Source organism: Gymnodraco acuticeps, unplaced genomic scaffold (genome assembly GCF_902827175.1).
Source record: "Gymnodraco acuticeps unplaced genomic scaffold, fGymAcu1.1, whole genome shotgun sequence".
NCBI classification, from domain to species: domain Eukaryota; kingdom Metazoa; phylum Chordata; class Actinopteri; order Perciformes; family Bathydraconidae; genus Gymnodraco; species Gymnodraco acuticeps.
Genome location: NW_022990349.1, coordinates 1 through 125,000, shown reverse-complemented (window position 1 = coordinate 125,000; position 125,000 = coordinate 1). Strand labels below are relative to the sequence as shown.

Genomic DNA, 125,000 nt, shown 5'->3' with positions numbered 1-125,000 from the left:
AAAATCAGACAAGCAGTCAGTGCCTCTGCATCAGGAACAGCAAATGTGTTGTCCCTATCTCCACTTAACATCAATTCAGACATCATGACACAATTCCATCAGATTAATGATAAAAACCTAGAGGACATTATTCAACTTCTGAAATCCTCCTCCTGCTGCCTTGATATTATTCCAACAGGATTTTTCAAAGATGTTTTGCCTTGCATGGCCTCAGATCTACTTCATATAGTAAACAAATCTCTTCACTCAGGTATTTTTCCACAGGCCCTGAAAACTGCAGTCATTAAACCGCTCTTAAAAAAGAACAATCTAGATGCTTCAGTAATGAACAATTACAGGCCCATATCAAACCTCCCATTTCTAGGTAAAATCATTGAAAAAGTAGTTTTTCAACAGTTGAGTAATTTCTTGCATTTAAATGACTGTTTTGATGTGTTCCAGTCAGGCTTTCGTCCAAACCACAGCACTGAGACTGCTCTTGTAAAGGTCTTTAATGACATCCACTTAAACACAGACAGTGGCAGAACTTCAGTGTTAGTATTATTAGATCTCAGTGCTGCGTTTGACACTGTTGACCACAGCATATTACTAGACCGACTGGAGAACTGGGTGGGACTTTCGGAAACAGTTCTGAATTGGTTTGAATCCTACTTAAAGGACAGAAACAACTTTGTTTCTATAGGTAAATACACATCTGAGTTGACAAATATGACATGTGGGGTTCCTCAAGGCTCCATCTTGGGGCCTCTTCTCTTTAACATCTACATGCTACCACTGGCTCAGATAATGAAGAACAACAAAATAAGTTACCATAGCTATGCAGATGACACACAAATTTACGTAACAATTTCACCAGGAGACTATGCTCCAATTCAAACACTGAGTAAGTGCATTGAACAAATCAATGACTGGATGTGTCAGAACTTTCTCCAATTAAACAAAGATAAAACTGAGGTAATGGTTTTTGGAGCCAAGGCAGAACGTATACAAGTTAGCGCTGAGCTTCAGTGTGCAATGTTCAAAACAACAGATAAAGCCAGAAATCTAGGTGTAGTCATGGACTCTGACCTGAGTTTCAACAGTCACATTAAAACTGTTACTAAATCAGCCTACTATCACCTAAAGAATATATCTAGGATTAAAAGACTAATGTCACAGCAGGATTTGGAAAAACTTGTCCATGCTTTTATCTTCAGTAGACTGGACTACTGCAATGGTGTCTTCACAGGTCTCACTAAAAAATCTATTAGGAAGCTGCAGCTAATTCAGAACGCTGCTGCTCGAGTCCTCACTAACACTAAGAAAGTGGATCACATCACTCCTGTTCTGAAGTCTTTACACTGGCTTCCTGTGTGTCAAAGAATAGATTTCAAAATACTGCTGCTGGTTTATAAAGCACTGAATGGTTTAGGCCCCAAAATACATTTCTGACCTCCTGCTAAATTATGAACCATCCAGATCTCTCAGGTCTTCAGGGACTGGTCAGCTTTCTGTCCCCAGAGTCAGAACTAAACATGGTAAAGCAGCGTTCAGTTATTATGCTCCAAATATCTGGAACAAACTCCCAGAAACCTGCAGGTCCGCTGCAACTCTGACTACTTTTAAATCCAGGCTGAAGACTTTTCTTTTTGTCGCTGCTTTTAATTGAACTATTCATATCTTAGACTGCACTGTAACTTTTATCCATGTACTTTTTTCTTTTAATGTTTAATTGACAGCACTGTAACTTTTATCCATGTATTTTTTCTTTTAATGTTTATTTTATTAGCTTTTCTTTTTAATGACTGATTTTAAATGCCATTTTCTTAATCTCTTTCATTTTTTGTAAAGCACTTTGAATTGCCTTGTGTTGAAAAGTGCTATATAAATAAACTTGCCTTGCCTTGCCTTGCCTTGCCTTGCCTTGCCTTGCCTTGCCTTATCGATTGACTTTTATCAAAGGTAAGAATGGGTAATCAGTTAAGAAAATCTAATTAATCTAGTGTAGGAATACAAATTATGATATTGGCTTCCAAAAAGTATAAAGTAGCATATTAGCATTGGAGCATCTGACAAAAGAAAATAAAGTCGGCTGCCACTGCTAAACTCTTTTTTTAAGTGTAATTGTGCCTGTTTTTGGGCAACATTAAGCAACATTTTAATATATAAATACACCTTTCCATGGCTTAGGGACTAGGACTCTGGTCAAATAGTCAAAAATAGGTCCTACGTCTTTATTGATTTTATTTATTTATTTCTATTAACACTAGAACCGCCAACGGGTAAATTTTACCCGCAGCTGTTTTTAGATTGTATGTAACTTTTTTTCAATAACATATTAAAGTCTCCCAGTCCGTGACTTTTCCTGAAAGTGTGTTATGTAGCACCCTCAGTTGTTAACAATTGTCAATATGAAGTCAGATTGAAAAAATTGCCAAAAAAAATGCCATTATACCCATATCCGCCAGCGGGTAATATTTACCTCATAGAAAATGCAGCGTAAACATGACGTGTTGCTATAGCAACGCCTTTTGTCTACTGCGGTTCCTTATAGATAGAGAGATAGATTGAGAGAGAGAGATAGATTGATAGATAGTTATAGATAGTGCAACATCTTGGAGAATACAAGATCTTGGATGACTGAGCTCACGTTGAGGACGTAATGCATGTGTGCAGGTTACGTGCCAGTTGAATAAAGATGGACACTCGGAATGAGAGAAGTAGTCCGTGTCGTCTGTTTATGTAAACAATTATATGTCCATAGAACAAAACATTACAGATGGATCGATAGATTTGTATAGATATATAGAGATAGAGAGATTTGTACCTAAACAAAACACAAGTCTAACACCAAGCGTTTAAATCAGCACTCTTAGCGATATGTTATACTTCATGCTATCTGCACAAACGATATCAAATGAAAAGCTGAGAGTCCACAGATTCTATTGGTATAAGTTTCATCCCTGTGCGATCAAAACTCACTGTTCTGTATGATCAATAAAAGAACATTGTACCTTGAAAATCAATAGCGGGTACATTTTACCCGTTGGCGGTTTTAGGTACACAGCGACCTCTGGCGGTTCTAGTGTTAAAGATAAGAATGGGTATGAAACCCCCACAATTGAAGAATGGATAGATAACATATACATAATGGAAAAATGACCTTTTCTCTTTGCCTACCGATGAATAGATTTACTAAGTTATGGTCGGATTGGATTTCCTTTATTCGCCAGACACGGCCACATTTCGTAAGGGATAATGTGCAGCGAGGCGGTCATTATCTTGGGATCTTGATCAGCCTGAAGGTTGTTAAGTCGCTGCACATTATCCCGCTTATTACACATTCTCAACAAAGTAACGACATGACTCCCAATATTAATTGAAATGCTTTGAGAGATTTAGAAAATGTTTTTATTGATTTAAAAAATAGTTGTATTGATTTAAATTGACATGCATCCGCTAAGAAAAATAGTCCGTTGTTACCGTTTGAACTAACGTAGCAACGGCAGGAACGGCTTCGATAGCGTTTTTGAGGAGCTTTTTGATTACAGATTTGAAAACATCGCTGCTTGCTTTAAAAGTAGCACAATTCATGATGTCAAACCTTGGGAAGTATCTAGATATCCCTGCCCTAATGACAAAGGAGCTGCACACTGAATATGTTTTGCCGTTTGATGTCTATGTCTGGACCGCTGCGTAAAAAGGAGGATTTCTGCCCCGTTACTTCTCCGCTGTTTTCTTGTCCCAGTTCGGCCAAACTGTATACAGTGAAATCGACTGGACTTATTTGTGCAGATGTGAGCGTCCTTGACAGCGGTCTGTCTGTTCTGAATTGACCAATCAGAATCGAGTATTCAACTAATCCATGTAATAAATATAATTAACAAACCACTGATGAGCTGATATCCAGTTCTATCACCAAAAGAAAAAGGTTGCTTCGTCTACTTTCAAAATATTTTTAATTTCTTGTGTATTCGACTGTTATTGAGTTTGCCTCTGTTACGAAACATCCCTTTTGTTATTGTATAAAGTTCATGAACATTGTATAAGATGGACAATGAGAAGGGGAAGGTTTCAATGTATACCGTTCCCTTATTGCAAATGTTTACTAGTCCCTGTAACTGCAAGTCTATTTCAATGTAACTGGTGAAATCTTCTCAACTGTCTTCTAAATAAAGAATTGTAACCAGTAGAAAAAAATAAACCTAACCTGATGCATGTTTCCTTAAAAATGTAAACATGTCGCCCGTTGTTTCCGTGCAGATCCTCTGCCTGTAGTGCACATGGTTTCCTCCAGAGAGCACGACTGGACGGAGCAGGAGATCTCCGTGGAGTCCAGCCCAACCATCATCTACCAGGAGGTTTCCGCTGTGGAGGCTCAGTCTGCAACCTCCACCATCAAAGCCCTGCTGGAGCTGCAGCAGACCTCAGGTGAGGGAGGTGAGGGGGGGGGGGGCATGCTCTGTGGAGAGAAACATGCTCTGTGGGGAACACTTACAAAGGATTTGGGCTCCAAGTGAAGTCACATTCTGTATAAGATATGTAAGGGATAATGTGCAGCTCACTGATCAGCCTGTCGAGTTTTCCCCATAATGACCAAGTCGCTGCACATTATCCCGCTTATTACGCGGCCAGATACTAAACAACGACTCCCAAATATTAATTGAAATTATTATATTGACTTAAAATTATCGTATTTATTCCGCTAAGAACTCTGTTACTCTGTTCCACGGCGCACCAACGGTTGAAACTCCGACCACAACAACTTTATGGCAGCACTGTCCAAATCGGTTTACAGTTTCTGATCCACTAACAAGTCCTTAAAGGTCCCATGACATGGCCATTTCCACTGATCATAATTCCATTGTTGAGGTCTACTAGAATAGATTTACATTGTTCAATGTTCCAAACTCACATTGGTTTCTCATACAGCATCGTATAGTATGTGTATGCACTCTCTGTCCTAAACGGCTTGTTGGAGCTCCTGCCCCCCCCTCCCTGTGAGCCCAGTGTGCTCTGATTGGTCAGCTCGCCCACTCTGTTCTGATGAGTTCACCGCCGTTACAGCGGAACATCAGTGATGTGTTACAATGGCGTTAGCAACCAGGAAATGACACCAGTAATGACAAACAGATGAGAATGCTGCGTGGGGTCTGGGTGCCGTGTTGTTGAATTTACCAATCAGAATCGAGTATTCAACTAAGCCGTTTGTTTAAGTATAGTTACAAACAAAACAAAATGATTATTTGATATAGAAGCAACATTCACATTTCCTTTATTTGTTGCTGTTTAACCCCATGATAAATTAAGTTTATAAAACATTTCCAGTGCACTTCTTCCCTCAGTACAACTACAGAGTCATTCGTACGAATCGTACCTCTCTGCTGGCTCTGTTTCTAATATTGTTGTCCCTCACTTATTAACCCTTAGTTTATCTTATCCTAAGCAGTGAAAGAAAAGGCAGAGGCCAAACCTCGTCAGCACACCATCGATCTGAGTCAGATGGCCGTTCCCCTCCAGCTGGTTCCGGAGAAGAAGCCGAGCCCCGAGTCCCCGAGACCCTCGTCCTCCTCCGAGGCTGAACCCAGCGCAGAGCACAGCATCGCAGGTACCAATCTGCTGCAGGACGCACTGTGTGAAATATATCAGAAGACACGGCAGAATCTCAAGAACTCAATTAATTCAGTATATATTACTCAAAATAAAACAAAAAACATTATAGACTTTAAATATATAACTTAAATGTCACCTATCATGCTATTTTTAGGCAATAGCATAGGTCTCTAAAAAACATGTCTATAAAGTGTGCTCAAAATACCAAACAGATCACCCATTCTAGCCATGCCTCATATCCCTCTATTTCACTTCCTGTTTCTAAAGTACTGATTTGGGGATAAAGCTTTAATAAAAGAGGAGGGGTCTGAGCTCATGCGGGACCCGGCAGCTACTGTCTAAACTAAATGCTGCCGTGATGAAACGCCATATCATGGATTATCATGGATTGTTTCTGAAACAGTTTGGAGCTCAAAGGCTTTCTCTCTTGCCGGTTATACCACAAGGTGAGTTCATTTTTACTTCCTGCTTCTTCACACACATGCTCTCCAGTACAGGTTAGCTCTGAGTGTTAGCGATGCTAATGTAAACACCGACCATATTACGTCCAAAACAGTCGGGCATTGTTTCTGAGAGCAACGTTTCTGATTGGGCCGTGGATCCACATTTCAGATATTACGTCATATCGGACGCAAATCTGGATCAGCTCCGTTGTTCCCCGTTTTTAGAGATTTGGATACGGAGGAAAAGAGAGAGGGTTTTATTTTCTGACGCTGCGTGAGTTCCCTGACACACCGGGGACACATTTTTATGTATTAAAGACATAAAAAAGTGCATTTTGCATGATAGGTCCCCTTTAATGCATTGATTTAACTCATATTTATTATATAAATGGCTCAAGACATTTTGAAACCTTTGTTTAAGAAAAAACTACATATGTTCATTTAACTCATTTAACTCATGCTGATAGCTCACATAAACATTAAGAGTCAAATAAACATGTGTGATGTTAAATAACCTGCATTAAACACGGTTAAGTTAAAGTTAAATATAAGAGGCTACAAAACAAAATGGGCACCACCAATTGTATTGGTAATTAAAAAAACTAAGGAAACATTTGCCACAGCACAGAAATGTTTTACATTTTCATTCACATATTACTCCTAATAAACTAAATATACCGTGTATGACTTAATTAATCACATACAAAATAATCTCAAATTTGTCTAAGAAAATGATATACTAAAAACGGTGTAATTAAATCATGCTGATAGCTCACTCTAACATAAAAAAACAAATGTTACTCGCACATAAGCTGCTTCAACACTGTGGAAATGCTGTAGAAATGAAGCATGCATACATACAAATAAATACATCTAAAGTATTGACTTCTGTCCTAAGTGTGGTTAGTCTGTCCTCACATCTCTTTCTTAAACGCTCCTCTGACAGCCTGTCTGTGATTCTCCCTGCAGGGAAAGTGATCAGCAGAGCGTTGATCTCCTCGGAGGACGATAACGTGGTGATGTCGTCCAGCCAGATGCCAACCAGGCCTTACAAAATCAGCCATGTTACCGTGGTGACCAAACCGGCTGGTACCGTGTCGTCCGCGGCGATGGCGTCACACCTCGTGCACTTGGTGAGGAAACATCTGTCTGATACTCCTGTTTTTATTCTGTAGAGGATTTTAAGGTGTTTGAGAGAGAGGTGGAAGAATCTCTATCTCAATCTTTATTTATTTAGCACATTTTAAACAACCTCAGTTGACCAGAGTGCTGTACAGGGAACAAATATAAAATAACTAGGGCTGTCAGTCGATTGAAATAGTTAATCGCGATTAATCGCAAATTAATTGCACATTTTTGATCTGTTCTAAATGTACATTAGAGGAATATTTTTCTAGTTTTTAATACTCTTATCAACATATGAGTGGACAAATATGCTTTATGCTAATGTTTGTTTATTATCATTTGAACAATGACAAATATTCTCCTGAATTTTCTCAACACAACAACCTGGAACCTCTCTCTCTCTTACACTCTCTCCCGACCCTGTGTACTTCTGTGCACTGAGCCAGTTGCTCAAACAGACAAGCCTGTTTACAAATGCCGCTCCTCTGTCTTCATCTCCAGTCAAAGCATGAGACTGAAGTTCCCACTGTGGGTCACAATACGTTGGATACGATCCGAATGATCTAACGCAGCCCCTCGTCCTCCACAGTGTTAAGCTGTAGCCCCCCATTTAGCTATCGCTGTTGTTGTCCAGGCGTCTCCCCGGCAAACTTTCAAGCGTGGTCTGCCGCAAGCGAGCGGCAGGAGCGGGGCTGAGCATCAGCTGGGGGCTTGATGTTTAAAACACCTTTTTTTGTATCCATATCTCTCGCTAGAATCTCCCACCATCCAACTAACAACAACAACAACGTCAATAACTAGAAACGTATACAAATACAAAGTTCAACTAGTTTTAAAAGCCAGTGCAAAGAGGTGAGTTTTTAGCTGAGATTTAAAAAGTTCAATAGAAGTACTCGGATCATTTACTGATTAAAAATGTTATGTAAATCCTATGATCTTAATAGTAATAATAATAAATAGGGATTATAAGAATATCAAATATTTAGTAGCATTTGGTAAAACATGGAGTAGCTGAGTGTACGTATATGGATATTAAGGAAGATAATTATCAATAATATATATGGGGTCAAGGAGTCTCTTGATTTTGGGATGGTCAATAAATCAATATTATATCCACATTATATATGATCATTTATCAAAATAATCAGTGTTCATATTTTTTGAAAGCAGTTATTTTCAACTCTCCAATATCGTCTCAAAAATGTCGATATCTAATAAAAAATATTGTGATTTTTTCCCACACTGCTATTTCTTTATTTTTTACAATTCTTTATTTCGAAGACAGTTGAGAACATTTCACCAGTTGCAATGAAATAGACTTGCAGTCACGGGGAGTAGTAAACATTTGCAAAAGGGAACAGTATACAAACCCTCTCCTTCTCATTGTCCTCTTTTCTTTCTGATGTGCATCTTATACAATGTTCATGAACTTTATACAATGCTATTTGTGTTTTAATACCATGCACATGTTGTCTTCCTGTAAATTAAAGTAAAAGTGTCCTCTTTTTGTTTTCCCTCAGCCCTCTGACAGCAGCGGTAAAACAGACAGTGTGTTGGAGGTGGGGGAGCTGGAGGGCGACACCCTGGACCCCCAAACCGGCTTATTTTATCGCTCCAGCCAACCAGCTGCAGACCCAACAAAACAAACCCTCCATCTTGCAGCAACTCAGCTTCTTTCGGGCCAAGTTACCTCAATTTCCACCTCCACCCAACCACCGCCACAACTCCAAAGCAAACCTCAAATCCTCCAGCCTTCCTCTTCCTCCGCCTTCCCCTCCACCCTCACTCTGACTAAGAAACTCCCCAAACTACGGGAGCAGATTCAGCCCAAACTTTTGCCCCCGAGCCCCAAAGACAGACCCCTAACTGCACCAGCATTTGCCTCAGGAGTGAAAGTCGTGATTCAAGGAACGCCAATCAAAACCCTGGTGACGCCACAGCTCCCAAAACTCCAACAGGCGCCAACGTCCCTCCACAGACCCCTGCACACCCCCATGTCTCACCCTCCCCCCCTGCAGGCGCATCACCCCGTCAGCACCGAGAAGACCTCCTCCAGCCAGGTGAGCAAATTGTCTCAAAAAATGTAATATTTGTTTGATACTACAGTGTTGCAGGAATTTACATATGTTGGGCTATAAAGGAACTACAGCACGGTCACATGACTTCACGTCACCACCGCTAAGCTAAAGGCGGCTAATGTTGGGCTATAAAGGAACTATAGCACGGTCACATGACTTCACGTCACCACCGCTAAGCTAAAGGTGGCTAATGTTGGGCTATAAAGGAAGTACAGCACGGTCACATGACTTCACGTCACCACCGCTAAGCTAAAGGTGGCTAATGTTGGGCTATAAAGGAAGTACAGCACGGTCACATGACTTCACGTCACCACCGCTAAGCTAAAGGTGGCTAATGTTGGGCTATAAAGGAAGTACAGCACGGTCACATGACTTCACGTCACCACCGCTAAGCTAAAGGTGGCTAATGTTGGGCTGTAAAGGAACTACAGCACGGTCACATGACTTCACGTCACCACCGCTAAGCTAAAGGCGGCTAATGTTGGCCGTGATGAAGTTTAGTCGTCTCATTTAGACACTCGTTAGACACCGCCGTTTTTAAATTCATCAGTGGGGTATTTACTGACGTGTGTTATGTCGTAGAACAATAAAATCTCTTTAGCTTGTGTAAACCACAGCTTTTAACAATAAAGCCATTCTTAAACCGGTTGATTTTGAGACGAGATAACAGGAAGTGCTTAATGCTGAATCATTTCCTGGTTTAGGACTTATTTACGCACCACTCTATAGTACAAGTCATGCCTTCATGTGACGTAAAAGATGAAATGTAGAAGTTCCTGTTTATCATTCAGACGTTTTCTATGTATTTGATGAAACCATGACGAGTGAAGGTGCTGTGGGTATTTCCTACCTTCCTTGTTAAATACAATAAAACATTCATCATGTTTGCCTCAAAGACTGATTACGTTACAACGCAATGATGTATAGTTTTATTAGAGTTGCATAAACGCTGTCTGCTGCTGCTGTTCTTTTCCATTTCTGTGTCACTATGATTCAGTATGGACAGTTGGGCTAAATCATAAAGACATCAAGCAGGACGTTTACTATTTTATCAGTCACAAGATTTTAGTGTACAAAGACTTGCATTGAGGACAAAACGTACCGAAAAACCACAGAATAGAAAAGAGACGGACAAAAAACAAAAACATTCAAATAAAGAAAAAAAAATTACGTTCAAATAACAATTAAAGTAAGGTAATATGTTTCTGTATATGTATCTTTATTGTATCATTGTAAAGTATGATGAAGTACAAAGACTTACATTGAGGAAAAATAAATACAAAAAATATATATTAAATAAAATGTCAATAAAAAACTAAGAAATAAAATAAATAAATGTTTAAGAACAATACCTGAGTATATTAATAAATAAAAAGCTAGGAATATATACTGATTTTTTATTTTAAAAGACATTTTTTAGTAATTTTATCACAACAAAAATGATGCAACTGCGTCTTGATTACAAGTCATGTGCTTTTCTTTGATAAAACAACAGAAACCGAACAGGAGAGTTTTTTGATGATGTACTCAGTTGTTACGCTACCGAACAAGTTGATTTACTTTTTGCTTGCTCTAAAATCCCCCCTCAGTATCAGGAGCAAAACCTGCCAGCTGCTGTCAATCAAACACAGTTTACTTCCTTTTAAATCAGTAGTCTTGTCTGTGGAGACACTTCCTGGGGACAAAATCATGAGAGTAGTGACGTGTTTTCCATCGCACAGCAGTGCTTTGTATGTCAGACACAACAGAGTTGTTTGCAAGTGTTGCCTGTAAATTGCTCGTATAGCTAAACAAGCAAGAAAACAGCAATGACTTCAGACTTAAAAAAACTTAAGATCTAACAACACACCTGCAATTACTGCTTATTGCCATACATGCTGCCAAAAAGAATGTAAATAATAAACAGAAAATGTAAAAACTAAAGGTGATTTGATAAGACAACAACAACAACAAAAAACTTACCTTGTGTTTCTTTCTCCTCCAAATCTCCTCCCCCAGCAGCCAATCATCACTCAGAGCGCGACCGTCACTAAGATCACGTTCGGAGGCTCCCATCTCTCCTCGCCGGTGTTCAGCAGCGCCGAAGCCGCCGCAAAACTAATCCCAGAGTCCAGCTCCGTGCGGCCGTCTGGAGAGAAGCCCTCGGTGTCGGACATCTTGAAAATCTCCATGATGGAGGCGGAGATCGACCCTAGCGTGGAGCCCATGGTGGTGGATTCCTCCAGTGACTGTGGCCCTCTGGGTAAAAACCAGGCGGTGACGATGGATTCGGGTCCGTTTATCAGCAGCTCTGGGGCCCATCACTCTCTCTCAAAGGGCCCGAAGTTCAGCTGCATGCCGGGCCTCACAGTGCAGAGGAGCAAGGAGGACATGGAGGTCATCGAGGTGAGAAGATTATCACAAAATCAGGCATGTAATAATAATAATAATAAAGCTTTATTTATATATATATGTCTGTCACATATCAACCCACGGGATTGATTTTATTTATGGATATAGTAGACAACTAAGGGATAATATGTAAAGTGTAAACTTATTTTCAACATGGCCCCTGACTGAAGAACAGTACAGACAAATTCACAATACCAAAAAGCCCAAAACATATTATGTCGAATCAATGAATCTAGAAATGATCAGCAGATGTTTTAATGATAAAGGAAACTAATGTGTTAGTTGCTCCCCTAAGAAGCCTATATTTTAACTGATATTTTTAAGTAAAAGCAGGAGATACAAACAAGGACACAACAGTATTGTTAGATGAACATACATCTTGCAAAAGTTAAACAGATTTAATAGACATTTTTCAACATTTTAAATAACCAGGATCACAGTCTGAAGAAACCAAAAACACACTTTATTAGCAGAACTACCTCTCTGTTCACTATTGATTAGCATGTTTTGTCGTACTGGGGACGTGTCACTGAACCCACGTGTCAATAACACATGCAGGTGATTCCTCAGTACTCCATCCTGCCCGACTCCAGCCAGTCCAACGTGGTGGTGGAGCCCAGCGGCTTCCTGGAGATCACCAACTACACCAGCCAGCAGCTGGAGGAGGACAGCCCCATGGAGCAGGAGGTGGACAGCAGCAACGACGAGGCGACCGCCGCAAGCCCCCCCAACCAACCGTAGACAAACCATAGACCCCCCTAACCAACCATAGACCACCCTGACCAACCGTAGACCTCCCTAACCAACCATAACCAACCATAGACCCCCCTAACCAACCATAGACCACCCTGACCAACCGTAGACCTCCCTAACCAACCATAACCAACCATAGACCCCCCTAACCAACCATAGAGCAACCGTAGACCCCCCTGACCAACCGTAGACCCCCTGACCAACCATAAAACCCCCTGACCAACCATTAACCAACCATAGACCCCCCCTGACCAACCATAGACCCCCCTGACCAACCATAGACCCCCCTGACCAACCGTAGACCCCCCCTAACCAACCGTAGACCCCCCCCACCCAACCATTAACCAACCATAGACCCCCCCTGACCAACCATAGACCCCCCAAACCAACCATAGACCCCCCTGACCAATCATTAACCAACCATAGACCCCCCTGACCAACCATTAACCAACTATAGACCCCCCTGACCAACCATAGACCCCCTTAACCAACCATAGACCCCCCTGATCAACCATTAACCAACCATAGACCCCCCTAACCAACCATAGACCCCCCTGACCAACCATTAACCAACCATAGACTCCCCCAACCAACCATTAACCAACCATAGACCCACCCTGACCAACCATAGACCCCCCCTAACCAACCATAGACCCCCCTGACCAACCATAGACCGCCCTAACCAACCATAGACCCACCCTGACCAACCATAGACCCCCCTAACCAACCATAGACCCCCCTGACCAACCATAGACCCGCCCTAACCAACCATAGACCCCCCTAACCAACCATAGACCCCCCTATGATGGAGACTCTTACTGTGATGACAAAACTCCCAAAATGATGTCGATGAGAGGCTTAACTTTGCTCATCTCTGCGACCATAGAAGAGTCCGTTCTGTAGTCAACGATGTTTGATAACGAAACAAAACAATAATCAATATCGGACACACGGTCAAAAGAAAATGACTGAACATAGCTCACACTCTTCGTCTTCTTTCCCCGAACGCTGACATTCCCCAGGTGCACGAAATACAATAAAACACAACCATGAGAGAGAGCGACAAAATATGCAGACAAATTAAAATAATAAGCATTTTGGTTGCTACACTCATCCCAGTGGATAAAAACACGCTTTTTTTTTTGGTTTAAAATATTTGTTTGTTAGCGTTCCACCCCCCCCCCCCCCCACGGCTAACGGCACATGTGTTTTTCATTGCCAGTGAGGATGTAAAAACGTGGGAGCGAAGTGAAAGGATTAGTTATACTGCAGACGTGTTGGAAAGCAGCCTCTCCAAACAAGACAGGACAGACACTTACACACAACTCATTGATTATTAGGACGTCATTTCAGTAACACACCGCCAGGTTTAACCACTGCTCTCATGTTGATAGTCCAGAGTATTTCAAATATGTGATCCCCGCATTTTTTTGTAAAAAGAGACTCTCCTGTTTCCGGACTTTTGATGAAGGTTTTACCTCAAAATGAACAGTATTTTCTTTGACTTGGATATTTCTGTCAAAACCCTTAAAACGCTCGCGGGATTTAGGTTTTTTTTTTTTAGAAGGCTGGAGCAGATTGAAATGTCTGCGTGGAACGTAGAAAGAGTCCTGGAGGAAGGATACCATATGTGTTATTGTAAAATATATATGTACATGTACTGTTTTTGTAAGATATGTTAAAAAAAGTTGCTGTGAGAATTTCACTAAGATTGCATCTGCTTCTGCATAGTGTGTTTGAACTATGCATTTATTTTGTACCTTTTCAAAACTAGACGACTAGTTAAAATCATTTAATCTGCACAATAAATCTGTGAGTAGAACAAGTTTATTTGATCTTTTATTGGTTGCAAACAACAGCTGCTTAAGGTTGTAGAAAGACAAAATGACATGTTTTTATGTTAAAAATGTTTTGAGACATATAAAGATTATCTGTTTTAATAATTTGTCAGACTTTTCCATAAATGATATGGTTAAAATATCTTTAAATGACATGGACGTCTTCCCCGTTTCAAATCCAGACTTTATAAATATGCAAATTGAATCCAGTGTTTCAAGTTCCAAGTAAATTGGATATTATTCCACGATTTGCTGCCAATTGTTGCCTTATACATGCACATTTTAAAGTCCGATTTAACTCAAAGAAACGTTTCCTTTCCAGCTTTTTAGCGTCAAAGTCTGCACTTAAACAAATCAGATCAAAATCTCAAACATCCATGTTAAAATAACAATAAGTAAAGCACATTTTTCAGTTCAAAATCGCCTTAATATTGCCGGAATATCCTCCTCTCTCGTCCATTCCTTTCTCCCCCTATTTCAGAATTTGCAGAATACTGTACATTTTTAAGTTTACATAAGTCTTCAAATTTTAATAAGTTGTATTTTAAAGGTCACCTATCATGCTATTTTTAGGCAATAGCTTAGGTCTCAGATATATAAAAATATATAAATAACATGTCTATGAAGTGTTTTGCTCAAAATCACCCATTCTAGCCATGCCTCATATCCCTCTATTTCACTTCCTGTTTCAAAAGTGCTGATTTGGGGATAAAGCTTTAATAAAAAAGGAGGGGTCTGAGCTCATGCAGGACCCGGCAGCTACTGTCTAAACTAAATGCTGCCGTGATGAAACGCTATATCATGGATCATCAAGGATTCTCTCTGAAACAGTCTGGAGCTCAAAGGCTTTCTCTCTTGCCGGTTACACCACAAGGTGAGTTCCTTTTTACTTCCTGCTTCTTCACACACATGCTCTCCAGTACAGGTTAGCTCTGAGTGTTAGCGATGCTAATGTAAACACCGACCATATTACTTCCAAAACAGTCGGGCATTGTTTCTGATAGCAACGTTTCTGATAGGGCCGTGGGTCCACATTTCAGATATTACGTCATATCGGACGCAAATCTGGATCAGCTCCGTTGTTCCCCGTTTTTAGAGATTTGGGTACGGAGGAAAAGAGAGAGGGTTTTATTTTCTGACGCTGCGTGAGTTCCCCGACACACCGGGGACACATTTTTATGTATAAAAGACATCAAAAAGTGCATTTTGCATGATAGGTCCCCTTTAAATGAAAAGCTTCCAAAGTAGTTATTTCACAACATTTAGATTTAAGTGAAACACAGACACTTTCCCAGGATTTTTGTGTCAAACTGCGCAGAAAACCTCAAACATCAATGTGAAGAAGCAATAAGCAAAGCACATTTTTGAGCAATGGACGTCTTCAAAATCACCTGAAGTTGCCAGTATATTGTGATTTTTCTTTATTTTCTTTATTGTTTTATTTAAGGTCCACATGTTCAAGGACTCCCAAGAGAACAAAAAGGAAGTTATAGTTAAAAAAAATCGCTCCACTGAAATTCCTTTAAAGAAGGCCTTCGTAGAATACAAAGAGGCTCATTCACTGAACTTTTAGCAGCTTCCTCTCGTGGAGAAGGTTGAGTGAGAGCGCTGTGGTGCTGACAGGTCGAACCACAGCTCTAAAGTGTGGAGAGATGATGGAGATAGAAGTTTGAGGTTAAACCAGAAGATTGCAGATGGACATTTTGTGTACATTTGTAAGGGAGATATTTGACTTTTTAGACTTTAAAACAGGTGCAAATTAATATGAGAAGTGCCCTATTCTGCTTATTTGAGAGTCCCTTTCCTCGTGTGTGATATAGGTTTTCTGCATGTGAATGGTCTGCAAAAGCTAGTGACATCACTATGTAAAATGTGCGCTCCTATTGGCTAGCGCTCGAACACATTGTACATGATAGGCTAAGGGGCGGGACATCTCTAAGCGGTTGACCAATCACAACAGAGCCGGCCAGCCAACCAATCAGAGCAGACTGGGCTCTGGTTTCAGACAGAGGGTGAAAAGAGGTGCTGCAGCACAGACAGTATGAGAACAATAAAGAGCTTTTTGAACATTAAAGCATGGAGACACTACATACTGATATACACCTGAACATCAGCAGGAGAGGACTCTTTAAAGTAGAGACACTACATACTGATATACACCTGAACATCAGCAGGAGAGGACTCTTTAAAGTAGAGACACTACATACTGATATACATCTGAACATCAGCAGGAGAGGACTCTTTAAAGTAGAGACACTACATACTGATATACACCTGAACATCAGCAGGAGAGGACTCTTTAAAGTAGAGACACTACATACTGATATACACCTGAACATCAGCAGGAGAGGACTCTTTAAAGTAGAGACACTACATACTGATATACACCTGAACATCAGCAGGAGAGGACTCTTTAAAGTAGAGACACTACATACTGATATACACCTGAACATCAGCAGGAGAGGACTCTTTAAAGTAGAGACACTAAATACTGATATACACCTGAACACCAGCATGAGAGGACTCTTTAAAGTAGAGACACTACATACTGATATACACCTGAACATCAGCAGGAGAGGACTCTTTAAAGTAGAGACACTACATACTGATATACACCTGAACATCAGCAGGAGAGGACTCTTTAAAGTAGAGACACTACATACTGATACACACCTGAACATCAGCAGGAGAGGACTCTTTAAAGTAGAGACACTACATACTGATATACACCTGAACATCAGCAGAAGAGGACTCTTTAAAGTAGAGACACTACATACTGACATACACCTGAACATCAGCAGGAGAGGACTCTTTAAAGTAGAGACACTACATACTGATATACACCTGAACATCAGCAGGAGAGGACTCTTTAAAGTAGAGACACTACATACTGATATACCTGAACATCAGCAGGAGAGGACTCTTTAAAGTAGAGACACTACATACTGATATACACCTGAACATCAGCAGGAGAGGACTCTTTAAAGTAGAGACACTACATACTGATATACACCTGAACATCAGCAGGAGAGGACTCTTTAAAGTAGAGACACTACATACTGATATACACCTGAACACCAGCAGGAGAGGACTCTTTAAAGTAGACACACTACATACTGATATACACCTGAACATCAGCAGGAGAGAACTCTTTAAAGTAGAGACACTATGAACCTGAACATTAGCAGAATATGGCCCCTTTAATCACAATTATTAATAAATATTTTAATGTTTGAGTAATCCCAAGCGTCAGTTTGACATGTTTTTTCAGTTTTTTCCACTTTAAACGTTACATTTCTGCCCCACCATTGAACTACAACACATTCCGATTTTTAGCACTGGTTTTATAAAGTGTTATGAGCCATTTCTGGCCATGTTACAGCATTATATTTACTTAAACTTGGTCTGAAATTCACTCAGGCAGCCAAAAAACGTTTTCTGGAATTTATGTTGGCTCCCGCCAGCGATTAAACGGTCATATTTATTGCATTATTACGGCCGTCTGAGCCAAGATTCATGTTTAATGGGCACTGTGCGGCGTTGCTGGAGGTTTCTATGTTGGCTGTGCACACTTATTAAACTCTTAATGCACGCTGTGGTGGGGTCCAGCTCCTCCTCCTGTGGAAAGTGATCCATGGGGCTCCTGGGGGTCCACGTTCAGCCTGCAGAGGTTGATTGGTTGGCCTAAAGCGCCAGACATGTGGCTCTGTTAAAGGCGCACGCTGAGTTACTTTCCCTCCACCCTCCACTCTGCAGGGGAAACGTTGCCAAAGTCCTGCATGAGTACACAGTTTACCCTCTGCTGACTCACCTGACTGAGAAACAACTAGAAAGGTATATATTACACGTTTCTAGGAAGAAAATGACTTGTTTTAACACTTGAAGGTCACCTATTATGCAAAATTCACTTTTTCATGTATTTTCTACATACACCTATGTCCCCTCTTCTTCATGTCTCTTCTACATCAACATGTGTCCTCTCTTCTTCATGTCTCTTCTACATCAACATGTGTCCCCTCTTCTTCATGTCTCTTCTACATCAACATGTGTCCCCTCTTCTTCATGTCTCCTCTACATCAACATGTGTCCCCTCTTCTTCATGTCTCTTCTATGTGTCCCCTCTTCTTCATGTCTCTTCTACATCAACATGTGTCCCCTCTTCTTCATGTCTCCTCTACATCAACATGTGTCCCCTCTTCTTCATGTCTCTTCTATGTGTCCCCTCTTCTTCATGTCTCTTCTACATCAACATGTGTCCCCTCTTCTTCATGTCTCTTCTACATCAACATGTGTCCCCTCTTCTTCATGTCTCTTCTACATCAACATGTGTCCCCTCTTCTTCATGTCTCTTCTACATCAACAGGTGTCTCCTCTTCTTCATGTCTCTTCTACATCAACATGTGTCCCCTCTTCTTCATGTCTCTTCTACATCAACATGTGTCCCCTCTTCTTCATGTCTCCTCTACATCAACATGTGTCCCCTCTTCTTCATGTCTCTTCTACATCAACATGTGTCCCCTCTTCTTCATGTCTCTTCTATGTGTCCCCTCTTCTTCATGTCTCTTCTACATCAACATGTGTCCCCTCTTCTTCATGTCTCCTCTACATCAACATGTGTCCCCTCTTCTTCATGTCTCTTCTACATCAACATGTGTCCCCACTTCTTCATGTCTCTTCTACATCAACATGTGTCCCCTCTTCTTCATGTCTCTTCTACATCAACATGTGTCCCCTCTTCTTCATGTCTCTTCTACATCAACAGGTGTCTCCTCTTCTTCATGTCTCTTCTACATCAACATGTGTCCCCTCTTCTTCATGTCTCTTCTACATCAACATGTGTCCCCTCTTCTTCATGTCTCCTCTACATCAACATGTGTCCCCTCTTCTTCATGTCTCTTCTACATCAACATGTGTCCCCTCTTCTTCATGTCTCTTCTACATCAACATGTGTCCCCTCTTCTTCATGTCTCTTCTACATCAACATGTGTCCCCTCTTCTTCATGTCTCTTCTACATCAACATGTGTCCCCTCTTCTTCATGTCTCTTCTACATCAACATGTGTCCCCTCTTCTTCATGTCTCTTCTACATCAACATGTGTCCCCTCTTCTTCATGTCTCCTCTACATCAACATGTGTCCCCTCTTCTTCATGTCTCTTCTACATCAACATGTGTCCCCTCTTCTTCATGTCTCTTCTACATCAACATGTGTCCCCTCTTCTCCATGTCTCTTCTACATCAACATGTGTCCCCTCTTCTTCATGTCTCCTCTACATCAACATGTGTCCCCTCTTCTTCATGTCTCCTCTACATCAACATGTGTCCCCTCTTCTTCATGTCTCTTCTTCATCAACATGTGTCCCCTCTTCTTCATGTCTCTTCTACATCAACATGTGTCCCCTCTTCTTCATGTCTCTTCTACATCAACATGTGTCCCCTCTTCTTCATGTCTCCTCTACATCAACATGTGTCCCCTCTTCTTCATGTCTCCTCTACATCAACATGTGTCCCCTCTTCTTCATGTCTCTTCTACATCAACATGTGTCCCCTCTTCTTCATGTCTCTTCTACATCAACATGTGTCCCCTCTTCTCCATGTCTCTTCTACATCAACATGTGTCCCCTCTTCTTCATGTCTCCTCTACATCAACATGTGTCCCCTCTTCTTCATGTCTCCTCTACATCAACATGTGTCCCCTCTTCCTCATGTCTCTTCTACATCAACATGTGTCCCCTCTTCTTCATGTCTCTTCTACATCAACATGTGTCCCCTCTGTGGAAAGAGACTCTAAAAGTTTCAGGAACAAAGATTCTCTCTCTTTTTGATCCATTTCTATAAAAACCTATCTGAAAATGAGCTGATCAGATTTTGGCCACTTTGTGATGTCATAACGATGTTTCGTCTTGTGTAACCATTAGCCAATCAGCAACCAAGGTACCCCCCCCCCCCCCCTTATCACCTGAATCTCCTCCTAGAGCACCATTGAGTTCTTTGTAACCAAATCTCTCTCAGAGGGGCGTGGGGAGGGGCTCCTTATTTTCATCTAAAGTAACAGACAGAGAATCAGCACTTTTGAAACAGGGCTGAAACAGAGGGGATTATGGGTAATGCTGCAATGATCTGTTTGGTGTTTCAGCCAATCAGAGACAGGTTCTGTATATATCTGAGACCTGTGATATATTGATGAAAAACAGTATAATAGGGGACCTTTAAATTCATCTTAATTTCAAAAATTAATTGTAGCGAAAACAAACATAAAATCCAATTAATCCAACATATACGGTATATATCTTTTTTAAACTACAATCTCTCAGTTGCATTTTTCTCCAAAACACCAGGTACCATATAAACAAAAATTAAGGATGCACACTTTTCTACAAGGTTCCTTACTGCTGAGAAATAATTATTGCATTTAATGCTAAGAAAACAGTACAAAAACATTTTAAAACACTTAAGGGTCACGGGGCCAGTTGACAGTCCCGTGATTTCATTTAAAGCTTTTTTGTTACATGCATCCTTGTGCTGGACAAACTGTGTCAAGCATTAACAAATATTTAACGTTTAAAAAGACAGTAAGATGGTAATTTGCAATGTTATATTTTCTGGAGCTGTATTTTTGCCGCAAAACAATGAATATTATGGTGCATTTTCACTACAGCGCGGTTTGCGTTTCCACTTGGCGTAGTTCCGGCCAGCGGGTACTTTTTCCACAGTTTTCTGGCTCTCTAAAATCGAGGTTCTTTCCGGGCCAACAACCGGGCTGAGTATGCTAAACTAGTGAGAGAACTACAACAAAATGAACATATTTTACCGTGATTTAATTGTAGTACACGTTTCAAAATGATGCGGTAAAAAACATGAATTAATGCTTTGACAAGTCTGCAGACAGACGGCAGGCGAAAACCCTTTTAAAATGCGTGTTTTATGAATGGAGATCGCAGTATATGCTCCGACCGTCCACACTCACAACAACGGCCTATACAGACATAAATAAAGCAGCGACTGTATTCGCCATGACACAGGCAGTCTGTGGTTTGTACTTGTTTAACTTTTGTCTAGTTTCTGAACAGATATGAGGAGCTGTGAGCTCTGAGGGCTAACAGCTAACGGCTGATGTTGGTTTTGTGTTTCGCATTGAAGATGACGTCACAGCTCCGCCTACACTGCGTTACTATAGTTACTGCCCCAGCTACTAAACTGTAATGGAAACGCAGCAGAAAGTGAACCTGGCCTAACAAGGCATAACGAGGCCTAGCCATACCGTACTAAGCCGAGCGAGGCCCTGCAGTGGAAAAGCGCCATTAGTGGGCTTAACTTTCCAAGGTAAGGTTAAGGTAAGTTTATTTATATAAGTGTTAACACACAAAACAAATAAACGTGGAACATGACAATTCCTTCGAGAGAAGACAGTTAAAAATCCGCCTTGGAAATACAGCAGAAATGTATAACAAATGTGACCTTGGGGAACAGCAGCTGTAAACAAAAGCTTTTAACCGTGATATGAAAACATTTTGACATTTCGCCACGCATGCTCTCATCTTGAGGATTTATCGGCCATTAGAGCTGATGAAACCTTTTGTAAAAGCCTTGAAACATCCTCAAGCCCAAACAAACAGCTGCTTTCCACAGTGAGAATAAACACGCAATATGTGACGTCTCAGAGAAACACGCCAAGAGACGGTGTGTTTTGGACGTCTGTTTGTATTGTTGTTAACAATGAAAGTGAACTGAACCCAGAGGGATAGATTTAGAAAGGAGTTTCCTCCAACCTGTCTGTCATTCATCATGGAGGCCAGAGCTGCATTCCTCCAGCTTTAGTTTACTTTATTTCTCTTCTTCACGACCTTTGGTCTTACAGTTAGACACGGAAAGATAACTGGGTCCTCTGTACACTGAACAAAACAATGATTTTTCACAATAAAAGCATCAGAAAAAGTTTATTTATAAGTTAATTATACTTCCTACAATCACATACATGTGTCTTATTAGTTGATTACTTAAAACCATGTAATGGGAACATATTGCTCTGCTTTACGGCTCCTTATTAGAGAAATAGTCTATACTCAACCAAAAGAATGATTTTTCACAATAAAAGCATCAGGAAAAGTGTTCCCAGAGGTTAATTATACTTCCTACAATCACATACATGTGTCTTGTTGTATTTTATTAGTTGATATCTAGTTAAAACCATGTAATGTGAGCATAATGCTCTACTTAACAGCTTTTTGCAAATAAATAGTCTATACTCAACTAAAACAATGATTGTTCACAATAAAAGCATCAGGAAAAGTTTATTTATTGGTTACTTATACTTCCTACAATCACATACGTGTGTCATATTAGTTGATTCCTAGTTAAAACCATGTAATGGGAACATATTGCTCTGCTTTACGGCTCCTTATTACAGAGACATAGTCTATATTCAACCAAAACAATGATTTTTCACAATAAAAGCATCAGGAAAAATGTTCCCATAGGTTAATTATACTTCCTACAATCACATACGTGTATCTTGTTGTATTTTATTAGTTAAAACCATGTAATGTGAGCACATTACTCTGCTTTATAGCTCCTTATTGCAAATAAATAGTCTATACTCAACCAAAACAATGATTGTTCAAGATAAAACCATCAGCAAATGTTCCACAAGAGGTTAATAGTACTTTATGCAACCATATACTTATGTCTGATGCTCGTAAGGGTTTTTAAGAATACAAATACACACACTGTCATTTATCAATTTGTAAAAAACCTGAGATTTCTAATGACTGAATGTTATATATCAGGGCCAAGAATAAGTTTATTCAGTTAAAATCAAGTAAGCATGTTGTTGCACTGAATTATAATAAATAGTTCAATAAAAAGGAACTCCTTGAGCTACTTAAGTTTTAGGGGAAGAACGTCATCTGCTATACATCTCCTTAATGCAGAGAAATAGCCTATACTCAGCAAAAAACACTATTTCACAATAAAAGCACCAGGAAAGGTTCCTCCACTGACAGTTAATTACTCACTACAATCACAAAGTGACGTATGAAGTCCCATGGGTTTTTTAAAAAAAAAGCCACAATGGATCTTTATTATACTTAATCGGTTCGTAAGAAACCTGAGATTTCTGTGAGTCATTACGTTTAAAACCACAAGCGTAAACTTTGAAAAAACTCTGAGGGACACTCATCCGTCTTTGGAGTTGTAGTTCGGGTTTTCAGAAAAAGCTGTTAGCGCTAACATGAGTCAAGGTTTCAGATGTGTTTTATTTAGCTGACAATGACTTTTTTTTGCACTCAAGCTTTGTCTATTCAATCTGTCTTATTTCCAAAATCCATACTGATTTATTCCACAGTAGAAATCCTCATTGTCTCTTTTTTGGCTGCTTATCTGCCTGAATTTCAAAATAAAAGTGCATATTGAAGAGATAATGAAATGTATCAATGTTTTCAAATCAGCAATCAAATGTTATTTATACAGCCCAAATATTTTTAACCTTTTATTATGCTCACTGTCGAGGTGGTAAGTTCACTTTTTCGCATAAGATAAGACAGGATAAGATAAGTTAAACATGTATTGATCCGCGTAGAAAATGTAGGTGTTAAGGCAGCAACAGGAAAGCACAGGTAAGAGTTTACACAAGTATAAATAAGAATACAAAATAAATAATGTGCATAATATAATAACATATCAACACTAGAATGACCTGAAGCTGTTTAAATACATAACAAGTTCAAAGTAGGTGCATACGGTGCAAAAACAAATGCACAAATAGACAACCTGTCACGATCTGTCTATGTTGTGTTTTGTCTTGTCTAGATCTGTCTTTGGTTTTCTGTCTGCGTTGTGTTGTGTCTGGTTTAGATCTGTCTTTGGTTTTCTGTCTGCGTTGTGTTTTGTCTGGTTTAGATCTGTCTGTGGTTTTCTGTCTGCGTTGTGTTTTGTCTGGTTTAGATCTGTCTGTGGTTTTCTGTCTGCGTTGTGTTTTGTCTGGTTTAGATCTGTCTGTGGTTCCCTGTCGTTAGTTTCCCTGGTGTGTCTAATGTACCCGATTGTGTTCACCTGGTGTCCCTGTGTTTTCTCCTCCCTCCTCACCTGTGTCTTGTTTGTATGATTAGTCTTGTGTGTATTTAAGTTCTGGTTTTTCTGTCTGTCTTTGTCGGTTCGTCTTGTGTAATGACGTGGTCTGTGGTGAGTGTTCTGTTCAGTCTTTGTTAAATCGTTTAGCCTTGAAATAAAGGAGCTATTTTTGTCACTTGAATCTGCATTTGGGTCCTGCTTCCGACATACATCGTAACACAACCGTGTTAATTTCCATCTGTTTGAAATATGGAAAGTGTCTTTGGGAGTGTCTCCGTAAAGATGGATGTGTGTGTTGACCTCTGTGATATCCACGCTTACTGGCACACTGAGAACATCCCGTTATTCATCCCAGCACTCCCACACAGCGCTCACTATTCCAATTTACGGTAGAGGACCATGGGAAAGGTCAAGAGGTCACCTACTTGTGTTTATTCCCCTGAAGTTACATAAGTCTGCTGTGTGTATTCTGCATCAAACCCTCACTTTCTGTAGCTTCCTTGAGGCTAAACAGCTGTTTTTGCTTCACATCTGTTTGGGAATATTGAGGAGGGCCGCAGACAAAAAGCTAACAGGACACAAACTAAGGACAATGGAATTATACATCCTGCGAATAATTAAAAAAGCAAAGGGCGGATTTACTCTCCTTGCTTTGAGTCTCTTCCAGGAACATTGTGTGTTTTGAGTCCAAGTTGATTTACTTTACTAGAGCGGGCTGGCTGTGAGATAATTGCAAAATCAGGCCACATTTTCCTTTTTATTGACCGTGCACATTGCTCAAAAGTGTGTTTTTATTACACGATAAAAATAATACTTTGTTGTCAGATCAAGTCTGAAATGTTTCTAGCATTACAAAATATCATAAATATGTAAATAATTAAGACCAGAAACAAGGAAACAGACATTTCACTTATCATTACAACCACAAAAGATCAGTGGTGCAATGCAACTAAGTTCATTTACTCAAGTACTGTTCTTAAAGAGTCCTCTCCAGCTGATGTTCAGGTCTATATCAGTATCTAGTGTCTCTACTTTAAAGAGTCCTCTCCTGCTGATGTTCAGGTGTATATCAGTATCTAGTGTCTCTACTTTAAAGAGTCCTCTCCTGCTGATGTTCAGGTGTATATCAGTATGTAGTGTCTCTACTTTAAAGAGTCCTCTCCTGCTGATGTTCAGGTGTATATCAGTATGTAGTGTCTCTACTTTAAAGAGTCCTCTGCTGCTGATGTTCAGGTGTATATCAGTATGTAGTGTCTCTACTTTAAAGAGTCCTCTCCTGCTGATGTTCAGGTGTATATCAGTATGTAGTGTCTCTACTTTAAAGAGTCCTCTCCTGCTGATGTTCAGGTGTATATCAGTATGTAGTGTCTCTACTTTAAAGAGTCCTCTCCTGATGATGTTCAGGTGTATATCAGTATGTAGTGTCGCTACTTTAAAGAGTCCTCTCCTGCTGATGCTCAGGTGTATATCAGTATGTAGTGTCTCTACTTTAAAGAGTCCTCTCCTACTGATGTTCAGGTGTATATCAGTATGTAGTGTCTCTACTTTAAAGAGTCCTCTGCAGCTGATTTAACAGTGATATACTGTACTTAATGTAAACACAGAAACAGTACAGCAGGTGTTCAGACTAAACACATGACCAACCTTCCTTTCTCTTTCTTCTCACAGTTTCTGTGACTAAGTCCTACTAATATAGTCGACCTATCACCCATAAAAACTGCCTTTTTTATCTCAGCATGACTAAACAATGACAAACACAGGTTAATATTATTTATTTATGACTCAAAGCTCGCTCACAGAGGAGGAGGAAAAGTTAAAAGGTCTGTTTCTGATTAAGAAACCACAAATACTTCCCGTAGGCCTGTGATTCTATCTCTGCTCATCTCATAAACAGGAAGCAAAGCGTGCAGGAATTCACGAGAGGAAATGATGCCTTTCGGCGGGTGGTACAGCTACGAGGGCGGGAAGTAAAAACACACTTTGCTTTGTCGTTGGGTCGAGAAAAGGTTGAATATACAATGGTTTTCATGCATAAAGAGTCTATGGATCAAACTGGGAGAAAAAGGAGCTTCCACTACCGTCTGTTTGTCTTATTTCACCCTGGAGAGTGAAGGAAAATAAATAAAGTCAGAGTGAAGTGGTCTAAGTTTGTCTCCCAGTAGAGTGATTGAGGTCAAACAGTCTTTAGTTTAGTTGTCTGACACAAATGTAATAAGTTAATGCTTCATGCTATCCGTCTAATCAACTTGTTTTACATGCTTTGTTGAGCCTTGAAAGCTTTCAAATCTTTCTCTATCATGATACGTATTAATGACTCAATAATTCAGAAGAACTGCTTTAAATTTGGCAATTAATTTTGCAATTATGAAGTACAATATCCAGAGAAGAAGAAATTAAGTGATCTGCCGCTATGTTTTGGTTATACATAACACCCTTTATCCTTGGAAAGCTCCACCTGAAAAACCTGAATTAACTGAGAAATATTGGAAAATAAGTCAATCATGTGTCTGTTGTTTGTTAATTACACTACGGACTATCAAGGTGATACAATAGATATATTTCAAGCATATCCTATAAAAACTATAGTAAAATTCAGATAAAATGTGAACTATCCCTACTCCTCTAATGAGACCCCTTAAAATCTCCCTAATAAACAGTAACTTCAGTATTTAAGGATCAAAATGTTAAATAAGTTCATCAGTTGTTTAAAGGGGACCTATCATGCAAAATGCACTTTTTGATGTCTTTTATACATAAACATGTGTCCCCGGTGTGTCGGGGAACTCACGCAGCGTCAGAAAATAAAACCCTCTCTCTTTTCCTCCGTACCCAAATCTATTAAAAATGGGCGTTCAACGAGCGGATACAGATTTGCTGCCGATGTGATGTCAAATCGACGGTGGACCCACAGAGAGTTGCTATCGGAAACAATGCCTGACGTGTTTTGGACGTAATATGGTATTTGTTTACATTAGCTAGCATCGCAAACACTCAGAGCTAACCTGTACTGTAGAGCACATGTGTTTCAAAAGCAGGAAATAAAAAAAAGAACTCACCTTGTGATAAACCCGCAAGAGAAAAATAATTTGAGCTCCATACTGTTTCAGAAATAATCCTTGATGTGGTTTAGAACAGGATGGCGTTTTATCACAGCAGAATTTAACTTTATCTCCGGTAGAGTTCTGATCAGGCATTAGCTCCGCCTCCTCTTTTCTTTTTTTTAAACTAAGGACTTAAAATCCGCGTTTCTCTAACAGCTGGAATACAGTGCCACAGTGACACGTCCTAAAACCCGGAGGTAAACTCCTTCCGGTTCCTTCGATAAAAACGCAATGCTATTTCTCCATAGGGTTTAGGAAAATAGCTGGAAATCAGGTCTGTGGTTGAAACACATTTAAGAGACGGATCACGTTTTGTTCAGCCGGATAATCTCCACATGTCTATCCTACTTTTATCATTTTCTAATCATAAATCTAGTCGCCAGAAGCAAAATGCTAACGTTATGCTATAAAGGAACTACAGCAGGGTCGCTGCTTCAACGTCACGCCGACTTCAGATCCATATTCAAAACTACAGATTCTAAATGGTACAAGTTGAAGCGTTTGTTTGAACAGTTTGCAGGAGGCAGGAACTTGCTTTCAAGCAGAACAGAAACTAACTTAGAGGAGTGTTTACGTGTTCGGCGTAATGACGTACAACGGCCTCCACGACTTCTGTAGTCCTATTCAGCCACTTGGTAACAACCATCGTTTTTCAGACACGTACACTCTTCAGAAATCACCAGTGGGGTCACTGCTGATGGATTTAATGTCGTAGAACAAAACGTGATCCGTCTCTTAAATTTGTCTCAACCACAGACCTTGTTTCAGCTATTTTTCTAAATCCTATGGAGAAATTGCTTTGCTTTTTGTCGAAGGAACCGGAAGTGGCAACATGCTAACTTACTTCCGGGTTTTAGGATGCGTCACTGTGGCACTCTATAGCGGGATATGAGGGATGTCTAAAATGCATGATCTGTTTGTATGTTAAGGAAAACACATCATAGACATGTTTTTATATATTTGTATATATCTGAGACCCATAATATAGGCCTAAAAATAGCATGATAGGTGACCTTACCAAAAAAAACTCATTAACTGAGAAATAATGAAAGAAATGTCAAAGATCCTGTGTCCAGTGGCGGCTCTAGACCAATTTGACTGGGGGGGCCACGCTGGGGCCAGTTATTTTCTGAGGGGGGCCCAATAAATGCAGCACGAAAAAGACAAAGACAGTATGAAGTAATTGCGCATAAGAAAACAATGCAATACAGTTATTGGTATTTGTTTCATTACACATATTTATTTCAGATACTTATAGTTACAGTTTTTACGCTCTAATGCAGGGGTCTCCAACCTTTTTTAGGATGAGAGCTACTTTCAGAAAATAAAACAAGTCGTGAGCTACTTTTGCAGTGTATATATTTAGCACATTTTAACATTATTATATCCTTAACTTTAACCTTTGAGTGCTGTTTGGGTCTGTGGGACCCGTTTTCAGTGTTTACTAAAAGAAAATGTATGCAATTTAATTATTTTAACCTGCTTTATTTGGGGGTGGACCTCAAATCGTCTAGGGGGGGAACTCACCTCCTCTAGGGGGGGACCTCACCTCCTCTAGGGGGGAACTCACCTCTTCTAGGGGGGGACCTCACCTCCTCTAGGGGGGTCCGGGGCATGCACCCCCTGGAAGATTTTTTTTTTTTAAGTTGAAGTGAAATGCATCAATCTGGAGCACTTTGAGCACAAAAGGAATTTATGGATACAGCTCTCAACACTCATATGAAAGGGAGCTTTATACTTTTCAATAATCCAAACATCTTTAGAATATGATCACAACCATAACAAATCATTTAAACTTGTTTATTCTTATTTTATGTTACCTAGTTAGCATTCTTTATTTTTATTTATGCACATTTTACTAATTTTAAACATTTTCAGGGGGGTCCAAAGGCAGTGTTAGGGGGGCACTGGCCCCACCTAGAACCGCCCATGCCTGTGTCTGTTTAATTAAAGTATAGACAGACACACATATAGTTATAATGCAAGCATAACCTATGAACAAATTGTCAGGTTGCTGTTTTATGAGCGTCAATTGGCAAAATGTTGTGAAATTCTGATTAAACTACAGCCGTTTCAGAACTAATTCAATGGATTACACTTCCAAAAATCTCCCTAATAATCAGTAGCTTCGGTTTTTAAGGATCGACATGTTAAATAAGGTCATCAGTTGTGTAACTTTGAAGCACAACAGCGGCACTTTTACTGTAAATGACGTCTGTGAGCAAACACAGTCTAGACGGTTTTAGATACGAGATGAAAATGATGATGAGGGGTTTCCTGTGGCTGATTAACAATTATAAATCAAAAGAGAAAGATTGAAGATGATCTGCTAAAACATGATGATTCATTGAATCCGTGGATACTTCAAAGTCTTCAGTTTATAGTAGACTAAACAGAAATATAGAGAGAAAACTGTATTTGTTATTTCAGTAAATCGGAGCTTCAACAGCATCTCCTTCTGCTTCAGATGTTTTTAAATTAAACACAAACACCCATCGAGGTACTTTACTTGAGTGTTTCCATTTAATGGTACTTTATACTTCTACTCCAATACATTTTAAAATGGAAAATTATGTATTTCAGGGTTCATACACTTTTTCACCAATGATTTTTCAATGACTTCTCAATGACCTTTACCTAATTTTCCATGACCAAAAACATGACTCTTTCTCAGCGGTACCACTGAAAATGGTTTATTTTAACATGGAACAGGAAAATAAGGTCTGAAACATGTTGTGCCTATCTAAAACAAATCCAATAGTAGGCTTACTAGCTTCGACACGCTAAAGCAACTCAAATCTCTCACCAGCAAAACACCTCGACAGTTAAATGCCATTTTAAGTTTCATTACGAAACAGTATTTATTATCATTATAGTATTACTATTTCGGCGATTAGCTAAAATATAAATTATATTTGATGCAACTTTAGTTACATTTCCATGACTTTTCCAAAACTTTGGGAAAAATATTGTTTTCCATAACTTTTCCAGGGCCTGGAATTTGCATTTTGAATTTCCATGACTTTTCCAGGTTTTTAATGACCGTAGGAACCCTGGTATTTAACTCCACTTCGTTTATTTTAAAGCTTTATTTCCTTATTGGATGCGGATTTGGCTCCAAAAACATGTCAAAACATTGCGTGTTTTTAAAGATTAAACCATTAGAATAACTTTTTGATGGACAACAAGTTAAAAATGTCAACAGTAAAATGCAACAATATGAACCATCTAATAACTAGGTCAAATGTATAAGGAAAGTAATACTTCTACTCTTGGTAATTAGCTTGATAACACTTCTGTATTTAAGTTAGAATTTAAATGTCGGACTTTCACTTCGGACGTTAATATTTCTGGTACTTTCACTGAAGTAAAGAATCTGAATACTTCCTAAAACCCCGGATATTAGTGCCCGACTATATTGTGATGCTTATTTTTGAAAGACAATGGACTTTTCTCCTAACTGGAAAACTTTACAAACTGTCCGTGAGATTCTCATGTCTGTTTCCAGAGAGATAAAGGGGCTTTTTCCTCTTTGACGTAAGCCTCCGAGGGCAACTTCATGCACCACCCTAGACGGTGAATTATCTTCAGTAAGTGTGTGTTTCTCCCCTGAGAGAGGAGAGGGCGGAAGATCTGAGTCATGGGCGGTAAAAGGTTTTCATTAGACCGTCGCTGAACAGCACTTTCTCAAACTCAAAGGCTTAATCCAAATCTAAACAGGAGAGAGAGAGAGGGAGAAAAGTCACATTTTCAAACTAAAAGCCTTTAGCTCTGATTGAGTTGGCTTCATTAAATGCAAATAATGTTTAATTTATCCTTTTTTCCCCAATAGTTTTGATTTAATCTGTTTTTAATCGACAATTATACCAAGTTTTAAGATCTTCATTATATTTTCGACAGTGTATACTGTGGCACATTTCCATTATAATTTCAAGTCACTACATTATGATACTTTTAACATACTATACCATGACTATTTAACACAAGTAATAACACTTTTTACTTGATATTTTCAACATTCAATACGAAAAGTATATTATAACTTATTTTATATGTTTCTACATACTACACCATGACCTTGTTCATATTTTTTTTTAAACAACAAATGAAGCTCAGTGCAAGTTCAACCAGGAAGACCTCCTCTCAATAAGCGATCGGGGGCGTCACTCCCCAGCTTAACCAATCACTTCGCTCTATTCTCACAAGCCTATCATAGCGCTCCGCTAACCCTTTTAAATCTGCTCTCAGCTGTCATTTCAGGTGACTCGACCAACCCTCCTCCCCCCCTTTCCACCTCCTGTCCCTCTGAATCCAGGGTCAAGCTAAGCCCCTCCCCTTCAGACCAAACCCAACTATTCATTCACCACCACCAGGGTCAAGCTAAGCCCCTCCCCTTAAGACCGACCCAACCATCCATTCACCACCACCAGGGTCAAGCTAAGCCCCTCCCCTTCAGACCGAACCCAACTATCCATTCACCACCACCAGGGTCAAGCTAAGCCACTCCCCTTCAGACCGAACCCAACTATCCATTCACCACCACCAGGGTCAAGCTAAGCCCCTCCCCTTCAGACCGACCCAACCATCCATTCACCACCACCAGGGTCAAGCTAAGCCCCTCCCCTTCAGACCGAACCCAACTATCCATTCACCACCACCAGGGTCAAGCTAAGCCACTCCCCTTCAGACCGAACCCAACTATCCATTCACCACCACCAGGGTCAAGCTAAGCCACTCCCCTTCAGACCGAACCCAACTACCCATCACCATCATCGGATCGGTTCTCCCCTCCCGAATGATACTCCCGCACAACGGGGCCTTATCGCCAAAACTCCATTACATTCATTTGTGTATCTCTGCAATAAATATGTATTCTTACATCAAAACCGTCTCTCCTGATTGAACTATACTATACTATTTACTTGATATTTCCAACAAACCATACTATGATTTTTTTTACACTTTAATCAATGTGTACAGGAAACCACAAAATAAAGAATATGTAAGCAGAAAAGAGGTTTAAATGTTTTTTATCACACATATTGTTTCACACAGAGTAGAAAATGGCCTTCATGTGGTACAAAATATTGCTTACATTACATCACAGAATGAGACAAATAAACTCGACAAGCAAATTCAAATGTTATGAAATAGTGGATCCCAGTGTAGCCCACTACATACAGCGCTGGATTTCATCTTAATTTGTTATCTAAAAATATACATTATGTGTATTTATTACTTCAAAGTATCACAGTTATTTTAATTTCAGTGCTCAGCCATGTCAAATTAATAGATGTACTTCCACAGGCCTGGGATCAATACATAAAATATGTTTTAAATGTCCAGCTTGGTGTCAAATAACAACATACTTCTTAGTGTTAAAAGTCACAAAATACACAAATAAGAAGAACATTTAAAGTGCAAACTACACAAAGGGTGAAGGGACGGCTTGGATTGCTTTAAACAACCTCTTTGTGACATACTATATACTTCATAAAATCATACTTCCTTGTACGTGAAAATAGTGTTTTGTTTCACAACCTGTTGTAGTGTTTGTGTTTCTTCATTTTTAGCTTACAGACAAAATCCCCTCTCAGATACACATCTTCTAAATCAACAAGAAAGCAAATCATTCTTATTGCTTTAGCATTTCATGGTACGGTGAACAGTGTTGAAGTGTAGTGTGTAAATCCTTTTTTTCACATTCAATCAACTTAAGCTAGATAGAACGTGGCTTGATAAGCAAACTGGGAATTTCAAAGTTGCAGTTCGTCAAATGAACATCAGATCAAGGAATGCTAGCTGTTTAAAAGTCCTTTAAAAGTCCAAGATTTCCTGTAGTCTTCATTTCAGAAATATCTCTTCTGGTGCAATACGACTTTATTTCGTAAAAAAACATGTACGGTAGGAACACAGATAATTCTTTCATCGCCTGTTAGTTCTGCAACGAATCACACATGTAAAGTTTGTCAATTAAAAGAGATCATTTTGTAAGTTAAGAAAATTGCGTTGTTGTTGTTGTCTTAGTTTGCTTAGTTTACATAGCTTGCTAGCTTGCCATGTAGCTTAGCTATGTAGCAAAGTAACGTTATTTTACGTGATTGTAAATAAGGAGCAAGTGTGTGTGAGTACATCCTGGTACAAAACTCGCAGGTATAGTAGCTCCGGCGGGTGAGAAAGGTGAAACATTTACGCACGTTTTTATTTATGTATTATTGTCTATTGCTTTCAACTACGGATGACCGTACATTTGAGCTAACTTAGCTATGTTCTAATAAAACATTTAACGTTATCTTTCGGTGAGATAGTAGGTTGCAACATTTATGCAACTTTTGTGTCTTTCAAGATACGTCTAATACCTAAAGTTAAATGACAAACTGAAACTTTCTTGACCTGTCAAATTATCTTTTCCAATAAGCGTGATTCCTGGACTCAAACAGGAGGACCAGATCTGTTTTCTCTGGCTTTTAGCGTACATATATCTTTCCGAAATAATGGTGGTCCAATGTAAGGGGCGGGTCTTCCCCTCTCTATAATGTCACAAGTTGTCTTGATTGACAGGTGTCTCGTTCAGCCATCGTGGTTCCTTCATGTGTGTCCCGTCTCAAATCCTTCACTTTAGTGGCAAAGACGGTGGTGATGAACCCAAATCAAGTCTTTAAATTGACTTTGGGCAGATACATTCAAGTGTTTCTACTGTCTCTTCATTAAAAACCACCATCAGAGTCCCAAACATATATTCCTTCATTAGGCGGTAAAGCGTCGGATGTGCTTTCTTTTCCTTGCCTGGCAATATCGAACCAACAACGCCATCGCGATCAACAGAACCAACACTATCACCACTACAGCGATAACGTAGTTCTGCACGCCCGATATGTGGCACATTTCGAGCGTCACCTTCTCGATGTTCACCGGTTCTGAATACTCCTCGTGAACGCAGGTGACCGTCTCGATGTCCGGTACGACCACGGCAGAACGCTGCACCATCTGCAGGAAGTCGAGGTTGCTGCAGCAGCTCAAAGGGTTGGAGCCCATGTAGAGAGTTTTTAGGGAATGTTCCAGAGCGAGCATGGAGCTGTACTTCAGCGTCACAAGGTTATTGTTCTGCAGGTTCAGCGACTCTATGGACGAGTCTTTGCTCCACACGGGTATATTCGTCAGCTGGTTTGTGGATAAGTCGATGTGTTTGAGACTCTTCAGCGACGACAAGTCTGTGTTTAAACTGGAAATGTTGTTTTCTTTTAAAAGGAGGTGGATTAGGGTATGCTCCAAACCAGAGAGGGAGTCTTTGTCCATTTCTAGCCCAGGATTTAGCGACAAATCCAGTAACTTCAAAGAGGTGTTGGCAAACGCGTTCGCAGGCAAAATCCTTAAATAGTTCTCAGACAAATTCAGGAATTGCAAGGTCGGTATGGAAGTAAAGGAGACACAATCCTGGGGTTCATTCTCCGAGGAACAGATTTCCAGATCATTCTGCTGCAGATGAAGGTGTTTGATGCTGGGTAGTCTTTGAAATATTCCATGATCCAGGGTGGTGAGGTCGTTTCCTTGCAAGAAGAGTTTTTCCAGCGACGGCAGAGTGTTTTCCCCAAATGTCAGGCTCTGCAGGGAGTTAAAACTGAGGTTGATGATCTTCACCGTCTGCAGGAGGCCTGGGTTGGTGATAGAGAACGAGTTGATGCAGTTATTGCTCACATTCAGCACCTCCAGAAATCTCATACAGTGAAAGAACGACTCAGGAATGCTTTTGAGTTGGTTGTAACTCATATCAAGGTATTTTAGATAATAGAAATAAACTTGTGTTCTCTTTTCAAGACCTCCTGTGACGTTGACGCTCTGAAGATGGTTTCGTGAAACATCAATATGTTCAATCATGTTGGATCTGGGGAGAAGAGGGAAGTAGAGCATTTTGTTTTCACTCAAATCAAGATGCGTGAGTTTATAGAAGACCACCGATGTGGTACTGTGGAAGAACTCCACGCTGTTTTTGCTCAGATTGAGGACTTTCAAATTGCAAAGGTTAAAATCTGTGATGCACGTGATCGAGTTCTTGGACAAATCGAGTTCAGTCAAATTATTCAAGAACTCAAACGCTCCGTCTTCAATCTCCAAGATGACGTTATTGTGGAGGCTGATTCTTCTAAGCGATGAGGATCCGCTGAAGGTGTTATGGGCTATTTTGGTGATGCTGTTGCCATTCAGAGAAAGGTCCATTAGCGACGGAGAATCGGCTAAAAAGTAGTCCGACATCCCTGTGTACAGCCCGTTGTTCGACAGATCGAGCGACTCCACAGCTGTGAGAGGCCCAATGTTGATTTTGGCGTGAGCGAAAACATTCAAATGATTCCTGGACAGATCCAAGACTCTCAGATCCGTCATGTCTTTGAAGAGCCCCGGCTGGATGAAGTGGATCTTGTTGGCGCGGAGGTTCAGGTGGTGGAAACCGTTTTGATACGCCAGTGTTTCCTGCGAGAGATTCTGCACCTGGTTGAGGGAAAGATCCAGCATTCGAACGCCATGAGGAAGGTCGACCGGTGCACTTCTGAGGCTCAGATCGCTACAGAACACATCCATCTGGACCTGAAACACAAACACACGTCTGATTATGTCGGCACGCTGCCAGATTAACCCTGAAACAATACAGAGCAAATGTTTTAAGTGTGGAGGGGCGATTTGTGAGCATGTTCTTGGCAGCAGTACAGACCCTCTAAAGTTTACGATAGTGAGTCGTTCTGAAGGGAAGAATAACTTTTTACAATTGCAATGGATAGGTAATGACTTCTTCATCAAACAGAAGAGTGTTTTTAGTCCAAAGACGATACGTCACACCTCTATTACTCAGTTATTCGGCATCTTCTCCAGTTCCTCTTAATCCAGTCGAATATTTTAGTTATTAGATGTTGTTTATAATTGAAACCACATGGCCAGAGACCCATTCTGTCCACCTCTCCGTTTTCTCTCCAAGTGCATTTAGCTTCTCGGATTATTTGTGGCATCCTGAAATAGGCATTCCTCTTTGCTAACGAGCCATAAACAAACAGATTGATATATTCACAAACTCCTGCCGGGCAAAACATCTTGTGTCTGTTGTCAAGAACTGAGGAACAAATAAAGGATTTTTCAAAGAAAACATCTGATTCTGGTGTTATCAGTGATACTAAAAACGAACTTATATTAAGCTTTTGAGTGTATACAGTCTGATATATGCATGTTTGAAAGTACATGTACTCAAGCACTGTACTAAATAAGATTTTTGAGGTGGAGTATACTCATACTGCACTACTTTTCAGAGGCACATGTACTTTTTAGTCCATAGAATTTGCGTTTAGATGTCCTTTTATAATGTGTTCGTTTTGCACCTTGCGTTGATACTTTGAACGTTATATTATGGAGCACTTTTCTTTGTTTTGTTGTTGAAATGGGCATTTTGCCTTTAAGGAGCCAACTATAATGTGAAATAAAAGAAAAACTCCCGTGTAAGGATATTAGTTGTTTGTGTATTTGTTATATTTTCCTTTTTTGTGACCTTTTTATGACATTATTAGAAAGCAATGCTACAGATAAGAGCTGGGGAATAGCGTGCTAACAAGGCTACAACAAAATATATTTTCACACAACCTGACGTCACTAAATCTCTTCTAGGAATGTGCTGGTCTTTCATAGGAAAAAGAAAATCCTCCTGCACACAGGAAGTGATGCCTGTGACATTTCCAGTTTATTACATAACTAGAAGAAGAACTGTTGGCAGATTGCATAGGAAGCAACAACTAATTCACCAGAAGCTCAGAGGAACAGAAGGTCTAATATACACATAACAACACTTTCACACAGCTTCCAGTGAAGCAAATTAACGTTTCTGGGTCTGAATTCTGGAGCCTGAAGCTAAAACGAATAAACCCGATCTGTTCAGGTCAGAAACCTTCAAATAAATCGTCTGCCTGTCAGGATAATGTGAAAAAACCTCCTGATGAATTAGGTGCCTCATCTCAGTTTCTGTGGGCAACCGAGGACATTAACTAAAAACAGATGAGGGCATTTAGTGTTTATTTATTTTACTGATATGAGAGGAATGTGCCTTCAGGAGGAGATGCAAGAAAACTGAGAAAAATCTGGATTTGAATGTTTAGTTTCGGATAAGTTTGTACGAGGAGATCTTTGGATAGGTATAAACCCCAGAAATCTCTCTATTTGTGCCAAAAGCTGGCAAGGAATATATGAGCTGTTCTGGTTTTGTAAGAAATGTCTTTGCCTTTTGATTGTTTTTGAAAGAGTTCCTCTGAGTTTGATGTGTTGGTTTTATTCTAAACAATAAGATATAACCAAATGTCTTAAGGTTTGACATCAAATAAGACATTTCGACAGATACATTAAGTGGCATATTATTTTTTTCAACGTTATCTTAATTGGTTTCTATTTTAAAACAATTGAAACACACGTCATAGTTTGCATTATAATTGCTAAAAAACTGATATTTTCCTCATTTATATGTTAAAATTACGATAAAAGGAATACATACACATAAGAAAAGTCACAAAAACAAACAAAGAACACATCACAACATACAGTAACTCACAACCAGGCATGAAACAACAACAAATACATAAAAGTTTTCCTCTGAATGCCAAAAAGTTTAATTAAAATTAGAAATGTCTTCAATTTTGTCCGAAAAACGTGCAAGTAATCTGCGAATTTCATACCTTTGGACCTCTAAATGTGAGTGTTAGTGTGTCTGTTAAACCTTAGTAAACAGACCTGTGTGTGTGTGTGTATATAAATGTGTGTGTGAGGGTTTTACTTACAACTTGGCATGCTGGGAGTTGGCGAGGAGGCCGTTCGGACGCCGCCACGCAGCTGACCATCAGCGGGAGGAGCAGCTGGAGACAGGCCATGGTGCTGCAGGACACACACGATACACACACGTTAACACACACACACACACACACACACTCTGGCTGCAGGTGATATGGCTCCAGAGAGGGAAGGAAGAGGGAAGTAGCCCAACCTACATGTGTGACCTATGACAGTGCTATTTATGATACAAACGGGGCTTTTTGTTACACTGTGCACCGTGTTGAGCTGCAGAACTGGTGGAACAGAGAACCTGTGACGTAGACAAAGACCTTTTTCCGTCACTTCTGAGTAAATGCAGTCGATAACTGCACTGTAACGGTGAGAGAGGAGATACTTCAACCCAAACAAATACCCCTTATCAAGCTTTAGAAATTGATGTCTAATCCTGGATGTTCTCAAAAACACTACTTTAGAATTTGGAGGGTTTTAAAAGTTATATTTCTCAAGCGGAGAAATGTTTAAAAGAAAGAAATTAAGTTTCCCAAGACTGGCAACTATGGTGGTACTCGGATAATTTACTTAAGTTAAAGTAATATATATAATACCACAGATTAGAAATACTCTATAGCAAGTAAAAGTCCTGTGTTTGAAAGGTAGTAATATCGTGAAAATGTTCTTACAATTTAAGTAATAATAGTGATTACTATGCAATACAGCTCTTTAAAGCTGTTGTTTTATTTTAGACAAGATCATCCTTTATTGATAACAAAATATTCTATTCATATGGTTAATAAGGAAATATAAGAGTTGTAATTTGTCAACGTGGAGCACGTTTTGAATACTTTGTGTACTACTAGTTTAGTAGATTCGTAGTATTTGAATCATATAAACACATCATGGTAAATGTGAAGTGACATTACACATATTGCAGTGAAAAATATAATATTTCCATCTTAGAAGAAGAAGTGGCAGAAAATGTACTTTAATACTTCATATTTAAACTTGAGTACTATAGATGTACTTTCCCCCTGCTTATTGTTAGAAACATCAGACATTGTTTTTTACGTCTCGGTGAGTCATCTTTCACGAGACTCGGGTTCTGTGTCTCATTATTTTCTGCGGAAACTAACTCAAATATTTCCTTGAACAAAACAAAACAACATGTGTACTGCAGCGGAGACAATGTGTGAGTAATTACAGAAACAGAAAGGGTTAATAGCCAGGAGAGTCTGTTGCTCTAAAAACTCACCTACTGTTATACTGGAGTATAGTCAAGTACTTTATGTATATTACTTGATCTTTACTTGAGTATTTACATTAAGGTCACCTATCATGCTATTTTAAGGCATATATTATAGGTCTCAGATATATAAAAACACGTCTATGATGTGTTTTTCTCAAAGTACAAACAGATCATGCATTTTAGAAATTCCTCATATCCCTCTATTTCAGCTGTGAAACGCGGATTTTAGGTCCTTAGCTTGAAAAAAAAAGAGGAGGCGGAGCTAATGCCTGATCAGAATTCTACCGGAGATAAAGTTAAATTCTGCTGTGATAAAACGCCATTCTGTTCTAAACCACATCAAGGATTATTTCTCAAACAGTATAATAATAATACATTACATTTATAAAGCACTTTTCCTGGTGCTCAAAGCGCTTACAAGCAAGTAAAACAAAATAACAGCAAAAGTAGAAAGTGCTAAGCTAGGAGGAATAAGGGCAAGGGGTTAGTTGATTAGGAGTTGAAGGCAAGAGTGAAAAGTATGGAGCTCAAGTGCTTTTTCTCTCTCACGTTTATCACAAGGTGAGTTCATTTTTTTATTTCCTGCTTTTTAAACACATGCTCTCCAGTACAGGTTAGCTCTGAGTGTTAGCGAGGCTAGCTAATGTAAACAAAGACGAGATTACGTCCAAAACACGTCAGGCATGGTTTCTGATAGCAACTCTCTGTGGGTCCGCCGTTGATTAGACGTCAGATCGGCAGCAAATTTGTATCCGCTCGTTGTACACCGGTTTTTAAAAGATTTGCGTACGGAGGAAAAGAGAGAGGGTTTTATTTTCTGACGCTGCGTGAGTTCCCTGACACACCGGGGACACATATTAATGTATAAAAGACATCACAAAGTGCATTTTGCATGATAGGTCCCCTATAAAGCCTCATTATTACACTTGTTGGATCACAATGACAAACTACACGAGGAAAATGCTCTTGGTATTTTTGTTTACACAAATGGTTAAATTGAGTGTTAAAAGTGACAGAAGTTACGTTTAATTCATGTAAAAATATTTCCTAAACTCTCATTTAAAGGCACAGAGTTACTGCTGAAACCCTGCAAGAGCAAATTCATAAAGATTCATATCACATTGTTCTCATGTGATGTTTGTTAAGGTGTGTAGCTCCACAAAAAAACAAACACTCTTTCTTACATTTTAAAAGCATTTGTTGGCAATTAAGTAAAAAACATGAGATTTTATTTTGTAATTCCATTTTTTTTTAATGTAAAATCTTCTGCAAACAAGTAACAGATAAGACTTCTGTACTTTTACCTCATTTGAGATTGACTCCGGGATTTAGGTGTTAGATTTGGTGTTTTTACTTAAGTCAAAAGTACTTTTTTCTCCATATTCTGTAACCATGCACACATCTCCTCCCACAGTCAAGTCTTCCAACAAGTAAAACATGCAACAACAACAACAACAAGTCTTCTTCTAAATAATCTTTTTTTTTGGGGTTGAATATGACCTCACTTTGAGCTGATGTGATCACTACACTGGCAACCAGTGGTGGAAGAAGTACTTTACTTATTTAAAAGAAAACCGAGCTTTTACTTTGAAATTCCATACATTTGAACATGAAATCTACTGTAACAAGTAACGGATAAGACTTTTGTTTTGTTTTTAGTTTGAATGCAGGATTGAAGTTTAGTTTAACATTGCTGTAATAGTATTTTTTTTTAGTAAACTGTACTTTTTTACCATATGTGTTAGCCATGCGTACATTAACTTAACTTTATATACAAAAAATAGTTCAAAACGTTCAAGTTTAAAACATTTGTTAGAGAAATAATCAAATGCCATAAGCTACACAACTCTGACAAAGTAGATATTACAGTTTTCAAGCAATTGTCTAGAGTCTACACATTTTTTAAAGAAACCATCCCAACACTAACCTGCAATGGAAGAAGTACTTAAAGAAACAGAGCTTTTATTTTGAAATCTCATGTGTTTTTAATGTAAAATCTGATGCAAAATACTAGCTGATAAGACCAATGTACGTTACCTTAGTTTGGAGATTGATGCAGTATGTATGAGTAGTTTTAAAATGCTAAATTCATGTATTTTAAGTAAAAAAAATACACCTTACACTATTATTTTGAAGCCATGCACACATCTGCTCCCTCAGTCCTCCAACATGCTTTAAGTGTTTTTATAGAGTTGAACGTTACCTCACTTTCAGATGATCTCTAATCTTCACAGAGCCTCCTGACCATGTTGATCTCACATCCTCCGCATACACACACACACCCACTCACTGTCTGATCGATTGTGACCAAGTGAAACACCGCAAGCCTCACACACACACCCACCCACACACACACACACACACCCTCCTCTCAGCTGACTGTGTTCACCGCCGTCCAGCCATCACATCCTGTGAGAATATCCTGCATCCCCCCTCCCAACGCTGTGGGGAAATGCCTTATAAGGGGGTGGGGGAGTTCAGTTTTATGTGCCAACTTCAAGAAGACAAATCCCCTCCTCCTCCTCTTGCAAAAAAAAAATACCCTCAATCAATCCTAAGAGAGGCTGGGATGTTCTCACACACACTAAAGTGTATCTGGAATTTGGGGCATTTTAAACGGCAGTCCATGTTATCTTTTTGCATAGCAACCTTTTATGGGTAATTGTTTCAAATAAGAGAGTGATTTTCCCAAAAATGGCAACTAGCAGTTTTGGGAGAAGCACTTCACTTAAGTAGAAGTATGAATACTTCCTATCAATCTTTAGAAATACGTTTCACATGTGTCAAACTCAAGGCCCGGGGGCCAAATCAGGCCCTTGGTGGATTTAATTTCGGCCCGCAGGATAATTTCTAATGACTATTAGATCTGGCCCTCCGGTATATTGCACGCACACCTTCACTCCATCCTGAGGGTCTCCTCAGCTCAGAGCCTGAGCCCAAACATTGATGACCTTGCACCCAAGATGAGATGCCAAGTATCTGAGCTAGCATCACAGAGCAGCACACTGAGTTCAATGGATGTTTCCTTCTGCACTTCCTCTCTCACGACAACAGGGCATGTTTGGTTTGTTCTTTGAGGGAAATAGTTTTGTTGAAGCTGTTGTTGGCCTGTGGGAAAATGTAATCATAAGAAATGACTCTGGAAAAGCTGCAGATAGAGCCATAAGAAATGAATGCAGCTGATTATTTAATGTTGTTTTTATAGGCAATAATTGAAGCTTTGTTAGTTCCAGGTTTAATATGTGCAATAAGTTCATTTCAATAAGTTCTGCAATAAACATAGAACCAGTCCGACCCTCGACTAGTACTCATTTTTTTATTTTGGCCCACTGTGTATTTGAGTTTGACCCCCCTGCCTAGATATTCTCACACAGCATGACATTTGGGGCATTTTAAACATTTTGCATAATACTAAGGTGACCTTTCATGGATACATGTTTAAAAAAGAGAGATTTTCCCAAAACTGGTGTATTTGTATACTTTACTTATGTAGAAGTAGAAACATACTGTATCAACCGCATGTTCTCCCACACGAAACTCCACGTGGAATTTGGGGCATTTTATACATTTTGCATAATACTGTTACCTTTTATGGATAACTGTTTGAAAAAAAGGGGGAAACTTTCCCAAAACTGGCAACTAGCAGTGTTGGGAAAAGTACGTAGATCCTTGACTTATGTAAAAGTAGAAACATCCCCTATGAACTTTTAGAAATACCTTGACTGTTCTCCCACAACAAAGTCTATTTGGAATTTGGGGCATTTTTTTAAACGGCAGTCCATGTTATCTTTTTGCATAGCAACCTTTTATGGTTAATTGTTTAAAACAAGAGATTGATTTTCCCAAAACTGGCAACTAGCAGTGTTGTATTTATATCCTTGACTTATGTTCAAGTATAATTATCCTTTGTCATTCTTGAGATTAGCTAAGATGCTCTCACACACCAAAGTCTATCTGGAATTTGGGGCATTTTAAACCTTCCCTATGTTACCTTTTATGGAGAATGGTTTGAAAAAAAGGGGGTAACGTTTCCATAAAAGCAACTGGCCGAAGAGACAGAGGAATTTAGATCCTTGACTTCATTTTGCTCGTATTTCTCCATTTTCCGTTCCTTATGTGTGAAAACAAAAAAACGGATTCTGCCTAATAACATGATCTGTGCTTTCTTCAAAATCATTTGGACAGTTATTTATAGGAGAAATGTTGACTCACTTTGCCAGCATGTTTGAGACATTCATAGTTAGTTTTAGTAAATGAAATTGTAAGTGTAAACCGCTGTTTGCTCATCGTAATTACAGCCTTGTTTGTTTACTGTAAGATAAACCACATGACAAACCAGACTGAACTCCCCCTGTCGTAAAAAGGACATTATCACACCCACTCTTATACATGCATAAGTTACAGCTGTTGACATGTTGCTATACAGTAAAGGCTCTTTTCACACTATCTTACAATACTATTATCCTGTTTATATCACCATTTAATACATGTTTTACAATTTATTAACAACTAGAAGTGGGAGAAGTACTTCACTTAAATAAAAACACTGAGCTTTTATGAAACATTTCCTGTTATTGTAATGGAAAATCTACTCTGCAAACCAGTAACTGATTTAGAAGACTGTACTTTAGTAATCTAGCCATCTAGATGTATTTAAAGGGGACCTATCATGCAAAATGCACTTTTTGATGTCTTTTATACATGAAGATGTGTCCCCGGTGTGTCGGGGAACTCACGCAGCGTCAGAAAATAAAACCCTCTCTCTTTTCCTCCGTACCCAAATCTCTAAAAACGGGGAACAACGGAACTGATCCAGATTTGCGTCCGATATGACGTAATATCTGAAATGTGGACCCACGGCCCGATCAGAAACGTTGCTATCAGAAACAATGCCCGACTGTTTTGGACGTAATATGGTCGGTGTTTACATTAGCATCGCTAACACTCAGAGCTAACCTGTACTGGAGAGCATGTGTGTGAAGAAGCAGGAAGTAAAAAGGAACTCACCTTGTGGTATAACCGGCAAGAGAGAAAGCCTTTGAGCTCCAGACTGTTTCAGAGAGAATCCTTGATAATCCATGATATGGCGTTTCATCACGGCAGCATTTAGTTTAGACAGTAGCTGCCGGGTCCCGCATGAGCTCAGACCCCTCCTCCTTTTTTTTATTATCATTTTTTCTTTTTTAAAGCTTTATACCCCAAATCAGCACTTTTGAAACAGGAAGTGAAATAGAGGGATATGAGGCATGGCTAGAATGGGTGATACGATACGATATACTTTATTGTCCCCGTAAGGACATTTGTTCTGGACTCCGTCCTGCAGTTCCGCATACATGTACATATACAAACATAGTAGACATTAAGAGACATACACATATCATCAGTCATACACCGTTTGATCTGTTTGCTATTTTGAGCAAAACACTTCGTAGACATGTTTTTAATATATTTGTTATATATCTGAGACCTATGCTGTTGCCTAAACATAGCATGATAGGTGACCTTTAAACAAGAGGATAATCAGCTAAATGTACTTCAATAATCAAATGGTAAAGTACTCAGTTTGCAGAAGGGACTACTTAAACTGCCCTAAATTCCCAATGGAGTTTGGTGAGAACATAATAATAATATATATATGTATAAAAAGATTACAACAAATATGAGAAATATAAATAAACAATTAAATTGGAAGTATTGTATAGAAAAAGTCAGAGGAATGGCCAAAGCTTTCTTGACGGAGTATTTTACATATTGTATTATATTTGGATGGTATTATAAACCACAGAGATCAGAGGTTTTACTTTAAAAAGGTCAACTATTTAGTATATTTTCTAATTTCAATGTTATTTTTCTTAACTTATCTTACTTATATTGTTAGTCTTTTGTACGGAGCCCTGGAGGGTTCATAGAGAGACAAATTAATAAAACGAGGCCACGTTTTATTAATTCGTGCGCACGATATACTTTCTCGTTCGCACGAGAAAGTTACTGGTGCGCCAAGAAAGAGGAGCGCACAGGAGACAACCGTTTCATTGCAGACTGTTATGTTTATGTGGGGAAATTACAGTGCTACATTATTGGAGATATATTTAAAACTTGGACTTCATTTTAGGGACATTTTGGCCAGAGGTGTAGAGCTATTTGTTTAAGCACCGGATTCGCAAAACTGGAGAGTCTGTGAACCAGTCTGCCTTGATCTATGAATTCATGTCCACACACACACACACACACACACACACACACACACACACACACACACACACACACACACACACACACACACACACACACACACACACACACACACACACACACACACACACACACACACACACACACACACACACACACACACACACACACACACACACACACACACACACACACACACACACACACACACACACAGAGCCCAATTATCCCCCCTATTACTCGTTTTAGATGTCCAGTCACCAGTGTAAATAACCCAATTTGTGTTCTGTGAAACTGAAAAGGATATGACATTACTTTCGTTGCAGTTGTATATAAATGTATAAATGTAATTTAGGTTAACTTCCTGTTTTATTTAGATGCTTTTATTTTGAAGGCGAGTTTACGCTGTTGACAGGAAGTTGTTGTTGCTATGGAAACGTGAAATGCTACATGATGCATGAACAGTAATTTACACACATCTGGCAACTCCATATGTGTATTCCCAAGTGAAAGAAGTTCGTTTAATCTTAATCTCGATGTAGGCTAGTGCTAAAGGCCCTGTCACACTGTCCCGAAGTTGACACCCGATGGACACACGAATATGGAATTGTGAATTTCGCACGAAGATGGCCCCGAACCACACACGAAGGCAACATTTACATTACATTTAAGACATACAACTGCAATGAAAGTACCAAAAACAATTATGTTACAGTACTATGATACTGTACTGATATCTTCAGACTTTGTTCTTTACTTTATCCGTCTTTATATGTAGAAAATATTACGTTTTCTCCGTAATGTTGTTTCCATAACAACAACAACTTCCTGTCAACTGTCCTTCAAAATAATATATTATATCCTTTTTAGTTTCACAGAACACAAATTGGGTTATTTACATAATATATTTACATGATTTTGTTGTGCAATAAAACAACCCGAAGGACACACGATAAAGGAAATGTTCAAATTCGGCTGTGATCGTAGCAACATCGGGCCATTCGTGAGGGCATCTTAAGCCATCGTATGACCGCCGGTGGAGTTTCTCAGGCTCCGGCAGCAACTTCGTGAGCGGTGGCAAAATCTTTGGCATGCCAAAAAATTGCAGAAGGACCTTGCGAAGGTTCATTTTCGTGTTGAATTTGTGTGTCAATTGTGCCCTTCGTAAGGCCATCGTGAGGGCATCTTGTTATCATCGGTGCCATCGGGCATTCGCCCCGATCAGAGTGAGGGTGAATGCACCGATGATAACACGAAGATGACACGATTTGACAAGATGCCCTCACGATGCCTTACGAAGTTGCCGCTCACGAAGTTGCTGCCGGAGCCTGAGAAACTCCACCGGCGGTCATACGATGGCTTAAGATGCCCTCACGAATGGCCCGATGTTGCTACGATCACAGCCGAATTTGAACATTTCCTTTATCGTGTGTCCATCGGGTGTCAATTTCGGGACAGTGTGACAGGGCCTTTAATGCTGTCGGAATGCACCGGAACGAACGCCACTGTCATAATATCTTCTGAAAACAAATGCCCACACATACACAGACACAAACATACACACACAAGCCCTGGCGACCGGACATCTTCTTCATAAAACTAATAATATGGCGTAATAATCGGGCAGTTCGATGTGTTTAACCATAAGAAAGTATCTCGTGGGAACGAGAAAGTATATCGTGCGCACGAGTTAATAAAGCGTGGCCTCGTTTTATTTAAATTGAGGCCACGAATTACATCTCGTGCACACGAATTAATAAAACGTGGCCTCGTTTTATCAATTTTTCTCTCTGAACCTTCCCGGGCTCCGTACTTTTGGGTACTTGCATTGTACACTTTTTTTTAACTTAACAGCTTTTTCTGCCAGTTTAGAGTGGGAACATACTTTAAATATCTAAAAGAAATTGGTGTTTCACCGAAAAAACGTTGTTGTAGCTGTCAAATAATGATTCCTAAAAGGTACACTATTTTTGAAATAAATAATATTGCGAAAGAGGAAAAATGACCTAAATTAAACTTAAGTACGTATTTGTGTGCATGGACTTTGATCACCTGCTGACATGTGTATAGAAAGAGATGATAAATAATTAAACATTATTATTAATAAGAGAAGAAGAGGATGACTCACCTGTCTCGTCTTCTTCTGCAGTGTCAGCTTCAGTTTCACATTCAACATCCTTTCATCCTTGTTTATCCGTTGTTTCATATGCAAAAAAACACACACACCCACACACACACATCATATTTCCTCCCGAGAGATTTCCCCCGGTTCATATTTCCCGGGATTCCCGCACCTTTTTGTTTCACTTTGCATTCAGCTCATTGTGTTTGTGTGTGTGTGTGTGTGTGTGTGTGTGTGTGTGTGTGTGTGTGTGTGTGTGTGTGTGTGTTGTCTTCCAAAATATGTGTAGCCTGGAGGGAATGGGAAGTTTTTCTTCATTAATCACTAATACATATGTAATATAATGACATGAACATGTTAAATGATAAAGTGAGACACTCTGCCCCCTGCTGCTCACCTGTGGTATTTTTTGTTTAAAGAGACCCTATAATGCTTTTATGGGGTTTCCCTTTCCTGTAGTGTTTTATAGGTTTGTGTGCATGTAAATGGTCTACAGAGGCAAACATCCCAAAGTGCCCTCCAGACACACACTCCCCCACCACCTGTCATACAACACTGTGCAATATATACTTATATAATAGTAATCTTAGTATTGCTATTATCATTTTTTTCTTTTTTATATATTTGTGCATGCCACTTTACTAAATTCATGTCTCCATCATTTTTGTCTCTTACTGTAACGATGTATATTTCCCCGATGTGGGATTAATAAAGATTCCTGTTTGGGCAGGCGTTTGGGTAACTTGTGAGCTTTTATTCTATGTTTTTATTGTGTATTGTGTTTTTAGCACTGCTTCATTCGTATGAGGTTTTAATGTTTTACTTACTATGTTACTTTGTTACTAACTTACTTACTTTGTTACTTAGTTAGTTACTTTGTTACTTAGTTACTAACTTACTTTGTTACTAACTTACTTACTAACTTACTTAGTTACTTTGTTACTAACTTACTTACTTACTAACTTACTTACTTTGTTACTAACTTACTTACTTAGTTACTAACTTACTTTGTTACTAACTTACTTACTAACTTACTTAGTTACTTTGTTACTAACTTACTTAGTTACTAACTTACTTACTTTGTTACTAACTTACTTACTTAGTTACTAACTTACTTACTTTGTTACTAACTTACTTACTTTGTTACTAACTTACTTACTAACTTACTTACTTAGTTACTAACTTACTTACTTTGTTACTAACTTACTTACTTTGTTACTTACTAACTTACTTAGTTACTTTGTTACTAACTTACTTACTTTGTTACTTAGTTAGTTAATGTGTTACTAACTTACTTACTTTGTTACTAACTTACTTACTTTGTTACTTAGTTAGTGACTTTGTTACTGACTTACTTACTTACTTTGTTACTTAGTTACTTACTTAGTTACTTTGTTACTAACTTACTTACTTTGTTACTATGTTACTTTGTTACTTACTTTGTTACTTACTTTGTTACTTAGTTACTAACTTACTTACTTACTTTGTTACTTAGTTACTAACTTACTTACTTTGTTACTTACTTAGTTACTTTGTTACTAACTTACTTACTTAGTTACTAACTTACTTACTTTGTTACTAACTTACTTACTTTGTTACTTAGTTACTTACTTAGTTACTTTGTTACTAACTTACTTACTTAGTTACTTAGTTAGTTACTGTGTTACTAACTTATTTACTTAGTTACTTTGTTACTAACTTACTTACTTTGTTACTAACTTACCTACTTTGTTACTTAGTTACTTACTTAGTTACTTTGTTACTAACTTACTTAGTTACTAACTTACTTACTTTGTTACTAACTTACTTACTTAGTTACTAACTTACTTACTTTGTTACTTACTTACTTACTAACTTACTTAGTTACTAACTTACTTACTTTGTTACTAACTTACTTACTTTGTTACTTAGTTACTTACTTAGTTACTTTGTTACTAACTTACTTTGTTACTAACTTACTTACTTTGTTACTTACTTACTTTGTTACTAACTTACTTAGTTACTAACTTACTTACTTTGTTACTAACTTACTTACTTGTTACTTACTTACTTGTTACTTACTTACTTTGTTACTTACTTAGTTGCTAACTTACTTAGTTACTAACTTACTTACTTTGTTACTAACTTACTTACTTTGTTACTTACTTACTTTGTTACTAACTTACTTAGTTAGTTACTTTGTTACTTAGTTACTAACTTACTTACTTTGTTACTAACTTACTTACTTAGTTACTAACTTACTTACTTTGTTACTTAGTTACTAACTTACTTACTTTGTTACTAACTTACTTACTTTGTTACTAACTTACTTACTTTGTTACTAACTTACTTACTTTGTTACTAACTTACTTACTTTGTTACTAACTTACTTACTTTGTTACTTACTTACTTACTTTGTTACTAACTTACTTACTTAGTTACTTTGTTAGTGACTTTGTTACTAACTTACTTACTTTGTTACTAACTTACTTACTTTGTTACTAACTTACTTACTTAGTTACTTTGTTAGTGACTTTGTTACTAACTTACTTACTTTGTTACTAACTTACTTACTTTGTTACTAACTTACTTACTTTGTTAGTGACTTTGTTACTGACTTACTTAGTTACTAACTTACTTACTTTGTTACTAACTTACTTACTTTGTTACTAACTTACTTACTTTGTTACTTACTTACTTTGTTACTAACTTACTTACTTTGTTACTTACTTACTTTGTTACTAACTTACTTAGTTACTAACTTACTTAGTTAGTTACTAACTTACTTACTTAGTTACTAACTTACTTACTTTGTTACTAACTTACTTACTTTGTTACTAACTTACTTACTTAGTTAGTTACTTTGTTACTTAGTTACTAACTTACTTACTTTGTTACTAACTTACTTACTTTGTTACTTAGTTACTTTGTTACTAACTTACTTACTAACTTACTTAGTTACTAACTTACTTACTTTGTTACTAACTTACTTACTTTGTTACTTACTAACTTACTTTGTTACTAACTTACTTACTTTGTTACTTAGTTAGTTAATGTGTTACTAACTTACTTACTTTGTTACTAACTTACTTACTTTGTTACTTAGTTAGTGACTTTGTTACTGACTTACTTACTTACTTTGTTACTTAGTTACTTACTTAGTTACTTTGTTACTAACTTACTTACTTTGTTACTATGTTACTTTGTTACTTTGTTACTTACTTTGTTACTTACTTTGTTACTTAGTTACTAACTTACTTACTTACTTTGTTACTTAGTTACTAACTTACTTACTTTGTTACTTACTTAGTTACTTTGTTACTAACTTACTTACTTAGTTACTTTGTTACTAACTTACTTACTTTGTTACTAACTTACTTACTTTGTTACTTAGTTACTTACTTAGTTACTTAGTTACTTTGTTACTAACTTAGTTACTTAGTTAGTTACTGTGTTACTAACTTATTTACTTAGTTACTTTGTTACTAACTTACTTACTTTGTTACTAACTTACCTACTTTGTTACTTAGTTACTTACTTAGTTACTTTGTTACTAACTTACTTAGTTACTAACTTACTTACTTTGTTACTAACTTACTTACTTAGTTACTAACTTACTTACTTTGTTACTTACTTACTTACTAACTTACTTAGTTACTAACTTACTTACTTTGTTACTAACTTACTTACTTTGTTACTTAGTTACTTACTTAGTTACTTTGTTACTAACTTACTTTGTTACTAACTTACTTACTTTGTTACTTACTTACTTTGTTACTAACTTACTTAGTTACTAACTTACTTACTTTGTTACTAACTTACTTACTTGTTACTTACTTACTTGTTACTTACTTACTTTGTTACTTACTTAGTTGCTAACTTACTTAGTTACTAACTTACTTACTTTGTTACTAACTTACTTACTTTGTTACTTACTTACTTTGTTACTAACTTACTTAGTTAGTTACTTAGTTACTAACTTACTTACTTTGTTACTAACTTACTTACTTTGTTACTAACTTACTTACTTAGTTACTAACTTACTTACTTTGTTACTTAGTTACTAACTTACTTACTTTGTTACTAACTTACTTACTTTGTTACTAACTTACTTACTTTGTTACTAACTTACTTACTTTGTTACTAACTTACTTACTTTGTTACTTACTTACTTACTTTGTTACTAACTTACTTACTTAGTTACTTTGTTAGTGACTTTGTTACTAACTTACTTACTTTGTTACTAACTTACTTACTTTGTTACTAACTTACTTACTTTGTTACTAACTTACTTACTTAGTTACTTTGTTAGTGACTTTGTTACTAACTTACTTACTTTGTTACTAACTTACTTACTTAGTTACTTTGTTAGTGACTTTGTTACTGACTTACTTAGTTACTAACTTACTTACTTTGTTACTAACTTACTTACTTTGTTACTAACTTACTTACTTTGTTACTAACTTACTTACTTTGTTACTAACTTACTTACTTTGTTACTTACTTACTTTGTTACTAACTTACTTAGTTACTAACTTACTTAGTTAGTTACTAACTTACTTACTTAGTTACTAACTTACTTACTTTGTTACTAACTTACTTACTTTGTTACTAACTTACTTACTTAGTTAGTTACTTTGTTACTTAGTTACTAACTTACTTACTTTGTTACTAACTTACTTACTTTGTTACTTAGTTACTTTGTTACTAACTTACTTACTTTGTTACTTTGTTACTAACTTACTTTGTTACTAACTTACTTACTTTGTTAGTTACTTTGTTACTTACTTTGTTACTAACTTACTTAGTTACTAACTTACTTACTTTGTTACTTACTTAGTTACTAACTTACTTACTTACTAAGTTACTTACTTTGTTACTAACTTACTTACTTTGTTACTGCCTTACTTACTTAGTTACTTTGTTACTAACTTACTTACTTTGTTAGTTACTTTGTTACTTAGTTACTAACTTACTTACTTAGTTACTAACTTACTTACTTTGTTACTAACTTACTTACTTAGTTACTAACTTACTTACTTTGTTACTAACTTACTTAGTTACTTAGTTACTAACTTACTTACTTTGTTACTAACTTACTTACTTTGTTACTAACTTACTTACTTTGTTACTTAGTTACTAACTTACTTACTTTGTTACTAACTTACTTACTTTGTTACTAACTTACTTACGTTGTTACTAACTTACTTAGTTACTAACTTACTTACTTTGTTAGTGACTTTGTTACTAACTTACTTACTTTGTTACTAACTTACTTTGTTACTAACTTACTTACTTTGTTACTAACTTACTTTGTTACTTAGTTACTAACTTACTTACTTTGTTATTAACTTACTTACTTTGTTACTTAGTTACTAACTTACTTACTTTGTTACTAACTTACTTACTTTGTTACTAACTTACTTACTTTGTTAGTTACTTTGTTACTAACTTACTTACTTTGTTACTAACTTACTTACTTTGTTACTGCCTTACTTACTTAGTTACTTACTTTGTTACTAACTTACTTACTTTGTTACTAACTTACTTACTTTGTTACTAACTTACTTACTTTGTTAGTTACTTTGTTACTAACTTACTTACTTTGTTACTAACTTACTTAGTTACTAACTTACTTACTTTGTTACTTACTTAGTTACTAACTTACTTACTTAGTTACTAACTTACTTACTTTGTTACTAACTTACTTTGTTACTGCCTTACTTACTTAGTTACTTTGTTACTAACTTACTTACTTTGTTACTAACTTACTTTGTTACTGCCTTACTTACTTAGTTACTTTGTTACTAACTTACTTAGTAACTTTGTTACTAACTTACTTACTTTGTTAGTTACTTTGTTACTAACTTACTTACTTAGTTACTAACTTACTTACTTTGTTACTAACTTACTTACTTTGTTACTTAGTTACTAACTTACTTACTTTGTTACTAACTTACTTTGTTACTTAGTTACTAACTTACTTACTTTGTTACTAACTTACTTACTTTGTTACTAAGTTACTAACTTACTTACTTTGTTACTAACTTACTTACTTTGTTACTAACTTACTTACTTTGTTACTAACTTACTTACTTTGTTACTAACTTACTTACTTTGTTACTAACTTACTTACTTTGTTAGTTACTTTGTTACTAACTTACTTACTTTGTTACTAACTTACTTACTTTGTTACTAACTTACTTACTTTGTTAGTTACTTTGTTACTTTGTTACTAACTTACTTACTTTGTTACTAACTTACTTAGTTACTAACTTACTTACTTTGTTACTAACTTACTTACTTTGTTAGTTACTTTGTTACTAACTTACTTACTTTGTTACTTAGTTACTAACTTACTTACTTAGTTACTAACTTACTTACTTTGTTACTAACTTACTTACTTTGTTACTAACTTACTTACTTTGTTACTAACTTACTTACTTTGTTACTTAGTTACTAACTTACTTACTTTGTTACTAACTTACTTACTTTGTTACTTTGTTACTAACTTACTTACTTTGTTACTAACTTACTTACTTTGTTAGTTACTTTGTTACTAACTTACTTACTTTGTTACTTAGTTACTAACTTACTTACTTAGTTACTAACTTACTTACTTTGTTACTAACTTACTTACTTTGTTACTTACTTACTTTGTTACTAACTTACTTACTTTGTTACTAACTTACTTACTTTGTTAGTTACTTTGTTACTAACTTACTTACTTTGTTACTAACTTACTTACTTTGTTACTTAGTTACTAACTTACTTACTTTGTTACTAACTTACTTAGTTACTAACTTACTTACTTTGTTAGTTACTTTGTTACTAACTTACTTACTTTGTTACTTAGTTACTAACTTACTTACTTTGTTACTAACTTACTTACTTTGTTACTAACTTACTTACTTACTAACTTACTTACTTAGTTACTAACTTACTTACTTTGTTACTAACTTACTTACTTTGTTACTAACTTACTTACTTTGTTACTTAGTTACTAACTTACTTACTTTGTTACTAACTTACTTACTTTGTTACTAACTTACTTACTTAGTTACTTTGTTACTAACTTACTTACTTTGTTACTAACTTACTTACTTTGTTACTAACTTACTTACTTTGTTACTTAGTTACTAACTTACTTACTTTGTTACTAACGTACTTACTTTGTTACTAACTTACTTACTTTGTTAGTTACTTTGTTACTAACTTACTTACTTTGTTACTAACTTCCTTACTAACTTACTTACTTTGTTACTTAGTTACTAACTTACTTACTTTGTTACTAACTTACTTACTTTGTTAGTTACTTTGTTACTAACTTACTTACTTTGTTACTAACTTACTTAGTTACTAACTTACTTACTTTGTTAGTTACTTTGTTACTAACTTACTTACTTTGTTACTTAGTTACTAACTTACTTAGTTACTAACTTACTTACTTAGTTACTAACTTACTTACTTAGTTACTTTGTTACTTAGTTACTAACTTACTTACTTTGTTACTAACTTACTTACTTTGTTACTAACTTACTTACTTTGTTACTTAGTTAGTTACTTTGTTACTTAGTTACTAACTTACTTTGTTACTAACTTACTTACTTTGTTACTAACTAACTTACTTTGTTACTTACTTAGTTACTTTGTTACTTAGTTACTAACTTACTTACTTTGTTACTAACTTACTTACTTTGTTACTAACTAACTTACTTTGTTACTTACTTAGTTACTTTGTTACTTAGTTACTAACTTACTTACTTTGTTACTTACTTAGTTACTAACTAACTATGTTACTTACTTACTTTGTTACTTACTTACCAATCAGAGCAGACTGGGCTCTGGTTTCAGACAGAGGGTGAAAAGAGGCTTATCTTGATTCATTTTCACAATAATAAAAAGTAACACACAAACATGTAATTGGCCAGGAACAGGTTTTATATAAAATTTGAACAGTGGATACAGAGGCGATATTATGTGTATAAAAAAATACATACAATAAAAAGGAAAAATAAATGAATCTTTTTTTACTATTTTGAGCAGATGTTAGCTGATGAAATGTAAAAGGCACTAAATGTACAACATTCCAGTTTTAGAGACGTTTGAAACAGAGCTCACCCCGAGATGAACGAGAAACACAACAAAACAAAAGAAAAATCACAGGGAATTTGTTGTCTTTGATTTGCAAGACATAGTGCAGATTTCACAACATAAACATAGGAAACAACTCTCAAAAAACACACAACTATTTACCATCGAAGAAACACTAAGACTCGTTGTGAGCGTCCACTCGGACACTTTTTAAGACACCAAACGTTGGTCGGAAAAACGTTCATAATTTATAGTTTACATCACAATTTTCTACAACAGCACTGAACACTGCGACGAGTCACAAGGAGCGAAGCGACCGGCAGCTGTCGGTATCATACAGGATGTTTTTGATTTGGTAAATACACTGAAATACATGCTAACTGGAGAAAGAAACAAATAGAACAACGTTACAGAGAAAACACACCTGGAAGACTACAGTGCCTGCAGACAGGGTCCATTCAAAAGGGATCAAATTAAGGTTTTAATTAGTTGGATGAAAGTATTTAGAGTTATGAATTATAACATGAGTCCAGATTGATGTACGCAAGGATTACTTCTAGTTAAATACATGTTTTCACACATTTTTGATTAATTATCATGATTTTTGGTTCATAACGTTGGCTAATGGTGATTTTGGGAGATTTTGACACGTGATGTAGTTTTTTTTTAGATTTATTGACGAGAAAAAGGCACATTTCCTACCCTGGTGGGACGATACATTTCTATTCTACCCACTGATTGTGTTTTCAGCTGCGTTACAAGCTTTACAGTCATTGTTGATACAGACGTTTAGTCATTCAAGGTACAAATCGTGAGCTCAGCGGAAAAGAAAACCCACTGAAACTGGCACACAACGGTAATCTACATTATCAGGGACATTCACTATGATACAATCTACCCAAGAATACTTTTTAACAGTAGTTTGTGTGAAATTAACATACTTTTCTATAAATGCGTATTCAAAATGAGTTTTACAGAGCTTTAAAGTGATTTTTTGCTCATTGTTTAGCTGTTTTGTTTAACTATCACCACTCTTAAGTCACTTTAAGAGCTGAGTAAAAGCTGTAAAAGGCCACTTTAGAAACTAGCTGAGAGCATTAAGCAGCTAGAGTCAGATTTTACTCAGAATTAAGGGAGAGGAGACCAAAAATGGAGATAAAAAGGGAGAAAATTGGACTAAAATCCATCAGTTTCACGGAAAAATAATATAGAAATCATTCAGATGTTGATCTGAATGTGTAAATTAACAGTTTGCTAAGGTTTTGGGGTCACTATTAATTAGAAATTGCATCAAAACCCCCTTTGTAAGCTAAACAAATAGTTAGATTTTTCTCTGAAGTTAGGTGGAGGAGACAAAAATCGGAGATAAAAGTGAAAGCAAATTCGACTTTAATCCATAAAGTGGACACAAACATGACTCCAAATAAATTAAATGTTGCTCTGAATGTGGAAATGTTCAGTTTGCAAAGGTTTTGGAGTCAATATTCAGGAATTGTGAAACAAAAACACCCTTTAAACTCAAGGAAAAGTCAGATTCTCCTCAGACGTTAGGTGGAGGAGACCAAAAATGGAGCTAAAAGAATCAGAAAAAATGGATAAAGAGGGTTTTGGATTCAATATTAATGAAGAATTGCAACAGAAACACCCTTTAAAATCCAGAAACGTCCCCCTAACTAAGAGTTTATTGACTAAATCCAGTTGAATTCAAGCCGTTTTGAATCGACTGGCTCCCTGCAGGCACTGTATATGTTGGAGTGTTTCCTGACGAACAATTAAGACTTTAAAAAACAAAGCATGCCACCAACTTTCTCTAGCCTCTACAGCAAACTATACATCCTCAGCCATAGCACACACTGGAATGAGTTACAGTAAACAGCACTATATCTTACATGAAATTGGAATATATACAAATACTGGTCAACATGGAGATTTACTGCATTCTGAATCACAAGCTGAAGGCATTTACTGCGACACAAATATCACTCTCATAGGTAACCACAGACAGAAACAAAAACAGAAGAATTTGGCTTTTTTTCAATGCTTAAAGCTAAATAAAAATCAGATGTTGGAATGCATTTAAAGCTGGAAACAACCTTCCCTCATATTAGTGTTGATATTTGGCCCATTACGTGGAAACAAAAATAGCTTTTACACAGTATACAGAGACGAAAAGAATAGCATATGTTCATGATAATTCTCATTATGTTAGTAAATTGCATGCAAACAGTGTTTTTAAAGCATTGTCCAGTTTCCATAGCAGATGTTTCACCTCAGTTTAACGTCATGCATATATTCTAAAAGTGTTAAATTAAAACCTGGCTGGTTGTGATGCAGAACATAAAACTCTTTCTCGGTGCATTGCATGTTTGTTCCTATGTATATATGTATTTTAAAGACGACGAAAAAAAACGGTTGCACTGAGGTGAAAATCAAAAAAGGAGGCAGTGTTTTTTTTTTTGTCACGAGGTACCACAACATGCCAGAAGCATTCACAGTAACATAATGTCAGAGTACCATAATGTCAGTCTGTAGATGTTAATATTACTGCATGCAGAGTTACTGAAGGCAATGTGAAGAACATCACTGAGGCATCTGCAGACTGTTGCACCGACTTCAAGAGTTTGAATTCAATTGTAGCTTCGCAGGAATGTCATTAAAGTCAGTGACTCCTGATAGAAAATGAAGATTATTAAGAGTGTTATTTTTATTCCAAGCATTCTTCTTTTCTGGAGATGGACAGAATGGATAAAACCAAATGTCAGGATGGACTTTGGAACGAAATACATCGGGATTTTGACGATATTTTAGCGTTGGCTATTAAGTGTTTTTACGCGACTGTTAACAAAGATGTTGTTAATATGGATATAATGTTGGAGCAGTCAATCAAATAAAAGCCAGAAAGTGTTGGTAAAGGATTTGGAAAGTGATGCATCCAAACATCACCTCAATCGCCTATTGCCATATTTGGAATACATTTAAAAAAAATGCTCCCTTTTTTTAAATCAATTGATGATATAACAAATCAATACATTCTGCAATGTCAGCACAGCTTTGGTAAATCCTGATCCACTGTTGTCATTACTGATTCAATTATGTTTTTTAAAATATATTTCAATTAGGTTTTGTTGCCTTTATACTAGCGGTGATTTAATGGTGCGTTCACAGAAGCTGGGAATTTGAAAAGTGTGTTAGAGTACTCCGTTTACAGGCAGAAGGATAAATCGTATTTTTTGTGATTAAATCCCTTCCTTTACTTGTTAGTAGCGTTCATTTCTGCGATCCTGTTTTGATTAGAATCAGCTGTTATTACAGTATATAAGATTATTTTATTTATAGTGATTAAGTGTGAAATGAAGTCACAATGAAGCAGTTTGAAACTCAACATTAAATGTATTATTCCAGCTGGTGCAACAGCCTGCAGAGCCCTACGATAATAAAACATAAAATAAATGATATCATATGACGGCATTCTTGATTTCAACGAACCATTTAAAGACGGAGTGACGGAGTGTCCATTGGGGTGTTTTTCTAAATAAAAGCACATTGAGATTTGATCATGTCATGCTTTCAGAGGATGAAGAAAAGATCAAATAAAATAAAGAAACTGCACCGACTGTGTCCCTGTTATATGATATATTTTCCCCACCCTTCCCAAGAGCAGCTGATAGAGAGGTCTGATACTTTACTGTGTTTTTTTTTGTTTTTTTTAACGTGTTTGGTCCCCAGTTCCTCTTCAGTTTTTACGGATGTCAGCGTAGACCACTGGCTCCATCTTGTGGAAGGAGCTCCTGCTGCCCGAGTGATCCAACTGGGCGTATATCACCGGGCCCTGCGGGGGAACGGGAGGAAAGGGGCATAAAAACATCAGTAAAAACCACTAAAATATGTACATTAGGGTGGTCCTTAGTGCCATGTACATTTTCAAATTCATTTATTTTTAGCTCCAACCACCGGAATTCGTTATGATAGTCAAGAAAACTCTCCTGGTGAATTCCAACAACATTTACCCCTCCCTCATCGACCTTGAAGTTTAGCCTCACGTAGGGTGGTCCTTAAAATTAAAGTGGGAAAGTCTAAGCTCCAACCCCCAGAATTAATTCTATTAGTCAAGAAAACTCTCCTGGTGAATGTTTTCCTCAATCTGACAACATGTACCCCCCCCTCATCTTCCAGGTCGATGAGGGGGGGGTACATGTTGTCAGATTGAGGAAAACATTCACCAGGAGAGTTTTCTTGACAAATTAAGCTCAGCGTAAGTTCAACCAGGAAGACCGTCTTTACTCTTCATTTACTATTCCCATGTAACTACTGTCTCTCCTCTCAATAAGTGATCGGGGGCGTTACTCTCCAGCTTGACCAATCACTTCGCTCTATTCTCACAAGCCTATCATAGCGCTCCGCTAACCCTTTTAAATCTGCTCTCCCCTCTGACAGCTGTCATTTCAGGTGACTCGACTCAACCCTCCTCCACCCCTGTCCACCTCATGTCCCTCTGAATCCAGGGTCAAGCTAAGCCCCTCCCCTTCAGACCGAACCCTACTATCCATTCTCCACCACCAGGGTCAAGCTAAACCCCTCCCCTTCAGACCGAACCCAACTATCCATTCACCACCACCAGGGTCAAGCTAAGCCCCTCCCCTTCAGACCGAACCCAACTATCCATTCACCACCACCAGGGTCAAGCTAAGCCCCTCCCCTTCAGATCGAACCCAACCATCCATTCACCACCACCAGGGTCAAGCTAAGCCCCTCCCGTTCAGACCGACCCCAACTATCCATTCACCACCACCAGGTTCAAGCTAAGCCCCTCCCCTTCAGACCGAACCCAACCATCCATCCATTCACCACCACCAGGGTCAAGCTAAGCCCCTCCCCTTCAGATCGAACCCAACCATCCATTCACCACCACCAGGGTCAAGCTAAGCCCCTCCCGTTCAGACCGAACCCAACTATCCATTCACCACCACCAGGGTCAAGCTAAGCCACTCCCCTTCAGACCGAACCCAACTATCCATTCACCACCACCAGGGTCAAGCTAAGCCCCTCCCCTTCAGACCGAACCCAACCATCCATCCATTCACCACCACCAGGGTCAAGCTAAGCCCCTCCCCTTCAGATCGAACCCAACCATCCATTCACCACCACCAGGGTCAAGCTAAGCCCCTCCCGTTCAGACCGAACCCAACTATCCATTCACCACCACCAGGGTCAAGCTAAGCCCCTCCCCTTCAGACCGAACCCAACTATCCATTCACCACCACCAGGGTCAAGCTAAACCCCTCCCCTTCAGACCGAACCCAACTATCCATTCACCACCTCCAGTGTCAAGCTAAGCCACTCCCCTTCAGACCGAACCCAACTATCCTTTCACCACCACCAGGGTCAAGCTAAGCCACTCCCCTTCAGACCGAACCCAACTATCCATTCACCACCTCCAGTGTCTAGACCCCATCGGATCGGTTCTCCCCTCCTGATACTCCCGCACAACGGGGGCCTAATCGCCAAAACTCCATTACATTAATTTGTGTATTCCTGGCAATAAATATGTGTTCTTATCAAAACCATCTCTCCTGAATGAATTCTGGGGGTTGGAGCTTAAACTTTCCGACTTTCAAGGACCACCCTAATGTATATATGATTAAGCAAAGCACAGAGATATAACACTCCTGAGAACTGGAAAAAAAATGTTTTTTAAATGTCATTTATTATTTTTATATGTCTCCTATTTTCCTAAATCTTTTTTTTTTTTGGACAAAGTAGTTACTGTTGGACTCATATTTAAGTTTTGAATGTTTAATTATTTATAAATGTTATTCATTAATATTTTTAAATATTGACTATTAATTAAGAGATTACACAATAAGCTCAAGCAAATTAATAAATATGAATTTTGTTTTATTCAAACATTATATTTTTTTAAATATATATAATATATATGTTAAAGGTAGGGTAGGAGAAACCAGCTCGAGTGCCAATTTTCGCCACAAAAGACATTTTAAAAAACATTTTATTCTATGTATTTCATATTCTGGTCATACTTTCATACATTTTAATTCGGTAAATGATTTAAAAATGTTTAACACATTCAAGGTTTTTATTTGAATTATTCATGAATCACATTTAAATATTATTAAAAGCTTTAATATTTTTAAATATTGACTTGGGAAATTACACAATGAACTTAAATCGAAAATAAATACGAATTATGGGGAAAAATATCCATATTTCATATTCAAACATACCTTTTAAATTACATATTTAAAAAAAGGAACCATGTACTGAATAATACCCTGAATCAGTGAAATAAACTCTTTGGCCCCCCCAGCTCGTACCTGTACCGGCCCCGAGGGGTTGGGGCCCCTGGAGCTCTCCAGATTGACCTCCACCTTCTTTCGGGGCTTGGGAGCCTGAGAGCTCACGCTTTCCAAGGACGTGCATCTATTTTAGGTTTAGCGATTCCCCGGGTGTTGAGCAATCATTGGTGCACAGTCAAATGGAGACAGAGACAGACAGATGGGACACGAGACAAAAATAAATAATGAGGGATGAGACACGACAACATAGAGGAGACTGGAGGTGCACTGATGGGCTTCAATTAACACTACATTTTAATTCATAAAACAAAAAAATATGATTTCTTTCTCTATTTTCTGGTGTTTTACAAAACAAACCCAATTAAACGTCAGGGCTAGAATGATATATGTCGGATTAATTGATAATGTTGTATTACATCAAATTCATTAAATGTATTTGTATTCATCTACCACAGGATAAGGCATGCTTTATGATGAAAAATGTGCTTATTATTTGCGTAAATTGTCATTTTAATCTATTGTACAGTGTTTTCTACATGGGATTTAAGTCATTAATCAATATAAATGATCCATACAAATGGCCCAACTATGATATTATTTATTTATGTCTTAATGTTGGTCAAATACATCAAATTATTAGATTTATTATGTATTTTATTATTAATATTGTATGTATTAACAACAGGATAAGATACACTTTCTCATTAAAAGGGGCTTGTATCAGAATTTAGAGAATTTCCAATTGAAAACATGTCATTTCGGGGGAATAACACACATTTGTAGTCATCAGTGCACCTCGAGTCAAGACACTGCAGTAAGAGAGAAAGTCTAATAACTTTTTTAACATTTCCTCCAAACATTTCAAGGTGATTCGGCAGTGGTGGTACTTTAGATTTACTTTAACTTAATACTATGCTCGTTTAAATGTTGAGGTAAATCAGGGGTGTCAAACTCAAGGCCCGGGGGCCAAATCCGGCCCATGACTTAATTTCATGTGGCCCCACAAGAGCTTGCAAAGAATAATACGTTTATTATACGATTACATGCCGATTTACAGATGCACGTTGCCCATAAACTACATGTCCCACAATGCATCTCAAATTTGACTTTTTTTTCTCAGAATTTGACTTTTTTTTCTTCTAAATATGCCTTTTTTCTTAGAATTGTTTTTGTAAATGTTACTTTTTTTTTTTTTTAAATGTCACTTTTTTCTTCAAAATTTCACCTTTTAAAAAACAAAATTGGACTTTTTTTGAACTTTTCTTTTAAAATCATTTTATGACATTCTCACTGAAGAGACTTGCAATTATTTTCCCTAGACTTCTGCTTTCAGACGTAGTTAATTATGAAGTTATTACCCTATCCGATAATAATCCAATGCGGAGGAAAACAATGTAATATAATACATTATTTTATATATATGATATATTTATATATGTATTTTTATATAGTTAAAAGTTACAACCGGCCCTTTGAGTGCAGCCATAATGCAGATGTGGATGAAATTGAGTTTGACTCCCCTGGTGTAAATGAAGGATCTCAGTACTTTTCCACCACTGCTTGACACCTTGAAACATTTCTGTTGACATTGACGTTTTATTTAAAAAAATAAAAGCAATAATAAGCTGGTGATCGAGACGAGTTAGTTTGGAGTTTTAGTGGAAACATATGAAGAACAAGCACAAGAGACGACATGCAGATTAATGACGTTAAAGAGAGTGTTAGAGGGAGGTTAAACAGGAATGAGAGGACAGAGACCGGCACCAGTGAGAACACCCACAACATCCCAGAGATAAAACCAGCCAGGTGCTTTTTTATTAATTTAAAGAGGCCTTAAAGCTCATTTAAAGCATGCGAGGCAAACATGATCAAACTACCTAAAACACAAAAAGGTAATTCAGTCCTTTGTCTTTATATTAGGGTTGTAATGGTTTACCAGGCTGTTAAAATGTAAGGTTATCGTACTGGGTTGTTTGTTTTTCTACGGTAATGTGCTGTATGTGCTATCGTGCTGCTAAATGCAAATTAACATGCTTTATAGCTGTATAACGTACTTTAGTTACATGCAATATTATAACGTGCTGTTCTCATTCAGGGGTTATATATATATATATGTGTGTTGTGATGTGTTCAGGTGCGTAATGAGTTCTATAAGGTCTCCCAGGGGTTATATATATATGTGCTGTGATGTGTTCAGGTGCGTAATGAGTTCTCTAAGGACTCCCAGGGGTTATATATGTGTGTTGTGATGTGTTCAGGTGCGTAATGAGTTCTATAAGGTCTCCCAGGGGTTATATATATATATATATATGTTGTGATGTGTTCAGGTGCGTAATGAGTTCCATAAGGTCTCCCAGGGGTTATATATATGTGTTGTGATGCGTTCAGGTGCGTTAATTAAAAAAAATTAAATAATAATAATTGGGAAAATAATAATAATGCTAGTGATTATTAATAACAATACATATAATAATAATAATAATAATAACTTCATCATAATAGTGTAATACCTATACCATGAGCATTTCTCAGGGTGTTATTGTACAGTGAAAATCTCATACCGTTACAACCCATACTCTAAACAAACATGAATGATTAGTAACAACATCCAATCATAACAAGTAAACAACAACAGATCAGACATCAAACTGATTTTCACACAGAGAGAGAGAGACCCAGCTCCCATGCAGAAAGAGTTAGAGGTGTTACAGGAGGATGACTAAACCACTGTGGGCGTCGCATATACATTTAGATATTCAAGAAAAAATAACTCGACCACACACAATGTGAGAAACTGAAAACACATTATATCGTATTATTATATTCGTTTAGACGTCTTGTTGTAAAGGTAATATATTATTTAATTCCTCAAATTAGAGTAGGTAGAGTTAATACATAGGTAAAAATGCTATCTTCACATCAATTGAAATCATAACACTTAGTTTATAAAGCCCTTTTTAAAAACACAACAATCAAAACAAGTTAATATATATCTGCTTTTTTGTTACTTTTATGTATGCACCACGACATCAAGTCAAATTCCTCGTACGTGTAAACCTACCTGATATCTGTTTCTTCTGATATCTATTATATATGCATTTGGGAAAATACTATACTATATCCATTATACTTTATATATATATTGAGGAGGGGACACTGACCCTTCGTATTCGTGGCGGCTGTGCATCACCCTCATGACGACGCAGGCGGCCACAGCGATGAGGACGAGCAGAAACAACGCTCCACAAACTGCTCCCACTATAACCGCCATGTTGTTCTGAGGGAGGGACTCTGGACGAAACAAAAACACACATGGTAGGTTAAAATGTTTATTTTGGGGTATTAAAGGCAACTTTTTGTCTTTCTTCCGCACCTTAAAATGACCTAACCCACATACATGGTACATTTCCTTTTTAGCAATAATTCCAACCTAAAATTTGGTAATTTTAAGAAAAATCAAAACGCAAGGATGCAAGATAAATGCCTCAAATATTAAAAAATGTATAGAGTATGTTTGACTATTTATCCACGCTTATTTCATTTCCAAAAAGTAAGATATCAAACTAAAACAAAGCAGTTTGAAATGGTTTTCAATGTTTTCAATTACTAACCTTTATTTATACTGATTTTAAAAGATGTAGTACTTTGATTACTTTATTTATTCTATAAATGTTTACATATTCTATAGAATAGATATAGAATAGAATATGGAGGGATGAAACCCTCTGTAATGGTCACACATGCAGAGCACACACAGTGACATGTGTCCTCTGTTACAGGAAGTCTAACAGATTATCTTATTTGTGAGAAAATGAGAACGTCGTGTGTTTGTCGAAGTTCTGAGTTGTTTTTTAAAATGTACAATCGTAAATCTGTTCATCTGTCAAAGATTTCTCATTCAGAGGTTAGTGTTATGAATTATTAATCCGTCAACTATCCAGCACTTAACGCTTTCAAATCAAGTTATGTGAGGAAACGTTTTTTCTATTTTCTGCATCCTTACTTTTGGCAAAATTGTACAGAATTAGATCTGGATTTGTTCTTTCAAATCGCACAGAGCCTTTACGATGTCTTTGGGTGGAATCATGAGTTATCCAATTGATCATTTCAAAAGTCAAATGAGCAGAATTAGATCAGGGTGTTGTCTCAATCAGGTAACAGGCGCTGCGCCCTCTTACTCTCGGTGTAAATATTAAAGTGATGCCAGAAAACAATATTTCTGTTCGTCAAAAACTGTATAAATACTCCAAAGATATGAAAATGGTGTCAAATAGAGCAGCAGACACAGCTTTGTTTTTACGGAGCTACGACTTCATGTTGTTGTTGTTTACGTCTTGAATTGATATATCTTATAATAGAGAGAGAAGAGAATATGGAGGGATGAAACCCTCTGTAATGGTCACACATGCAGAGCACACACAGTGACATGTGTTCTCTGCTTTTAACCCATCCTCGTACCAGGAGTCTAGTTCTAGGAGCAGTGGGCAGCTATTTTACAGCGCAATGGGAGTGGGGGGTGTCCGGTGCCTTGCTCAAGGGCACCAAGGCAGGGCAGGAGGTGAACTGGGACCTCTCCAAGTAGCAGTCCACACTCCATATTTTAGGTCTGGTCGGGGACTTGAACCGGCTCACAGTCCAAGCCCCTACTGACTGAGCCACTGCCGGCCTATCTTATGTTATGCAGCTAATTTTATTTCAACCTATTATTTCCTCATTTGTATTATTGTTAGGAAGTGTGTTTTATTTTCTACAATGTTGGCACTTAACTGTTTTGATGTTTTTCTCTTTTACCATGATTGTAAAGCGAGGTGTGTGGCATTACTACTAAAGTGGTATCTTCACAGTAAAACACATCAACATAATGTGAGATGTGTTTTGAAAACGGTCCACACACACACAAGACAGCGTGAGAAAGACCCACCTCCGCTCATTTTAACTGGTTTTCTCAGCATGACGAATTAACACGGTTGTGGTTCTGTTCATAAAACACAGTCAGAGTAAAAGAACCACGCAGCAGCAACATAACATCTTTGTGTTCAGCAAAGAAATACTGCAGTGCAGCATTGTGGGGGCAGAATAACAAGTAAACACACAACATCCTCTATTTAGACTATGCACTGCTTTCTAGATACAAACGCTGGAGAAAGACCAGACTACCACCTGGAGGGAGGGGTGACTCACAGCTGAGCCAAAAGATAACAAGCCGTCACATGCACCGATACTAAGCAAACAAAAAACAGGAATGCACCTGCTGGATCAGCGTTTCTACGTTGGGTTCAACCAGATATCACAATAAAACTGACGGGAACAGAGCCCCTAATGTGCTTTTGGGGGTTTTTCCTTTCCTGTAGTGTGTTATACGGGTTTTAGTGCATGTAAATGGTCTGCAAATACTAAAATCCCACTCCCCCCCCCCTGCCTGAAACGCCTCCATTGGACTCCTTTGTTTACTTCTCTAACATAGTGACATCACTGCATAACACTTGCACCTCTATTTGCTAACACTCCAACACATTGTACGTGATAGGCTAAGGGGCGGGACATCTCTAATCGGTTGACCAATTAAAGTAGAGACACTACATACTGATATACACCTGAATATCAGCAGGAGAGGACTCTTTAAAGTAGAGACACTACATACTGATATACACCTGAACATCAGCAGGAGAGGACTCTTTAAAGTAGAGACACTACATACTGATATACACCTGAACATCAGCAGGAGAGGACTCTTTAAAGTAGAGACACTACATACTGATATACACCTGAACATCAGCAGGAGAGGACTCTTTAAAGTAGAGACACTACATACTGATATACACCTGAACATCAGCAGGAGAGGACTCTTTAAAGTAGAGACACTACATACTGATATACACCTGAACATCAGTAGGAGAGGACTCTTTAAAGTAGAGACACTACATACTGATATACACCTGAACATCAGCAGGAGAGGACTCTTTAAAGTAGAGACACTACATACTGATATACACCTGAACATCAGCAGGAGAGGACTCTTTAAAGTAGAGACACTACATACTGATATACACCTGAACATTAGCAGGAGAGGACTCTTTAAAGTAGAGACACTACATATTGATATACACCAGCGGGAGAGGACTCTTTAAAGTAGAGACACTACCTACTGATATACACCTGAACATCAGCAGGAGAGGACTCTTTAAAGTAGAGACACTACATACTGATATACACCTGAACATCAGCAGGAGAGGACTCTTTAAAGTAGAGACACTACATACTGATATACACCTGAACATCAGCAGGAGAGGACTCTTTAAGTAGAGACACTACATACTGATATACACCTGAACATCAGCTGGAGAGGACTCTTTAAAGTAGAGATACTACATACTGATATACACCTGAACATCAGCAGGAGAGGACTCTTTAAAGTAGAGACACTACATACTGATATACACCTGAACATCAGCAGGAGAGGACTCTTTAATGTAGAGACACTACATACTGATATACACCTGAACATCAGCAGGAGAGGACTCTTTAAAGTAGAGACACTACATACTGATATACACCTGAACATCAGCAGGAGAGGACTCTTTAAAGTAGAGACTCTACATACTGATATACACCTGAACATCAGCAGGAGAGGACTCTTTAAAGTAGAGACACTACATACTGATATGAAGCTGACATTTGCAGAATGCGGCCTCTTTAATTCTGTCTTTGAAGGTATTTGATAGTAATTGATCCAATTAAATAAAACTTAATTTATACACACAACTTGACAAACGTTATAGAGAAAATAAATTAAAGGTCCCTTGTTCGTACATATTTTTGTTTTTGCACTTTATTGATATTTCTAGTCTAGTTTTGCTTAAATTACTTAAAACCTTTTACTGCTCTTTTTTGCTGTAGTACACCTTTGTCAAACTTGGCAGAGACAAGAAGAAACCCCAAAATGCTGATACGATGGAGAGCAGCACGCAAACACCAGAGTAACCAAGGTGTAACCAAGGTAAACAACTCCTTTCACCATCCTGTTGGGGAGGCACTCGTGCTGCGTGTGCATTGCTCTTGGCACGATCCCAACACAGAACATATTCTATTGCCTTCCTGCAGCTTATCACGTTAAAACATTTCAGTTTCTACACGTCTGACGAGGTTTAAAGACATGAGGTTTGGAGATTCAAAAGGAAATCCTGTTTGGTTTAAAACTAGATTCAAAGATTGGTGCAGCAGCATTTCTGGATTTACTTTGCAACCAATACCAAATGAGTCTCAAACTGCACCTTCATTGTCGATAAAAAGCTACATAGACAGGAAAAAGTCCTCCTCTTTCCAAGGCCTTTAAAAAGATGCAGGTACATTTAGAAAAATAAATCTCTTGTGTAATCAAACTCTTCTCAGCAACCTGCATCGAGTTGACCTGATTTTCATCTGAGAAAGAAACCCCTATCAATAAAAGGACGTCGTGTGGAATGATACGGTGGGACCGAGTATATGCCATATTTTGGAAAAGGTATGAACTATTGACGTATACAGGAATCGCATTTATTATTTTAACCCGATAATACCACATTGGGATCAACATATCGGTGATGCAATCCTCTGGAGGAGAGCTAGTTAGCATTAGCTGTTTGCCGAGATGGGAAGTAGTGGAGTACAAATACTTTGTTATTGTACTTAAGTACATTTTTCTTGCATCAGTACTTTACTCCACTACTTATTTTTCTGACGACTTTTTACTTTGACTTCTTACATGTTGAACCCAAATACCTGTACTTTCTACTTCTTACATGTTGAACACAAATACCTGTACTTTCTACTTCTTACATGTTGAACACAAATACCTGTACTTTCTACTTCTTACATGTTGAACACAAATACCTGTACTTTCTACTTCTTACATGTTGAACTCAAATACCTGTACTTTCTACTTCTACATGTTGAACACCAAATACCTGTACTTTCTACTTCTTACATGTTGAACTCAAATACCTGTACTTTCTACTTCTTACATGTTGAACTCAAATACCTGTACTTTCTACTTCTTACATGTTGAACCCAAATACCTGTACTTTCTACTTCTTACATGTTGAACTCAAATACCTGTACTTTCTACTTCTTACATGTTTGAACACAAATACCTGTACCTTCTACTTCTTACATGTTGAACACAAATACCTGTACTTTCTACTTCTTACATGTTGAACCCAAATACCTGTACTTTCTACTTCTTACATGTTGAACACAAATACCTGTACTTTCTACTTCTTACATGTTGAACTCAAATACCTGTACCTTCTACTTCTTACATGTTGAACACAAATACCTGTACTTTCTACTTCTTACATGTTGAACCCAAATACCTGTACTTTCTACTTCTTACATGTTGAACCCAAATACCTGTACTTTCTACTTCTTACATGTTGAACACAAATACCTGTACTTTCTACTTCTTATATGTTGAACTCAAATACCTGTACCTTCTACTTCTTACATGTTGAACACAAATACCTGTACTTTCTACTTCTTACATGTTGAACCCAAATACCTGTACTTTCTACTTCTTACATGTTGAACTCAAATACCTGTACTTTCTACTTCTTACATGTTGAACACAAATACCTGTACTTTCTACTTCTTACATGTTGAACTCAAATACCTGTACTTTCTACTTCTTACATGTTGAACTCAAATACCTGTACTTTCTACTTCTCACATGTTGAACTCAAATACCTGTACTTTCTACTTCTTACATGTTGAACTCAAATACTTGTACTTTCTACTTCTCTCATTTTCCAAACAGCTGGTTCCTTTAGTCTGAATGTGTGTTTGATGCGTGATCATTATTCTTTAGAGTCATTGCGTGCCTATTGATTTGAACACGATCCGTGTATCCATCATTTCCTGGTCTTCTCTAAAGAAGAGGGACCAATGGAAACGTTGTCATGTTGCCGTTGTTCAGCATGGAAACATTCATTAGCTAACAATGACATTATTGTTCTATTAATATAAAGGGAGGTCAGGTACTCTTTAAAGCAGCTGCTAGCTATGGGTACTTTTTACTGAAGTACATTTGAAGCCCTCTTTACTTTTACTTGAGTAAAGAAGTTTAGCCAGTACTTCTACTTTTACCAGAGTATTTTTAAACACGAGTATCTGTACTTCTACTTGAGTAAAGGATGTGTGTACTTTTGCAATCTCTGGCTGTTGGCTGTTCAAATGTAGGATTCAAAATGTCATTTTTAGCAGGAAACTTGAATAAATAATGTTTTCCAAGCAATTAAAATGTACATATGAGAGTGGGTTATGTTGATTACTATTGTAAGTATGCAAATGTCAATAAAAGGAGTGTATGTCGAATCATTTAGATGTTTCAGTGGTATCGAATATTGTATAATTTAATAAACTATTCTAATTTTATATAATAGCTTTTTAACTCTGTATTTTTGGAGCAACTTTTAGTATTTTGCCATGGCACTTAATACCATTTGCATTATTGTTACCAGTGTAATAATACAAATAATAATAATAATAGATTACATTTGTATAGCGCCTTTCAAGGGACCCAAGTCCGCTTTACAAGGTGAACAAACAAAAGGGGCAAATAATAATGTAAAACATTAAATAAATATTTACTACTACATTTCTGGTATTGTGACATCCTTATCAAAATAAATACATTTTAATTAGCTATCACCAGCTTGACATCAAATACTATTGCACTTAAAACCTTTGCAAATCACCCATTAGGATCAAATGAGTCATATTTCGTACCTTTCAGAACGACCCTGAGCTCGGTGCGTGCCGGAGTTCCCGTCACGTCCGGCGGGTTTTTCACGTCGCAGAAGAAAGTCCCGTTGTCGCTGAACTGAGCCGGACTCAGCTGTAACGAGGCGTCCCTCTTATTTATGTCTCCAATAAATTGAACTCTGCCTTTGAACACGTCGTGACCCGGGAATCCTCTCCCGTTGGAATAGTAGAAAACCTACAAAAAGAAAGAAAGATATTAAGTTGAATTAAACCGTGTGAAATCAGACTGTGGATTGTCCCACTCTCAATAGTTTTAAAAGGTCAACTCAAACGATGGTTGAGAAACAAACAGACGTGCGCTCACCACTAAATGCACTTTAACACAATCCTCTCTCATGTCATAAATACTTGGGTATTCTACTCTTACTCTTGCACTTTTCTTGCATTTCATGCATTTGTATTTGTTATGCTTGTAAAGTTTCTTAAATGTTTTATGTGAGGGATGGAAAGTAGCTCAAAGCTAAATCCGGCATATAGAGCGGTGCAGTGACGCATCCTAAAACCCGGAAGTCATTAGCATTTCACCACTTCCTGTTCCCTCGTCTCAGAGCCAATGGGATCTCTCCAAAGGGTTTAGGAGAATATCTGGAACTAAGGTCTGTGGTTGAGACTCATTGAAGAGACGGATCACGTTTTGTTCAGCGACATTAAATCCATCAGCAGTGACCCCACTGGTGATTTCTGAAGAGTTGACGTGTCTGAAAAACGATGGTTGTTAACAAGTGGCTGAATAGGACTACAGAAGTCGTAGAGATCGTTGTACGTCATTACGCCGAACACGTAAAACACTCCTCTAAGTTAGTTTCTGTTCTGCTTGAAAGCAAGTCTGTGCCTCCTGCAGACTGTTCAAACAAACGCTTCAACTTGAACCATTTAGAATCTGTAGTTTTAAACATGGATCTGAAGTCGGCGTGACGTTGAAGCAGCGACCCTGCTGTAGTTCCTTTATAGCATAACGTTAGCATGTTGCTTCTGTCGACTAGATTTACGATTAGAAAATGATAAAAGTAGGGTAGACATGTGGAGATTATCCGGCTGAACAAAACGTGATCCGTCTCTTCAATGTGTTTCAACCACAGACCTGATTTCCAGCTATTTTCCTAAACCCTATGGAGAAATTGCATTGCGTTTTTGTCGAAGGAACCGGAAGGAGTTTACTTCCAGGTTTTAGGACGCGTCACTGTGGCACTTTATTTACGTTTGGCACATTTATTGTTTTAAGTGTTCATTAATGTGCAATGTCCCTACCAAATAAACGATTCAAATCAAAAACTTGAAATTCACACAAATTATTCAGTCAAAAATTATATTTATTTAACCTCTTAAGCCCCAATCCTGTTTTTCAGGTTTCAGGCTCGAAAACGACATGCCCAAAACAAAGGACTATAACTTAACTTCTAAAAGGGTTATATGAATAATTTATTTTATCAAAGCAAGGTCACATCTGTGAGTTGGATGTAGAAGTGTCAGAATCAATCTATGAATCCATAATCCAGACCAGACCAGAATCAATAAAGATGTTTCAGTGTCAGAGTAAATCCAGATGGAACATAGTCAAAAAGTGTACATTTTTGTCTCCGCCCAAATAAAACCCATTACTTATAGTGAAAACCACCCTTGAATGATGGGTTAGTAGCCTAAAAGCTTTAGGAATCCAAAGTATAACATATAATAAGTACCCTGTATCAAGATTGAGGCAAAACAAATGAGAATTGACCTTTTTAGAAAGATTTAGGATTTTTAAAGTGTTCACAACCAAATTAATAACTGAATTACAAACTATTCGTAAACCCTTTATAAGAGTAGTCTTATTGTAAAGTGGTACCGATGCTTTAAATACAATCTAAAGATATATAAATCTGTTAGGTCAAGAGCAAACAGTAGCTACAGTAAATAAACGTCCCCTTTCCTTACGGTGACACAAAGTAGAAGCACAATAACACAAATAAACGAAATAAGTAAACTAAGTATATCAACTCCTGCCGCTGAGACTGAACTGAACGTAAAACCTTCTGTATTTGAACCCCATGCTTTCACAGCGAGCGTTTTCCCCTGAGATGCAGCTCCGTCAGATAAAACAATGAGAGGAAACCATCGTGCAGCTGTGGGAAACACCCCCTCCCCACGTATGGGGCTTTGAGAGTGAGATCGTATTTGTTTAGGTCAGGTCATGAGAGATATAAAGCCCCAATTTAATTGAAAATACATGCCTCCATGTGCAGATTACTATTAGCAGTTATTTTTGTATTTATTGATTGTTGTGCTTTTATTTAGGTCTTAATGTGTGACGATGTATACATGACACAAGACAACACATCGTTATGACAAATCATAAAGTGGCCAAAATCTGATCAGCTCATTTTCAGACAAAAAGAGAGAATCTTTGTTCCTGAAACTTTCAGAGTCTCTTTCCACAGAGGGGACACATGTTGATGTAGAAGAGACATGAAGAAGAGGGGACACATGTTGATGTAGAAGAGACATGAAGAAGAGGGGACACATGTTGATGAAGAAGAGACATGAAGAAGAGGGGACACATGTTGATGTAGAAGAGACATGAAGAAGAGGGGACACATGTTGATGTAGAAGAGACATGAAGAAGAGGGGACACATGTTGATGTAGAAGAGACATGAAGAAGAGGGGACACATGTTGATGTAGAAGGGACATGAAGAAGAGGGGACACATGTTGATGAAGAAGAGACATGAAGAAGAGGGGACACATGTTGATGTAGAGGAGACGTGAAGAAGAGGGGACACATGTTGATGTAGAAGAGACATGAAGAAGAGGGGACACATGTTGATGTAGAAGAGACATGAAGAAGAGGGGACACATGTTGATGAAGAAGAGACATGAAGAAGAGGGGACACATGTTGATGAAGAAGAGACATGAAGAAGAGGGGACACATGTTGATGAAGAAGAGACATGAAGAAGAGGGGACACATGTTGATGTAGAAGGGACATGAAGAAGAGGGGACACATGTTGATGAAGAAGAGACATGAAGAAGAGGGGACACATGTTGATGTAGAGGAGACGTGAAGAAGAGGGGACACATGTTGATGTAGAAGGGACATGAAGAAGAGGGGACACATGTTGATGAAGAAGAGACATGAAGAAGAGGGGACACATGTTGATGTAGAAGAGACATGAAGAAGAGGGGACACATGTTGATGAAGAAGAGACATGAAGAAGAGGGGACACATGTTGATGAAGAAGAGACATGAAGAAGAGGGGACACATGTTGATGTAGAAGAGACATGAAGAAGAGAGGACACATGTTGATGTAGAAGAGACATGAAGAAGAGGGGACACATGTAGATGTAGAAGAGACATGAAGAAGAGGGGACACATGTTGATGTAGAAGAGACATGAAGAAGAGGGGACACATGTTGATGTAGAAGAGACATGAAGAAGAGGGGACACATGTAGATGTAGAAGAGACATGAAGAAGAGGGGACACATGTTGATTGTAGAAGAGACATGAAGAAGAGGGGACACATGTTGATGTAGAAGAGACATGAAGAAGAGGGGACACATGTTGATGTAGAAGAGACATGGAGAAGAGGGGACACATGTTGATGTAGAAGAGACATGAAGAAGAGGGGACACATGTTGATGTAGAAGAGACATGAAGAAGAGGGGACACATGTTGATGTAGAAGAGACATGGAGAAGAGGGGACACATGTTGATGTAGAAGAGACATGAAGAAGAGGGGACACATGTTGATGTAGAAGAGACATGAAGAAGAGGGGACACATGTTGATGTAGAAGAGACATGAAGAAGAGGGGACACATGTTGATGTAGGAGAGACATGAAGAAGAGGGGACACATGTTGATGAAGAAGAGACATGAAGAAGAGGGGACACATGTTGATGTAGAAGAGACATGAAGAAGAGGGGACACATGTTGATGTAGAGGAGACATGAAGAAGAGGGGGACACATGTTGATGTAGAAGAGACATGGAGAAGAGGGGACACATGTTGATGTAGAAGAGACATGGCAGAAGAGGGGACACATGTTGATGTAGAGACATGAAGAGGGGACACATGTTGATGTAGAAGAGACATGAAGAAGAGGGGACACATGTTGATGTAGAAGAGACATGAAGAAGAGGGGACACATGTTGATGTAGAAGAGACATGAAGAAGAGGGGACACATGTTGATGTAGAAGAGACATGAAGAAGAGGGGACACATGTTGATGTAGAAGAGACATGGAGAAGAGGGGACACATGTTGATGAAGAAGAGACATGAAGAAGAGGGGACACATGTTGATGTAGAAGAGACATGAAGAAGAGGGGACACATGTTGATGTAGAAGAGACATGAAGAAGAGGGGACACATGTTGATGTAGAAGAGACATGAAGAAGAGGGGACACATGTTGATGGAGAAGAGACATGAAGAAGAGGGGACACATGTTGATGTAGAGGAGACATGAAGAAGAGGGCCCACACATGTTGATGTAGAAGAGACATGAAGAAGAGGGGACACATGTTGATGTAGAAAGAGCACTCACCGTGTACGGGGTTTTGTAGAACAGGTTGTCGGGCTGGTTGGACTGGAAGGTCCATGTGACCGACGTGGTGCTGCTCACCACCTCGTTGGACCTGAAGGAGCAGCGCAGCGTCCCCGTGGTGCCGTTCTGAATCAGAACCTCCGAGTCCGCGTGGATATCGATCCCCGAGCAAGGGGTTGTGACTGTAAATACAAAAGAAAAAAATGTTAGTTTTTCATTTATCTAGTAACTAAGAACATTTCATCAAATATAAAAAATATATATCAAACAGAAGACGTTAATGTTAAAATGGAATATAGAAAAATATTTTAAAAAAGACGCCCGAGCAAGGTACAATTAAAAACTGCCTTTTTTTTCATTACAGGCACATTTATAATAAGAATACTTTATTTATAACGGGTTAAAATTGGGTTTCATGAGAGCTGAGAGGGTTTCACGATGAAATAAATAATAAATACTACAAAATAATTAACATAAAAATGTGTAAACAGAAGAAGTTAAAGCAAGAATGAGCAATACAACAAATATAAATAATGGTATTTATAAAATAAAAAAGATAAAACAAAAATAAATTAATATATATTATATAAACATTATAAGTTAAAATAAATTGTCTGAGCAAAAGATACAAATACATTAGAATAAAAACTGAATAATACGAAAAATAAATAAAAAACGTGCACATTGTTCTACAATATATATTAGGGCTGCACGATATATCGTGTCGTGACGATAATCGCGTTATGCGCATTCACATCGCAGGACGTGCGATTTTTTTTCTTTAGGACGTGCGATATTAAAGGTCACCTATCATGCTATTTTTAGGCAATAGCATAGGTCTCAGATATATACAAATAATATATAAAAAACATGTCTATGAAGTATTTTGCTCAAAATACCAAACAGATCACTCATTCTAGCCATGCCTCATATCCCTCTATTTCACTTCCTGTTTCAAAAGTGCTGATTTGGGGAATAAAGCTTTAAAAACAAAAAAAAATTGATAAAAAGAGGAGGGGTCTGAGCTCATGCGGGACCCGGAAGCTACTGTCTAAACTAAATGCTGCCGTGATGAAACGCCATATCATGGATTATCAAGGATCTGAAACAGTCTGGAGCTCAAAGGCTTTCTCTCTTGCCGGTTATACCACAAGGTGAGTTCCTTTTTACTTCCTGCTTCTTCACACACATGCTCTCCAGTACAGGTTAGCTCTGAGTGTTAGCGATGCTAATGTAAACACCGACCATATTACGTCCAAAACAGTCGGGCATTGTTTCTGATAGCAACGTTTCTGATTGGGCCGTGGGTCCACATTTCAGATATTACGTCATATCGGACGCAAATCTGGATCAGCTCCGTTGTTCCCCGTTTTTAGAGATTTGGGTACGGAGGAAAAGAGAGAGGGTTTTATTTTCTGATGCTGCGTGAGTTCCCTGACACACCGGGGACACATGTTGATGTATAAAAGACATCAAAAAGTGCATTTTGCATGATAGGAGACCTTTAAGTAGGCAAATGAACTCAAACACGTCATGTTACAATTATTTTGCTGCTTGCTACAAAATGAAAACTTGCGCGGCTCTCATGTCAGGGGTTCTTGAGTGAGTGACATGCCGGCCCTGCATGCACAGCAAACCACCAATCACAATCATTCTTGATCAGATCACAGCAGGATAACCGAGCTAGCTCAGCTTGTTGCTCTGATAACTTAAGATCCAGAAGTCCGTGACTAAAATCCTTCAACCGGTTAAATATCATTAAAAAAATACCAATTGTATAGCTTTAAAGTTCAAGAGAGGATGGTTCGCGGACAAAACAAAACTGTCTTTTCTTCAATTCCTGTATTTTTTCATATCGCAGGTGAAAGAATATCGTTTTTTCCAATATCGTGCAGCCCTAATATATACCATTGTGTATAACAATAATAAATAGAGGAATTAAAAGTGGCATATTAATGAACCTTAGGGACATGTATCGATAAAGTGATAGAGACCAGATATTTCTGATTTCTTGATATTGCATATTTCTGTTTTAAAGGAAAAAGGAAAGTGATGTAATTTCCTGAACAAATCAAACTGCTTCTCTGTTAATGTACCTTTGTCTGCTTAGTTATTATGCAAAGAGATAATGTACAGTGACAATGCATACATTATGTCTTTATTTATTCCAGTTCAGCCTTGTTAGAGGAGCCTGGGACTTTTCCCCCATTGTCATCCCTACGCTGTATTTATTGTGCATTGGACATTTCATAAAGGGGATGTGTTGTTTCAGGTCCAGAGAGACAATGCAAAACAGGAAGTCCTTTAGTTTGATAAAGGGATAAAAGGCTTCTCTGATGTGAACTCTGTAGAACTCCCACGCAGGACAACAGGAGAAGAACACAGTCCAAATACAGAGTTTATATGTAACAAAGAAGAGTTGAAATGTGGTTAAACGTTACCGGTTTAACCTGCAATGTTTCACCAGAGCTGCACCAATAATTAAATGATTCATTTTCAAAGTATCTTTCCGTTCTGTTTTCAGAATCTTTTCTGCTATTTATTGTTTTTTGACGAACAAAACAAGACATTTAAAGACATAACCTCGGATTTTAAGAAGCTGGGATGGATTTTTTTATAAATTGTATTAAATGTTATAAACAAAACGACTAATCTGGAGAAAGTGTGTGGTTATCACAGTTTCTCAAAGTGTTCAAACGGCTTGTCTAACACCCAAGTATATTATAACTATGATAATGTTAGATTTTTTATTAAAGGTCACCCATCATGCTATGTTTAGGCAGTAGCATAGGTCTCAGAAATATAAAAATATATAAAAAGCATGTCAATGAAGTGTTTTACTTAAAATACCAAACAGATCACCCATTCTAGCCATGCCTCATATCCCTCTATTTCACTTCCTGTTTCTAAAGTGCTGATTTGGGTATAAAGCTTTAAAGAGGAGGGGTCTGAGTTCATGCGGGACCCGGCAGCTACTGTCTAAACTAAATGCTGCCGTTATGAAACGCCATATCATGGATTATCAAGGATTCTCTCTGAAACAGTTTGGAGCTCAAAGGCTTTCTCTCTTGCCGGTTATACCACAAGGTGAGTTCCTTTTTACTTCCTGCTTCTTCACACACATGCTCTCCAGTACAGGTTAGCTCTGAGTGTTAGCGATGCTAATGTAAACACCGACCATATTACGTCCAAAACAGTCGGGCATTGTTTCTGATAGCAACGTTTCTGATTGGGCCGTGGGTCCACATTTCAGATATTACGTCATATCGGACGCAAATCTGGATCAGCTCCGTTGTTCCCCCGTTTTTAGAGATTTGGGTACGGAGGAAAAGAGAGAGGGTTTTATTTTCTGACGCTGCGTGAGTTCCCCCGACGCACCGGGGACACATGTTTATGTATAAAAGACATAAAAAAGTACATTTAACATGATGGGTCCCCTTTAAGATATACCGTTTATTTCTATAATTTATTTTAAAAAATACTCACATTTTGAACCCGACAAGTAACGCAAATGAGTGTTTTTATTTAATTTTGCAATCAATAACTCTAAATCTTGAATCACCGTGTTATTAAACTGTAATTAATTGATAGCTTTCTGACTTGTGATGTCCAGGAACTATAAAGGCTATTAATATTTAATGTCTTCATGACCCTTGATTAATTCATCGTGGCATTAAAGCCTGAAGCTTAGAGGTAGTTGTGGCTCGGCAGCTGTTTTACTGTTCAATTATTCCACATAAATTAATAATTTATTATTGCAATCATTTCCTTTGTCCCTTCATAACTTCCTCATTGTTGATTCTGCTGTAGGAGGACTTTCGTTTTCTATTCGCTGTGTGCTAAAAGCAGGAAATAATCATCAATAAACAGCGGAGGTCAAATCAGGAACAATTTAAATGAGATGATCGGATTTCATACGGCTTGAGTTTGTAGTAAAAGTAGAATAGTATTTGGACTGGGGGCTGTAGGGTCGCCGGTTCAAGTCCCAGACCAGACCTAAAATATGGAGTGTGGACTGCTACTTGGAGAGGTCCCAGTTCACCTCCTGCCCTGCCTTGGTGCCCTTGAGCAAGGCACCGGACACCCCCCACTCCCATTGCGCTGTAAAATAGCTGCCCACTGCTCCTAGAACTAGACTCCTGGTACGAGGATGGGTTAAAAGCAGAGAACACATGTCACTGTGTGTGCTCTGCATGTGTGACCATTACAGAGGGTTTCATCCCTCCATATTCTCTTCTCTCTCTATTATAAGATATATCAATTCAAGACGTAAACAACAACAACATGAAGTCGTAGCTCCGTAAAAACAAAGCTGTGTCTGCTGCTCTATTTGACACCATTTTCATATCTTTGGAGTATTTATACAGTTTTTGACGAACAGAAATATTGTTTTCTGGCATCACTTTAATATTTACACTGAGAGTAAGAGGGCGCAGCGCAGCGCCTGTTACCTGATTGAGACAACACCCTGATCTAATTCTGCTCATTTGACTTTTGAAATGATCAATTGGATAACTCATGATTCCACCCAAAGACATCGTAAAGGCTCTGTGCGATTTGAAAGAACAAATCCAGATCTAATTCTGTACAATTTTGCCAAAAGTAAGGATGCAGAACGTGGTTTGAAGTGCTGGATAGTTGACAGATTAATAATTCATAACACTAACCTCTGAATGAGAAATCTTTGACAGCACACTAAACTGAACAGATTTCCGATTGTACATTTTAAAAAACAACTCACAACTTCGACAAACAAACGCACACGACGTTCTCATTTTCTCACAAATAAGATAATCTGTTAGACTTCCTGGAAGTCAAACATTGAGCCCAGATACTTCCTGTCTTCTGCACTTTTTGAACAGATATTGCACACTGACAGAGATCCAGACTCTAGCAGGAAGTACTGTATGATTTCAAAACAGAAGAAACGGCTCCGTCAGCATCTGGTTGGAGATAATGGCCCAATATGAAACGGACCTGGGCGGTTTTTTAGCCAGTCAGCTGCTATTAGTCGGAGATTTTAAGCACTTCTCTAAACAAATCAGGAAGTTACTTTGCATTATTTCAAATGGCTGTATTGTGTAATATTCAGAAATGTGTAAAGAAACGTGCGTAACAAACCTTTACAATATAACTTTAAAGCTGTTGTGTTAAATAGGACATTTACTTGGACTTTTTTCATCTGCTTAAACAAAGTATTCCCAGTCTCTTCTCACAGCCTTATATAGAGTTTCAAATGATGGTTGAAAGGAGCAGACTCACACACTCAGTCAAATAAACCTTGTGTAATGATGTCGACCCAACCCAGAGCTGCAAAGGATGTGAACAAATATGATTTTATAACAGCACCATTATCCCTTTTGTCTATAGTTTCATTTCGTCTGTGTGAAGAACAGTCAGCCTGCACGGTTTTCAGTATCAACGCAGCTGTTTTTATTATCAAATCAAGTTTTATTTATATAGCACATTCAAAAGTGATTTTTGGTCGAGCCAAAGTGCTGTACATGTAATAAAAACACTTTACTACAATCACAAGCATTTACAACAGAAATAGAAAAAACAAAAACACAGGGAAATGTCAGGTGTCGTGCTCCGCTCTGACTAGAAGGCCCGAGAGAAGAAGTGTGTCTTTAGTGAGGATTTAAAAACCCCTAGGGTCCGGGTGTTCCAGAGCCTGGGGCCAGCTGGTCAGCAGACCTTAAAGGGCCCATGTCATGCTTTTCTGGTTATCACCCGTCCCCTTGTGTTATGAAGGTGTTTCTGCATGTAGACGGTCTGCAGAGTCACAAACCCTCAAAGTGCACCCTGTAGTGAGTAAAACTCTAACACAGAGAAGACCTGTCTGTGCTGCCCCAGAACGCCTCGTTGGACATTTCTCTTTTTCCATTGTTTACTTCCTGGGTTCTGTGACGTGTGAACACCCAGAGGCCACGCCCTCTGCCAGCCTTTCACGAAACAAAGCTTCCCAAACCTTTCAGGATGCATGCCGGATATGCTCCGCGTAGGGCACTGAAGAACGATGCTGTTCCTACTCTGTTTGGACCAGCGGGAGATTCGGGTACACAACCTGTAAGTATTCATTGTTGTTTGTGTATTTATGATGTTTAAAACAAACAAGGTATCTACCACGACTGTTTCAATGGGTAAACGTTTTTCGGGCTGCTAAGTTGGGATGGCAGAGAAATGCTCTCCGCAGACCCGTTCTCACAGCGCTATAAACCTTTTTCTTTCTCAATATCAAGTCACACTTATTGTTTTTACTTCAGCTGTGAGTGTTTGTGCTCAGGATGAGTTTCGCTTGTTCTCGCTGTATCGCCGACCCGGAAGCCTGTCCGTTCCTCGCAGCAACGAGCCTCGCAACGTCCCGATTAATCAGAGCACAGTGGGCTCACAGGGAGAGGGGGGGCAGGAGCTCCAACAAGCCGTTTAGGACAGAGAGTGAATACACATAGTATACAGAGATGCTGTGAGAAACCAATGTGAGTTTGGAACATTGAACAATTTAAATATATTCTAGTCGACCTCAACAATGGAAACATGATCAGTAGAAATGGCCATGACATGAGACCTTTAAAGATCTGGCTGGGGTGTAGACTAGCGATGGAGGAGTTCTGCTATGTCGGCCGGGAGCCAGCCCATTTAGGGCTTTAAAAACAAATAAAGGATTTTAAAATCAATGCGGAACCGAATTAGAAGCCAGTGCAGCGAGGCCAGAATTGGGGAGATGTGGTCACGCTTTTTGTGGCCAGTCAGAAGACGTGCAGCTGCGTTCTGGACTAGTCGCAGGCGTCTAATTGAGGCCTGGTCCATACCCACATACAGAGCGTTGCAGTAGTCCAGTCTCGAGGTAACAAAGGCGTTAATAACCCTTTCTATGTCTTTAAAAGATAAATACGACTTATAGTAATAGTCTTATTTAAAAAAAGCAGGATTTGACTACGGTCATTATCTCTAATGTAGAATAGCAGCCAAATAACAATCGACATTTTAAAACATTGCATTAGTTAACCCTAGTTGTCTTTAATTGTGCAATATAAATAAACAGACTTGACTTAATGAGGATATTACGTTGTTAAACATTCAATGCATTAATGCCCATCCTTCCTATATCACCAGATCCTTCCTCAGTCTACTCTAAGTAAGGATCAGAATGATAACTAGGGGTAAAACACGTCTATTTTTATGCAAAAACACAATTTATTAAAGATCAGCTGAGAGTCTTGGTAGCCAAACACTTTTGTGGTGTACTTACACGCAGTTTGGAGACAGAAGCCTTTCCTGTGTCAACATTTAAAGTAGATTAGTGGACAACAGGTTTGCTGCAGTTACTGTATATTTTGCATTTATGAGGGTAGCTTTACAATCCGGGTCAGGAGAAGGTTGGCCAACAAGGGAATGAGATGTTATCTTATGTTGTTCGACGCTAAGAGCTGAAGCGTTAAATCTTATCTAAATACAATCCAGCGATTAGTTAGTGCTGAACGTACGGGTATTTTATAGTTAAAATGACGGAAATAGAGTAAATAGTGAGCTGGTTACCTAAGTGGTGGATATTTTGACATGTGTGTTCTTTACTTGAGTATTTCCATGTAATGCTACTTACTTCTACTCCAATACATTACAAAGGCAAATATTGTACTTTTTACTACACTAAATGTAATCTAACAATCATAGTTACTATTTACTTTGTACATAACAAACACATCATTTGCTGATATGGTATAATGCAGTACTGTATAACGACTACTGTGTATTTCAAGTATATAGATAGCTCCACATTGACAAACTACATTACTTAAAAGCTCTTACATGTATAAAGAACTGGATAATATAATACACATAATAATATAATACTGTGAGAAGATCCATTCTTATTACTTTTGATACCTAAAGTACACTTAGCTTAAAATACGTCTGTACTTTATATTATTCTGGCCATTGTGCAGAATTGAGCTTTTTGTACTTTAAGTGTATTTTAAAGCTAATATTTGTGTACTTTTACCCATGCAACATTTTGTAACAAGACTTTAACTTATAATGGATTCTTTTTGAGACCATAGTATTTGTACTTGTACTTATAAGTAAAAGATCTGAGTACTTCTTCCACCTCTAAACTAGTAAAACCTCGGGCGACACGTAGTGACCGAAGAGCCCCACGCCTAACGACACCATTATTCACAAACATGGCACTTTAATGTGTCTGTGTGTATCATCAAAGAAACCTACGTGATAGCACACATGTTTGAACTGTCTCTGTATTATGAGAAGTCACTTTACAATTCGGCATATTAAAAACACGGAAATAATCCCTTTAATGTAGGTAAATATGACGGTGAAGACATGGGTTAGCCTCCCTGTGTACCGCTGAGATCACACCGTTACCTCCCATAGAACGTGAATATAGCAAGGGCGGTAGCTACAACTCTGCACCAAACCTCATTCAAATTATAGTGAATTTAACTATAAACTTCAATTAAATACCCTATACATGTACCAATAGGTGTACAAGCATAGGTGTAGCTAATACTGTATATATAGATGATTTCGGCATTGTTAATTATCATCACTAGCAACAGGAAGTGAAGAAAGGTGCATTAATTAGTAAGAAGAGTTTAGAGGGGTAGCCACCACTCTTTACTAAATCTCACTCAAATCATAGTAAATGTAACTATTAACCTTAATTAAATAACCTTTACATGTTACCAATAGGTGTACACGATTAAGTAGCTTTAACACACTGGATACATGTTTTCGGCAGTGTTAAATAAAGGTGAACAAAGGTGCATTAATGACCACTCTACACCAAATCCCACTTAAATTATTGTGGATTTAATTGTTAGCCTTAGTTAAATAACCTTTACATGTAACCAATTAGTATAAAAGCATGTATAGTGAAAATACTCCTTATAAAGATGTGTTCGGCTTGGTTTAATATCGTCTATAGCCACAAGAGGTAAACACTATTCACCAAATCTCGTTTAAATTATAGTGCATTTAACGATTAACCTTAATTATATAACCTAACATTTACCAATAGGTGTGTGCGTTTAAGTGTAGCTTAAAATCCCTTTATGGATGTTTTCGGCAGTGTTAAATCTCGTCTCTAGCAACAAAAGGTGAACAAAGGTGCATTAATTAGTAGGAAATGATAGGTTTTAGGTGCTGCTGTACATGAAACAACGCTAGCTAGCTAACCTGGTGTCCCACCTTAAATAAAGGGCTAACATCAAACATATCCAAATTCAAATATAACCCAAGATGGGCTTCAGCACTCACCTAATACAATACATAGCATAAATCCAGTCAATAAAACCCGCCGGCAGCTCATATTTGACCATTTTGTCTCCATTATGTTGTTGTAAACAGGAGGAGTTCCTCTGCTGTTTTTTTTTCTCCACCCTGAATCGTTTTTCTTCTTCGTGGGAAGTTTTGGCGGCGGGGTACGAAGTTGTTAATGAGGAGGATGCCCCCTGGAGGCTGAATAGAGCTATTACAGCTGCCATCTGAATTCTAAAATAGATAAAGTAATACAATAAATAGTAAATAATAAAATATAAAAATAAATAATAAGCGTAAAAAATAATACATAAATAGCAATAAAAAATTAATTAAAAGTTAAATAAATAGGATAAAAAAAATTTTTTTTAAATATATATTTTTAAAAATCATATCATATATTATATAGTTTGTATATTGTATTGTTGCCCTTTGGCCAGATATGCTTGTTAATTATGTCCTTTTATGTATTTTATTTACATCCTCACATTTCTTTAAAAGGCTATTACAGCGTTCTCCTGCTTTGTATAGTAAGATAAGGGCTTATTTGATTATTTCAGTGATAAACATGCAGCCTCTCTTCCCCTCGGAGCTGCTGGACGTCAGTGTGTTACTGTACCTGAGCAGATAGTGTGTTCTCTCTGTGTGAGACGTGGCAATTAGATGTGAATAGTTGTGTTAAGTGGAAGGAGATGTGCTCCATTGTTTATCTCTATCTCTTGTAAGAAAGCTGTTCAATAGTTTGCTTTGTTTTGTAAATTGTCTGGTGAGCCCTCTTTGTTTTGAGTCATTAAAAAAAAAAATCTTTAGTTTTGCAAATCAGTTTCCTCTCCTCTTTGTGTCTCCTGGTTATTCAATCTCTTCCCTTGAAACCCCCAGGGGTGTCAAACTCAAGGCCCGGGGGCCAAATCCGGCCCGTGACTTAATTTCATGTGGCTACATACAAGAGCTCTGATAGAATGTTTATTATACGGTTACATGGCACTACATGTCCCACAATGCATCTCAAATTGGACTTTTTTTCTCAGAATTTTACTTTTTTTATGTCACTTGTTTTTTTCAAAATATCACTTTTTTCCTTCAAATTTCACTTTTTTTCTCCAGAATTTGGCTTTTCTTTTAAAATCTTGTTGTGACATTCTCACTGAAGAGACTTACAATTATTTTCCCTAGACTTCTGCTTTCAGACGTAGTTAATTACGAAGTTATTACCCTATCCGATAATAATCCAATGCAGAGGAAAATATTGTAATATAATGCATTATTTTATATGATATATTTATATATTTATTTGTATATAGTCTTAAAGTTACAACCGACCCTTTGAGTGCAGCCATAATGCTGATGTGGCCCGCGATGAAACTGAGTTTGACTCCCCTGCCCTAGACTATTAGGGAACGTAACAGATGCATGTAAACCGAAGAATAACAGCCAATATGCAGCAGGGAATTTGGCAATTTGTAAAGACATGAAAGCCGCAGAAAATGACAAATATTCAAGTCTTTAGAAGATGTATTCTTGTTGTCAAAAGAGTTGACATCTTTACTGAAACCCATGCACATAGTCATTTTAGATTCCTGTAGCTGCTGATTTATTATCAATTAAAACGATTAAAAGAACAGAGGTCTGGATCAGGAGTGTTTTATTTTAGACTGGATGCCATTTCACTTGTCTAACCCTCGTACAGATCTTACAATGTAAAACATGATAACAATGATTTAAGTGGAATGATAAAAGCTGAAAGCTCAAACTGTGCACTTTCAATCAGAAATAAGTGGTTAATATTGAGCGAAAAATTTACATTTAACAGTAAAGTGCAAATACAGAATACAAAGATCCTTTTCTGGTTCTTTAAGAACAAACACTGATATTTAAAATAAACGATTTGCATGATTATGTCTTCATGAACTGACTACGTTACATTTATGTTATGGTAGGGAAATTGAAGTTTGCATTTGTCTATGATGTAAATTAAACATTTCTTAAAACATAACACAAATCTGATTGGCTCACAATTCAAACTCATCTAAACCACGTATGTATAGCTCATAATTAAGCTGCGAGTGTCATTTTTCATTATTTACACCAGGGGAGTCAAACTCAATTTCATCGCGGGCCACATCTGCATTATGGCTGCACTCAAAGGGCCGGTTGTAACTTTAAGACTATATCAAAAATACATATATAAATATATCATATATATAAAATAATGTATTATATTACATTATTTTCCCCTGCATTGGATCATTATCGGATAGGGTAATAACTTCATAATTAACTACGTCTGAAAGCAGAAGTCTAGGGAAAATAATTGCAAGTATCTTCAGTGAGAATGTCACACAATTATTTAAAAAGAAAAGCCAAATTCTGGAGAAAAAAAGTCAAAATCCCAAAAAATAAGTGAAATTGGAAAAAAATAAGTGAATTTTTTTTTTTAAAGAAACACAATTTTGAAAAAAAAAGCAACATTTACAAAAACAATTCTAAGAAAAAAGGCATATTTAGAAGAAAAAAAGTCAAATTCTGAGAAAAAAGTAAAATTTGAGATGCATTGTGGGACATGTAGTTTATGGGCAACGTGCTTCTGTAAATCGGCATGTAACCGTATAATAAACGTATTATTCTTTGCAAGCTCTTGTGGGGCCACATAAAATGAAGTCGCAGGCCGGATTCGGCCCCCGGGCCTTGAGTTTGACACCCCTGATTGAAACGCTAAAAAACAAGTAGTTATCGTCTCACAGTTTGAGCTTTCAGACAAATTCAAACATCCATCTAACTTTTGAACATTTACTCCATCATTTTGGGGATTTAACGTACATGTTTTCATATAATCCAGCAGTGTTAGATCAGAGATTATTGAATACAAATCAGTGAATGTCTGCGGTGATGAATCTTCATATTAACGCCATATGGGCCACGAGTAAAATGAGTTACTGTAAGAGACACACGTTAAATTAGAGGGTTTTAAATGTCACAAACACACCAAGCCGTAATGCAATAAGGCCTTTTCAGAGAAGAAACACCTCATGAATATTATCTACTTTCACCATTTCTCCGTTCACAATCAGACACACGGTTTTTCTGTCAGTGCAACTTGATATTTCTGGATCATTCATAAATATCAACGTCAGATATCTACAGTATAGACAACACAAAGGAAATGTAATACATGCACGTCAACAAAGGAAAACAGTAATCAACATGTCCTAAAAGCTGCTGTATGCGTGATTATATGGATATTGTTTTAATCACAATACAGAGAGAAGTCCTTCTTTATCACTTCAGGATGATTTGTTTTCAATAGAAGTTCATTAGTGCCGTTTTAACCGTTCAAAGTGACATCGAGGGTCAGTCTGTATTCAAAGCAGACTGCTGAGAAAAGAACAAAAACTATTGAATTTAGTTAATTGGTGAAATCCTACTTTTCTGTCTGCATGTTTGAACATCAAGACTTTAGTGAATGTTAAAACTAGTCATTTTCCACTTTCTTCAGCTCCAGAAGTCTTTGTATTTCTCTTAATATTTTAAAACTGAAGCAGCTGATGTGCCACCTCTTGCGTTGGGAAATAATAATTGTCAAATATGCCAAAAAGAAACCTCCACTTCCTTAATTCAAAACCATTCAATGTCTTATTAAGGGGCAATGAGACGCCTGCCGTTTAACACCTCAAAACACACAGATTTAATGTGTAATCTTGTGGTTTTAAAATCCGTATTTTTTGTTAAACTGCCTTGATTAAATATGGTTAATTAAAAAGCACAATTTGTCATTTTAAGTTTGGGTAAAAGCCTCAGGATGCTTCATTAGAAACACTTCGAGATGGTCTAAAAGCGTCTGAAATACGCTTAAATCTGAGGGTCCTTATTATTATTATTGCAATATTAGGAAAACACACTTTTTATGGCTTTTGTGTCGAGGTGTGAAGTAGCTTTCTCCCATAAGCTCCCTGCTTACATTTTCACTGTAAAATTCAATGCAATTAACATCTGAAAATGTCCATTTGTAAGATTTGTTTATGTCAAGGGGAAAAACGATTATTTTCTTTTGAGTTAAACGTCTTTGGGTAAACACGTTTTCTTTCCCGTGGTTTGATTTCGCAACGAATTTAATTTGGTGGTTCCCATTTCAAATCTCAGGGGTTTTAGCAAGTCCAAGAGTTCCAGAAAGCTCACTGATGATGAAGCGTATTTTAACTTAAGAACTTTCTGAGGTCTTAAGGACGAAGTTGTTTGTGTTAATAATACATCAATCACAGATCAGTCTTTTTGATTTGCTTTCCAACACCCTGACACTTTAAAGCTGGTACAGGCAGATTTGTTCTTGCATTATTCGGCAATAATTCATCATATTTCGAGCACATTGTCCTTCAAGTCTTAGCCAGTTAGGCAGTTTTCTGGAGAGGCAAACATTGAACGTACAGCCCTCCACCGGGGTTTCTTTGCAGTTTCAGTGTCGTTGTGCCAATGCATGAAAAGCCACTTATTCTGCAGGACTTTCCTCCGTTGTATCAGGCGCTTAACTTCTGGAATCACCATGCATGCACATCTACTTTTGTTGAACAGCCAATAGGAATGCTTTCTCTCTGAAATGATGTGGCTAATTGGTCGCAGGCTAGATTTGATAAACCCTGAAAACAGCAGGAATCTGATTTTCAAATAAGGCTCGAGTTACAATATGCCGAGAGGTTACTGTGGATTATTTTGTACCCAATAACGGTAAAAGAAACTCTGCATAACCCAGCTTTAAAAGTGTTGAAATGAAACCCATTTGTAGCCTCAAAGTGGTGATTAATGAACCTCGTAGACACATTAATACCAAAAGTTATATGAATTTGTGTTGGTGATTTTACCCACTGAATTCTCAAGAGGTGCTCCCTCTTTTAAGTGTCTTTGAATGAGCAGCTAATTGCTCTTTTAAGCTTTTAAATTACACTAAGGGAACCAATCAAAAGGAGCGAAACGCGTTATAAAATCCACTTCCTCTGTGTCTTCATGATTTTCAAGAAGGGTGGAAAATAAATCTTTGAAACAGGATATGGATATTTCTTCACTGTGTTTGTGCAGCTTTTAAAAAATGTCCGATGTGAGGAGAGGATGAAGGATGTTGCTGAAATCCTGTTAGTTTGACAGTTAAATTATGTGCAAGTATTTCCCATGAGTGTCCTTCATCGTGTCTTTGTCACAGGGCGAGAATGAGCCAAAACAAGGAGGAAAATGTCACAGAACAACAACAGTGGAAAGGAAAGAGGAAGCGAGTGGAAAAGGGAAGCAAGGACGAGGAAAATGTATGCATCCAATTTTCGTCTAAAATGACCTGGAAAGAGACGATGAAAAGTGCTTTTAGACGACGACAAACCTTTTTTGGTTGAGCTAACAGACGGAAATATATATCTACAGTAGAAACGAGACGCAGGGAGATCCCTCCGTCAACAATCACACATTTACTTATTTACATTTTTCTTGTTTTAGTAGTAGTAGTGTTCTTCTTCATTATTCTATTATCCGCAGTGTGCTCTGTACACAAGAAAAAGGCTCCTTTAGTCCCTCCAAAACTCTTCTTCTGTGGTGGTTAGGGGGCAGGAGGAGGAGGGGGAATGAAGCTGAAGCAGTTTCCTGTCAGTGTCATCATGTGTCTGGAAGCTGGTTGATGTCAGTGAAGTTGGTGTCGTTGAGGATGACTTTGATTCGCTCCAAAGAGTCCGCCTGTCGTATTCGCTCCAGCTGAACCTGCAGAAACACACAAATAACTCATTATTATTCAATTAAAACACAACAATTCCCTTTGATTATCCCTTTGGTATGTCTCCTGTTTACTCCGTTATTCTAAGGCCCCATTTACACGCAAACGCAAACGAACCGAATACGATATAAAAAAAGTATTCCGTTCACACGAGACCGCTCGAAAGCGCTGGAGACACTGTAGTACATATGCCAAGCCTGTAAGTGGCGCTGTCTTCCGCCACAAAATACACCAAAAGCAGCGAAGAAGACCCCTGAGCATGGTTGCCATGGTTGCCCTTCTGTTCACTCTCCGCGGTGGATTTAGCAACATGTAGTTCATGTAGTTCTCCATGTCCACTTGTTGCTGATGGTTGTGGAAGAGGAGCTGTAGATGTTGCACTAACATCTGTAGCATGGTCAGTAGCTACTGACAGTAGCTACTGACCATGCTACAGCAGTGAGCAGCAGAGGTGGGGAGAGGCGGGGTTAAGGCTTCATCATTATCAGGAAATGATCGTATAGGGCGTACACACTGAGACGTTTGGCCCCCCAGAGCGTTCCGGTTGCAGATCTATCCACCTTGGGACCCGTTATCGTTTGCGGGGTCTGTTTCCGCGGTTCCATTACGGCCTCGTGTGAACGAACGGGCTATATGCGAGAGGAAAGTAGCGGATACAACCGTTTGTGTTCTCGTGTAAACAGCACCTAAGGCTTCGGATCAGAGCGTTTCATTTCACATATCCGACTTTTTCTCATGATCAATTTTGGTTTACTCCCCGGCTTTTACTCATTGAAAACTCTGTATAAAAATGTTCCAACCAAACCCATTTAAGCTCACAGACTAGAGGTGGAGAAGTAGTTTTACCACGGTGTGAAAACACTATTTTACAAACAAAAATCCTGCAGAGCGCCAAACAACTCATTATTATTCAATTAAAACACAACAATTCTTTATTTGTCATTATTTAATTTGAAACGACTAACCCTTTGGCATGTTTCCTGTTAACTCTGTTAGTCTAAGGCTTCGGGTCAGAGCGTTTCTTTCCTTCTCGCCTGCTTTTACTAATTGAAATCTCTGTATACAAACTACAAAGCAAAAACATTTAAGCTGTGTTTGGAATCAGCCACAAACTAGAAGTGGAAAAGTAGTTTTACCACGGTGTGAAAAACACTATTTTACAAATAAAAGTCCTGAGTTTGAAATGCACTCAAAAGCCGCGTTCACACCAAGTACTTTGCCGTACTTAGTTCCCCCATGGAACTAAAGAGCAGATAGCGTTCACACCGGAATAAGTTCCCTGAAGGAAGATTAGGCAAATGAAGCCGCTGACGTCACTTCTTCTTCTTCTGCTTTGGGTTTACTGGCAGGCCGCAAACCACTTCACGGAGTATACTGCCATCCGGAGTCCCCGGCCGGAAGTCCCCGGAGTTGGGGAAGGCTTCAGTAGAAGCTGCTGGGACTCCCAGCAGCTTCTACTGAAGCCTTCTGAGTAAATCGCCAGAACGCCGACACCTCCTCATCTCCACCGCTCCCATGTTTTATTTTGTGTTGCCATAAGTTAGTCTCTCTGCGTTTGTGCGCTGGGCGAATGCTAATGCTAATAATGCTAATGCGAGGATAATAAAATGGCGGCTCTACAAAACATTTCAGAGTTTTACGGGGCGTGGTTTGCAATCGCCCAGCCAATCAGAACTGTGGTACTGAAAAGTACTCTGTGTGAACGCGGCTAATGAAGCTCCAGCTGAACCGGCAGAGCACCACAAATAACTCATTATAATCCATTTAAAATTCAAAAACATAATCTAAATGTTTTGTCCCGCCTTACATCACAGTTCTAGTTTGTAATACTCACAAAAATATAGTCAAAATAATTTCTATTCAGTGTCGTTTTCCCCCATTTATCCAATGCTATGGTTTCCTCTAACAAGTGGAATAAACATCTTGTAAACAAGCATCAGAATGATGTTTATCGCCAAGCAGGTTAACACACGAGGAATGTGTCTTGGTGTACATGGTTCATACATTTACAGTTATCTTTATTAGGATATCGTCTCATCCTTAAAAGATTTAGCTTTGTTGTTTTTCCTCATCTCTTAAACACTCTGCTCCTGGGACTAGGATGGGTAAAAAGCAGAGAACAAATGTCACTGTGTGCATGAACATGTGTCCAATTCTATTCTATATTCTATTCTAAACACTCCTCTCTCTCACCTGAAGAGTCTGAGAGAGTTTGACGAAGTCCTTCTGAACCTGCTCACTGACGTCCAGCTCCGTCTGCAGCCGCTGAGCTTTGTCCTTCTCATCCATCGCCTGAGTCTGGAGCGCAATCTGCAGGAGGTCAACACAACTAACACTAGATTACAGAGCCAAGACTGGGCCAAATAAGTTATCTTAAAGGTCCCCTGTTATACTGTTTTCCATTACTCTATCACAGGTCTCAGATATATACAGAGCCTGTCTCTGATTGGCTGAAACACCAAACAGATCATTGCAGCATTACCCATAATCCCCTCTGTTTCAGCCCTGTTTCCAAAGTGCTGATTCTCTGTCTGTTACTTTAGATTAAAGTAAGGAGCCCCTCCCCACGCCCCTCTGAGAGAGATTTGGTTACAAAGAACTCAATGGAGCTCTAGGAGGTTCAGGTGATAAGGGGGGGGGGGGTTGAAGAAGAGGGGACACATGTTGATGTCGAAGAGACATGGACGAAGAGGGGACACATGATGTAGAAGAGACATGAAGAAGAGGGGACACATGTTGATGTAGAAGAGACATGAAGAAGAGGGGGACACATGTTGATGTAGAAGAGACATGAAGAGAGGGGACACATGTTGATGTAGAAGAGACATGGAGAAGAGGGGACACATGTTGATGTAGAAGAGACATGAAGAAGAGGGGACACATGTTGATGTAGAAGAGACATGGAGAAGAGGGGACACATGTTGATGTAGAAGAATAAGAGACACTTGAGTACGAGGGGAAGAGAAGAGGGGACACATGTTGATGTAGAAGAGACATGGAGAAGAGGGGACACATGTTGATGTAGAAGAGACATGAAGAAAGAGGGGACACATGTTGATGTAGAAGAGACATGAATAAGAGGGGACACATGTTGATGTAGAAGAGACATGAAGAAGAGGGGACACATGTTGATGGAAGAAGAGACATGAAGAAGAGGGGACACATGTTGATGTAGAAGAGACATGAAGAAGAGGGGACACATGTTGATGTAGAAGAGACATGAAGAAGAGGGGACACATGTTGATGTAGAAGAACATGAAGAAGAGGGAACACATGTTGATGTAGAAGAGACATGAGAAGAGGGGACACATGTTGTGTAGAAGAGACATGAAGAAGAGGGGACACATGTTGATGTAGAAGAGACATGAAGAAGAGGGGGACACATGTTGATGTAGAAGAGACATGAAGAAGAGGGGACACATGTTGATGTAGAAGAGACATGGAGAAGAGGGGACACATGTTGATGAAGAAGAGACATGGAGAAGAGGGGACACATGTTTGATGTAAGAAGAGACATGGAAAAGAAGAGGGGACAACATGTTGATGTAGAAGAGACATGGAGAAGAGGGGACACATGTTGATGTAGAAGAGACAGGGAGAAGAGGGGAACCATTGATGAAAGAGACATGGAGAGAGGGGACACAGTGTTGATGAAGAAGAGACATGGAGAGAGGGACCATGTGATGAGAGAGCATGGAGAAGAGGGGGACACATGTTGATGTAGAAGAGACATGAAGAAGAGGGGACACATGTTGATGTAGAAGAGACATGAAGAAGAGGGGACACATGTTGATGTAGAAGAGACATGAAGAAAGAGGGGACACATGTTGATGTAGAAGAGACATGGAGAAGAGGGGACACATGTTGATGAAGAAGAGACATGGAGAAGAGGGGACACATGTTGATGTAGAAGAGACATGAAGAAGAGGGGACACATGTTGATGTAGAAGAGACATGAAGAAGAGGGACACATGTTGATGTAGAAGAGACATGAAGAAGAGGGGACACATGTTGATGTAGAAGAGACATGAAGAGGTGGATTTTGCATAACAGGTGACCTTTAAAAGGTGATGTATCTTTACTGGTTGAATTCATGATTTTGTATCACAAGGAAGTTTACAAATTGCTAATATTTGTAAAAATGTTGTTAAAACAGAAACACATTTTGTATGCAAGGAAAAAATTAAATATAATTGTATTTGTAATAAAAAAAAGTCAAGAAAAGGAGTCACTTTACTGTAATGCAGACTTTTACACTTATGCAACATTACTTTATCTCAAATGTAAGAAATTGTGTAATCTCATATCAAAATATTTATTTAAAAAAAAAAGTTTAAACAAGCATGTACGACTAATTAAAGCAGCCATCATAACATCATGGCTTGGAGTATCTGCCTAACTGGTATCCTTTAAATGGTACATGACGTTATAAAGGGCTGTCTTTACGACTCCTTAAAGGGCTTTACATTCACACTCCACACATGCAAGGTACCAACTGCTCCAGGAGGCTCACGTTTACACACATCCACACACACTGTTTCAGGTGACTTTGGTGTGTGTGAGGTGTGCATGTGAGTGTGTGTAAATGACCTTTGCAGTGGAGAGTTCTCTGAGCTGCCGTTCCAGACTGATCCTCAGACCCTGAAGGTTCTCCAGAGTCTCCGTCTTCTCCGACAGACTCCTCTCAAACTACAGGAACCACAGAGTACATCAATAATACACAGAATACTGCAGTGTTTAATAAAACACACAATATATGCCTTAAAAATGTAGTAAAGTAGAAATATAAGTAGCATAAAATTGGAATAGGGAAGTTCACATTATAATAAATACACGTTTTGAGTAAATGTCGATCTGCATTAGATTTCTTATGTATGTACAGAAACGTAACACAAATACAGTATCCAAACTATTAGGACATTAACATGTAGGTTTTAAGACTGATTACGTTCTAATTTCAGCAGTAATTAAGTAGATTAGCTCAAGTACTGAACTTATTAAAATACTTGGTGGATTTTGGGGACATTTGCAGGCAGCAGATCAATCTGAAAATCTGACGTAAAAGATACGCTCTCACTTTAAAATTAAACAAATTAAATTAACTACAGGAACCACAGAGTACATCAAGAATACACCCAAGTACTGCAGATAATACATTTGACCAGAGGTGGAAGTAGTGTTTCAATCCTTTACTTATGTAAGAGTCAGGCGCGCCGGATTCATTTTAGAAGTGGGGGGGCCAAAAAAAGTGCATGTGTATGGCCCACTCCCAAACCACGCCCTACACCCTACCCCTACACACTCCCCCCTCCGTGACGGAGTGAACTCCGTGGAGTGACACACGAGGCTCCCTCCTGTCAGATGGAGGGAGTAAATACAGCAGCAAGCTTTGGGACGGCCTCCCCTCTCTCCGCAGAAACAAGAAGTGCCGTAACTGAATGTAACAACGGTTTCAAATCAGCATCTCTTTTACAAAATGTAAATGAATAACTCAAATAAAACACCAAACATCTTTCATTGTGTTTCAAAGCTCTTTTAGTTTTAAACCTGATGTTTATAAGCTTCTTAGTTTTTGCAACAGTCTGTAAATATACAACTTTATAATAAAATGCACACAATTACCAGTAGTGTGGCGTGGGGAGAAAATTAGGGGAAGCCAATATTACGTCCTTTCGTTTGGGTCGGGGGTGTGGTGGTCAATGTGATAACGTAACCAGATGAGTGATTACAGCACCCGGTATCATTTTACACACATTTGTATCATTCAGATGCAGGACTTACACACGCCTGTTATCTAACCGACAGGTCCGCACGCACTCTCCAGCCCAAACTCTAATAAGCATTCATTCACAAACTAAATCAGGAGACCTTTAACGTTTTACGTCCGATTCGCTCCTTTGTTCCTCGCTGTACACAGCTCCAGTTTGGGCATCGGCCTGTCATCAGATTGTATTTTTTGTTGCTGCTGTAGCGGAAGTTTAGTACAATTATTTTTGATTAAATACTCCAAATCTCCACCCTCCATAATTGCACTTGCTTGCTACTTTCTAACGGCGGTGAGAGAGGTGCAGTGACGCTATCTATCTTCTATCGATTAGATTTATGATTCGAAAATAATAAAAGTAGGGTAGACATGTGGATATTATCCGGCTGAACAAAACGTGCATTTATCTAACAGGTTCATTTTTCACTGACCTTATTTCGAGCTATTTTCCAAAATCCTATGTAGAAATCCCATTGCTTTTTTGTCGAGGGAAACCGAGCGCAGCTTACTTCCGGGTTTTAGGATGCGTCACTGCCACACTAAATTGATGCGATTTGATTGGAGGCAAGGGAAGCCAGCCGCCTCTGGCTTCCCTTGGCATGGCCCTGACTAATCACAGGTTGGCAGGGGCATGACGTTAGCCTTGTCTGATTGGTCAATCCCTCCATTTTTTTTCACCAAGGGAAGCCAATTTCGGCTGGCCTCCACTCGCAACAGAGAGTGCAATCTACTGTTTCACCATAACATCTAGAGGGGCGCTGTTTCACTCTTTGTAAAATACTCAATGAGAATGGGGGAGAGACGGGCCGGCAGCAACACCCGGCAAAGAATTTCCGAAACTAAACGAAGTGTTTTTATTTATTTATTAAAATTATAACTACAATCCAAACAAACAGGGGAAGCCTGGCTTCCCTTGGCCTCCAGGAGAAAACGCCACTGACAATTACCTTTTTCTAGACTAAACACAGGTATGATCCTAAGTTAAAACAATATGAGGTTATCATGAGGTTGTTAACATCGCAGTTTTATCGTTTAGTGGTTTTGCAAATAATTAACCACTCTCTGTTTTTGTACCATTCTGCGTTGAAGTAGGCCTACCTTCTCTTTGCCCAAATAATCTACTAGCGGTCTCCTTTTTTCCGATAGTTAGCTGTACAGCTTTACCCCGCCTCAATGTCCCGACAACAATCCTCCATGCAGTCGGAACCAGCCTGTTTCGGTACAACAACGGCGGCGGTGGTTTTGACAGTTTCTGCGGCCGCAGAGCTGCTGCTTTTGGGTTCATCTGGCTTCGCTGATTGAAGAAGGTCCAGGCTCCGGAGATGTGGATGTCAGGGATGTGACCTTCCAGTTGTTAAATTTAAGTTTAGATTGACTGTATTTAGTTTTCTTCTGCGCTGGTTCTTCTGACATGTTTGCAAGTGTATATATTCTTTCTATCTCTAGGTTAACGACTGACACACACAGAACAACGTAACAAATAAAGTAAACAACGTAACAAATCTAAGCTTTTTTATTGGTTGTAATTTAGGGTACATGGATACATTTGAATGGTGTGACAATGTCCTATTTCATTGGGTTAAAATGTAGGCCTACATATTCTTCCTGTTATGTCTGCCTGCTTTATTTTACCTAATGCAAAGTGACCTGCTCCATCGAAATCAGTCGCATTGACCCGAAGACACATTTTGATTCCTAGCTTTCTAATGATATCAGGATTGTTGTTGTACTCCAAATATTAAGCAAAATATGTCACATTATATAATGACTGTTACAGAGTCATCATTTTGAGAAAAAGGCCTTTAAAGTTTTCTCTTCTCTGGAATCCATCGATCTGATTGATTATTAGCAAATGATCAAAATACTACGGAGGGGAAATATTTTTGTTTGGATTACTGCACTCACGGGAAACACCGGCTGTTGTTATGCCTGCTGTGACCCAAGTTACTCGGTTCTCCGCTTGTAATTATGCCGTTACAAGCTTCAAAGTTGTAGGCCTATTTATCATCTGAATTTTCCGAAACAAGTTTAATATTCTGAAAGCCAAGACTTTGCTTATTTGAAATCAGATAAAAACAAACTGTAACGGACCCTGCCGTGTTATCTATGATGAGCACCTTACATTCATAATTTCAGCGGGAGGGAGGGGGGGGCGGCGCTGAGGAACAGCAGAGTGGCCAGTGAGAGCTGTCATCTTCCCTTTACAAGCTTCAAACATGCCTGTAGCTAGTGAGATTGAATATAACAATCAAAAATAACAAAATATACACAGCTAGATCAGATCGCGTTATAGATGCGACTTTAGAGTAGAGGGGAATTATTGAAACGGGATTTGTACAGTTTTCCGCGGCATCTGCTGCTGTGAAAATGTGGGGCAGGGCTGAAAAGCGGGGGGGCAATGGCTCCCTGGCCCCCCCGCTTCCGGCGCCCTTGGTAAGAGTAGAAATACTATGGTCTTAAAGGCGCTCTTTTAGGTTCATATTCAGATTTTACTCACAGAAGAACAGAAGTTGTGTTTTTGTCAGCAAAATTGTGTTAACGTATCAAAAGTACTCAGTATGCAGAATGGCTTTTCCCCCATAGTATCATCCTGTTTTTATCAACAACAACTAATGAATAACAACATACACATGTTATAACATTTTAAATACTTGCCCAAAGTTAGTAGTACAGTACTGCATCATATCCTTAAAGCATACCATGTGTTTTAATATGTAAAAAGTAGCTAGAAACTATGAGTTAACTAAATAAGTATATTTTCTTCTAAAGTGCAATACTTGAACAAATGTTGATCTGCAGGATATTTTCTAAAAGCCTGGATTTGCAGAAACTAAAAAATACAGTGTTGTCAAATTATTAGGACATTATGGTGTTGGTTTGAAAACAATACACTGATAAGTTCTAATTTCAGCGTCAGACAGTAATTAAGTAGATTAGCTCAAGTACTGAACTTATTCAAATGATCAGATCAATCTGAAAACACACAATTTTACCTTGTGCATTGGGTATCATGTAACTGCATGTCGGATGCAAAAGATACGCTCTCACTTTAATATTAAACAAAGAAAATAGCAGCTGTCTGCATTGACTGAGCAATTTCATTTAGGTGTATAAGTTCCAAGTCTTACTGCATGTATTACCTTTTCCTTCTCCGCCTTTATCCTCTCCATCTCCGTCTTGAGGCTGGAGAAAGATGCTGTCGGAGGAAAGGAGACGTCACTAAGAGGATCATTAACATCTGATTCCCTTTAAGTGGTCTCTTAAAACACACATCTTCCAACACACTTCAAAACATGTGAGGGAGAAGCGCTATGTTGTGTACACTCTGTAGTTATTCATTAGTCTGACAGGTATTACACACACACACACACACACACACACACACACACACACACACACACACACACACACACACACACACACACACACACACACACACACACACACACACACACACACACACACACACACACACACACACACACACACACACACACACACACACACACACACACACACACACACACACACACACACACACACACACACACACACACACACACACACACACACACACACACACACACACACACAAGGAAAAACTCAAATTAAATGAATAAAGTTATTCACTAGACAGGTATGCTATTCAGACAGACACACACACACCCCCCACACCCCCACACGCACACACACACAAGCAGTTAAAGTAAGCCCGCTCAAAGTGTTTCTCGTACCTTCCAAGATGTCTGAATGAAAGTAATCAACGGAAAGGAAAAGCAGAAACAGAAGAAAATGTAAAAAGAATCCAGAAAGTAAAAAATATTCATCCCCACAGAAGTTAAAGGAACAGTTCACCCAAAAATCACTGAAATTGTATACAGTACACGTTTAGGCTCTAGTCTATATGGTGCAAGAAAAACATAGATATGTATTTCATCGCGTTAAAGACAGCGGAGCGTCCGGGTCTTATCAACGCAAACAGACAAACAACAGAAAATAGGTCGGTTGCCGCTTTATCCAAGAGTATTTCATCCATGCAAGGACAGATGGAAATCAACATACAACAATGTTTTCAAAAATCCAGCGAAATTAGATTCAAAGATTACAGTGGCGAACCGTGGCTATCACACCCACCCCCCGCCCCCCCCGCGGCATTATAATGTCCGTCTTTTCACTGAATTGTCGTCTTGAAAATGGTACTCACAACAATTCCGCAAAAACTTCCTCTTCACCTGTTGCACTTGTCATTTCAACGTTAAAAACAATAAAACGGCATGAATTGCTTCGTCGCACTCTAGATCCTCTGTCTGGAGCCAGTTAACTAGCGGGCCTTCTAGAATACCCTGAACCGAGGGGAACTCTGAAAGAATACGCCCATTGGCTACAAATCAATATATGATTGGTTGATCAAACTGTCAGTCCAAACGTACGCTCTCATTCAGTGCAACGGCCAGGGCTTTCGATCAAGGATGTAGAATACCTTGGTTGAAGGATGTTCTACCCAGAGACCCAGAACAAGATCTGATTGGTTGCTTTCTTTTCTAACACAAAACCACTGAAATGCGTAGTGCATGGTCCGAGAAGGAGAAACAAATCAACGTAACACTGTAATATTACAGATCAACGACACAGATACCATTCTCATTTATTCATTTTATTTATATAATTAAATCGATTGTTTTGTTTGTTTTATCCGAGTGTTCCAGGGTATTCTCTGAATACCTTGAAGGCCCTGACGGTTCGCCACTGAAAGATTATCCTCGCACGAAAACAGGAAATTAAACAAGAGTTTTTTTGGACATTTTAAACCCTTTTTTTGCCGTCTTTCTGAATAAAAGCATTAATACTAAGGTCTTAAATTACAGATGTCAATGTCCTGATTACATAATGTTACCACAATAGAATAACAGTGAGTTTTTGTTGGCAAAATGTAATTAAAGTATCAAAACAATAAATAAATATAGTGGAAATATGTGAGGATGTGAAGTATGTCAGAATAATACTCTTGTAAACAATACTTACTACTAACAATACTTATACTAATAAACGGAGTATGGATTCAAAAAAGTAACTCATACAACCCCAATAAAAACATCTCTTCAACACCATCAAATACAAACACGTTTTCTTAGAGAAGTTAGTTTTTGGTTAAACTAATCCTTAAAAAGTGTTAAACATAAGTGTATCTACCGTGTATCTGATGAAAGCTTATTAAACGTTCTCACCTAGAGACAAAAGTACTATATTTGCAGGGAAGTAGGCATTAAATGGTGAAGTATGTGAGAATAGTAAACAATAGAGTGGTGCAGTGACGCGTCCTAAAACCCGGAAGTCAGTTCATTTTTACCACTTCCGGTTCCTTCGACAAAAAGCAACATTTCTCCACAGATTTAGGAAAATATCTGGAAACAAGGTCTGTGGTTGAGACACATTGAAGAGACGGATCACTTTTGTTCGACGACATTAAATCCATCAGCAGTGACCCCACTGGTGATTTCTGAAGAGTTGACGTGTCTGAAAAACGATGGTTGTTACCAAGTGGCTGAATAGGACTACAGAAGTTGTCGAGGCCGTTGTACGTCATTACGCCGAACATGTAAACACTCCTCTAAGTTAGTTTCTGTTCTGCTTGAAAGCAAGTCTCTGCCTCCTGCAGACTGTTCAAACAAACGCTTCAACTTGAACCATTTAGAATCTGTAGTTTTGAATATGGATCTGAAGTCGGCGTGACGTTGAAGCAGCGACCCTGCTGTAGTTCCTTTATAGCATAACGTTAGCATTTTGCTTCTGGCGATTAGATTTACGATTATAAAATGATAAAAGTAGGATAGACATGTGGAGATTATCCGGCTGAACAAAACATGATCCGTCTCTTAAATGTGTTTCAACCACAGACCTGATTTCCAGCTATCTTCCAAAACCCTATGGAGAAATTGCATTGCGTTTTATCGAAGGAACCGGAAGGAGTTTACTTCCAGGTTTTAGGATGCGTCACTGCGGCACTTTATTCATGGGTAAATGCACTCTGATTTGCACCACTGACTACATAATAAACCTAGCATGGAGATAGAGAGAGAGATGGGTGAACTAATCCTTTAAAAGTGTTAAAATCCACCGTATATGTGATGAGCGTATTAACCGTCCTCACCTATCTCCTCCTTGCAGTTCTCGATCTCCGTCTGCAGCGTTTCCTCCAGGTTTTCCTTCAGACATTGCTCCGCCTGGTTCTGCTCCTTCAGGAACAGAATCTCCGCCTTCAGCTTCTCCTCCATGTGATCAGCTGACGTCCGTAACGCCACCACGTCTTCTCGAAACCGCACCACCAGGCCATGGAGCTCCTGAGGAAGAAATGAAATAACATTACAGGCTTTAATTATCATTACAAAAGCACAATGTGTGAGAGAGAGAGCTGTGGCTTGTTTTTGCATTCATAGCATTCTGTACAATTGCATATCAGACAGGTCCCCACACTGTGGAACAATCTGCCCCTGCATATCAGACAGGTCCCCACACTGTGGAACAATCTGCCCCTGCATATCAGGACAGGTCCCCACACTGTGGAACAATCTGCCCCTGCATATCAGACAGGTCCCCACACTGTGGAACAATCTGCCCCTGCATATCAGACAGGTCCCCACACTGTGGAACAATCTGCCCCTGCATATCAGACAGGTCCCCACACTGTGGAACAATCTGCTCCTGCATATCAGACAGGTCCCCACACTGTGGAACAATCTGCCCCTGCATATCAGACAGGTCCCCACACTGTGGAAACAATCTGCCCTGCATATCAGACAGGTCCCCACACTGTGGAACAATCTACCCCTGCATATCAGACAGGTCCCCACACTGTGGAACAATCTGCCCCTGCATATCAGACAGGTCTCACACTGTGGAACAATCTACCCCTGCATATCAGACAGGTCCCCACACTGTGGAACAATCTGCCCCTGCATATCAGACAGGTTCTCACACTGTGGAACAATCTACCCCTGCATATCAGACAGGTCCCCACACTGTGGAACAATCTGCCCCTGCATATCAGACAGGTTCCCACACTGTGGAACAATCTGCCCCTGCATATCAGACAGGTTCTCACACTGTGGAACAATCTGCTCCTGCATATCAGACAGGTCCCCACACTGTGGAACAATCTACCCCTGCATATCAGACAGGTCCCCACACTGTGGAACAATCTGCCCCTGCATATCAGACAGGTCCCCACACTGTGGAACAATCTGCCCCTGCATATCAGACAGGTCCCCACACTGTGGAACAATCTGCCCCTGCATATCAGACAGGTCCCCACACTGTGGAACAATCTGCCCCCTGCATATCAGACAGGTCCCCACACTGTGGAACAATCTGCCCCTGCATATCAGACAGGTCCCCACACTGGGAACAATCTGCCCCTGCATATCAGACAGGTCCCCACACTGTGGAACAATCTGCCCCTGCATATCAGACAGGTCCCCACACTGTGGAACAATCTGCCCCTGCATATCAGACAGGTCCCCACACTATGGAACAATCTACCCCTGCATATCAGACAGGTCCCCACACCGTGGAACAATCTGCCCCTGCATATCAGACAGGTCCCACACTGTGGAACAATCTGCCCCTGCATATCAGACAGGTCCCCACACTGTGGAACAATCTGCCCCTGCATATCAGACAGGTTCTCACACTGTGGAACAATCTGCCCCTGCATATCAGACAGGTCCCCACACTGTGGAACAATCTGCTCCTGCATATCAGACAGGTTCTCACATTGCCTGCTTTTAAAAACCACATCTTCTCCTTAGCGTATTAACATCTTGTAGATTGTTGCTTTTATTGCTTCTAAATTGTCTATTGTTTGTACTTGTACTTGTTTTATGGTGTGTGAGCTGTGTGACTTTTTGTATGTTTTGTTTATTTGACCGTACAGCACTTTGGTCTGGAGGTTTAAAGTGCTCTATTGTATTGTATTGTATGAGAAACAGTACCATTAGTCTTAACTCTCATTTGATTTCATTTATTGATTTCATTTGTATGTATATTTGTTTATTATCACATTATGTTTGTGTGTCGTCTTGTCTGTTGTTTTGTACATGTTTTTACATCTTGTTTGTATGTTTCACTCTTTGCTCCGGATATGGATGAACAGAAATAACATGTTCACGTATAAATAAATATATATAACCCAAAAAATGCACCGTCAGGAAATTCCTAAAACCCTTCTTCCCGTGTTTTAGCATTTTTAGATTGTTTAAAGAATGATTGAATACATTTTAATACCACCATTATCTTCAGATTCATTTATTAAATGTCTTTCAAGACGTTTTAAGTACCTCTTGGAAACCTGTTAAGCTTCTTCCACACCGAGCCGATGTTCGGCGTTGATAGATGTCAATAGATTTCGGGCCGTCGATGAGCGTCGTGTCGCCCTACTCAGAATGGTGTGTCCCGCACCGTCGTGTCTTTTCGGCCGTGCCGACACCTTCCGCCACCGATTCGACATGTTGAATCGGGAGGCAAAGAAATCACTCTGATTGGCTGTTCAGCTAGCGAATCAGTGCATGAGAAGCGAAACGGAAGTGAGGGACCCAAACAAACTATTAAGAAGGCAAATCTGAGATTCCATTGAACTCCAGCTCTCGACTCAGGTTCGGGAAAGCCCCGTGAGCTTCTCGCTGTAGAGTGACAATGGAACGCACACGCTATTTGTTGTTTGTTTATATCACGCAGTCTGTTCTTCTTCTCTCGGTTATCACGCAGTCTGTCTTCCGGTTGCCTCTTTTGAATGACGAATACACACTACCGCCGCCTGCTGGTAAGGAGAGTTATTGCCACTCTGCACACCGTTTACATGCATAAAAACTTTCATAACACACAAGGGGACGGGTACTAACCAGAAAAGCATGACATGGGACCTTTAAGATGTTCCCTCAGTTTTAATAACCCAACCCCATTAAGTAAACCCCCAGTTTAGATAAAGTGATGGTAACTTAATCACAAGGTACTTGCTACTTTACACACAATAAGAATATCTGATGCAACAAAATCCAAACTTTATTCAAATTCCAATAGTAATTGAAGATAAGATAAACTAAAATGTACTTTAATAATCCCAATTTTGGATGTTTTTTTAGTTGCAGCAGCTTAAAACAAAACATAAAAGGAAGAATAGGTAATTACACTGCCTTGTATTAACATTATAATGCTTCAGTGGACGATGCAGATTTAAATGTTATGTGAGCAGCTTGTTTGAACCACCAACAGTGATTTAGTGGAGGTGGAGAAACACGGATGATGAGCCTCATCATCCGTGTTTCTCCACCTCCACTAAATCACTGCCCACTCTCACAGATTAATATCCACAGAGCACCATTCAGCGAGCGGTGAACAGTGTGGGAGGGTTAAGAGTGTGTTGGAGAGCACACACAATTAAAAAGAAAGGATCATATTCTCACACTGTCCCAAAATCACATGTGTAGTGGAGCCATCAAGGCTTTTAAAAGTCCGACACAGCTATCATATAATCATATGTGACCTGCTCTATCGAAATCAGTCGCATTAACCTGAAGATTCCTAGCTTAATGATATCAGGATTGTTGTTGTACTCCAAATATTAAGCACAATGTGTCACATTATATAATGACTGTCATCATCTTGAGAAAAAGGCCTTTAAAGTTGGGAAAACGCTCACGAGATGTTGTTACGCCTGCTGTGACGTCAAGTTACTCCGTTCTCCGCTTGTAATTATGCCGAAGCTTCAAAGCTGTATTTATCATCTGAATTTGCCGAAACAAGTTTAATATTCTGAAAGCTAAGACTTTGTTTATTTGAAATCAGATGAAAACAAACTGTAACGGACCCTGCCGTGTTATCTATGATTACTATACGCTTACATTCATAATGTCAGCGGAGGGAGGGGGGGCGGCGCTGCGGAAGAGGAGAGTGGCGAGTGAGAGGCCAGCTGTGTTCTTCCCTTTACAAGCTTCAAACATGTATTTATCGTGTGATTTTGGAAATAAAAGTTTCATATTCTGAAAGCCAAGACTTTGTTTATTTAAAATCAAACAAAACACCCGAACCCCGAAAATATAGTTTTTTTACGCAAATCCACGTTTATTTTGAAATGAGCCGTTGCGACTTCCGACTGATTTCAATAGAGCGGCGAAGTTCCTCCCTTTCCGGGGGAGCTCCATGGGACCTTATTTCCGAAAATTATGTATTGAAGTCAATGGAGAGAGAAAGATTATCTTTCGATCCCGTTTGAATTGTGCCACGAATTACACATATGATGTTTAAAAAATAATTTCCATGTCAAAAAAGTCACAGTTTGTCGTAAAACTGTTGAAATATAAGACTATGAAAAATACGCAACTAGAAAGACTACAAATCCCAGAGTCCCGGTCCCGCCTGCTGGCTCTCACGGAACCGACTAACTCCCCTTGTGTGTATGTACAGCTCTCAACGTGCCCAGACTTGGAGTGATTTTCACCTCTTTTAATACTTTCCGCCTCATTCTGAGAGAAAGAAGTGAAATGTTTCAACGTGACGGCCGTCTTGGTGTGTGGTGCGAGACAGGAGATGTAGTTCATTGAGCGGTTCACACAAAAACAAGTGTTACTTCACAGTTTTACGACACATTTTATTTGTTTGACTTGCAAAATTATCTTTTAAATTGACAAACATCTTATGTGTAATTCATGGCACAATTCAAACGGGATCGAAAGATAATCTTTCTCTCTCCATTGACTTCAATACATACTTTTTCCGAAATAAGGTCCCATGGAGGAAAGGGAGGGACTTCGCCTCTCAATAGAGATATATTTGTAAATATGTCCATCTTCCCTTTAAGGCAGGGGTGGGGAACCTCCGGCCTCCGGGCCGTATACGGCCCGCGAGACCATTTGGTACGGCCCTCGAGGTAATTTATAAACACACGCAAAAAAGAAAATAATTAAAGAAATCTAGACCGCAAAATAATTAAACAAGCGAGTGCCTGTTTTTCCTGGCCAAGGTCAGGGTCCTTGAACACAACACGAGCCTAACGTGTATGTCTCGTCTGACTGGGGTGTAGTTCTGACGGAGAGCACCAGAACGCGGCTCCGGCACTTCAGATAAGGAGCCGTACACATGCCGCAGTGTTTGCGTGTCTGTGTCTTTAGCTGAAAGCCCAGTGGCGATCTGTTCATCTGTCACACTGATCATACAGTCAATAACTTTGTTGTTATTAGCATCTGGTTAGCTAGCTATGCTAACGAATATAAGAAGCTTTTTCTACAACCAGTGAGGTAAAGGCACATCTTTATATGATCATTATAGTTATAAAAAAACAAGAGAATAAAGTAAACAGGTATAAAATACTATATGACAGTAAAAAAAAGTTGTTATTAATAAACAAGGATAGAGTTTGGAGAGTGATTTGTAAAATATCCATAAAGAAAAACAGTTCTTACAGTTCTGTTTCATCTGGATGTTGAGAGATGTATCCATAGATCTCTTCATGTTGCTCTCAAAGTGCACCAGATAGATGCTTTTAACTTCAACATTTAAAAAAAAAAAAATCTCCCGGACCCCCCTAGAGTAGGTTAGGAGTTAGAGTTAGGTTCTCATGCTATAACCACTTCCTCGTAAAAGCCTTTTTTACCGGCAACAAGCAATGTGTTTAAAAATGATGTCTCTTTCGTTCATTCTTGAGGTATGAGTCTTTTTTGTAAGGCATTTTGCTCCTTCTTCAAGAATCTAATATATCAGAACAATCGTAGAAAAACATGGACATCATTTGCATTTAGATTCTCACAGTTTCTCCAGCAGTGTGACGTTTATTTGTAGAGCACTGAAGTGCCTCGTGTTGAAATGTGCCATACATCACAACTTACCTTTATCTACATGAAGCATAATGACACCCGCACTTTTTGAAGATGTTTCACGATAAAAGTCTAAAGGTGGAATAAAAGATCTGCGTGCTGCACGAAAATCTCTTGATAAATATCCGCAAGAGCAATATTTACTAAATACAAGCACCCTTGATGACGATGTGATTTAACACTTTTAGATACATATATTGGTCTGTTGAAAGACTATTTTTACATATATTGGTCTGTTGAAAGACTATTTTTACATATTCTGGTCTGTTGAAAGACCATTTTTACATATATTGATCTGTTGAAAGACAACGTTGAGCCCTACTTCCTATACGATGTTGAATTGAGTGTTATCTCCGTACTTGCACAGTGTTGGGCATCTGGAAGTCCTCCTGCTGCTGCAGCTCCTCGTGCAGCCGGTGTTTCCCCTGCAGGCTCTCGTTGTCTCTCTGCAGACGGCTCAGCTCGTCGGCCACCTGCTCCCTCGACTTCACCAGCACCGCCTGAAACCAACAAACCAACACACTAAATAAATAAATCTCTGCAGCTCATCGTGTCTCTGCTCGTGTGAAGCTGACAATTGAGCGGACCGACCAAGCAAGGAGGCAGAGGCAGAACGTCCAAAATACAACCCGGTGTGGGCATTTATTACAGCATGAACACAATGACACACACAGCCTTAATCCTGCTGTTGTTTCCTTGAGCACAGCACAGCCACAAGGATCTCACACACACTACCAGCCTCAAAACAGACAGGGCAACAGACCCTAATACACACACCAATCAGCAATTCAACACAGGTGGGGGGGAGGAGACAACACAGGGCACCAGGTGCACACAATCAACAGCCACAAACATGGGGGAAGGGGAACACTTTTAACATGAAACAGAGACAGACAAACTAGTTACATAAATTACATATATTCCCCTGCTTCCTGTGCAATGTTTTTAGTGCTATATTACCCGTAACGGAGGCTGAGATCTATGGGCCCAGAGATCACCTCCGTTACAGCTCGTTTCCCTTTTTCCCACAGGCAAAAAGACTGTTAAAGACACACAGGCGCTTGGGTAACCTGTGTGCTTTTATTAGATTATTTATCTATTTCATCCTATGTTTTACTGTGTATTGTGTTTTCAGCACTTCTTAACACGTGGCTTGCCCACATTTTACTTACTTTTTACTTACTTAAACACCTGAACTAAGAATATCCATAACATTCACCTGAGGCCTGTACTACGAAGCCGGATTTTCGCTTAGCGAGCTAAGAGATCAACTCAGTGAAAGCACTGCCTGCTGACCAATCAGAGCTCAGTGTGCGGAGTTTAAAGCGATCAAGTCATATTACAGGAGAAAGGAAATACAGAAAAGCTGCCGTCGCAGGAAAGACCGCCGGCAAAAATCACCGACTGTGTGAACGTGAACATTACTAGAATATCAGCTCCATCTTCAGAGCAATCTGACTATTATAACATTAGCGTTAAGAAAGCTTACTTAAATATCTGCCACAACATAAGTAACCGGATCAGAGTAACATTAAGTACAGTCCGCGGCATATCACTTCATAATGCATCATATATCTCCTTATCTGAGTCAGCTGAGCCGTATCTGGCCGTGCAACACTCACAATGTCACATACTGTATGCAGAAGTATTATTTTAAGCAACACATTAAGTTGACGAAACACTCGAGACAAATGTAATTAAAGTCAGATCGTGTCTTAGACGGGGCAGTGATATCATAAACCTGTTAATGTACGCATTCAAACACTTTTTCTGTTACCAGCTGTATTCACCTTGCAGGTGCAGCTCTGTGGCTTTGATCCTGGATCAAGTCTTTAAGTCATGGATGTTTAAAATGTAACTTCTTCATATGTCTAATATTATAGTTACATTTTCATTCATTTTTATTTATCACTTGTATATAGACTCTTATGGCACTACTTCTATTCTATTTTTATTGTATTTACTTGCACTATTTTATCTGTTTTATTGTGTTGCACTGTTAGAGGAGCCTGTGACCTAAGATTTGTATTGACATAACTGCACTGTAGCTATACACACACGACAATAAAAGCCTTGAATCTTTTCACATTTAAGAAAACGTCGACACATGGTGCAGCAGAGTGACTCAGATCAGACTGCATTAATTGCCATTTTTAAAAGTAAATTAAAGACCTATCTTTTTAATTTGGCTTATCATTTTTAGTAGTATTACTATTCATGTTTTATTGTTTTAACATATATATATATATATATATATATAGTTTCAACTTTGTTTATTGGGTTTTTAAACAGCATACAGTTATTCTATCAGAGCATGTATCAAAAGTAGGTAAACAAATGTTCCCTTTATAGAAAAATAGGTAGAGTAACAATGTAAATACTGCTTAACACCACACAGACAGAAGACACACAGACAGAAGACACACAGACAGAAGACACACAGACAGAAGACACACAGACAGAAGACACACAGACAGAAGACACACAGACAGAAGACACACAGACAGAAGACACACAGACAGACAGACAGACAGACAGACACACAGACAGAAGACACACAGACAGACAGACACACAGACAGACAGACAGACAGACAGACACACAGACAGACAGACACACAGACAGAAGACACACAGACAGACAGACAGACACACAGACAGACAGACACACAGACAGACAGACACACAGACAGAAGACACACAGACAGACAGACACACAGACAGAAGACACACAGACAGACAGACACACAGACAGACAGACACACAGACACGCAGACACACAGACAGACAGACACACAGACAGGCAGACACACAGACACGCAGACAGACAGACAGACAGACACACAGACAGAAGACACACAGACAGACAGACCACAGACGACAGACAGAACAGACAGACAGACACACAGACCGAAGACAACGACAGAAGACACACAGACAGACAGACAGACACACACAGACAGAAGACACACAGACAGAAGACACACAGACAGAAGACACACAGACAGAAGACACACAGACAAAAAATAAGCAAATAAATAGAAAACCAGTCAGCTTAAACAAAAATGTCAATAATAAACAATAAATGTCAGTACGGCAGGTTTTAACATATTTGAATGATGTTCCTCACTTGTTATTGTTATTTTCTGTCATACTCTGTGAAGCACTTTGGGCTGCGTCAAGCATGAAAGGGGCTGTATAAATAAAGTGTATTATTATTATATTAGTATCTGATTGTCCCTGCAGAGCCTTCCCTCTGCTGGGTGACTTGCTCCCACTTAGCCGGTTTTTAAATCTCGTTTAAAGACCTTCTTGTTCTCCCGTGCTTTTGCAGACCACGTATAAGACGTATCAGTCTGTGTTTTCTAAATTGGGGTTTTCTATTTAGTTGTGTTTTAAAATGTTTTTACTAGGGCCGGGACTCGATTAAAAAAATTAATCTAATTAATTAGAGGCTTTGTAATTAATTAATCGAAATTAATCGCATTTTTAATCACATATAAATATTTGACCTAAGAACAGTGAGAAGCAATTTTTTTCACATGGATTTTAGTATACCATTAGGCGCATTCACACCGCAGTACTTTTCCCACAAAGGTTCATGAGAACTTAGTTCATGAGAACAAATGAAGCCGCTGACGTCACTTCTTCTTCTTCTGCTTTGGGTTTACTGGCAGGCCGCAAACCACTTTACGGCGTATACTGCCGCCCAAAGTCCCCGGCCGGAAGTCCCCGGAGTTGGGGACTGGCTTCAGTAGAAGCTGCTGGGACTCCCAGCAGCCTTCCGAGTAAATCGCCAGAACGCCGACACCTCCTCATCTCCACCGCTCCCATGTTTTATTTTGTGTTGCCATAAGTTAGTCTCTCTGCGTTTCTGCGCTGGGCTAATGCTAATAATGCTAATGCGAGGATAATAAAATGGCGGCTTCACCAAACTTTTTGGGAGTTTTACGGGGCGTGGTTTGCAATCCGCCCAGCCAATCAGAAATATAGCTCTTTTCTCACAAGAGAGCCGTACGAAAGTCCCTGCTCTCTAGCAGCTCTCTGCTCTCTAGCAGGGACTTTCGTGGGGGTAAAAAGGTTCTCATGAACTAATTTTAGTACCGGCTCTTTTTGGTGTGAACGCGATAAAAGAGGCTAACGTCCACGCTAGCTGCTATATGTTTTGCATTGAGGTGATACTTGAGGCTTGATGTGCTGCGGTGATATGCGAATTCCTTTTTGCATAATTTGCACACAACCGTGCTCTTATCGACGCTTCCATCCGTCCGTTTTTTAAAACAACATTTCCCACTGTTGTTCACTGTGGTTTGTTGTTGTCTGAAGTCATGAACGTTAGTTGGTGCTCCAGTATAATCGGTACGCCTGAAACTCATTCAGTGAGAAACGTTCCGCGGTGCAAAAATAAGTGCGATTAAAATGCGTTAATTTTTTTAACGCGTTAATTTTTGTGTAATTAATTAATCTTAATTAACGCGTTAAAGTCCCGGCCCTTGTTGTTACATCATGTATGAGGGCTTTCAGGGTGTTTCTCAATGTCGAGGACGCTTCCTTGGTAGCACATGTTCCTCCGAGTCAGCTCCTTCAGAAGCGAGGCAAGAATCCTTCCTAGCCTCGGAAAACGAAGAACGGTGAAACAAGCTAACAGGTGTGCGTCATACGCGAGGCCCCGCCTTAAATGGAGCGCAATTTGAAAGTGGTCCGCGCGCAAAGCATTGTGGGGATTTTAAGACCGCGGAGGATACACATGTGCAGCCTCGAAATTTCCCGCAACGAAGGACGCCGGCCTCGGAAGAATTCCAAGTATGCTGGACATTGGAACAGTCCTTCGGCGGGACTCGATAGCATCCTTGAAATAGTGGCTCTGGAGCATCCTTCCTCGACATTGAGAAACACCCAGTCTGTGGCTATAAGTATGGTTTTATGGTCTCGTGCTTTTACATTAGTTTCTTTTTGCCCTATCGGTTTTTGACTAAATGTATGTACCGGTATATGCTTTTTTATATATATTTATTGATGTACAGCACTTTGGTCAACTCTGTTGTTTTTGAATGTGCTATATAAATATAGTTGGATTAGATTGGGTGTAACGTTATGACTCGATGCATGACGGTATTAAGGTTTTTAAATCAAAGCCACATGCAGCAGCAGCAGCAGGAAGGTCTCGTGTTTTCTGGCAGGAGAGATTGTCTGCACAGGATTAGAGATCCCGCTGCAGCTGCACATTCATTATTGAGAATGTTTCTCACTTCCTTCCTTCCTGTTTTTCCCTCACAATGATGGGCTAGAAATAATAAGTGCACTTACTTTACTTAGCCGTGCATATTGCATTTTTCTTCAGTGGTTTACAGTAAGTCAATCTGTAGGATTTGTCGTGGGGGAGGAGCAATGTTTGGGCTTATTAAACGTAATCTTTGTAAGTGATTAAATCCCGTAGCCTAGAGGAAATATGTGTGGTAGGGAGGAATAGTTCAATCTCAAAAAGCTGGTAACTTTTACCCCAAAAAGTCAATATTTTGTCTATCTTCCTCCATTAGAGAGAAAATCTAAAAGACAACATGGATGACTTATATATTTTGTGATATGCGTCTAAAATGTTAAGATTTTCTGTGTTTGATATAATTATTTATGGGTATTTTCTCAATGCATTATTTAGTTTATACTTAGTTTACCTAGCAACACATATGGCAATTACTCATATATATACATTTATGGCACTTTATCAAACTTTAATCCTAACAATTTATTTATAATCTTGTTTTCCCGACAAAGAAATCATGAAAAGCACCACTGTGAATGTTGTGTTTAACTCATGCACTTATAAGTACCCTGGAAATGTGTTATTAATCATGGAAAAAGCATGAAAAAGGTCTTTAGGCTAATGAAGCAACTAATTGGTCAACCTATCGACAACCAGGGGTCAGCCCTAACATTCGCTTTACTGTAAATCTGTGTTTTAAAATGAGTATTTAGAATATATGGTTGCCATTTTCACAATGTATTAAAAAGTCAGTGTTTGAAATGTAGTGTTTACCAGAGATAAACATACATTTCTTGAAAATAAGCTAAAAAAAACTGCAGAAATGTGTAAATAACGTACATTTACACCTACTTTTTATCAGTGATGTACAGTGTATACATTTGATAATTTCTGTTGTGGTTAATGAGCAATGTTTGGACAGTTTTACAAGGAATCTCCTCCAACAACCTTCTACCTGTGTGATAAGAAGCAAGAGAGGCAGAGAAAAGTAAATCCAAACCACTAACAAGCTTCAAATGAGTCTGGCTGCATGTCAGATAACAGCGCAGGAGCCTGTTGTCAAAACAAAAACCTGATATGCTTTTTATAAGAGCTTCAGCCTCGCCAACATTATCAGACTGACATTAGGGAGGAACTGGAGATCCAAACACAGCTGGCGAGAACAAGCAACGACGAGGCGGGGAGAAGACGCTGCTCACCATCTGCTGCTGTGTGTTCCTCTTAGCGTCACTGAAGGCCTGCTGCAGCGCGCACAGCAACGTCTCCGAATCCTGCACCCGCTGCATGAGGGCGGACGCCTACAACACAGACAATAACATCGCTAAAATAAGAAAAAGGCTTTAAAAAGGTCTGGGATCAAAGATAGGAATACTCAGAGGTGGAAGAAGTCTTGCTCAAATACATTAAAACAGGTCTGAGATGTCCCATCACCTACTTGCTGTGTTTTGAAGATGTGCGTTACTTAACCCTGTAGTAAGACCAAATAAACCGAACTTCATTTGTAAATGGAAGAATCATAGACCTAGAATTTAAAAGGTGGCCCAAAGACCCTGATAGTGTGATGTAACCCTGCCTTTGTTAGCGCTACACGCTAAATATGTATATGTCCGGCAGTGGCTCAGTCAGTCGGGGCTTGGACCTGTATGGTCGCCGGTTCAAGTCCCCGACCAGACCTAAAATATGGAGTGTGGACTGCTACTTGGAGAGGTCCCAGCTCACCCCCTGTCGTGGTGCCCTTGAGCAAGGCACCGGACATCCTCCTTCCCCCCCCACTCCCATTGCTCCCCGGGCGCTGTACAATAGCTGCCCACTGCTCCTAGAACTAGACTCCTGGTGCTAGGATGGGTTAAATGCAGAGGACACATGTCACTGTGTGTGCTCTGCATGTGAGACCATTAACGAGGGTTTCATCCCTCCTTATTCTCTTCTATACACGTATGCATATACTGTTGGAGCATCTAAGAAGATAAATGTGTATACGATTGTATAGATGTGTGTGCAAGTACGCATTGTATGTATGTATATTATGTATAATATTTTCTACAACATAGTAAGCATTTCTTTTTACCCAGGATGACCCTGTCTGCTTTCATATTGTTTGTCGGTTCATTATTTTAACAAAAAACGAAACACAATAAAAACGAAGTGTCTGAGATTAAAGATAGAAATACTCAGAGGTAAAAGAAGTCTTGTTCTTAGGTAACAAGTGTTCAAATACAAATGAAAATACTAAATATTGGCATCAAAATATACTTAAAGTACTCATTATGCAGCTCTCACATTACATACATGGAGGAAACAAGAACAATAGTTGCCTCTCAGATGAATTGGAGAAGTAAAAAGTCCCAAATATGGAAATAATCACAACATATTCCGTGTTTGAAGCATGGAGAGAGCTACAACTGCATTTTATGTGCAATCATGATTTGTAGAATAACTTAAACTGCAAAAATGTGTCAAATATTAGTTAGTATTATATATATTATATATATATATATATATTATGTATATTAGTATTTAAAAAAAAATCCAAAATTAATGTTTTAAATCAGATCAAAGTAAGTATCTCTGGGTCTCTGCGCGCTCGCTTACTCCTAAAGTTGATTTAAAACGGCTCCGGGAGGGTCAACAGTCATCATCATAATCATCATCATCATCATCATCATCATCATCATCATGCAGTTTCTTTAATGCATTCCCTGTGTCCAAACCTTAGCAGCAGTTTCCTCGTTGCCCACTTTGACCGAGTCTTCCAGAGTCTGTTTCTCCGTCATCGTTCTCTCCAGATGATCGTTGGCCTGACGCAGCATCACCTGCAGCTTCTTCACCTGCGGGACACGAAGACGGAAAATTACGATAATGAACATTTTGACGCTAGATTGGTCATCGAGTTATCTTACAAAGCATCAGCTAAATGTAATATATCTTCCTCTTGTTTGTTTGTATATGTTTAAAGCTTGAATGCAGCTGTGTGTAGTCTATCTTTTAAACAGATGTTCACACTGTCTCTTTGCTGAAATCCACACATCACAAAGCTCCATCCCTGGTTGTATTTTCTAGTAGTAAATAAAAGACACGAGGTGACAGCAAAGACACAAACCTGGTCTCGAGTGTCGGCCTCTTGTCCCTGGATGGCCTGCAGCTGCTTCTCGTAGTTGGAGCACATGTCACAGCGTCTGCCAAGCTGCCTGCCAGCATTTTTCACCTGGTGACCACAAACACACCCTTAAACAACTTTAAAAATACCTATCTGGTTATGTAAAAGAAATCTTGGGTCATTCAAACTCTCTCTCATGCTGCTGTGTTTATTGTATTTTTGTAACTCTGGCTTCGGGATAAATAAAGTCCTTTCTTATCTTATCTATTAGACCCCGTTTACATGGAGACAGTTCGGGTTGTATCTGCTACTTTTTCCATCGTATAGAGCAGTGATTCTCAAATGGGGGTACGCGGACCCCTGGGGGTACGTTGGGGTACTGCAGGGGGTACGCGAGATTAAAAAAAAAAAAAAGGTTAATTAAAAAAATAATCTTAGTAAAATAAGTTAAATAGAAAACACAATTGTATATAAAACATTCCTAGAACCACCAAGGGGGTCCTCATATAAACATGTCAAATGTGTGTATTGTATTTGATAGTTTTTCACAATAACATATTACTTAAATTGAAAAACTCCTTGGAAAAATCTATTTTATAAAAGTGTTATGTTATTTTTTTTCATGCATAAAGTGAAAATATCCTTAGTTTGTTGTAATGCATACCACGAAGGAGTTAATACATCACACACTGAGGGAACATCACTATATTGTAATTATTTATATAGGCTTTTTCGACCAAAAACGTTCTGGATCGGTCAGGGGGTACTTGGCTGAGAAAATGTTTCAAAGGGGGAACATTACTGAAAAAAGTTTGAGAAGCACTGGTATAGAGTACGGTTCGTTCACACGAGGCCGTGACGGAACAGCGGAAACGGACCCCTCAAACAAACGCTTTGGGGGGGCAAACGGCTCCGTGTGTACGCCTGATACGCCATAGCCCCGCCTCTCCTGCTCACCCCCGTGTCAATTGTCATTGTTGATGTGTTTCGCCAACAACAACAACAACAACCGAGTGTTTCAAGTCAGGTCCCGGTGTCTCGCAGGGCAGCAGGACCTTCCAGCTAGATTTGATCGATATGGACATAAACACGAGTGAAGTCTAAACAGACAGGAGAGAGAGATCAGAGATCAACTGCTGCTGACGGAGACATGCAGCTCTGCATGATCACCTGCAGCTCCGCCCGCTGTGATGGAGCGATGAGCGGAACAAAACACACACTTCAAGATCATCACCCTTAGCTATTTTAATTACCTCTCAAACTACTTAAACTAGTTATAAATATGTTTATTTGTACTGTCGGGTCACTCATTACTGGATCAGCCAGCTGCATGAGACGGATACTGACGGGCTGTCAAGAGAGAGGGAGGAAAAGAGAGGCTCCGTTTATTATTATTATATTATTATATAGTGTCGTTATCAATTTGTTTTAAAGCTCAATAAATAACAAAGAAGACCTTTGAACGGCACTTTTCTAATTTTGTCTGGAACATTTCAACTTTAACGGACATGTTGACCGGCGAAAAAAACAGAAGGGCAACCAGGCAACCATGGCAACCATGCTTGGGAGGTCTTTTTCGCTGCTTTTGGTGTATTTTGTGGCGGAAGTACAGCGCCACTTACAGGCCCGGCATATGTACTACAGCGTCTCCAGCAGGTCGAGCGGTCTCGTGTGAACGGAAGACTTTTTTTATATTGTTTGCGTCTCCGTGTAAATGGGGCCTTAAACTCATCCTCGTTAACCCACCTCTTGCTGCAGCAAACACACCATGAAACAATTTTAACAATAATTATCTAGTAGTGTAAAATAAATCTTGGGTCTGGCATTTTGACGATTTATTTAGATCAGGGGTGTCAACACTTTTTTCACCGAGAGCCACATACAGAAATATATACGAAGGGCTGAGCCACTTATAGAGGTGAGGTATATCGCCTCGTAAGTTAAGTTATAAGTTAGCAACATGAAGGTAAATTAGGCTTGATACATGAATATGCTTTAAGAAAACAACTTTAATTGACTGAATTTATTTTAAAAGTGGTCTCATTAACACATGAATGCTACTGTGTAATATATTTGTACACACATATTTAAGAGGTACAATATAAGAAAAGCACAAGTTTCATTTGTGGGCTATATTTCATTATACTTTTAGAATTTTCTGAGGCCCGATTCAAAATGGTAGTTTGGACACCCCTGATTGAGCATTAATAAGTGAAATGTCTGTCTTCTCCCAAGAATAGATCTAAATACAGAGTGAAAACACACCCACCTCTTGCTGCAGGAGGTTCCACTCGCTGTCACTGACGAGCCTGTACCCCCCCGGCGGCAGATAAGCGTTGTCGGGGGCGTGGGAGATGCTGGAGAGCAGCGACGCCGTCTCCTCCTGCTCCGGAGTCATCGCCTTGATGGCTTTCTCCTGGTCTTTAGTGAGCAGGAAGTGGCTGGCCGTCAGCTTCATGGAGCTGATGGACAACGTGTCCCCAAAGCTGCTGTCCGTGGCCCCGCAGTCGGCCCCCACCAGGGGTCCGAAGTCAGACTCGTCCAGGTTGCTGGCTGACTTGGCTTTGTGGTTGTGTCCCCCGAGGCCCTGCTGCACGGAGAGAGAGGACCCCAGGCTGTCTGTGGACTGAACTCTCCTCAGATTCTCCTTATAGGGGTCCAGGAGGCTGCCTGCCACCACGTCAGTGTCTAAAGAGTGCAGGGAGCCGTGGGTGCTGAGGTTAGGCTGGAAGAGAAAGAGTAAATATGTTCTTATAGTTTACTTTCATAGATAGATTTGGAGGATGAAACCCTCTTTAAAAATGTCCCCTATCATACTGTTTCTCATCAATATATCACAGGTCTCAGATATATACAGAGCCTGTCTCTGATTGGCTGAAACACCAATCAGATCATTGCAGCATTACCCATAATCCCCTCTGTTTCAGCCCTGTTTCCAAAGTGCTGATTCTCTGTCTGTTACTTACTCTGGGGGGGGGGGGGGGGATTACCTTGGTTGCTGATTGGCTAATGGTTACACAAGACAAAACATCGTTATGACATCATAACATGGCCAAAATCTGATCAGCTCATTTTCAGACAGGTTTTTATAGAAATGGATCAAAAAGAGAGAGAATCTTTATTCCTGAAACTTTCAGAGTCTCTTTCCACAGAGGGGACACATGCTGATGTAGAAGAGACATGAAGAAGAGGGGACACATGTTGATGTAGAAGAGACATGAAGAAGAGGGGACACATGTTGATGGAGAAGAGACATGAAGAAGAGGGGACACATGTTGATGTAGAAGAGACATGAAGAAGAGGGGACACATGTTGATGTAGAAGAGACATGAAGAAGAGGAGACACATGTTGATGTAGAAGAGACATGAAGAAGAGGGGACACATGTTGATGGAGAAGAGACATGAAGAAGAGGGGACACATGTTGATGTAGAAGAGACATGAAGAAGAGGGGACACATGTTGATGTAGAAGAGACATGAAGAAGAGGGGACACATGTTGATGTAGAAGAGACATGAAGAAGAGTGGACACCTGTTGATGTAGAAGAGACATGAAGAAGAGGGGACACATGTTGATGAAGAAGAGACATGAAGAAGAGGGGACACATGTTGATGTAGAAGAGACATGGAGAAGAGGGGACACATGTTGATGTAGAAGAGACATGAAGAAGAGGGGACAAATGTTGATGTAGAAGAGACATGAAGAAGAGGGGACACATGTTGATGTAGAAGAGACATGAAGAAGAGGGGACACATGTTGATGTAGAAGAGACATGAAGAAGAGGGGACACATGTTGATGTAGAAGAGACATGAAGAAGAGGGGACACATGTTGATGTAGAAGAGACATGAAGAAGAGGGGACACATGTTGATGTAGAAGAGACATGAAGAAGAGGGGACACATGTTGATGTAGAAGAGACATGAAGAAGAGGGGACAGATGTTGATGTAGAAGAGACATGAAGAAGAGGGGACACATGTTGATGTAGAAGAGACATGGAGAAGAGGGGACAAATGTTGATGTAGAAGAGACATGGAGAAGAGGGGACACATGTTGATGTAGAAGAGACATGGAGAAGAGGGGACACATGTTGATGTAGAAGAGACATGAAGAAGAGGGGACAAATGTTGATGTAGAAGAGACATGAAGAAGAGGGGACACATGTTGATGTAGAGGAGACATGGAGAAGAGGGGACACATGTTGATGTAGAAGAGACATGGAGAAGTGGATTTTGCATAATAGGTGACCTTTAAAGGTCACACATACATGCACACAGCACACAGTGAAATTGGACCTCTGCTTCTCACCCAGCCCTGTACCAGGAGCAGCTATCGTACAGCGCCCGGAGTTTATACTTCCTTTAGCTGTTGCTATTCAATCCAATGAGTGCAATCATCCAGCTTTTGTTTTAAAGCTTTATTTATATAGCACTTTTTATACAAAGAAGATTAATAAAAACATATATGATTTCAAGATAAACAAAAGCTACATTTGGCAAAAGAAATAATAACAAGTAAAAATAAATGTAAATAAGAAACTAATAAGAAATGTTTTTGTTTCATATGATAATAATGCTCATGACCCCCCCACTTTCAAAACACTGACCAAAACACACCTCTTCAGACTGGCTTTTAATTTGTGAATGCTGTGTTGCTGTTTTAATATTTATTTATTTTGTATTTCTATTCTTTATTCTATTTTATCATGTTTTATCAAACCACTGTAAAGTGTCTTTGAGCACCTGGAAAAGCGCTTTGAAATAAAATGTATTATTATTATTATATATTTTACTTTTCTACTTATAAATCTCTTTTGGAGTTAATCATTCTGCAAAAAGCACAATCTCACTTTTTAAAGTAACTAAAAAGGTGTCAAATATGTCAAGTAGGGTCAAAACAAATATACAAAAAACAATATTTTACTCTGAAATAAAGTAAAGGAGAAAGGAGTCGGGTAAAGTACAAGTAGCTCAAAATGTGTGCTTAATTATATACTTTCCAACCAAGGTTCAGTAGGGTTCAAAGTAGGGCTGCTCGATTATGGCAAAAACCATAAACTCCCTCTCAGCTGGAATGTGGGCATAAGATGAGGTTTGAGTCTGCGTGATCTGCGTGTAGGGAGGGGCAGCAGCCGTACCGTTAGCTCGAACTCGCTAGGTCTGATGGATTTGGACGTAAACGTGAGTGAAGTATAACCGGACGCGAAAGAGAGATCAGCACCTGCAGCTCTGCCCGCTGCGAGGGACCGGTGAGCGGAGCAACACACACCTTTAGACCTAACACACTTAGCTATGGCGCTGTCGTATACATTGAATTATTCCATTTGATAATATCTAATCAACTTAGGCACCCCTCCCAAAAAAAATAATTATATATATCTCGATTATTTGGGTCAATAATTCATATCACGATTATTAAAAACGATTATCCATTTACTTTGAAAACATCAATTTATTTGAACAGTATGTTTTTAACAGTTGATTACCCTGAACTTTAAGTATAATTCAACTGAAAAAACCAATTAAAAAAAATAATCGTTTTATTTCGGTTACGTTATTTTCGTAATCATTGCAAGCAAAAATCGTAATTGCGATTAAAATAGTAATAATTGAGCAGCCCTATCCAGCAGTGAAGCACAGGGCATTTGACAGCTTCCTTTAGATAATTAAACTGATGTGCAGCTACAAACAAACCATGTTTGTATATGCTTTCTTTCTCGTTACAGCTGCAACAATTATTTACAGAAACAAGCATTTTATCAAAACACTTTTCGGTTCATTTCAATAAAATAAAAAATGAATTGAGCAGCCCTAGTTCAAAGTCACAAAAACACGTTTCAAATCCTCCCTGCTTTATATGTCTTCCACACCAAGATGCTTCTCTCCATGTGAGGAACAGGAGGACTAACTCAAGTGTTGTCTGTGTGCAGCTCGAGTTACCAGAGAGAGGGAATATAATCTGACGTGAGACGATAATGGCTCTCTGTTCTCTCTGAGGGACGTATCTCATTACGTGATGTTTCCTACCTCCCCGACGCTCAGCCCGAGGAGTAAATCCTCCAGAGGCTCCGTGTTGTCTCCAAAATCTTCCTCCTGCAGATCGTTCACCTGGCTCAGCCTCTCCTTCTCATCCTCCTCCTGACATGCAGAGTAAAAATGGGTTTTTATCACAAATATGACAAGAAAATGTTCCATATATGACATTTTCTCCACTTTATTATTAGCTGAATGTGAGGAAAACAAATCTTTTTCAAAGATAATAAGGTTCAGTTTTGATCAATACTTTCAGAGATGTATTCATTTAACTATATGTGTATTATTGAGGCGGGAGTTTGCACTGGTGTATAACTGGATATTATCTGTTTGTATAAGCTTGTGTACAATCAAAATGACAAATTACAGATGAGTAAGAACATTTATCATGACCTGCTACTTGAAATAAAGTAAATAACAAGAAGTCCACATCACCTTTAAATGACAACTGCACATTCATAATGAAAATTAATTTTTAGATTTAGTATAATGTGCCTTAACAAATCTATGCATAAAAATGTCCCATATATTACGTTTTCTCCACTTTCTTATTAGGTTAAAGAGCAACTTGCAGGTTAGAGCCCCCAGTGAATAAATGTGCAGGAAAATGATGTACACACTAGATTTTTTTTTAAATATACAGAAATATACACAACAGTGACATCTGGACAGACATTTTTACATTTTTACTTCCGCATAAAAAAAGACCAACCGCGTGTGACGTCACATGGGGGAGAGCGGCCGGTCTAACGTGTTAATAAACATGGATCACAATGCTAGTTTTGACCCAGAAGAGGTTGAACATGAGTATTCGTATGCATATGAAGGACCACAACCTTATAATTATGAGCCTGCTAGGCGTCCAAGAGACCAGGAGCAGCCAAGGATTAGAAGGAATAACGGCCATCGGAGAGAAACGGAGCTGTGGTGTGAGGAGAACCAGTGGAGAACAGGGCAGCTGTCTTGGTGAGTGACCGGCGTTAGCTACAGTTACGGCCCGTCCACACTACAGCTTCAAAAAAAGCTTGGAGCTCGGCGTGTCTGAAGCTCGACCAACAACCAATCACATGAAACTCCCGCCCCTGACACACAAGCAGCGGTTTGATTGGCTAGAGCTTGTACTGGCATATGATTTGATTGGCTGACGCTTCCACCGAAAGCTTCAGAAGCTTCAAAAGTTGAACATTGCTCAACTTTTGCAGCCTGAAACGCCAGGAAAGCTCCGCTCTGCTTCCCACAATGCAGTTCGGCGAAAAGTGTTGGAAACCGTTTTTGAAGCTGTCGAAGCTGTAGTGTGGACGGGCCGTTAATGTTAGCTAACGTCAGTCACATCACAACATTGTAAAGTTAGCTATCATATATCAGGCTATAACTAAAGTGGTATTGATAATATAGTAACGTTACTGGCAGGACTGTTGATACTGATCCATAACAGAAACTAATGCGCAAGTAGCAGCCGTATCTCGCGTTACCTAATGCAACTCCACACTACGTCTTATGGTGCTGTACCGGAGGGGAGAGAGAGAGGAG

The 125,000-nt window shown here is 38.8% G+C and overlaps 4 protein-coding genes across 15 annotated transcripts in view; 1 reads left to right on the top strand and 3 right to left on the bottom strand.

Moving 5' to 3' along the window:
* emsy (EMSY transcriptional repressor, BRCA2 interacting) overlaps window positions 1-12,407 on the top strand; it is a 30,748-nt gene extending 18,341 nt beyond the window's left edge. For 7 of the 9 annotated variants that reach the window (XM_034223975.1, XM_034223974.1, XM_034223970.1 and 4 more), the window contains 6 exons: window positions 4,243-4,410; window positions 5,429-5,587; window positions 7,005-7,168; window positions 8,681-9,220; window positions 11,237-11,623; window positions 12,188-12,407. In XM_034223975.1, the coding sequence (XP_034079866.1) occupies window positions 4,243-4,410; window positions 5,429-5,587; window positions 7,005-7,168; window positions 8,681-9,220; window positions 11,237-11,623; window positions 12,188-12,370 (1,601 nt within the window). In that variant the 3' untranslated portion in view covers window positions 12,371-12,407. The remainder of the gene's footprint in view (window positions 1-4,242; window positions 4,411-5,428; window positions 5,588-7,004; window positions 7,169-8,680; window positions 9,221-11,236; window positions 11,624-12,187) is intronic. The other 2 variants (XM_034223969.1, XM_034223972.1) reach the window with 2 other exon arrangements.
* A 19,993-nt stretch (window positions 12,408-32,400) lies between these two features.
* On the bottom strand, window positions 32,401-47,838 carry lrrc32 (leucine rich repeat containing 32). Of its 4 annotated transcripts, none has more exons than XM_034223965.1 (3): window positions 47,742-47,838; window positions 38,187-38,280; window positions 32,401-35,967 (listed from the first exon to the last, which is right to left on the bottom strand). In XM_034223965.1, the coding sequence occupies exons 2-3, from the start codon at window positions 38,274-38,276 to the stop codon at window positions 34,135-34,137; spliced, it is 1,923 nt and encodes a 640-aa protein (XP_034079856.1). In that variant the 5' UTR covers window positions 38,277-38,280; window positions 47,742-47,838; the 3' UTR covers window positions 32,401-34,134. The 4 variants fall into 4 exon arrangements, with proteins under 4 accessions (XP_034079856.1, XP_034079853.1, XP_034079854.1 ...); XM_034223962.1 differs by lacking the exon at window positions 47,742-47,838 and adding an exon at window positions 41,625-41,839; XM_034223963.1 differs by lacking the exon at window positions 47,742-47,838 and adding an exon at window positions 41,630-41,836.
* Window positions 47,839-55,634: 7,796 nt separating this feature from the next.
* mpzl1l (myelin protein zero-like 1 like) lies at window positions 55,635-85,854 on the bottom strand. The gene is made up of 6 exons (XM_034223958.1): window positions 85,719-85,854; window positions 76,443-76,624; window positions 71,885-72,095; window positions 65,284-65,413; window positions 62,141-62,246; window positions 55,635-59,637 (listed from the first exon to the last, which is right to left on the bottom strand). The coding sequence occupies exons 1-6, from the start codon at window positions 85,789-85,791 to the stop codon at window positions 59,542-59,544; spliced, it is 798 nt and encodes a 265-aa protein (XP_034079849.1). The 5' UTR covers window positions 85,792-85,854; the 3' UTR covers window positions 55,635-59,541.
* A 2,813-nt stretch (window positions 85,855-88,667) lies between these two features.
* rabep1 (rabaptin, RAB GTPase binding effector protein 1) lies at window positions 88,668-123,575 on the bottom strand (the record flags this gene model as incomplete). The annotated part of the gene is given in 12 exon segments (XM_034223959.1): window positions 88,668-91,445; window positions 93,652-93,768; window positions 96,049-96,147; window positions 100,363-100,418; window positions 100,957-100,968; window positions 103,371-103,560; window positions 109,443-109,583; window positions 115,542-115,640; window positions 117,054-117,170; window positions 117,443-117,547; window positions 119,709-120,164; window positions 123,465-123,575. Coding segments are annotated over 12 exon segments (1,605 nt in total), but the record flags the coding sequence as incomplete, so codon positions are not given.
* Between the last annotated feature and the right edge of the window lie 1,425 nt (window positions 123,576-125,000).

Coding starts and splice junctions, on each gene's coding strand:
- mpzl1l (XM_034223958.1), bottom strand. CDS start 85,791: ATGGAGACAAAATGGTCAAATATGAGCTGCCGGCGGGTTTTATTGACT. Junction 76,625..85,718: donor TATGCTATGTATTGTATTAG/GTGAGTGCTGAA, acceptor TTGTATTTACAG/TCACAACCCCTTGCTCGGGG. Junction 62,247..65,283: donor AGCCGCCACGAATACGAAGG/GTCAGTGTCCCC, acceptor AACCTAAAATAG/ATGCACGTCCTTGGAAAGCG.
- lrrc32 (XM_034223965.1), bottom strand. CDS start 38,276: ATGGCCTGTCTCCAGCTGCTCCTCCCGCTGATGGTCAGCTGCGTGGCG. Junction 35,968..38,186: donor AACTCCCAGCATGCCAAGTT/GTAAGTAAAACC, acceptor TTTGTGTTTCAG/GTCCAGATGGATGTGTTCTG.